This window comes from Salmo salar, chromosome 10, assembly GCF_965601325.2.
Source record: "Salmo salar chromosome 10, fSalSal1, whole genome shotgun sequence".
Lineage (NCBI taxonomy): Eukaryota > Metazoa > Chordata > Actinopteri > Salmoniformes > Salmonidae > Salmo > Salmo salar.
This window is the reverse complement of record NC_138300.1, coordinates 99,089,714-99,233,892: the sequence shown is the minus strand read 5'-3', so window position 1 is coordinate 99,233,892 and position 144,179 is coordinate 99,089,714. Positions and strand designations below refer to the sequence as shown.

The window sequence follows — 144,179 nt, the reverse complement described above, 5'->3', positions numbered from 1 at the left end:
TAGCAGTTCGGATGGAGTAGATTTACCCTGTAAACTGAGAATGTCACGGACAAAGGCACAGGAGAGCACAGCATTGGGAAAAAGAGGGTAAGGGAGGGAGGGAGGGAGGGAGGGAGGGTAAATGGTTGTGGGGAGGTAGGACAGGGAGAGATTAAAATAGTTTGAATTGAGTCCACGCTCGCCCTATTCATTTGGTATTCTGCTTAAATCAGGGCTTTTGTTCGGCCTGGCAAAAAGTGGTGTCAATCATCTCGATCCGGTTTTGTAGGATGAGGGAATTTATTATGAATTTTCTCCTACAAATAATGAGGACCATCACCCCCCTTTCTCCCTCTCTCTCCCTCCCAACTCCAAACCCCCATCCCTCCTCACCCCCACCCCTGTATCAATGCTGGAGAATAGTCAATAGAGAGTGAAGTTAGCAATCTTTGGGCCACTCGCACTCTGGACCCACATCAAAGTGACAGAGACGTCCAATCAGATTTGTCTTACAGGCATTACATGATGAATATGGTGCGGCTGCGGCACAAAAGCGCCTTTGTGACGGCCGGGAGTAGAGACCATTCACAGCCCGCCACAGCCATCCAGAGTGGAAGTAAATGGCCAAAAGGGCCCTCGCTGAAAAAAAGCACCCAAACTCGGGCAGCACAATGGATCATGCAAATGACTGCCCCCCCCCCCCCCCCCCCCCCCCTGACTGCCCCCCACCTCCAACATCCCCCCACCAGCACCCCCCTCCACCCCCTCAGGGTGCCTCCTCCTCTGGGTCGTCTGAAGTTTAGGTCCTATTCAGCCACACACTGAAGTGTCAGTTAGGAGTGTTGGTCTGCAAGCATTCAAACTTGTTTTTTCTATTTCCTTTTCTTTCCCCCTTCTTATTCGAAAAGAGAAAGATTTCTTTTTTATGAAAAGATAGAAGAAAAACATGAGTCCAATGACTGACTTTTTTGTCAGAGAGTGAGACAACTAGGCGAGGTGGTGCAAGGGAAGGAGCCTATTGAAGACTATTTCTGCGGGCGGAACGAGGGTTTCTAACACAACGGAGAGGCCTTCTGACATGAACTTGCGTGAGGGACAAAAGAGAAAATGAAATCTGATTGGCTCCATTTGGCATGGAGAAAGACATTGTGTGTATTTTGTGTAGAAGAGCCAGGTAGCCATCCCAAAGAAACACAGGAACAATCTGTCTCAGTGCATGAGTGGACCACTGAATCCAATGGACCATCATGACACTGTGGCCATAATCGGTCCAATTCCAAGCTAGCAGGGTAGGAAGTGCCAAAATGTTCCTTAAGTTTGACCTTTAAATTAACAATTTATTAACAGACCAACCAATGATTTATTAATTGTCCATCCATTAATCTTTTACTGCAGTGGGCTAACTCAGGGTCACAGAGTGTTTCTTGGTAGTCTTAAACAAATTTACTTTGAAACAAAAGTGTTCACCTCACACACATGATTATGGGTTTAAAACAAGAAGACATCTCTACCATGTCAGATAGAGTTGAAATGTATTAAATTTTGAGTTTGCATCCTAATATTACACTTTATATACATCACAGAAGACTGAAATATAACAAATCCGTTTGACGTAGAAACACTGGATTTTCAGCTTTTTTTTCATGTGTATTAATTATGAAAAATATGAATAACATTCCACCCACGAGGCCACTAGTCATTTGACTGCAGGAAAGGGCTACAGCTGAGAATCGCATAAGGTGAAACAGCGCCACTGGTCGCCCCTGACACTTGTTATTGTTTTTGCTATGTTTATGAAACGGAGGAGAGGAGAATCCAGCATCGTGGTAAAAAAATCGTAGTATATACTCTGCTTTTGTATGCAATGATGTGCAATGATTTCTGAGGAGAAAATACAGTGTTTGTTGTTTGAAGTAATGTCTTTGTTATTGTAATTTTGCAGATGTGGTTTCACCGCTACGGATTCCAGCTTTAATTCTTCATTTATTTTGGCCGCATTCCACTTTTTAGGCAATTTGTATACAATTAATTAATTTCAATTCAGTTCCATATTGATTTAATTGAAAACTGATTTGATTACAACCCAGAATGAAATATGACTAGTGCCCAGTTTGTCCTAGTCAGGTCATCAAGTTTGTCGCAGTCAAGTGAAGAAAATCTCCTGGTCCTAAAAACTTTATGGTTTTGACCTTCACAACAGCCTCCCTACACTCATTACTCTTCCATTGGCCCCCGCACACTTGCCCAGCCATGTCCCTCTCTCTCTGCCTTCTCTTCCAGCCGTGTTTGTACAGAGCAGGCTAGACACGGAGTATGTGTTGTAATGCCATCCACACGTTACAAATGACCCGGCTGCAAATGAATCCTACGCTTGTTTTCCTTTTATGTGGTGTATGTCTGTATCCCTGCTTAAAAATTAACAGCTCTGTAGGCACTGCCCAAGGTTGTGCACCATCTTTCCACCTATCTCCCACTCTGTCTCTTTATTTAGTTCTGTATGTGTCTCACACTATTTATCTCTATTTCTCTCTTCAAATTCATCTGTAATGAAGAATACTATAATGAACAATGTCTAGGTAGGCCTATTACTACCCACTGGAGCAATGGTTAGCAGGTTTGGTTATACGAGCTGGGAGACCAAGTTGAGGAGAAGTACAGATCAGGGTTGGGTTATAAAATAATATCTGAAACTTTGAAAATCCCACAGAGCACCACTAAATCCATTATTAAAAAATGGAAAGAATATGGCACCACAACAAACCTGCCAAGAGAGGGTCACCCACCAAAACTCACGGACCAGGCAAGGAGGGCATTAATCAGAGAGGCAACAAAGAGAGCAAAGATAACCCTGAAGGAGCTGCAAAGCTCCACAGCGGAGATTGGAGTATCTGTCCATAGGACCACTTTAAGCCGCACACTCCACAGAGCTGGGCTTTATGGAAGAGTGGCCAGAAAAAAACCATTGCTTTAAGAAAAAAATAAGCAAACACGTTTGGTGTTCGCCAAAAGGCATGTGGAAGACTCCCCAAACATATGGAAGAAGGCGTTCTGGTCAGATTAGATTAAAATGGATCTTTTTGGCCATCAAGGAAAATGCTATGTCTGGCACAAACCCAACACCTCTCATCACCCCGAGAACAACATCCCCACAGAAAAGCATGGTGGTGGCAGCATCATGCTGTGGGGATGTTTTTCATCGGCAGGGACTGGGTAACTGGTCAGAATTGAAGGAATGATGGATAGCGCAAAATACAGCGACATTTTTGAGGGAAACCTGTTTCAGTCTTTCAGAGATTTGAGACTGAGACAGAGATTCACCTTCCAGCAGGACAATGACCTTAATTATACTGCTAAAGCAACACTTGAGTGGTTTAAGGGGAAACATTTAAATGTCTTGGAATGGCCTAGACCTCAATCCAATTGAGAATCTGTGGTATAACTTAAAGATTGCTTTACACCAGCGGAACCCATCCAACTTGAAGGAGATGGAGCAATTTTGCCTTGAAGAATGGGCAAAAATCCCAGTGGCTAGATGTGCCAAGCTTATAGAGACATACCCCAGAGATTTGCAGCTGTAATTGCTGCAAAAGGTGGCTCTACAAAGTATTGACTTTGGGGGGGGGGGGTGAAAAGTTATACACACTCAAGTTTTCAGTTTTTTGTGTTATTTCTAGTTCCTCAAAGTGGTAGGCATGTTGTGTGAATTAAATGATACAAACCTCCAAAAAATTAATTTTAATTCCAGGTTGTAAGGCAACAAAATAGAAAAAATGCCAAGGGGGTGAATACTTTCACGAGCCACTGTACTTCCATTGTCACTTGTCTCAGTAGTGTGCATGTTTTAAGCGTATCAGCGGTCAAACATTGCTTAAAAGACCAAACCATACACAGGCAGGTGAATCTGCTGTCTGAGGAAAGGCAATGCGTGCCACAATAAAGTCAAATTCACCATTTTACAAGCACAGTGGCTGACCAAGGGCTTACCTATAGACATAACCACACCTCTCACCTGCACACAGGTGGAAAGCCGGAACGTGATTGAATGGAGGGCCTCGCTCTCTGACACATATCTGATCCCTGCATTGACCTCTTACAGATAGACTTGATGCTATTCAGATACTCACTTCACTTATCATAGGCTACATTCAACAGGTGCCATTTAATTTTTTAAGTGTGCTGGAAGATACCGTTGAAGTCGGATGTTTACATCCACTTAGGTTGGAGTCATTAAAACTCGTTTTTCAACCACTCCACAAATTTCTTGTTAACAAAATATAGTTTTGGCAAGTCAGTTAGGACATCTACCTTTGTGCATGACACAAGTCATTTTTCCAACAATTGTTTACAGACAGATTATTCCACTTAGGAAAATCAAAAGAAATCAGCCAAGACCTCAGAAAAATAATTGTGGACCTCCACAAGTCTGGTTCACCCTTGGGAGCAATTTCCAAACGCCTGAAGGTACCACGTTCATCTGTACAAACAATAGTATGCAAGTATAAACACCATGGGACCACGCAGCCGTCATACCGCTCAGGAAGGAGACGCATTCTGTCTGCTAGAGATGAACGTACTTTGGCGCAAAAAGTGCAAATCAATCCCAGAACAACAGCAAAGGACCTTGTGAAGATGCTGGAGGAAACAGGTACAAAAGTATCTATATCCAGAGTAAAACAAGTTCTATATCGACATAACCTGAAAGGACGCTCAGCAAGGAAGAAGCCAGTGCTCCAAAACCGCTATAAAAAAGCCTGACTACGGTTTGCAACTGCACATGGGGACAAAGATCGTACCTTTTGGAGAAATGTCCTCTGGTCTGATGAAACAAAAATAGAACTGTTTGGCCATAATAACCATCGTTATGTTTGGAGGAAAAAGGGGGAAGCTTGCAAGCCGAAGAACACCATCTTAACCGTGAAGCAGGGGGGTGGCAGCATCATGTTGTGGGAGTGCTTTGCTGCAGGAGGGACTGGTGCACTTCACAAAATAGATGGCATCATGAGGAAAGAAAATTATGTGGCTATATTGAAGCAACATCTCAAGACATCAGTCAGCAAGTTAAAGCTTGGTCGCAAATGGGTCTTCCAAATGGACAATGACCCCAAGCATACTTCCAAAGTTGTGGCAAAATGGCTTAAGTACAACAAAGTCAAGGTGTTGGAGTGGCCATCACAAAGCCCTGACCTCAATCCCATAGAAAATGTGTGGACAGAACTGAAAAAGTGTGTGCGAGCAAGGAAGCCTACAAACCTGACTCAGTTACACCAGCTCTGTCGGGAGGAATGGGCCAAAATTCACCCAACTGATTGTGGGAAGCTTGTGGAAGGCTACCCGAAACGTTTGACCCAAGTTAAACAATTTAAAGGCAATGCTACCAAACATTAATTGAGTGTATGTAAACTTCTGACCCACTGGGAATGTGATGAATGAAATAAAAGCTGAAATAAATCATTTTCTCTGCTATTATTCTGACATTTCACATTCTTAAAATAAAGTGGTGATCCTAACTGACCTAAGACAGGGCATTTTTATTAGGATTAAATGTCAGGAATTGTGAAAAACTGAGTTTAAATGTATTTCGCTAAGGTGTATGTAAACTTCCAACTTCAACTGTAGGTAGGGTTTAGTTTCCAACAACACAGGCTTGTATACACCTTGCTGTTTGCCACTCAGACCTCAGAAACAATGTTGCAAAATATGAATTCGATCTTCCCCTTAATGAAAGCTAACCTGTCTGATGTCAGATAGGCATTTTTCGGACCAGGTGAAATCATACAGCAGCATCATTACCCTAATATGGATGAAGAATATGGGTTGTTAATGAATTCGATGGACCAATAAAAAGGGATAAAAAACGTAGGTGCTGTATTTTAGGCCGGGTAGAACCACCACAGGGTGTCCGTTCAGAACACGGGAAGCAGTAGTTCCAGTTCAAGAGTTTAATGAACATCCACACACACACAACACCACTCTCTCTAATACTAATTGTGGTTCTGTAAAGAAGATGAGAACTTAGGCTATAGCACAGTATGGGAGAAATATGCCTATTTGCATGTCAACCAACTAAACAGGCTATGTGGACCCAAACACATGCTAGATGCAAAAAGAAACAGGTGGGTATAATTTGTGGAATATTCCGACAGGAATCTGTTCCAAAAACATTGTAAATAACAAGGTTGCCAACAAACAACGCATACAAAGTTGTATAGCAGCATAATTAGATACCGTGTAGGGAGTGGGCTATTTCATTACGTTTTTCACCACGTTTATTCTGAAAAATGTCTCTCCTCACTCTGGTAGCCTATGGACAAACATGAAGAATAAGCTACATGGTGAGTTGATGCCTATTCGGCAGCTAGTTTGCTAGGGGAATTGATCGTGCTACTTTGTATGTGTTGCTTGTTTGCAACCTTGTACTTTACAAAGTTTTTGGAACAGATTCCTGTTGGAACGTTCCACAAATGATACCCACCCCAAAGAAACAATAGAACAATGTAGAAATATCTACAGGGCCTCCCGAATGGCGTGGTGGTCTAAGGCACTGTATCGCAGTGCTAGGTGTAACAGTAGAGATCCTGGTTTGAATCCAGACTCTGTTGCAGCTGGCCGAGACCCATGGAGCGGCGCACAATTGGCCCAGCGTCATCCGGGTTAGGGGAGGGTTTGGCTGGCAGGGATGTCCTTGTCCAATTGCGCTCTAGCGACTCCTGTTGCGGGCCGGGCGCATGCACGCTGACACGTCGCCAGATGTACGGTGTTTCCTCCGACACATTGGTGTGGCTGACTTCCGGGTTTAGCGGGCATTGTGTCCAGAAGCAGTGCGGCTTGGTTGGGTTGTCTTTCAGAGGACACATGACTCTTGACCTTTGAGTCCATACGGGAGTTGCAGCGATGAGACAAGACTGTAACTACCAATTGGGGAGAAAAAGGGGTAAAAAAAAAGTTAAATAAAGAAATATCTACACATTATAAACATAATAAGCATGAGCGATCTATAACTGAAAATAGCCTAGCACCACAGACAAATGCTAACAAATGCTAATCGTAAATAAGCATGCTAAATAGTAATGCATTACAGATTACAATGATAATGCTAATGCTAGCGGGAGTACACGAGCTAGCTAGCAGGTTTAATACAAATGGTACATATTTACAACAGACACTATTTTGCGTCAAACAACAAGACATCAGGATTTTGTCACTTACATTTAGCTGCACGCACAATAAAACATCAGAAAGGAAAGCAATTTTTCTGAGAAAGTAGAATAAACAGGAGAGAAAAATCTGGTGGTCATCAGAATGGAAACTACAGACTGCCTGATCGGTATAGACATAAGTCTCAGGGAAAAAGGCTGCTGATTGGCTAATACTATTAGGATAATTGGCGTGACCTTATTTCAATAAGAAAACCAAAAGAATGTTAGGGTCTTGGAAAGGAGATGAGCTGGCCATTTTTACAATGGATATCAATGTCAACAGAAAGCAGCTATAACAAATTAAAAGGGAATGTTAGCTGTCATTTCACAGTTTGATGTGACCGAGTTAGCTTTTGTTAGCTGTTGTCACGGTTGTCGTAAGAACGGGACCAAGGCGCAGCGGATGTTGAGTTCCACATATTTAGAAACATAGAAACATAGAAAATAAAAATAAAACACAACATAGAAATTTAAACTAGAATATCCCCTAGTCACGCCCTGACCTACTACACCATAGAGAAACAAGGGCTCTCTATGGTCAGGGCATGACAGTACCCCCCCCCCCCCCCCCCCCCAAAGGTGCGGACTCCGGCTGCAAAACCTGAAACCAAATGGGGATGGTAGGGGGGATGATTAGTGTCGGTGGCGGCTCCGGTGTAGGTCGTAGCCCCCGCCCAGACCCCGGATCTGGCCATCGCGCCGGGCTGAACGCCATGCCTGGACTGGGCATCGGCACAAAGGAGGGCTCCGGCCATGGAGCTGGGTTGGACATCATGCCTGGACTGAGCACCGGCGCAGAGGAAGGCTCCTGCCCTGGAGCTGGACTGGACGCCGTGCCTGGACTGGGCACCGGCGCAGAAGGCTCCGGCCCTGGAGCTGGACTGGACGCCGTGCCTGGACTCTCCGGACCGTTGACCATCGCCGGAGGCTCCGGACCGTGGACCGTCGCCAGAGGCTCCGGACCGTGGACCGTCGCCTGAAGCTCCGTACCGTGAACCGCCTGCCGGAAGCTCCGGACCGTGAACCGTCGCCGGAAGCTCCGGATCGTGAACCGTCGCCGGAAACTCCGGACCGTGAACCGTCGCCGGAAGCTCCGGACAGTGAACCATCGCCGGAAGCTCCGGACAGTGAACCATCGCCGGAAGCTCTGGACTGTGAATGCGCACTGGAGGCCTACTGTGTGGAGCCGGTACAGGTGGCACCGGACTGGTTACACACGCTTCAGGGCGAGGAGCAGGCACAGGAGGTACCGGACTGGGGAGGCACACTGGAGGCCTGATGCGTGGGGCCGGCACAGGTTGCACCGGACTGGTGACACGCTCTTCAGGGCGAGTGCGAGGAGCAGGCACAGGACGTACCGGACTGGGGACATGCACTTCAGGGCGAGTGCGAGGAGGAGGAACAGGACGTACCGGACTGGGGAGGCGCACTGGAGGCCTGATGTGTGGGGCCGGTACAGGTTGCACCGGACTGGTGACACGCTCTTCAGGGCGAGTGCGGGGAGCAGGCACATGACATACCGGACTGGGGACATGCACTTCAGGGCGAGTGCAAGGAGGAGACACAGGACGTACCGGACTGGGGAGGCGCACTGGAGGCCAGAAGCGTGGAGCCGGCCCAGGTTGCACCAGACTGCTAACCGGATCCTCTGGTCGGATGTTGAGCAGAACACACTTGCACAATATCTCTCTCATCTCTCTCTCTCCCAACTTCCCCATTGCCTCCCTGACGGTCTCTGGCTCTTCAGGGCGAGTGCAGGGAGCAGGCACAGGACGTACCGGGCTGGAGAGGCGCACTGGAGATCTGATGTGTGGAGCCGGCACAGGTTTCACCGGACTGATGACACGCTCCTCCAAACGCCTGCGTTGCCGCATACTCCTAGCTAACTCCATTCTCCGGTAACCTTCCTCACACTGTTCCATCGATTTCCAGGCGGGCTCTGGCACTCTCCTTGGGTTGACCGAGCACTTCTCTATCGCCTCCCTGACAGTCTCTGGCTCGTCCCTCTGCTCAGCCGCCAGCTCCATGTGCCCCCCCCCCCAAAAAAAAATCTTGGGGTTTCTGTGGCCGCGTTCCCTGGCGTCGTCGCTGTCCCCCTATGCTCCTTGGCGACTCCCGCCAAGGAAGGGTCTCATGTCCTCTCATGTCCTCCCAAGTCAAAAACTCCCTTACCTCATTTTCACGCTGCTTGGTCCTTTGTTGGTGGGATATTCTGTCACGGTTGTCGTGAGAACGGAACCAAGGCGCAGCGGATGTTGAGTTCCACATATTTATTACAAAGTGAAACTTTAAGCAAAAACAATAAATCAATAAACGAACAACAAAACGTGACTACGTGGTGCACATGCACAAACACAAAACAATATCCCACAAACACAGGTGGGAAAAATAGCTACTTAAATATGATCCCCAATTAGAGACAACAATTACCAGCTGCCTCTAATTGGGAACGATACAAAACATTGACATAGAAAATAAAACTAGAACACAACATAGAAGTTTAAACTAGAATACCCCCTAGTCACGCCCTGACCTACTACACCATAGAGAAACAAGGGCCCTCTATGGTCAGGGCGTGACAGCTGTTGATTTAAAAAAAATCCCCATTAGGCTACACTCTGGGGTAGCCTAGGGATAGAACCCTCAAGGTTCTTTGGCTTCACTGGGTAGGCTATATAGCTTAATGTATATATAACTTTTTTTAGTAAAGGGTTCTTTAATCTCGTCCAAAGAACCAAAAGGTTCTATATAGTGCCCCAAAGAACCATTTTTTCTAAGAGTGTAAGGATAATGAGGCGCAAATGTAACCGATGTGAAATGGCTAGTTAGTTAGCGGTGGTGCGCGCTAATAGCGTTTCAATCGGTGACGTCACTCGCTCTGAGACTTGAAGTAGGGTTTCCCCTTGCGTTGCAAGGGCCGCGGCTTTTGTGGCGCGATGGGTAACGATGCTTTGTGGGGTGTCAGTTGTTGATGTGTGCAAGGGTCCCTGGTTCGAGCCCAGGTTCGGGCGTAGAGAGGGACGGAACCTACACTGTTACACAAAGGCGCACTCAATGGTGCGCACAATGGGGTGTTGTGCTCCCCATTTCTCGGGAGATTTTAGTTTTGATTGGGTTCTATGTGCCCTGAAAAACACAGACAAATATACAGGTAGTCTACAACCCCAGTTTTTTTTTAGATTGATCTCAATCGACCAATAAGAATGTTTGACCCGCTGCATTGTCTTCCTGACTTTCCCTGAGCCATATTTCAAAGTGATCCCTTTGAGGAAAGTGAATCGTAGGCTATATACCTCCCCCCCCCTCTCTCTCTCTCTCACCCGATCTGCTCCAGGCCCTCTGGGTTGGGCAAAGAGAGAGAGCATGAAAAAGAAACAATGCAGTGCATGAAATGTAATATTAATCTCCCTGTTCTCTATGCAGACAAAGCGCAAGGTATATATGCACGTCTTTAAATGGTTATTGAGCACTCACACAGCTGCGCAGTTTTCCCTTGTGTGCCGAAACAACTCGGTAAAAGGTCAGACTAGGCCTTTGAATAGAACCACAGAAGAAGTGTCTGTTTGCTCAGTGCAAAATCTCAGATATATTTGTATTTGATATATTTGAGTCTATTATATATACTAGTCAATTTACCCCTACCTATATGTACATAGCTACCTCAATTACCTTGTGCCACACTCCTTGCACATCGACTTGGTACTGGTACTCCCTGTAAATAGGCCTAGCCATGCTGTGTTTTACTCATTATTCTTATTCCTTATTCACTGTGTATTTATTCCTCATGTCACTTTCTATTTTCATTTTAATATTTTTTTATCTTTAACTTTAACTCTGCATTGTTGGAAAATGGCCCGTAAGTAAGAATTTCACTGTTAGTCTACACCTGTTGTTTACGAAGCATGTGACAAATACAATTTGATTTGAAATCGCCTATGTGTCAGGTGTGTCTACATAATTATCAAATCAGGTAGCCTATTATTTGTGAGCATGCCTGTCAGGCCTAAGCTACCTACTATTTGAGAAAGCTGATTAAAAATAACTATGTGTCCACACAATAATGCAACAACACCACACCATTTTATATAAATATAGTTATCTTTATTCATAAAAAAATGTTTACACAAAATATATCTGTTAAAATCGGAGTCATATGAGTCTACGAAAAACGGAGAGCAAGTGCATACATTGATCAACGTCTCCATCCCACGTAAAACCCTTCAATCTTTCACGGGAAGCTGTAGAGGTCTATTGCTGACCAATCGCTTGACACAGACATACTTGCCAATTTAACTGTCCAGTGGTCCAGTCATGGCTATCTCATGCGCACTCACGGTCAGCAAAGTGGCAGTGTTCATTATTGCAGAACTTTGTTTTGTTTATCTCAATTAACAAAAATAAGTATTTATAGGCTATTGAACAAATAAGAATTTCAATTTCAGACAATGGGCACCAAAGTACATCTTCGATACAATCTTCCCAGCAGATGCAGGCAGTTAAAATAGGCCGTCTTGCTCTCATGTGAAACTGCTAGTCCTTGGGAGCCACAACCATGCACTTCCGCTGAAATACTGTGCAGTCTCACAGCTGCTGTTTCATTCCTAATTGCTCGTATTCAAAGTCATCGATAAAGACGTAATTCCACGCGTCACCGAAGTGCAGTCTTTCGTCCTTCGACGCGTGCGCGAACAGTCTCTCTACCCTGTTATTCCGAAGGGAACCCAAGCGCCGTTCGACTCTCTTGTAGCATAGCAACGGTAACTGAGTTACTTTCCCCTCTCATTGCCTTGTACCTGCAAACGCTGCCTGGCGATGGGAGAGAGAGAGAGAAAGTCGGTGCCAAGAGTGTGTTCACGGGTGTCTCGCCTGCAGAGTGAATCAAATAACTTGTCATTCTTTTCAACTTTGAGTCCCTTTTGATCGAATAAGCCCCTGTTTATACATGGGTGCTGTTGGATGGTAACGACAATTAGGTGACCTGCGTGTGTCTCAATATCTGTCGAACCAGGTGGTAAAGTCCAGCAGTTCCTGCTCCTCGGAGCTCAGGGGCTCATAGCTCCCCTCATCGGAGGAACAGGTGGAGTGGGGTGACTCCGGCTCGGCGGAGTAGCTGTTGGAGATGGTAGGGGAAGGCACCCCGCACTGGAAGGCGGCAGACACTGCATCATGCTCGTCTAGTAGCTGCTGCAGGGCTCGAATATATTCCACGGCGGACCGCAGCGTCTCCACTTTGCTCATCTTCTTGTTGGCTGCCCCGTTGGGCACGTGCTGACGCAGCGTCTGGAAGCCCATGTTGACTTGTTTGACCCGGTTCCTCTCGCGCTCGTTCCGCCGGGCCACGGCTACGGGCAGCTGCTGGGGGATGGAGTAGCCGAGTCCGTTAAAGCTGAGACGCCGCTTGCAGCGCAGGAGCTCCGGGGAGCTGGAGCGCTGTCTTTTCAGCACCGTGGTCTTGCTTTGGTACCCGGCTGCAGTGGTGTCGTTAGGGAGAGCGCAATCCTGGGCTGGGGCGTGCAAGGTAATGGTGGTGCGCCTCTCCATCAGTCCAAATGTGTATGCGTTCTGCGCCATTTGGGTGGTGGTGATGGTGGTAGTCTCCATGTTGGTTGATGGTGAGACAGGGCTACTGACAGATGTGGGTTGCAACAGCGCAGGCTAACAGAAAGACACTCCGTGGAAGAAGAGATAAAAAAATAGACCGAGGTTGGCAGTGCACTGCTCTCGTGTCTTTCGCGTGGGAGCCGTGTGGCTATAGCTGGAGCGCGCTGTGGATATTTGGTGTCCAAGTCTTTCTTGACTACGCTTGCTTACTTCAAGAGCCGATCTGACCCAAACTTTGGCAGCACTCCTCTTTTTCAACACGCGCCCCACACACCCCACCCGTTGGAGACGCACGCTTCTCCGCGAGGCCCCGCCCGCTACTGTGTGATTCATCTGCTAGCCGACTCCGCGAGCCAGGCGCGTGGCTCCGGGAGCTCAGTAAACAATCCAGAGCTTTCACTGCGCCAGGAGCACGCGCTGGGCTCATTTACATTCCAATGTCTCCAACTTGAAAGCCCATTGGTGGATTCAAACGGTCTGCAACCCGGAGAAAATAAAGAAATAGAGAGAAATAATTTGAAAAAAAGGAGAGAATGAAGAAAGGGGAATGGTTTGGTTCTTTGAAATGCCTTTTGAATTTGACAATATACCCCTGGCAAGTCTTCAAATTATCAGTCTTCCCCCACTCCACCCTTCTCCTCTCACTCTTTAAAATCCAAAATACCAAGGACGCTCTCTCCGGTATCCAGGCTACAGCCTTAGAGAGGAAAATAAATGGCAAGCGTGTCTCTGTATAGAATAATTGGCCATTATAGAACTAGCATAGAAGCACGATTAATTTAAGGTAAACATAATGTTTATGACGTGTGGGTATGTCTGCAAATGCCATATCGCTGCCGTGCGTAATGACCCCCCAAAACGAGTGCTCTACAGGTGCACATTGTCTGCATAGAGATCCAAGCATCTACTGCCTGGCTATATTGGCAGCTGATGTTCTGTTGGATTCTGTGCCATTCCAACACTTAAATGCAAGCCCCAAATGTCATGCGTAAAAAGTGTATTCGCAAAATGGATTTGGGTGTTTAGGATAATATGTTATAGCCTAACTAAGCGTATTTAATTATTCAGTTATTACGCACAGTGAAAGTATTAATAAATATACAACTTCAGGTACCACACTGAACTTTGTGTTTTCGTTTTAGGCGAGTTTCAACGTGGTTGATGGATTGTCTTTTTCAGAACCACATTCGACTGGACAGCACGTTCCAGTAACAGTCCTTCTGTTATTTATGGTCAAACGGCTGCACAACACTAATCCTCCATAGAATGTTTAAATAGGACAATATGCAGAATTATTTCTCATTCTTTCATATGTTCAACATTTTGTACTTTAGCGCTCGGATAACTCGCAACATTTCCCGCTCTTACAAAACAAGTTTATTCACTGAGCTTTTTTCAACAAATAGACTAAAATTTAAATCTATAGTCCTCTCCGTCTCTCTGTGTCATGTGCTGTAAACTCAAAGTACTTTCAACGAGACATCTCGTCGAATATCTCGTCAAGTTGCTTTCGGGAATGAATAAAAGTGAACACGTAGTGACCTCTGGCGGTGAAAATAAATAATCATGCCGTACAATCCTACTTTCTTTCCCAAGACTCTCGGCCAGTAGAGAGCAGCAGCAGATAACGTTGAAGATTGGGGCTATAGTTTCTCAAAAAAACGTATTTGTATAGGCCACTTGTCTGTTACGCTTTTGATTATTATATTGTCTCTGAGTTAAAATAATGCACCCACAAGAACACAATAGGCTTGTATGGGATCGATGTATTAAGTGATGATAGGGAATAGGGATGGGGTGTTTACATCAGCTGTGCTTCATATTTGTTTCCCAATGTGCAGTAGGCCTATATCAAAACAATATCAGAAACTATAACCTACAGTTAGTTGTGTTGGTCTATTATGATTGGCAGGTCAGAACTGGTCAAACTTGGACCTGGTGGTGAAACTAGTTTCAACTAGTGATGCAAAACCCACCTCCAAACAGATAAGACAATAAGCACCCAGAGGAAGTCCAATACCCTTACAGCAGTATCATGCCAATACAAGGTCTCGGGGATATGTGTGGGTCTGTACAGTACATCTGTTTATGATCCTCATGATCCTCAGTGCTCATAGTAATGAAAACAGCCTATACGTATATAGTATCAGAGGTCTTTACTCAGACTATACGCTGGGGTACTTTACAGAGTTACAGTAGATACTGATTCTTACCAGTCGATTTAGATAGTGTTGATAATGGAACACAATTCAGAGAACAGGGAGAGTGAGAGGGACAGAGAATCAGAGACACAGATAGACTGATATAAACAGAGAGAAAGGTATACAGATATATAGAATGGCAGAAGGGTAAAGAGGGAGACAGAGAGAGAAAAATAGAGAGAGGTGGTTGTTTCTGAAGTTCTCAGTCTCCCAGGAGATGCAGTGTGGATTTCCCCCACAAAGCTCCCTAAAATGCAGGAGCCTTGGGGGTACAGAACTTTCTCTCTTAATTGTCTGCTCAACAATACTCCTCTCAGTGCTGCAAAATGCTGAATAATTTAGATATACTGGAACTGGTAAACTGAAAGAGTGGCCCCAATCCAGTGCCCAAACTGTCTTACTGGTATTCATGCATTTTTCATACATTTCTTTGTGGCAATAGACTGACTTCCTGGTATGACAAATGCTAATCACAAGCTAAAGCAAGAAGACAATTTCAACTAAGAGATTGTCCTAAACATTTCTGAAATAATCCTTTAACCCTAACACACACTTGAGTAAATCTCTATCCACACTAGTCCATTCTCCACCAAAGGCCTGTGCATCACAGAAACAGGTCCCCTTCATTATAGCCCCTTGACATCCGTGTGTGTGTGGGTTTGTGCGTGTGTGTGTGTGTGCGTGCATGCATGTGGGTGCGTGTGAGCGTGCGTGTGTGTGTGTGAATAGGGATGTGAAAACTGCACTATACAGTCAGGATGAGTGAGCTATATCCTTCCCCTGTGTCAATCCAGGGGCCTTCACACGACCACAGAGCCACAGGGGCCTGCTCCTATAAAGAGACACATCATGGACCAGGGCAAAACAGCATTTCCAACGAGCAGGAAGAGGGAAGTGTTCAGCTAGAGTGAGTATTGCTTCCCCATTCCTGAGACTGGCATGGTGGAGCATACTGTACACAGTTGAAGTCAGACGTTTACATACACCTTAGCCAAATACATTTAAACTCAGTTTTTCACAATTCCTGACATTTAATCCTAGTAAAAATGCCCTGTCTTAGGATCACCACTTTATTTTAAGAATGTGAAATGTCAGAATAATAGTAGAGAGAATGATTTATTTCAGCTTTTATTTCTTTCATCACATTCCCAGTGGGTCAGAAGTTTACATAAAGGATATATATTAGTACTTGGTAGCATTGCCTTTAAATTGTTTAACTTGGGTCAAACATTTCGGGTAGCCTTCCACAAGCTTCCCACCATAAGTTGGGTGAATTCTTGCCCATTCCTCCTGACAGAGCTGGTGTAACCGAGTCAGGTTTGTAGGCCTCCTTGCTCACACATGCTTTTTCAGTTCTACCCACAAATGTTCTATAGGATTAAAGTCAGGGCTTTGTGATGGCCACTCCAATACCTTGACTTTGTTGTCCTTAAGCCATTTTGCCACAACTTTGGAAGTATGCTTGGGGTCATTGTCCATTTGGAAGACCCATTTGCGACCAAGCTTTAACTTCCTGACTGATGTCTTGAGATGTTGCTTCAATACATCCACATAATTTTCTATCCTCATGATGCCATCTATTTTGTGAAGTGCACCAGTACCTCCTGCAGCAAAACACCCCCACAACATGATGCTGCCACCCTCCTGCTTCACGGTTAGGATGGTGTTCTTCGGCTTGCAAGCCGCCCCCTTTTTCCTCCAAACATAACGATGGTCATTGTTTCTTCAGACCAGAGGACATTCTCCAAAAAGTACAATCTTTGTCCCATTTGCAGTTGCAAACCGTAGTCTGGCTTTTTCATAGGGGTTTTGGACCAGTGCCATCTTCCTTGCTGAGCGGCCTTTCAGGTTATGTCGATATAGGACTTGTTTACTGTGGATATAGATACTTTTGTACCTGTTTCCTCCAGCATCTTCACAAGGTCCTTTGCTGTTGTTCTGGGATTGATTTGCTCTTTTCGCACCAAAGTACGTTCATCTCTAGCAGACAGAACACATCTCCTTCCTGAGCGGTATGACGGCTGTGTGGTCCCATGGTGTTTATACTTGCATACTATTGTTTGTACAGATGAACGTGGTACCATCAGGCGTTTGGAAATTGCTCCCAAGGATGAACCAGACTTGTGGAGGTCTATAATTATTTTTCTGAGGTCTTGGCTGATTTCTTCTGATTTTCCCATGATTTCAAGCAAAGAGGCACTGAGTTTGAAGGTAGGCCTTGAAATACATCCACAGGTACACCTCCAATTGACTCAAATGATGTCAATTAGCCTATCAGAAGCTTCTAAAGCCATGACATCCTTTTCTGGAATTTTCCAAGCTGTTTAAAGGCACTGTCAATTTAGTGTATGTAAACTTCTGACCCACTGGAATTGTGATACAGTGAATTATAAGTGAAATAATCTGTCTGTAAACAATTGTTGGAAAAATTACTTGTGTCATGCACAAAGTAGATGTCCTAACCGACTTGCCAAAACTATAGTTTGTTAACAAGAAATTTGTGGAGTGGTTGAAAAAGAAAAACGAGTTTTAATGACTCCAACCTAAGTGTATGTAAATTTCCGACAATAATGTAGGTTTAGGACTGAATTTAGTTATAAAAAAAACACAGGTAAACCAGAGTGTGATGACTTGGTTAGGCTCACCGAGGCAGTGAAAATAGCTTTAAGGTGATGGTGGAATTAGAATAGGTCAGACTATGCAAAACAGAGGCTCCCTTGTGATGAGAGAGTACTAGACTGCCGCAGTGCTTGTATTGATAGAGACTAAAATAGTAATAGACAGTGATAGGACTTTCGGTTTTTCACCCTGATTCTACATTTTGGTACGTTACAGCCTTATTCTAAAACTGATTAACTAAAAAAAATTCCATATCAAGCTACACACAATACCCCACAATGATGAAGCAAAAACAGGTTTTTGAATGTTTAGCTAATTTATTACAAATTAAAACAAAAATACCTTATTTACATAAGTATTCAGACCCTTTGCTATGAGACTCAAAGTTGAGCTCAGGTGTATCCTGTTTCAATCCTTGAGATGTTTCAAATATTTGATTGGAGTCCACCTGTTGTAAATTCAATTGATTGGACATGATTTGGAAAGGCACACACCTGTCCATATAAGGTCCCACAGTTGGCAGTGCATGTCAGAGCAAAAACCAAGCCATGAAGTCGAAGGAATTGTCCGTAGAGCTCCGAGACAGGATTGTGTTGAGGCACAGATCTGGGGAAGGGTACCAAAAAATGTCTGCAGCATTGAAGGTCTCCAAGAACACAGTGGCCTCCATCATTCTTAAATGGAAGAAGTTTGAAATCACCAAGACTCTTCCTAGAGCTGGCCGCCCAGCCAAACTGAGCAATCGGGGGAGAAGGGCCTTGGTCAGGGAGGTGACCAAGAACCCAATGGTCACTCTGACAGAGCTCTAGAGTTCCTCTGTGGAGATGGGAGAACCTTCCAGAAGGACAACCATTTCTGTAGCACTCCACCAATCAGGCCTTTATGGTAGAGTGGCCAGATGGAAGCCATTCCTCAGTAAAAGGCACATGACTGTCTGCTTGGAGTTTGCCAAAAGGCACCTAAAGGACTCAGACCATGAAAAACAAGATTCTCTGGTCTGATGAAACCAAAATTGAACTCTTTGGCCTGAATGCCAAGCGTCACGTCTGAAGGAAACCTGGAACCATCCCTATGGTGAATTGTGGTCATGGCAGCATCATGCTGTGGGGATGTTTTTCAGCGGCAGGGACTATGAGACTGGTCAGGATCGAGGGAAAGATGAACGGAGCAAAGTACAGAGAGATCCTTGATGAAAACCTGCTCCAGAGCGCTCAGGACCTCAGACTGGGGCAAAGGTTCACCTTCCAACAGGACAACAATCTTAAGCACACAGCCAAGACAACGCAGGTGTGGCTTCGGGACAAGTCTCTGAATGTCCTTGAGTGGCCCAGCCAGAGCCTGGACTTGAACCCAATCGAACATCTGGAGAGACCTGAAAATCGCTGTGCAGCAACGGTCCCCATCCAGCTTGACAGAGCTGAGAGGATCCGCAGAGAAGAATGGGAGAAACTCCCCAAATACAGGTGTGCCAAGCTTGTAGCGTCATACCCAGGAGGAATCTAGGCTGTAATCACTGCCAAAGGATCTTCAACAAAGTACTGTGTAAAGGGTCTGAATACTTATGTAAATGTGATAATATTATTTTTTATATACACATTTTCGAAAATTCCTAAAAACCTGTTTTTGCTTTGTCATTAAGGGGTATTATGTGTAGATTGAGGAAAAAAACGATATAATACATTTTATAATACAGTAACAAAATGTGAAGTAAAGTAACAAAATGTGGAAAAAGTCAAGTGGTCTGAATACTTTCCGAATGCAGTGTATATCCTGGTGTTTCCCCCTGTTGCATGTCAGTGTGGTTGTATTGAAAGAGGAGGGCTGGAAAGAGGAAGTGTTATTCTAGGCCCAGCTGAGAGACAACATTAAAGGTTCTCTCATCAAGAAGAGGGCATCCCCACTCCCTCTCACTCTCCTCGCTGTCTGACTTATTTTTACCATGTCTCACCATAAGCACATTATATAACAACACACCTGCAGATTTTTCACTTTGAAACTCTCAGTCCTATTTCTTATACCTCACGTCAGGACAGTGATGTTCAGCTTGACCTGCACCTATTACAATGTACAGGAAATGCACCGGAAAATAACTGTTGTCTATAGCTTATTTTCAAACCAAGGTGAACAGTGGAGCAAACTAAAGGTGAAAACATTCAGCAACTCTTGGATAGATTAATGACCATCAAAAATACAGAGTATTATGTCTGTCTGACTGGCTGCATGGTAACTTGAATCAAAGGCACTGTTTAGTTACAGCATTGGACACATGCAACAGGAGATCTGCAGATGCCTGGTGAGAATGTATGAATGGGCATATATAGAGATGTGTTGTTATTTCAGTAGGAACAAAACCTAATCTTGTATTTACAGTGAAGTTTCATAAGTGACTATCTGTGGTGAGCCACCCTGGATTCTCTCAACCAATAACACGTCACTCTCAGCAGCTGTTATGGGCGGCAGGTAGCCTAGTGGCTAGAGCGTTGGACTAGTAACCGAAATGTTGCAAGATCGAATCCCTGAGCTGACAAGGTAAAAATATGTTGGTTTGCCCCTGAACAAGGCAGTTAACCCACTGTTCCTAGGCTGTCACTGTAAATAAGAATTGTTCTTAACTGACTTGCCTAGTTAAGTAAAGGTTCAATTTAAATTTAAAAATAGTTAGCAAACAAACCCTGAATGGAGACTTGCTCTCAGACTGAAACCCAATCCATGACTACTATCCAGTCAAGTGGCCACATTCCTGTAGCAGGAGGGTGGCTTGTAAAAGGAATTAATATATTAGACAATGCTTGAAATAAACTCAAAGGGCTGCAGTGGAATTTACGGTTCTTTTCGTGCACATACTACTTATAACCAAATATAACTGCATTGTATCACCTTTGATATATAAAAAAAATGATATGATATAAAGTCATACAACATAGAGTGCATTCGGAAAGTATTCAGACCCCTTGACTTTTCCACGTTGTTATGTTACAGTCTTATTCTAAAATTGATTCAATTGTATTTTGTCGCCACTAGAGATTCTGGGTTCGAGTCCAGGATCTGTCGCAGCAGGCCGTGACCGGGAGATCCATGGGGCGCCGCACAATTGGCCCAGCGTTGTCCGGGTTAGGGGAGGGTTTGGCCGGCAGGGATGTCCTTGTCCCATCGCGCACTAGCGACTCCTGTGGCAGGCTGGGCGCATTGCACGCTGACATGGTCGCCAGGTGCACAGTGTTTCCTCTGACACATTGGTACGGCTGGCTTTCGGGTTAAGTGGGTATTGTGTCAAGAAGCATTGTGGCTTGGTTGGGTCGTGTTTCGGAGGACACACGGATCTCGACCTTCGCCTCTCCTGAGTCTGTATGGGAGTTGCAGCGATGAGACAAGACTGTAACTACCAATTGGATACCACAAAATTGGGGGGTAAAAGTAAAAAAAAATATATAGATATATATTATATATATATATCTATGTATATAAAAATATTTTTTCCCCTTCATCAATCTACACACAAATGTATGACAAATAAAAAACGGAAATATCACCTTAACGTACAGTTGAAGTTGGAAGTTTACATAGACATTAGCCAAATACATTTAAACTACATTTTTCACAATTCCTGACATTTAATCCTAGTAAAAATTCCCTGTTTTAGGTAATTTAGGATAACCACTTTATTTTAAGAATGTGAAATGTCAGAATAATAGTAGAGAGAATGATTTATTTCAGCTTTTATTTCATTCATCACATTCCCAGTGGGTCAGAATACACAGACATACACTCAATTAGTACTTGGTAGCATTGCCTTTAAAGTGTTTAACTTGAGTCAACCGTTTCGAGTAGCCTTCCACAAGCTTCCAAAATCAGTTGGGTGAATTTTGGCCCATTCCTCCTGACAGAGCTGGTGTAACTGAGTCAGGTTTGTAGGCCTACTTGCTCGCACACGCTTTTTCAGTTCTGCCCACAAATTGTCTATGGGATTAAGGTCAGGGCTTTGTGATGGCCACTCTAATACCTTGACTTTGTTGTCTTAAGCCATTTTGCTACAACTTTGGAAGTATGCTTGGGGTCATTGTCCATTTGGAAGACACATTTACAACCAAGCTTTAACTTCCTGACTGATGTCTTGAGATGTTGCTTCAATATATCCACATAATTTTCTTTCCTCATGATGCCATCTATTTTGTGAAGTGCACCAGTCCCTCCTGCAGCAAAGCACCCCCAGAACATGATGCTGCCACCCCCCTGCTTCACAGTTGGGATGGTGTTCTTCGGCTTGCAAGCCCCCCCCTTTTTCCTTCAAACATAACGATGGTCATTAAGGCCAAACAGTTCTATTTTTGTTTCATCAGACCAGAGGACATTTCTCCAAAAAGTACGATCTTTGTCCCCATGTGCAGTTGCAAACCATAGTCTGGCTTTTTCATGGGGGTTTTGGAGCAGTGGCTTCTTCCTTGCTGAGCGGCTTTTCAGGGTATGTCGATATAGGACTCGTTGTACTGTGGATATAGATACTTTTGTACCTGTTTCCTCCATCATCTTCACAAGGTCCTTTGCTGTTGTTCTGGGATTGATTTGCACTTTTCGCACCAAAGTACGTTCATCTCTAGGAGACAGAACGCGCCTTCTTCCTGAGCGGTATGACGGCTGCATAGTCCCATTGTCATGACTTCTGCCAAAGTCGATGCCCCTCCTTGCTCGGGTGGTGCTCGGCGGTCGACGTCACCGGTCTTCTAGCCATCATTGATCAGTTTTTCATTTTCCATTGGTTTTGTCTTGTCTTCCTACACACCTGTTTCCAATCCAATTAATCATGTTGTGTATTTAACCCTCTGTTTCCCCTCATGTCCTTGTCGGTGATTGTTTGTGATGTTATGTTACGTGTATCAGTGTGCGGCGGGTATACCATTTATTTTGTACTTTGGTTTTGGAGTTAGTTGTTTTATTAAATACTCCATATTAACCAACTTGGTTTCTCCTGCGCCTGACTTCCCTGCCACCTACATACACGAATATGACACCCATGGTGATTATACTTGCCTACTTTTGTTTGTACAGATGAACATGGTACCTTCAGGCATTTGGAAATTGCTCAATGATGAACCAGACTTGTGGAGGTCTACAATTTTTTTCTGAGGTCTTGGCTGATTTCTTTTGATTTTCCCATGATGTCAAACAAAGAGGCACTGAGTTTGAAGGTAGGCCTTGAAATACATGAACAGGTACACCTCCAATTGACTCAAATTATGTCAATTAGCCTATCAGAAGCTTCTAAAGCCATGACATCATTTTCTGGAATTTTCCAAGCTGTTTAAAGGCACAGTCAACTTAGTGTATGTAAACTTCTGACCCTCTGGAATTGTGATACAGTGAATTATAAGTGAAATAATCTGTCTGTAAACAATTGTTGGAAAAATTACTTGTGTCATGCACAAAGTAGATGTCCTCACCGACTTGCCAAAACTATAGTTTGTTTCCAAATGATGTTAAACCAATTGAATTTACCACAAGTGGACTCCAATCAAGTTGTAGAAACATCTCAAGGATGATCAATGGAAACAGGATGCACCTGAGCTCAATTTCGAGTCTCATGGCAAAGGGTCTGAATACTTATGTAAATCATGTATTTGTTTTTTATTTTTAATACATTTGCAAAAATGTTGTTTTTTTTTAAAGTTTTTGCTTTGTTGTTATGGGGTATTGTGTGTAGAGTTATGAGGGAAAAAAGTTATTTAATCAATTTTAGAATAAGGCTGTAATGTAACAAAATGTGGACAAAGCGAAGGGGTCTTAATATTTAAATGCACTGTAGATCACTGATACATACAGTTGCATTTTAAAGGGCATTTGTCTTGTAGGCCATGCCTGTAATCCCCTGAAGTTCCCTGGTTTATGGATGTATTGTGCAATATCAATGCAATGAAAGGACCAACAGAATAGTGACTACAGTTGACACTGGTTACAATGCTAACAAAGCAACAAAGTAGTCTGGCTAGTTTTCCATAGAGGAATTTCCACTCATGGATATTCATTTACATAAGACACACATCTGAATGAAATTCTAAAGAAACCAGCTAAATGGAATGTTACAGGTGTATTGACGTGAGTAAATGATGGGTCATTCATTCCCCCGCAATGTAATCTTACTGGTGATTTTGATACATTATAATTAGCCGACATGCTTTCCCAAACCCAGTCCCAAATCAATTCATATCTAGGTATAAATATCCAAAACAAAACTCCAGAACAAGGTGGATGGCATTTCAACTTCAGTGAGGCGTTCTATCTACACGCCTGTTGTCAAAATAGAAATCGATGCTGATCTCTCTGTATAAGAGTCAGATTGATTTAATACATGTTTGTCATACATCCTATTATGTCTTGACCCTGACACAGTTTGATTGCTAACTTCAGTGTGAGAGCGAAATTGCCTGCTTTGTTTGTTTCATCATCAGTTGGTGACAAGATTGTTTCGCAGACTAACTTTCACTTTCAGACTGGCGTTTGTCATCGCGTAACACCCATTATTATACCAAACCAATGAGTTGGATACACATACATGCATTTTAATATTAAAGTACCGTCGGAAATACCATGTTAAATTAATCTCCTCCTCCTCTCTGTCCAGGGAAACTCCCTCTATCTGACATCATGACGCCTATAAAAATTCTTGTGCCCAGCAATGTACCTGGAAACAATTACAAAAACACTTAGTAGTACACTTCCATTGTATGACAGAAGTACGTGGCTCAGCATTAACGATGCAAAGGTAATATTTTTCATATTTGCACGTGAGGTAAACAGATATGTTCTCGCAATATGCAGACTAGAAGGCTAGTTATAGTTACTGATAACAGTTACCGTAAAATAGAGTTAGGAATGGATATTCCAATGAGCTCGGCTATGCTTACTAGTGATTGTAGTGTGCTTCTACTGTAAAAACCATGGTACCCTACCGATTGAATTGATTGTTGAATGTATAGTGCAATGATACAGTCTCTCTCCCTCTCTCCTTTCACTCTCTCTGTAAAATTAACAAGTGCTCTTCCATTGACAATTCGCTCACCAATGTTTCAGCCACTGTCTCTTTTCTGAAGTATGTATCTGCTTCCTCTCTGTACGTTCCAGCCGCAACCCCAAACCTCAGTTTGCGGACTGGCTGATAGAACAGGTGTGGACCGGGCAATACGCCGGGTTGTATTTTGTGGGCAACAACAAGTTCAGAGTCCCGTGGAAACACATCTCTAGGAAGGACTGCTGCGAGGACGACAGTAAAATATTCAGGGTAAGGCTTACATTGTGGAAGGTAGTGCTTTGAAGAGTTTCAAGGAAATAGAGGCTGTGGTTTGATTGCAAACTGCAGGTCTTGAGTCAAGGTATTGTAATGTTATACAAATATATTATTAACTTGTTATGACACTTCAATTCGCCTTTCATCATTGTTATATTGACAGGTTTGGTCAGTTGGCATTATTTTGCCTCCTAGCTACAGGATATTTCAGAAATTAAACTTCCAAATTCTTTGGTGGTTACAGGCATGGGCAGTGGTCAGTGGTAAAATCAACACGCATCCCAATGACAAGGCAAAGTGGAAGACTAACTTCCGCTGTGTACTGAACAACCTGACCAAGCGTTTCATGATGGTGGAAGACCACTCCAAGGACTCAGACGACCCCCATAAAGTCTACCTGATTATCAACAATGAGTGTATGATCGATACGGCTTTTGTAATGTATCTAAAGTGTCACAAGACTGTGTTAGCCCACTGTGCTAAAGCCTAAGCCAAGCTCAGTTAGCCAACGCAAGTCTCCTCTTGCCCCAACTTTAATTTGATTATGTCTTCTTGTTACAGCTAACTATGGGAGCCCACACATAGAGGAAATTGCTGTGGAGGACTATGACATTGACATCCACAGCTCTCTCACCTCTACAGGCTACACCCCCCCAGGCATGGAGGTACAGCAATATTACATCTATATTGAACTAGGAGCTGGTTGTCCAATTCTGCCCTCCTAGAAAGCACTATTCTATTTATTCTGTTCTATTCTCACTTGTTTAGTATTTTTTGAGGACAAATTCATTATCAAACCATTTCAAATCTGTGAATGTATTTTTTTCTCCAAACAGCATGATAATCTACTCAAGCTTGTGAACACCTTAGACCTGAACCAACATACTGGTACAGCACACCTCCCACCTGTAGAAAGTCAACCCCTTACAATGGGTTGTTTATTACTCACACACAAAAAGTATATTTTTTTCTTGAGAAAGCTTTCTTATGAGATAAGAGACCAGTTTTCTCAAATCTCCCTTTTTTTCTTCTCCACAGAGGAGTGGGCAGAGAACTATATACACACACACCACCCAGTGGTACCAGAAGACTGCTACCCCTTCCAGCCTCTAACAGAGCCCCAGCCAGTCTCCCAGAACCACTCACCACCACCAGTCCCAGTACCAATACAGCAGCCATACGACCACGGTATGCAAGGTCCATACATCCACAAGTCAATAAAAAAGGAAAAATACATACGTAGAAGTTGTTGTTGTTATTGTGTAAATACCGTTTTACCATGTAGTTCTAGTCATTTCTGTAGCGTAAAATAAAGTGAATTTCAGTCATGTAGTAAAATGTGACCTATTTGATGAACTCTCCCATCTCCCTACAGTTAACCAGGATGCCCTGCTCAACCTGCCTGCTGCCCAGCCGTCTCTCTGTGACCTGGAGATCACCATCTCCTACAGGAGGAGAGAGATGCTGAAGACCCAGGTGTCAGGCCCCCTGGTTCAGCTCCACTACCAGTGTGATATCCCTGAGCCCAACGCCCAGACCCTCTGCTTCCCTAGCACTGACGGCCTGCTAGACCACAAACAGGTAGGGGTGCTGCTACTATTCACCTGCACTACTATCTGGCGTTCTGTGTACATACCTGTGGTATTCCAATGTGTGTCTTTGTTGTATACAAGTGAAACTGACTGGTCATTCACTAGCAATGCACATAGCATTAAGAAACACTAACAACAAGTCTTAGCAACATGACAAGCAAAAACTATTTTTTAAATCCCAGACTAACTTCTCTGTACCTCTTTCTTCCTCTGCCTTCATTTCCACCAGATTGAATACACCAACCGCATCCTAGGGAGCGTCCAAAGGGGTCTTCTCCTGGAGGTACGAAACACGGGTATCTATGGTTACCGGCAGGACAAATGCCATGTGTTCTCCAGTACTAGTGACCCCAGAGAGGCACACCCTGAACCCAGGAAGATGCCCCAAAATGAAATGGTACAACTGTTGAGCTTCGACAAGTACATGACTGGTAAGTTTGGCTCACCGGATTACACAAAGACAATGAAGACCGCTATGAAGAATCAGCTCACACACACACACACACACACACACACACACACACACATATCTCTCAGAGACAGACACAAATCAGTATAATGCTATCCTCTGTCCATTTGTCTAATGTCAGTGTTTTGACATCTATGAACCCATTTAGATCTGATAGCATTTAAGGAGAACAGAGGAGGCTCTCCTGACTATACCATCCACATGTGCTTTGGAGAGAAGTTCCCAGACGGAAAACCCCTGGAGAAGAAACTCATCATTGTCAAGGTAAAAATCTCTCTCTCTTGAGCTTTAACCATCAAGGCAACAGCCAGCTTAGAGTAACATAGAACAAATTGGTTATGAACTAATATTTATTGTGTGTAATCTAATGCAATTACTGCATATGTCTTTTTTTTTATAAATCTCTTCTCTCTAAATATTTTCCTCTCCCTACCCCTCCACTCTCCTCTACTTTCCTCTCGTCCCACCTTCTCTCCGTTTCCCCTTCGCTTCCCAGGTGGTTCCCTTGATCTGTCGTCACTTCCACGAGGTGGCCCAGGGGGAGGGGGCGTCTTCCCTCCAGAACGACAACATCAGCCTGCAGATCTCCCACCACAACAGCCTGATGGAGCTTATCAGTGCCACCTGGCCCGACGGCCCAGAGCACACCATGGGGCAATACTTCTAGACCACCAATCGTACCACATCTCCACCCACCAACCCACCCAGCCTATCTAGGACTAGTACTAAATAGACCTCTGGGTCTGTCCCAATCACGCACTTTGGGCCTATCCCAAATTGGTCCTATGGTTGTGTCCCTAACCCTGGTTGTGTTACTTTACTCTACTTCTAGACCAAGACTGGTATCTAATAGACCTCAGCTAGGTCTTGTTTATTTAACTGGTCCATTACTCTACTGATTAGCTATATCACTAATTTAATATTCCCTCAGGAAAAACATTTTTACAAAAAGTATATATGACGCAATTATTTGTAAATTATCTGATCTGTAATTATATGTACAATTCAAATGTGTAGATATTTGAAAGTGTTGGTCAATTTCTTCAACAAATGATCAGGTCTATATAATTATCAAACATACATTAGTAATGGAACGGAAACAGACTCTTTGTTTAAGTATTAAAAAAATACTCCTTTAGTAATACAATTTGTAGGCAGAAGTTGGTACAGAGTACAGTATAACAGTATATGATAGTTTCTCCCCAAGTTCTGCAAAATGTCTAAGACATGCTGTAACTCATATAGCCTCCCCAATCCCCCTTACGTAACTTTCCCTAGCAACAACATTTTAATAAATCTAACCTCCCCCTGACAGCAGGAACCATCTTATCAGCAAGTAAAAACTCAGAAGTGGATTTGACCGAAACTTGACCTTTCATCACAAGTATAGGGTCATGACAAGGTGAACGAGTAAGCATCTTCTGACAGGTGGCTGGTTTCATCAGGTCTGTGGCAGCTTTGTGTTTTCAGAAAACCAGATAACCACGGTGGGATCCAGACAGGAGGAGTCTGAATGTAGATGCCTTCTGATAATGTCTGAAGGTCACAACACTCAAAACAGGTTTTAACACACACACAGAGGTCTCCTGAAGAGGAGACCTTACAGTTTATCATAACATAATTTATTAACCCTTTAAAAGGTATAAGGCCTTGGCTTAACCCTCTTTAAAAGTCAGACAAATGTTGATAGTGTTACATTATTCTGATGATGAATCTATGTATCATATTGCTATCAGTGTGTAATGCACTAGGCGAGGCCATTCTTCTCTTGTTAGGTTAACAGAGAATATGACATTGTTTTACAACTGTTTGTGGGATAGGTATTTAATAAGTGAACATCAAATCAGCCTGTCAGTATTGAGTGTCTCATTTAGTGGTCTGTTCTCTTCTACTGAAGAATTCCCAGCTTCTGTCCCTGTGGGCCACACTTTAAACCTGTCTTGGTCGCTCAATCCTTCAGTCTGTTTTCTCTTATTATTTTTTCTTGAAAAATGTATTTTATTGTATTGAAACTCAGCAAACAACTATTTTATTGTCATTGAACAGCACATTGTATAGTATGCAAAATAGGACCAATAAACTCTTTATTAGGTAAACCTGGTTCATCCCTTGTTTCATTTTACCTTTATTTAACTCGGCAAGTCAGTTAAGAACAAATTCTTATTTACAATGATGGCCTACCCCTGCCAAACCCTAACCCGGACGGCGCTGGGTCAATTGTAGGCCACCCTATGCTTCCAAATCATGGCCGGTTGTGATACAGCATGGAATCAAACCAGGATCTGTAGTAATGCCTCTAGCACTGAGATAAAGTGCCTTAAACCGCTGCGCCACTCGGGAACCCCAACGTTGTTTTACATGACATGACAAATGCTTCTGTCTCAATGCAATCTCTACAACAGTTATTTATGGGATGTTTACTGTTTATTGCTTACTTTAGTACTGTACGTCATCATGCCCCCTAACTAGTGTTTAGGTACATACAGATAAGGAACTGCCAGATGTGTCATAATAGCCGGAAGTAAAGCCGCACTAGGAGCTACATTTGAAATTGAATATATTGAATACATGAAGTGTGGAAGAGTGGAAAGAATCGCATTAAAACATGATTTAAATGTATTTTCGAAAGGGCTGTGGTCACCATTCATGTAATACATTAAGGCAAAAAATAAAGTAGGGTGACTGGTTGTGGTGGATTAACCTTAACCCTAACCCCTAACCCTAATCTCTAGCCTAGCTAACGTTAGCTAGCTGGCTAACGTTAGACACCAAGCTAGAATCCGTAACTTATCATACGTTTTTCAAATTCGTAACATTGTACGTTTTGAAAATTCGTAACATATTGTACCTTTTGCTAATTCGTAACATATAATATGAATTGTAATTCGTAACATGTCATACGAAATGGGTGATGGACATCCACAAATGAATACATACCCTACGAAACGTAACATATCATACTAAATGGAGCATCTCGGATTTACATACAGAATAATACGAAATGCTCTGAGACCAAGCTGCTTCATAATAGATTCAATGACATCTCAGATTGATTTATTTGCAAAAAGCGACAGTTTTGTTACAAACAAGACACACTGGTTTGGCATTGGAGAAATCTGGTAAGATGAATCTATTTTAATAGAGTAGGTAGGCCTATTAATACAGACATTGGTGATTTTACCACTGTAATTAGATCAACATTATTATGTTATTGTCAATGAATTGATTAGCCCACTAACCGCATGTGTTAAATGTGTAGTGTAGGGCTATGAATTGGGCAGCTAGTAGGCTACTTGCTAATAGGCTAATTATGTTCTGGCTCGCCAACTAGCTACAAGCTCAGAAACAAATTGGCTGGAGGCCAAACCTAGTTGCCAACCCCCATTGTATATTATACACTGAACAAAAATATGAATGTATAGTGTTGGTCCCATGTTTCATGAGCTGAAATAAAAAAATCGCAGAAATGTTCCATACGCACCAAAAATGTATTTCTCTTAACTTTTGTGCACAAATTTCGTTACATCCCTGTTAGTGAGCATTTCTCCTTTGCCAATATAATCGATCCACCTGACAGGTGTGGCATATCAAGAATCTGATTAAACAGTATGATCATTACACAGGTGAACCTTGTGATGGGGACAATAAAAGGCCACTTTAAAATGTGCAGTTTTGTCACACAACACAAAGCCACAGATGTCTCAGGTTTTGAGGGAGCGTGCAATTGGCATGCTGACTGCAGGAATGTCCACCAGAGCTGTTGCCAGAGAATGTAATGTTAATTTCTATACCATAAGCTGCCTCCAATGTTGTTTAAGACAATTTGGCAGTGCGTCCAACCTGCCTCACAACCGCAGACCATGTGTAACCACACCAGCCCAGGACCTCCACATCTGGCTTCTTCACCTGCGGGATCGTCTGAAGGGAGAGGCGGGGTGCTGAGGAGTATTTCTGTCTGTAATAAAGTGCTTTTGTGGGGAAAAACTCATTCTGATTGGCTGGGCCTTGCTCCCCAGTAGCTACACCCCTGCCCAGTCATGTGAAATCCATACAGGGCCTAATGAATTTATTTCAATTGACTGATTTCCTTAGCTAGAGAATATACTGAAAATGGACCAACTGTATTGAACACTGGTTTCATCTAGGAATGCCATCACTTTGCAGGCAGAGATTTCCACTGCTAGTACTAGTCACTAGTCAGTCACTGGCCTGTTTTAGTCTACTGCACTTTTTTTAAAGTAATGCTGTCTTGTCATAGCACCGCAGCTAGGTAAAAGTGATAATGTTTAACATAGATAACACATTCTAGGGTAAGTGAAGGCTGTTTGGACAAAGATGCTTGATTGGTAGGGTTGAGTTTGATGTAACACTGTGAAGCGAGCATTTAAAGATATTCTGTAATTACTTTAGATAAAAACTTTGAGGCACCAAAATAATACCCGGGAAATTATAATAAAGTATATGCCATTTAGCAGACACTTTAACCTAATCAACTTAGTCATGCGTGTATACAGTCGTGGCCAAAAGTTTTGAGAATGACACAAATATGAATTTCCACAAAGTTTGCTGCTTCAGTGTCTTTAGATATTTTTGTCAGATGTTACTATGAAATACTGAAGTATAATTACAAGCATTTCATAAGTGTCAAAGGCTTCTATTGACAATTACATGAAGTTGATGCAAAGAATCAATATTTGCAATATTTGACCCTTCTTTTTGAAGACCTCTGCAATCCGCCCTGGCATGCTGTCAGTTAACTTCTGGGCCACATCCTGACTGATGGCAGCCCATTCTTGCATAATCAATGCTTGGAGTTTGTCAGAATTTGTGGGTTTGTGTTTGTCCACCCGCCCCTTGAGGATTGACCACAAGTTCTCAATGGGATTAAGGTCTGGGGAGTTTCCTGGCCATGGACCCAAAATATCAATGTTTTGTTCCCCGAGCCACTTAGTTATCACTTTTGCCTTATGGCAAGGTGCTCCATCATGCTGGAAAAGGCATTGTTCATCACCAAACTGTTCCTGGATGGTTGGGAGAAGTTGCTCTCAGAGGATGTGTTGGTACCATTCTTTATTCATGGCTGTGTTCTTAGGCAAAATTGTGAGTGAGCCCACTCCCTTGGCTGAGAAGCAACCCCACACATGAATGGTCTCAGGATGCTTTACTGTTGGCATGACACAGGACTGATGGTAGCACTCACCTTGTCTTCTCTGGACAAGCTTTTTTCCAGATGCCCCAAACAATCGGAAAGGGGATTCATCAGAGAGAATGACTTTACCACAGTCCTCAGTAGTCCAATCCCTGTACCTTTTGCAGAATATTAGTCTGTCCCTGATGTTTTTCCTGGAGAGAAGTGGCTTCTTTGCTTCCCTTCTTGACACCAGGCCATCCTCCAAAAGTCTTCGCCTCACTGTGCGTGCAGATGTGAACCTGCCTGCTGCCGTTCCTGAGCAAGCTCTACTGGTGGTGCCCCGATCTTGCAGCTCAATCAACTTTAGGAGACGGTCCTGGCACTTGCTGGACTTTCTTGGGCGCCCTGAAGCCTTCTTCACAACAATTGAACTGCTGTCTTTGAAGTTCTTGATGATCAGATAAATGGTTTATTTAGGTGCAATCTTACTGGCAGCAATATCCTTGCCTGTGAAGCCCTTTTTGTGCAAAGCAATGATGACGGCACATTTCCTTGTAGGTAACCATGTTTGACAGAGGAAGAACAATGATTCCAAGCACCACCCTCCTTTTGAAGCTTCCAGTCTGTTATTAAAACTCAGTCAGCATGACAGAGTGATCTCCAGCCTTGTCCTCGTCAACAATCACACCTGTGTTAACGAGAGAATCACTGACATGTCAGCTGGTCCTTTTGTGGCAGGGCTGAAATGCAGTGGAAATGTTTTTTGGGGATTCAGTTAATTTGCATGGCAAAGAGGGTCTTTGCAATTAATTGCAATTCATCTGATCACTCTTCATAACATTCTGGAGTATATGCAAATTGTAATCATACAAGCTGAGGCAGCAGACTTTGTGCAAATTCATATTTGTGTCATTCTCAAAACTTTTGGCCACGACTGTACATGTTTTTACGTTTGGGGGGGTCCTGGGAATCTAACTCACTATCCTGGCATTGCAAGCACCATGTTTTACCAATTGAGCTACAGAGGGCCACTTATCTTAAAATATATATATATTTTATAATAGGACTTCTTTTGAGAAATAAAATAAGAAATAACTTTAGAGATAATTGTATTTTTTATTATTAATTACATTGTCCCAGAACAATATGTACAAACATTTGAGTGGGACCTCCAGTAGTCTGGCCCAGGCCCAGTGGGACGTCCAGTAGTCTGCCCCAGGCCCAGTGAGACGTCCAGTAGTCTGGCCCAGGCCCAGTGAGACGTCCAGTAGTCTGGCCCAGGCCCAGTGACACATCCAATAGTCTGGCCCAGGCCCAGTGGGACCTCCAGTAGTCTGGCCCAGGCCCAGTGTGACCTCCAGTAGTCTGGCCCAGGCCCAGTGACCCGTCCAGTAGTCTGGCCCAGTGAGGCCTCGAGTAGCCTGGCCCAGGCACAGTGGGACCTCCAGTAGTCTGGCCCAAGCCCAGTGAAACCTCCAGTAGTCTGTCCCAGGCCCAGTGAGCTATAGTCAAGGCAGCAGTAAGGATAATACAGACCTGCCAGGGACGGAAAGAAAACCCTCTCCACTGGCTCAGTTAGTTTAGAGCAACAAACCATTGCTCAGACAAACCTACAGCAGAATAGTGGAAATCAGGCAGGGTTGGGGTTTCCACCTTCATTCCAGCCAATTCAGGCATTGAAATGCATACCTATGGAGAAATGTCATGGCTGCTTTAAAAGTTGACAGGAATTGAACTGGAATGACTATAACCCCAATCCTGGTAAAATACCCTTATCTCATCACAGTTTGAGAGGAAATTGTAAAAATGTGTAATATCCTCATGTAAAATATTATGGTATTTTGATTGTGGGTTCCTTTCCAAAATGTTGCCCATACGGTCACAAAAGTTAGCCCTTAAATTTAGCATGTTAGTAAAACATGAAAATCAGAGCAAAATGTAAATTGGGACAAATCTTACTTTTATTTCACTTAGTTATAATTTTCTGTTCCCTTTTTGAAGCACTTGTCCTAAGTGTCAAGTAAATGAGGGAAGAAAAAAGGTACAGTACATGCTCAAATCCAATCAACCCCTGGACACTTCAAGTACATCTGAAAGGATCAGATAGGTACAGTATACACAATTCGGTAATAGCTCCATCTTGCCCTCTGATATACCTATCCAATCCTTTCAGGTTTACATAAGTGCCAAGAGGATAATATTCAGGGATTGATTTGAATTTTTTATCGTAAAGTACCAAGGTGCAGGACAAGACAAGCTTAGCCAAAGGCAGGTCCACACACACCCGTTCTACTGAACACACACAGTATGGACACGTCAATTACAAAAAAAGGCAAAGATAGGGTGACCGTGTCAAGCACTTTTCTACATAGAACATTTTAGAAGAGATTAAGAGGAATCTGAAAATAAATTGAGAAGGCCAACTGTTCAGGCACAGTGGACAGCAGTATTCATTAGCAGGAAGGAAGCCAACCACCTCCTCCAATGAGAAACAGTGTTAAGGATGACATGAATTGCATACAGTATGACTAAGGCCAGTTTCTCCCACCCACGCCACCTGACTAAGAAAAACTTTGGGCCTTTGTTCATTTTTTTATAGTCAGATCATGTAGTCATCAAAAACATCCTGGCCCTGACTACGGACTGTTAGCTATTTAACCATGCACACACTCCCCACGACAAGAATAGTGATATTTGTAAGTAACGAAACAAAATCAGTTTGTTTTTGCAAATGTTATTCAAATTGGAACATTTTCTTTTTGAATCAGACAATCTTTCAAAGGAAATGTGAACAACTAGTTGAGTTCATAATGAAGTGTGAATAACTACAAACAACATTAAGCTGCAAGACAGGCATTGTCTGCTTTGTCTTATGATATAGCTTATGATACCAATATACACCAGGACTAGCCAATTGACTCAGAAATAACTGTAAAATAACAGAAAAGAATGGTGAAGGCGCAGAATTCACTCAGCTTCAAAACTTATTCAACTCCTGTCCCCCAGGGCTGCAGGTTTTCATTCCTCCTTGGCAAATTACTTTTCAATTGATTAATTAAAGTCTCACCTAGTTTCCTATGTCTTAGTCAATAGCTGAAGTAAAAGTAGAATTAAAACCAGTAGACACTTTGGGCCTAGTCTGAACTTGAGAAAATGCACACATAACAGAAACTTTATCAACAACCATGTTTTTTGGGAAGTCTGAGTTGTGTGCCCTTATCTCGAATATTCTGCCAAGAGACACCAGAGGAGCGTTGACTCAATCTGAAAACACCACTCAGGAGGACAGCCACTATGTGTAGCCACATACAGATGTAGGATCTTAACTTGATCACCCTGTTGTTGCAGGACATTTCAAGGCACAGCAGGAAATGCAAACATGCAGAGTATTCGTGGTTTAAAAAGGCTTCTAAAGTTTGATATTTCCACTTTAAAATTTCAGGCTTGATTTGCCCCAACTAAAAATGTATCAACCCCTATAAAAATGGTATTTAGTTATAATCCACACAATAATTCAAATTTCCTGTTGCTACAAGTCTATTTTCCTGCTGTGAGAAACTGGTCAACTTAAGAGCCTAACTGTACCGTTTGGCCAACCAGCACTCCATCGGACCCACATCCCATAGCACAGAGACATTCACAAAAACAACAAACTTCCTCCAGAAGCATTCACAGTATACATTTGTGAATACCCAGTAGGCAGCTAATTGAACTGGAAGGGCGTACATAGCGAATCCAAAATCTATATTTACACCAAATCTAAAATCAGAAATAACTTTCCTACTCTACAAAATTGCATACATGTATTTTTCTGCGCTGGGGCATTATTTTCTTCTTCTAATATTTCAATGACAGCATTAGACTTTGACACCACAAAATTAGGACTCATGCCACAGATAAACACCCCTCTCCCATACAAAAGACACCATTTAAAAAAAAAAGTCAGCACTGCTTCTTCTCAGACATTTTGCCTGTAGAAATAGCTCATTCACATTATTCCTCAACCTCTCTTGATGGAAAAGCTATCTGACAGAGCTGTCTGTTTAAGACAGAATCTCTGTGGTAACCTCTCCAAGAGTAGGACCATGCTAGACCATGAAAACAAAGTGTATGGACATGGTCTGGCCTTGTGTGAAGCGTGAAACAAATCCAATTCAAAAACAGATGCTTGTCAGTCGGTGGTAATCGAAGTGCAAGATCACATTGGGTCCACTAAGTTATTTCCACATCTTTCAACGAAAAGGCTCTTCCATTATTTTGTGAGATGGTGAATTACTATGAACAGAACGTAACAACTTTATAATCCCCAAAAACAATGAAGAAAATAGCCAATCTGGAGGCAGTATTTCTCAAAGTCCTTGAGTCCTCTAACAACCTGTGACAATTTGATAACAGAAATGATCAAATTAGTGTGAAAATGGCTGAGTCTCCAGGGCGTGTGGATGAATGCGGGGTCCTCATGGAGTCTCTGGGTCATTTGTTCTATCTGTTTCTGCCTCCTGTGTCTTCCCTCCATCCTCTACTTTCCTATGTTTCCTGGCATGTTTGTATTTGTCCACGTAGGCTTTGACCAGGTTGGCCACTTTTACTGGGTTGATCGCCCCGCTCTTACTATGGCAGACCTGGAAATGCAATGGAAAACAAAATCACATGCATGTTAGTGAAGCAATGTACAAGCACAGTCAAATTACTTTATTTAAATCCACAATGAAACACAATGGCTGTCATTCTGCAAGAATTAGTGCAAGACTCAGTCGACTCTTGCAAATCTAAACTCTCATATTGCACATGTTAGGGCAAGCCCTTATATCAGGGATGGGCAACGTTTATGGGGTTGGGGGCCACAATCTGAACTCATGAAGGGCTGCAGTTGCTCGCGTGTCTGCTTACCCACATCAGTACCCACATCCATAGCCCCCCCCCCCCCCCCATTGTGAGCAAAATATTTGACATTTTATTGGCCCCCATCTTAACAGCAGAGAAACATTTGATACGTTTTAGAGTTAATTTCCTGCAATTCAACACATTTTGCCACAGGGTGGAGAGAAATGTTTGCAGTTTTGAATATGATAACTATGTGAGACTGACTAACAAAATCACAAGGCTGGAGGCCCCTCGGCTGGTAATTTGATCATGATAACAAGTTTAGATAGCTGGCCACTAAACTAACTTTGTAATCTAAAAAATGTTAGCTAACATGAGCTAATTGACTAACCATCAGTGACTGACATAAGAGAAAAACTGCTGATGCACAACCAATTGGTCCGAGAGGCCTTCAAAAAGGGGGCTGCATGGCCGCCAGTTGCCCACCCCTGCCTCACATCAACCAATGAAAGACACTTGATCCAAAGATTCTCTCCCATGATTAACATCTTTGGTTACATTATTATGTGCATGTTCTCCAATTTCCATAAAAACAAATTTAAATGTATCATTGCAAACCACATGACTTATTTTTAGCCAATGATCAGGTGTACCTTCTGGACAGCCTTGCGTACGATATCCTTGTATTCATCCTTAGTGATGTCTCTCTTCTGGTAGAACGGCTTGATAGCCAGCTTCACCTCCTCTATGGCTCTCTCCTGCATGTGGAGCTTCTTTATGTACTGTGGACAGAAACCAGGGATTGGTCAACACACACACACACAACTATACAAGGGGCCCAGAGCCATGTATTTACAAATTTGGCTCTGAAGGGGACTGGTAATTCACTTGCAACAAGTATTTGTATTTATTATGGATCCTCATTAGCTGTTGCCAATGCAGCAGCTACTCTTCCTGGGGTCCAGCAAAATTAAGGCATTTATATTCTTACAATACATTCTCACAACACATCAAATGTGTTCCCTCAGGCCCCTATTCTACTACCACATAACTACAAAATCCATGTGAACGTGTGTGTGTATTTTGCGTATGTTATTGTGTGTTTGCATGCATGTGTCTGTGCCTATGTTTGTGTTGATTCACAGCCCCATAGTGTATTTTTATCTGTTTTTTAAATAAAATTGTACTGCTTGCATGAGTTACTTGATGTGGAATAGAGTTTAGTCATGGCTCTACAGTGCCTTGCAAAAGTATTAACCCCCCTTGGAGTTTTTCCTATTTTGTTGCATTACAGCCTGTAATTTAAATAGATTTTTATTTGGATTTCATGTAATGGATATGCACAAAATAGTCCAAATTACAAAAAAAAGTAAAAGTGGTTTGTGCATACAGTATGTATTCACCCCCTTTGCTATGAAGCCCCTAAATAAGATCTGGTGCAACCAATTACCTTCAGAAGTCACATAATTAGTTAAATAAATTAGTTGAAGTCCACCTGTGTGCAATCTAAGTGTCACATGATCTCAGTATATATACGCCTGTTCTGAAAGGCCCCAGAGTCTGCAACACCACAAAGCAAGGGGCACCACCAAGCAATGAAGACCAAGGAGATCTCCAAACAGGTCAGGGACAAAGTTGTGGAGAAGTACAGATCAAGGTTGGGTTATAAAAAAAATATCTGAAACTTTGAACATCCCATAGAGCACCATTAAATCCATGATTAAAACATGGAAAGACTATGGCACCACAACAAACCTGCCAAGAGAGGGCAGCCCACCAAAACTCATGGACAAGGCAAGGAGGGCATTAATCAGAGAGGCAACAAAGAGACCAAAGATAACCCTGAAGGAGCTGCAAAACTCCAATCTCCGCTGTGGAGCATCTGTCCATAGGACCACTTAAGCCGTACACTCCACAGAGCTGGGCTTTACGGAAGAGTGGCCAGAAAAAAAAGCCATTGCTTAAAGAAAGAAATAAGCAAACACGCTGGATGTTTGCCAAAAGGCATGTGGGAGACACCCCAAACATATGGAAGAAGGTATTCTGATCAAATTAGACTAAAACTTAGCTTATTGGCCATCAAGGAAAACTATATGTCTAGCGCAAACCCAACACCTCTCATCACCCAGAGAACACAATCCCCACAGTGAAGCATGGTGGTGGCAGCATCATGCTGTGGGGATGTTTTTCATCGGCAGGGACTGAGAAACTGGTCAGAATTGAAGGAATGATGGATGGCGCTAAATACAGGGTAATTCTTGAGAGAAACCTTTTTCACGGAGGTTGTGGTGGCTAATTTCTGCATTACCAAATGAAGAGAGTTAAACTTCACACACCAGTCAGAGTTATACTTAAAACTACATCTTTAATAATTAAGATGCTTTTGCAAAAGCACTTGACTTTCAATGATGCTCTATCTCTAATGAACCATTGAAAAGTGACAACACAAAAGTACAAAGATCTTTTATAGCCAAGATACACCCCTCTCAACGTACATGACGAACCACAGATGCATAGAATGGGTCACAAGGTTAAGTTTTGTATGAAAGATAACTATAGAACATAGCAGACTGCAACTGCTGTATCAACAGTGTTCATTGTATAGACCAGTGTCTGGTCCTCCTACTCCAAACTGGAACCGTCTCTCCCTGGTACGGTATAGAACAGAAATATTAACTCATGTTCTCTGGAATGCTCTTTAGGCGTTATTATCAAAAGACATCGTAAATCTCCTCTGTCAGTGCTATGTCATAGAGGCCCATCCTCAGTAAAACACACACACATATGTAGACAATGTTCCATTCTGTCCTCTTCCCTTTCTAATATTCTGCATAGCACCAAAGTCCAAAGGGATACATTCTAATGACAAGTATCTCACATAAGCATACTATACAAATAAAACATCTTAATTATCTATGTTACCCAACTAATTCTGATTCATCCACCACAAGGTTCACCTTCCAGCAGGACAATGACCCTAAGCATACTGCTAAAGCAACACTCGAGTGGTTTAAGGGGAAACATATTGGAATGGCTTAGTCAAAGCCCAGACTTCAATCCAATTGAGAATCTGTGGTATGACTTAAAGATTGCTGTACACCAGCGGAACCCACCCAAAAAGTGGCTCTACAAAGTATTGACTTTGGGGGGGTGAATAGTTATGCACGCTCAAGTTTAGTTTTTTTGTCTTATTTCTTGTTTGTTTCAAAGTAAAACATATTTTGCATCTTCAAAGTGGTAGGCATGTTGTGTAAATCAAACGATACAAACCCCCCAAAAATCAATTTTAATTTCAGGTTGTAAATACTTTCACAAGACACTGTATGTAGTAATGTGAGATTGCCATAATCTGTTGTGGACTATGATGAGACCTCTGGTGGCATATGTCTTGTGGGGTATGCATGGGTGTCTGAACTGTGTGCCAGTAGTTCAAAACAGACAGCTCGGTGCATTCAACATGTCAATACCTCTCACAAATACAAGTAGTGATGAAGTTAATCTCTCCTACACTTTGAGCCAGGAGAGATTGACATGCATATTATTAATGTTAGCTCTCTGTGTACATCTAAGGCCAGCCATGCTGCCCAGTTGTGATCCAATTGCAAGTCCCTCTTTGTGGCACTTGACCACACAACTGCACAGTAGTCTAGGTGCTACAAAACTAGGGTCTGTAGTAGAGGTCGACCGATTATGATTTTTCAACACCGATAGCGATTATTGGAGGACCAAAAAAAACGATACCAATTAATCGGACGATTTTTATATATTTGTAATAATGACAATTACAACAATACTGAATGAACAATGAACACTTATTTTAACTTAATAATACATCAATAAAATCAATTTAGTCTCAAATAAATAATGAAACATGTTCAATTTGTTTTAAATAATGCAAAAACAAAGTGTTGGAGAAGAAAGTAAAAGTGCAATATGTGCCATGTAAAAAAGCTAATGTTTAAGTTCCTTGCTCAGAACATGAGACCATATGAAAGCTGGTGGTTCCTTTTAACATGAGTCTTCAATATTCCCAGGTAAGAAGTTTTAGGTTGTAGTTATTATGGGACTATTTCTCTCTATACCTTTGACTATTGGATGTTCTAATAGGTACTTTTGTATTGCCAGCCTAATCTCGGGAGTTGATAGGCTTGAAGTCATAAACAGCGCAATGCTCGAAGCATTGCGAAGAGCTGCTGGCAAACGCAGTAAAGTGCTGTTTGAATGAATGCTTACGAGCCTGCTGCTGCCTACCACCGCTCAGTAAGACTGCTCTATCAAATCATAGACTTAATTATAATAACACACAGAAATACGAGCCTTAGGTCATTAATATGGTCGAATCCTGAAACTATCATTTCGAAAACAAAACGTTTATTCTTTCAGTGAAATACGGAACCGTTCCGTATTTTATGGATGTCACCCGTTAGATAAGTCTAAATATTGCTGTTACATTGCAACCTTCAATGTTATGTCATAATTACGTCAAATTCAGGCAAATTAGTTCGCAACGAGCCAGGCGACCCAAACTGTTGCATATACCCTGACTCTGCGTGCAATGAACGCAAGAGAAGTGACACAATTTCCCTAGTTTAATATTGCCTGCTAACATGAATTTCTTTGAACTAAATATGCAGGTTTAAAAAAAATATACTTCTGTGTATTGATTTTAAGAAAGGCATTGATGTTTATGGTTAGGTACAGTCGTGCAACGATTGTGCTTTTTTCGCAAATGCGCTTTTGTTAAATCATCCCGTTTGGCGAAGTTGGCTGTCTTTGTTAGGGAGAAATGGTCTTCACACAGTTCGCAAAGAGCCAGGCGGCCCAAACTGCTGCATATACCCTGACTCTGCTTGCACAGAACGCAAGAGAAGTGACACAATTTCCCTAGTTAAAAGAAATTCATGTTAGCAGGCAATATTAACTAAATATGCAGGTTTAAAAATATATACTTGTGTATTTATTTTAAGAAAGGTGTTGATGTTTATGGTTAGGTATACATTGGTGCAACGACAGTGCTTTTTTCATGAATGTGCTTGTTAAATCACCCGTTTGGCGAAGTAGGCTGTGATTCAATGATAAATTAACAGGCACCGCATCGATTATATGCAACGCAGGACAAGCTAGATAAACTAGTAATATCAACCATGTGTAGTTAACTAGTGATTATGTTAAGATTGATTGTTTTTTATAAGATACGTTTAATGCTAGCTAGCAACTTACCGTGGCTCCTTGCTGCACTCGCATAACAGGTAGTCAGCCTGCCACGCAGTCTCCTCGTGGAGTGCAATGTAATCGGCTATGATCGGTGTCCAAAAATGCCGATTGTTATGAAAACTAGAAATCGGACGTAATTAATCGGCCATTCCAATTAATCGGTCAACCTCTAGTCTGTGGAACCTGCCTTGTTGATAGTGCTGTTAAGGCAGAACAGCGTTGTCTTATGGACAGACCTCTCCCCATCTTAGCTACTGTTGTATCAATATTTTTTGACCATGACAGTTTACAATAGAGGGTTATTCCAAGCAGTTTAGTCACCTCAACTTGCTCAATTTCCACATTATTCATTACATGATTTAGTTGAGGTTTAGTGAATGATTTGTTCCAAATACAATGCTTTTCGTTTTTGAAATATTTAACTTATTCCTTGCCACCCATTCTGAAATTAACTGCAGCTCAGTGCAGTGTTGCAGTCATTTCAGTCGCTGTAGTAGCTGACGTGTATAGTGTTGAGTCATCCGCATACATAGACACACTGGCTTTACTCAAAGCTAGTGGCATGTTGTTAGTAAAGATTGAAAAAAGTAAGGGACCTAGACAACTACTACTGATATCACCCAAATGTGCATCGATCCATTTGAAGACCATAATTTTCCTTCCTCCTCTCAGACTCACCTTATTGTTCCTAGAAACATCATCCTCTCCCAGGTCTTCGTTGGGTTCCCCCTGCCCAGGTTTAGACAGCGTGGTGGTTAGGCTGCTGGAGGTGGGACTAGGTAGCGTTATGGACACACTGCCCCTCTTGGTGCTCTGGACCTTGGGGTCAGTGAGTGACGTAGCCCCCAAGGGAGCCTCCTATAGGTGGGAAGATTTAGATGAGGCAATCTTCACATGTAAGCCTTTTGATTATTGGACAAATCCCAATTTGAGATGTGTGGGCAAGTTTAACATTAACTTAAACTGTGTATTTATGTTGAGGGAGAATTATAAAAAATAAATTAAGCAACATAAGTTGATGTGTTGCTAAATTACAGCACAATAACATTTTAATTTAAATTTAATGTCATGTTCATATTCACAACAGAAATATGACCTAACCAGAACAATAAACTAGGGCATAAATCTCAAACATCTCTTGCCTCATCATGCCCTAGCAGAAAATATGTTATTGTGTTAAGGTATTATCAGCACATAGCCTTTATGACGTGTAACTTTGCTCCAGTTTTGATTTCCCTTGTAAGGTTTCTACTTTCATTTCACCATAAAACCCTCCTCTATCAGTTCAAGTTTCAGTCACATGATCTCTCTTGGGCCCTATTTGATCTGCACTAGCTTTCCGCTGACACACCACAACTACACTCCGGGTCAAAACGGACAGTGTCACCTTGTGGCCTTTTAGGAGAGGTGCATGTTGATTACAGGAATAGTTTGTACTGAAGGTTTTGGAGCACTAAATCACAGATATCTGTAAAGATCAACAGAACATCTACTTGATATTGACATGACCGGCCGCCAGTATGATGCCGTGATTAGGTGCCATTTCATAGTGAACTGCCAGTTTACTGATTGATCATAACTACACATTAACAGGAAAGAAAGGCAGCATAGAGCGGTAGAGGCCTGAAGCTAAGCACTGACCTCACACCACACAGAACAAATCAGCTATCTCGGTAAGTTGGCAAGGTCAACCTAATGAGCCGTACCTGACTGGATGCCTGGGCGGAAGAGGCAGGTCTGCGAGCTCCCTCCTGTTTCAGCTTCAGTTTGTAGAGGGCCAACTCTGAGACGAAGGAAAAACAACACATCTTAACTAGCTGTTCCTAATTCAAGAGCTATGACCCTCTCTGTGTTAAGTGAATTAGAGGTTGTTTCTGAACCAGAGTCAAAGAGTCGACTACAAATTGTTGATTGATGTAATTCAACACGTAAGGGCTCTAATTGTGCCAATCTAGGTTATGGTATGCTTCAATTTTTTAAAAGGGTACAATAATACTCACTAGTGCCAGTCTTCTCTGGCTGTGGCCCCTCTGGCTCCTGCAGGTTCCAGGTGACCCTCTTCACCGAGGGTTTGGCCTTGGCACCTGCCATGACTGGCACCGGTTCTCCCTCAGTCTTCCCCTCCTCCCCCTCTCCTTCCTTCTCCTGTTTGACCCCAGCCTCCCCACTCTCTCCTCCTGGCTCAGTCTTCACATAGTCCAGGCTGTCCAGCATCATGTCCACATCCATGTCATCATCTGAAGGCTCCTCTACCTCGTGCTTCTCTGGGTTCACTGAGATGGGTTGGACTAGTGGAGGAGTCTCTGTGAGGGCCTCTGGTACTGGAGGAATCAGGGATGGGGTCCCCTGCTGGCTGGCTATACTCTCAGCAGCCTGAGGAGGAGCAGGGACAAGGTGTGTGCTGAGTGTTGAGAAGCTTGGGCTAGATTGGCCAGTTTGGATGTTGGAGGTTAGATGTTGAGGCGGCTCAGGCCAGATGGGCTCAGTCTTGACGGTTTCCTGTAACGCCTGATCTTTCTGATCTGCTATGTCTGATGTGGAGACGGTGCACGCCTCCTTTATGAGGGCGGAAGAGTGTTCTTTTTCGATCTCCTTGTGCTGTTGTAAGTCCTTGACTGTGCTGAACATTGACAGAGGTTTTTCTTTTTTGATTGGTTTACTATCCAGTGATTCTTCCAACATATCAAAGGCAGGTTTCTCTTTTTTTATCTCTTTGAGCAGCTTAGACTCCTTGAGTAGTTTTGTTGAGAGAGAGGCGAGTCTCTCTGTTTTAATGTCATTGCTGTCACTCTCCTTTTTCACCTCTGAGACAGAGAGGACAGAGAGAGATTTGAGTCCTGAGGAAAGCATCTGCTGTTTGATCTCTCGCTCTTTTCTCTCACTCTCCTCTTTCAGAGGGACACGGGGGAGAACTTTTACCTTTTTCTTCTCTTTCTGTTCTTCTAGCTTACTGAAGGTGGTGGTTGAGGAAGACCTTGGTGGTCTCTGTGACCCCTCTTCTTTCCTCCTTTCTCTGGACCGCGACCTGGACTTCGGCCTCTTCCTATCTTTCGACCGCACCTCAACCCTGTCCTTTGATTTGGAGGATGATGGTTGTGATCGTAAGTGGTCTTTCCTCCTCTCCCTGGACCTGGAACGCGAGCGAGAATGCGAGCAATCACGCTTCTTGTCCTTTGACGGGCGACCCTTCTCTCCTTCACTCCCTCTGCCCTCGTTTCTCTCCCTGCTCCCTCTCTTCTGCTTTTTCCTCTTGGACCGCTCTCTGCTGCTGGAGCCTGACCATGACCTTAATCAAAATGTTAGAAATAGTTATAATTGGAAATATACGAGAATACATATATTATTAAAACACCACCAAATCACTGCATACAGAATTTACATTATCAAACAATGACATTAGTACCTGGAGCGCCTCCTGTCTTTGGAGGGAGAACGTGGCCGTCTCTTCTTCCTGCGAGACCTCTCAGAGATATCAGAGGTAGAGCTGTCTGACGGGGAACGAGTCCTTCTCCTCTCCCTCGATCCCGAACGCCTAGAACTCCTCTCTCCCCCCTTGTCTCCTCTCCTACCCCCCTCATAACGTCTCTTCCTCCCTGCCTGGTCCGGGGCCTTGTCTCTCCTCCTCCTGCCTGCCTCCGGGCTGTTTGAGGCAGACCGCCGCTCCGTGGAAGACCCCCTGCCTTTGGATGTTTTGCTCCCCTGGCCTGAGGGCCTGGAGTGTGATTTAGACCTGGATGGGGACCTGGGGGGGCAGTCCTGGGGCTCTGACTTTATCTCAGTCTTCACCATCCTGTTTCTGTGGTGGCTGGAGGCTAAGCTGGATGAGGAAGGAGTAGTCTGCTGGTTCTGGGGCTCTCTACTGTTGCCAGTCTGGCTGTGCTGCCCTTTCTCACCCCCTGGCTCGTTCCTCTCCCTCTTCAGATGGACCTGGCTCTGGGACAGAGGTGTGCTGATGCCAGTCATCACAGACCTGGGTGTGTTGTGAGGGCTGTGACCAGGCTTTGCAGTGTCAGAGTTCTCTGGCTCCCTCTTCACCTCCAGACCTTCTCCTGAGCCCTCATCCCTCTCCAGTGACACGGCTTTCACCTGCTGGCTGGCACCTTCCTTCACCTGCTGGCTGGCACCTTCCTTCACCTGCTGGCTGGCACCTTCCTTCACCTGCTGGCTGGCACCTTCCTTCACCTGCTGGCTGGCACCTTCCTTCACCTGCTGGCTGGCACCTTCCTTCACCTGCTGGCTGGCACCTTCCTTCACCTGCTGGCTGGCACCTTCCTTCACCTGCTGGCTGGCACCTTCCTTCACCTGCTGGCTGGCACCTTCCTTCACCTGCTGGCTGGCACTTTCCTTGTGCACCATGGTTGGTTTCCCCCCAGCATGGCTCTCTGCTTCGCTGTCTGAGCCAGTTGGGTGGAAGGGGTCGTATATATCCCCCTCTTCCTTCTCCTCTTTGACCGGTGTGTGTGAGGACGTCAGGGGATTCTGTTTGTTCCTGCGCTCCTCTCTTTTCCTCTTTGCCTCCTCTTCCTCCGCAGACGCTGGTTCTAGACAGTTGCCAGCGGCAACAATTGCAGAAGCATTGCTAAGCTTTCGGGCGTGCCAGACAGAGCTGGGGTTGATCCGGAAGCACACTGTGGATGATGCTGATGAAGAGGGGCGAGCAGGGTTAGATGGAGAATCAGAAGAGGAGAACGAAGAGGAGAAGGAGCTGGAGAAGGCTGAGGAAGGGCCTGCTCTGTCCGGTCTCTGTCCCTCTGTCCTGCCCTGCTGCTGGTCCACACTTTGCTGCCTGCCCCTGTTCCCACCCAGGCTGTTCACACAGGCATCAGGGAAGCTATTACTACCACTACCATTAGCACTGCTACTACTACTACTACTACCACTACTACCCCCTCTGCTGGCGTTGCCATTCGTCAGGCCACCGCTCTCCCGTTTTATCCTTGGTATCCTGGGAAGCACCGATACTGGTGCTTCCCATACTGGTTTAGCAGCGGCCTTCTTAGCCTGGGGCTGTGGTGGCACCGTCTCCCTACCTCTGGAGTGAGAGTCTGGGGTAGGAGTGGAGGTGGCAGCCCTCTGGGTCCCATGGGGGGGTAGTACACCGGTGTCCTCCCAGAGGCTGTGTCCAGGACTAGGGCTGGGTCTACAGGGGGCAGGGACGTGGGGGTGTGGGTGACTCAGGATCGGAGGTGGATAAGTGGCCGGGCAGGGGGATGAAGGGGTGAGAGGGGACAGGCAGGGTCCTGCTACCAGGTCTCCGTTAATGGGGAGACAAAGGGAGCTGGCTGCTGTGGTAGGGGACATCCCTGAGTGGAGCTGGGCTACTGATTCACCAGAGCTGCTGCTCCTACTGCTGCCGGGCATGGATGACGACAAACCCACTACAACACAAACACAACACAATAACTGACTGACTCAACATGATGTTGCTGTGTAACACACAGAATCCAACAGACTTCAAAATCAATGGTTAACAAGCAATAAAACGTTCACTAGTTCTTAAATAGTCAGGTAATAGATACGGTACCAGCAAAATACTAAGAAAGAAAAAAAAAAGGACAAGAGATTGAACTAAAGAAAGTAAGAAACCCTAGCAGCCTGCTCACCTGGTTTGTTAGCCTTGAGGGATCCATCTCTGTTAATAACTACGTCTGAGCTGTCCATCAGAAGCATGCTCTGTCGTGATAGGATGCTGCCCAGCAGGTCAGGCACTGGGGCCACCTCTGCCACCTCCTCCAACTGGGGAAGGCTCGGACCCCAGCTACAACCCCATGGCAACCACAGGTCAGACATGTACCATATTGAAGGATGTGAGCTACATAACAAAATAACATTTTGGAGGAGATGAGAAGGGGTACCTAGAGAGGCCAGCAGTGATTGGTCGAGCCACAGGCTGGTGCGAGAGGAGTGCGGAGCGAGATAAGCCACGCCTCTTGGCCTCCAGCAGTGATGACGTGGCCGAGGCTTGCACCTCCTCACCATCATCATCCCTGGGGTGGGATCAACAGCCAATCAACATTCAGAACCATGTTGAGGTCCATTCCACAATTGTCTGTTATTTTCTATGAGTTCTTTTTTTTTTCACTTCATGGTTTTGTTTGAAATTATTGTTGTCAGCATTAGATGGAGATCCCTATTCTCTAGATGAATAAAGTACTATGATATCTTATACTTGTGAGTTGTGCCTGAGACAGACCTGCTAGTGAAGGGGTCCAGATCGTAGGGGACTCCATAGACAGAGAGCGAAGCAGCTCCTATGTCAGCCCTCATACTGCCCAGAGTGGTTTCTGAAGGCCGGTACACAGAGGGAAGGGACGAGCCCCGTTTGGGCTTCCCTATTCCTAGGCTACGGGCTATACGACCACGTGACGTAGCTTCCTTTTTCACCACCTAGGAACACACAGTCAGATTAAACATAAGCACTGATTCTGTCATTTAGTTATAGTTACTATATTTGTCATGTTATAATTGTTTAATTTTAAGTCTCACCAGTTTCCTTCTGGACTTGGTCCTCCTCACTCGCCGTTTCCTCCTCTTCACCCCGGTGCCTGCAGCTTTGCCCTTACCACCCGTGGCAGACGATGACCTCTTACTCTGGCCTTTCCTGCGCTTTACTGTGGGCAAAGGCATCTCTTTTAAAAACCCAGGTAGGGTTTGCGTAAGTGTGTGTGTGTGTGTGTGTGTTTTTTTTTCACCTGTCCTGCGTCGTCGACTGGATGGAACGCGGGGTGTGAGGTTCCGTATGTACACAGCTGTGTTGAGTCCAGCCACCACTGCGTTGATAGTCTCATCCAGCCAGGTGGTCTGTGGCATCAGAAAGCTGGGGGAGATCTGAGACCAGAGGTACACTGCATCACTCTACTACTCTCTACTGTCTATTTGGACATGCTTTACTTGACATGACCTTCACAGCCATCTAATGAGGCAGGCTGCAGCATCACTCAGCCTGCAGCATCACCACCTCTCTCTGGCTCTCTATTCTAGACCCGCAGGTCAAATGTTACTTGGTGCAAGTAGCGCATTCAAACAAGACAAAATAACATTTGATTAATGATGACACTGTTATGTAATACCATTCTACACAGAAATACCCATCATACATGTTTCAACCCAGGAGAGAAAACATGGGTAACATCATTTTTCATAAGTACATTATCATGCTGCTCACTAAATAATCTTTGATTACAGAATTCATATCAATACTACTCAGTCAATGCTACAGGGTAAGGGCTGTTGACGCTAGTGGCGAGGAGCGGAGTGTAGTGAGGCAGAACAGAGAAGCCAGTAGGAAGCAACACGCCTCATGCCAAACCTGTGCAATGCGTGCCTGGGTGATGCGGTGGTGGTTGACACTGGCGCGGACCCTCTCACTCTGCTGGGTGCGGGCAATGGCCCGGGTGGGGCCTGCCGCAGGGAGGTGGGAGTGGCTGGTTGTGGGACGGGCGCTGCTCAGACTCTCCGTGTTGCTCTGCTCTTCCACTGAACCCCCTGAGGAGCAATAACATTGATGAACTCTGGGATCTTGGTAAAAGGACTTTTTTTATATTGCTTTATACAAAGAGTATTGTCAACGTATTCCTCAGACGAAGATGTAATGAGTCAGTACTGAGTATGATTACTTGAACGGCGGTTGTTGGCTTGACACTCTGGGCAGAACCATTCCTCCACAGGGACAGCATCCAGCGGGGGGGTCAGGCACTCCATGTGGTACCTTCCATGGAGCACAGACATGGAGTGGTAGGAATTAAGTATTAACATGGATATGATCAAGTCCCGTATTCATAAAGTGTTTCAAAGTACCTACCAGGTTAAGAATGAGATAACATGGATATGATCAGAAAATAAAAACCAGGGAAAATTCAAAGGGTTAATTGGAATGATCAGATAAAGATACATTTATTCCCGATTGCATGATTAATCAGGAACAATCCCAGAACGCTAGGTGGCGTGTGTTACTTGTCTCACCCAGCATCACAGCCGTCACAGAGCAGCAGGCGGTCTTCACGGTCACTCCCTCCACACACCTCGCAGCTGGTCTGTTCCAGCTCCAGGTCTATCACCTCCTCCTGGCCGTCCTTCACTGGTTTCTGCACTGTGATCTGCACTCAACCATCATGCACATAGAGCAATGAGAAGAAAGTGACTGTCTGCAGCTCCCATGCATGACCCATATTTGTATATACAATGTTTCAACCATAATGGTCTTTCAACCATAAATAAATCAAACACCCTTCATGAGGAATACACATGCCATATGTAGTAGCTACTTCTCTACGTCTCAGAACACCCCCCCCCCCCCCCCCCAACAATACATTCAGAAACACCATGCACAACATTAAATCAAGACCAAATAAGGAAAATAAAATATATTCACCAAGAGAAAGTCCGATTTTTTAACTCACCATTTTCTGCACTTTCCCACCATAACATTTTCTCAGGTAGATGTTATTGAAGACTATTCTGTCCACAGGACAGGAGTTTGCATTCTGAGGGAAGAAAAAACCACAAATGGAGGCACAACATTTGGACACACTAACATATAATTACTGTCCGTCTTAACAAAACCTCTGTTTATAGGACTGAAAGTGAAAGCTGAGGTGTGGCGCCTTTGGACAAAGGTTCCAGTGACGCTCATGAATCTGACGGGTGAGTGTCTTCTAGTTCTTCCGACAATATTATAATTTTGTGTCTGTACTAACACTTAAGTGAATAAAAAGCTTGAACTCCTTGACCTCTCATTTTGCACCCTCTAATGTCACCCACCCACCTTGGACCACTCAAGGATGCAGTCGAGGCAGAAGTAGTGTTCGCAGCTCTCTGGCGTGGCCACGGGCTGGCTGTGGAAGGAGTTTAGGCAGATGGGGCATTTCTCAATGTCCTCGTCTGAGCTCAGACCTGCCAAGTCAGCAGACGCTCCCCCCACCGCACCCTCCACCACATCGTCCTCTTCTCCATCTGAGGAACAAGTATGTCATATGATCAGAAGATATGAAACTCAAGTGGTAGATCTATACCTTGGATACTAAAAGCGTACCATGGACCATTACTGATTATTTTCCATGAGTACAGAATCCTACATTTCCATAGTCTCTCACCATCACTGTCATCCTCCTCTTCTTCCTCCTCCTCCTCGTCATCGTCTTCCTCTCCATCGAGGTGGTCTTCCTCCTCCTCACCACTGTCAGAAGGTCCCTCAGATTCCTCCCCACCTTCATCGCTGTCTTCATCTGTAAGTTGACAAATAAAAGTAGATGAGTAAGTATTTCCAATACCAGTAGTGATGAGGGCCAATCACTAAGGGCGTTTTCAAACATAGTTTTGAGCTGTAGTTCGAATCTGAATTTGATTATTTGTTACATAGTTTTTTGTTGGTCCCACATTGTCAAATGTCAAACAAACAAAACCACGTGTCCACGCAAGTAATTTGTTTATTGGACAAAAATGCTCACGTTAAATCCATCTACGATTATCATGAAGCGTCACTGTGTCCAAATCTTCATATGACTTTTACTTTGGTCTTCCAACAACATGCGGGAGGAAACAGCGCAATAGCCGCTCTAACTGTGACGTGAAAGGGCTATACAGTAGCCTGTATCCCCGGTACAGCCCCCGTCTCCCCTAATCTGTATCCGATGCGCTCATAAATGTGCTGCTATACTCAGAATGTTTAAAAGATATTAAGTTATGATGCAGCATGCATGTCATCAAATGCTCGCAGTCAAAAAAACAATAATAGTGCACAACTCTGGTTATTTTCCTGTGTTTGGTCCAGACTGGGTTCTCACCTGCAGCAAACCTCACCACAGTACGAATTGAATCGGACCCTTTTTGAGCAAACCACTGTTTGTGGTTTACTGCGCTCCCGAGTGCAGATAGTGTTCACACCAGTCCAAACAAACCGAACTAAGGGGGTAAATGCACAAGAGTTTGAAGAAAAAAAAACAGATTCACTCCTTAGGGTATTCATAAATTGTAGAAATATGATTCCATACCTGAGATTGCCCATACTGCAGGCCTTTTTTCTTTTCTGTGGGAGGCATTCCGGTTGATCAGCTCATCCTGGTTGTCTTCTTCATCCATGGCTGAACATCAGAGCTTCCTGCACCAATATCTAGCTAAATATCAAAGGCTATGCTTCAAATGAGACATATGAATTTTCAGTAGCTGGAAAACACATGAAATTAAAATGAGTGCCACAACTATTCACCTGGTCCATGCACAAACAACGATTTCCTGTGTAGTCAGTATTGACACATGCAACAAGAACGCATTTTCACACTGTTAATACGGATTTAGCTACAGCATGAGATAGCGGTATGTGAGGGAACTTTGTAAGTGAAATATAGCATGTCACAAGTGGAGAGCTAGTTAGCCATTGTGAGACGTGACTTAGCTACGTTAACTAGTTAACGTTTGCAGACTTGAACATTTGCTTTAACGTTAGCTAACGTTACCTACTGTAGATAACTAAGACTACATAGTTTTCCAGGCATAAATTACAAGCACAATCCAAACGGACAAATGAAATACATTTATATCAAGTTATCTTCTTCGTAGACGTGTTAGCTACCTAGCTAGTAGTAGCTGTTAAGCTTAACTAGTAATTAAGTAGCTAGGTAGCTAACAACTGCTGTTGCTTCACTGCCTTCTGTTTCTTCAACAAAAACATTGAGCGACTTTGGTGTTACACTGTGAATGTATGCTCGCTAAAAGAGCTAGCTAAATAAACCGTTGTAAATAAGCTTTCGTTACCTACCTTATTGCAAAGAAAATGTGCAAGTTATGGAATATTCTTAGCTAGCTACCAGTACCTGCATTGTTATGGATAATAGTCTGCTAGATGCTAGCCTGCTACTGCTAGCATTAGCTTGAGTCTAAATATAACTTCACTTGCACGCTCGTTATGTTCGGTGCATGTGACATTCATATGTTGTCAGTTTAAAAGTTATCATTATCCAGGCGTACGTTAATGTATACTTCGAACGTGCAAAGCAAGGGTGTTTACACCTACCCTACGCGGTTGTGAATGACATGTTTGGAGTAACTGCTTAGTACACAATTTTTGTTGAGTGACACCGCAGGCTGGAATGACGGAAATGGCCAAACGTACGCTTCTCTTCTTCTTCTTCTCTGTGACTTTTATGACGTACCACAACTACTTTTGTATTGTCGCCACCAAATGGACGGGGGTGGGGAAAAAATGCAAAAAATGTAATTTCAATTACACAGAAGGGGAAAAAATATGAATCCACAGGTATTACACAAAAAAAAGTAATAAAAAAATCCCTCTCCTTCAGTCATTCAAAAACTCCATAACTCCCTACACAGGCTCTAGGGCCTGCCATGAGACAGAACTCCAAGAACTCATGACTCCAAGATGGCGTAGCAGTGCAGACGTATTTTGTTCGTCCTCTCGTGTACTTTTGTATTTTTCGTCCTTTTTGTATATATTTCGATTTTTATTTTCAATCTCTTTTCCATTTTAACTCAATTATACCTTCCAGTAACCTGCCACACCCAATGTGACACAGAACCGCTATTATTTTTTATTTTTAGACCTTATAGCAAGAGCCACCTAGCCATCAGAAGCTAACTAGCTAATTTAGCTACAAGCTATTTAGTCATTGTTAGCCACTGCTAGCGGCCTTTACCTTCTGCACAGATACCAGCCCTTTTTTAGCTTGGATAATACTCGCCAGCCTACCAGTATCGGACTGTCTCTCCACTACAACGCCGGATTCCTGCCGTAATCCCTGGACCATTACTCCTGATCTTCACAGCCAGCTAGCACCCACCGAGTTACCCAGTACCGAAGCTATCCCTGAGGCCCACCTCCCGGCCTACTCAGTTGTTCAGCCCAACTCCACCCAAACACGGCTAGAACCCACTACTCCACCGGATCCTTGCCGTAAGCTCTGGACCTTGGCACCGGATCACCGCTGCTACCGAGTGGCTATAGTGGCTAACGCCCCATGCCCTGAAGCTAGCACCAGTTAGTCGTGAGCCAGGCGCATCCCCGGCTAGCAAACAAAATTACTACATCTACAATACATCTTTCGCCATCTGGCTTGGATCCTTTGTCGACACGGTGCCCCACCGCACCACCACGACTGGTCAGCCGACAAATACTCCATCCGCTGTGCCTCCAACTGGCCTTCGTCGGACGTCGGAGCAGACGCTTCTACTAGCCCCGGGCTACTAACTTTAAGCGCCGTGTCGCCCGCACACCCGCGTTGTAGCGACTACTCCGCGGCCTTCCTGTTCCATCTACCGCTGCCCCCTGGACCCTATGATCACTTGGCTACATAGCTGATGCCTGCTGAACTGGCCATTTATCACGGTACTCCATTCTGTTTATTATTTGTTTATCTGTCGGCCCCAACCGCGAACTCAGGCTGTGTGTGTAGTCAACCGACCCTCTCTGCCCAGTCATCGCCATTTTACCTGTTCTTGTTGTTTTAGCTGATTAGCTGTTGTCTCACCCGTTGTTGTCTAGCTAGCTCTCCCAATCAACACCTGTGATTACTTTATGCCTCGCTGTATGTCTCTCTCAAATGTCAATATGCCTTGTATACTGTTGCTTAGGTTAGTTATCATTGTTTTAGTTTACAATGGAGCCCCGAGTTCCACTCATCATACCTCTGTTACCTCCTTTGTCCCACCTCCCACATATGCGATGACCTCACCCATTATAACCAGCATGTCCAGAGATGCAACCTCTCTTATCATCACTCAGTGCCTGGGCTTACCTCCGCTGTACCTGCACCCCACCATACCCCTGTCTGCACATTATGCCCTGAATCTTTTCTACCACGCCCAGAAATCTGCTCCTTTTATTCTTTGTCCCCAACGCTTTAGGCGACCAGTTTTGATAGCCTTTAGCCGTACCCTCATCCTACTCCTCCTCTGTTCCTCTGGTGATGTGGAGTTAAACCCAGGCCCTGCATGTCCCCAGGCACCCTCATTTGTTGACTTCTGTGATCGAAAAAGCCTTGGTTTCATGCATGTCAACATCAGAAGCCTCCTCCCTAAGTTTGTTTTACTCACTGCTTTAGCACACTCCACCAACGCTGATGTCCTTGCCGTGTCTGAATCCTGCCTTAGGAAGGCCACCAAAAATTTGGAGTTTTCCATACCCAACTACAACCTTTTTCGTCAAGATAGAACTGCCAAAGGGGGAGGAGTTGCAATCTACTGCAGAGATAGCCTGCAAAGTTCTGTCATACTTTCCAGGTCTATACCCAAACAGTTCGAACTTCTAATTCTAAAAATTAATCTCTCCAGAAATAAGTCTCTCACTGTTGCCGCCATCTATCGACCCCCCTCAGCTCCCAGCTGTGCCCTGGACACCATTTGTGAATTGATCGCCCCCCATCTAGCCTCAGAGTTCGTTCAGTTAGGTGACCTAAACTGGGATATGCTTAACACCCCGGCAGTCCTACAATTTAAGCTAGATGCCCTCAATCTCACATAAATCATCAAGAAACCCACCAGGTACAACCCCAAATCCGTAAACATGGGCACCCTCATACAAGTTATCCTGACCAACTTGCCCTCCAAATACACCTCTGCTGTTTTCAATCAGGATCTCAGCGATCACTGCCTCATTGCCTGCATCCGCTATGGGTCCGCGGTCAAACGACCACCCCTCATCACTGTCAAACACTCCCTAAAACACTTCTGTGAGCAGGCCTTTCTAATCGACCTGGCCCGGGTATCCTGGAAGGATATTGACCTCATCCCGTCAGTCGAGGATGCCTGGTCATTCTTTAAAAGTAATTTCCTCACCATCTTAGATAAGCATGCCCCGTTCAAAAATGCAGAACTAAGAACAGATATAGCCCTTGGTTCACTCCAGACCTGACTGCCCTTGACCAGCACAAAAACATCCTGTGGCGGACTGCAATAGCATCGAATAGTCCCCGTGATATGCAACTGTTCAGGGAAGTCAGGAACCAATACACGCAGTCAGTCAGGAAAGCAAAGGCAAGCTTTTTCAAGCAGAAATTTGCATCCTGTAGCTCTAACTCCAAAAAGTTTTGGGACACTGTAAAGTCCATGGAGAACAAGAGAACCTCCTCCCAGCTGCCCACTGCACTGAGGCTAGGTAACAGTCACCACCGATAAATCCATGATAATCGAAAATTTCAATAGGCATTTCTCAACGGCTGGCCATGCCTTCCTCCTGGCTACTCCAACCCCGGTCAACAGCTCCGCCCCTCCCCCCGCAGCTACTCGCCCAAGCCTCCCCAGTTTCTCCTTCACCCAAATCCAGATAGCAGATGTTCTGAAAGAGCTGCAAAACCTGGACCCGTACAAATCAGCTGGGTTAGACAATCTGGACCCTCTCTTTCTAAAACTCTCCGCTGCCATTGTTGCAACCCCTATTACCAGTCTGTTCAACCTCTCTTTCGTATTGTCCGAGATCCCTAAAGATTGGAAAGCTGCCGCGGTCATCCCCCTCTTCAAAGGGGGTGACACCCTAGACCCAAACTGTTACAGACCTATTTCCAACCTGCCCTGCCTATCCAAAGTCTTCGAAAGCCAAGTTAATAAACAGATCACTGACCATTTCGAATCCCACCGTACCTTCTCCACTGTGCAATCCGGTTTCCGAGCCGGTCATGGGTGCACCTCAGCCACGCTAAAGGTACTAAATGATATCATAACCGCCATCGATAAAAGACAGTACTGTGCAGCCGTCTTCATCGACCTGGCCAAGGCTTCCGACTCTGTCAATCACCGTATTCTTATCGGCAGACTCAACAGCCTTGGTTTTTCTAACGACTGCCTCACCTGGTTCACCAACTACTTTGCAGACAGAGTTCAGTGTGTCAAATCGGAGGGCATGTTGTCCGGACCTCTGGCAGTCTCTATGGGGGTACCATAGGGTTCAATTCTCGGGCCGACTCTTTTCTCTGTATATATCAATGATGTCGCTCTTGCTGCGGGTTATTCCCTGATCCACCTCTACGTAGACGACACCATTCTGTATACTTCTGGCCCTTCCTTGGACACTGTGCTAACTAACCTCCAAACGAGCTTTAATGCCATACAACACTCCTTCCGAGGCCTCCCAACTGCTTTTAAATGCTAGTAAAACCAAATGCATGCTTTTCAACCGTTCGCTGCCCGCACCCGCCCGCCCGACTAGCATCACCACCCTGGACGGTTCCGACCTAGAATATGTGGACCACTACAAATACCTAGGTGTCTGGTTAGACTGTAAACTCTCCTTCCAGACTCATATTAAACATCTCCAATCCAAAATCAAATCTAGAATCGGCTTTCTATTTCGCAACAAAGCCTCCTTCACTCACGCCACCAAACTTATGCTAGTAAAACTGACTATCCTACCAATCCTCGACTTCGGCGATGTCATCTACAAAATAGCTTCCAATACTCTACTCAGCAAACTGGATGCAGTCTATCACAGTGCCATCCGTTTTGTTACCAAATCACCTTATACCACCCACCACTGCGACCTGTATGCTCTAGTCGGCTGGCCCTCGCTACATATTCGTCGCCAGACCCACTGGCTCCAGGTCATCTATAAGTCTATGCTAGGTAAAGCTCCACCTTAACTCAGTTCACTGGTCACGATAACAACACTCACCCGTAGCACACGTTCCAGCAGGTATATCTCACTGATCATCCCCAAAGCCAACACCTCATTTGGCCGCCTTTCATTCCAGTTCTCTGCTGCCAGTGACTGGAACGAATTGCAAAAATCGCTGAAGTTGGAGACTTTTATTTCCCTCACCAACTTTAAACATCAGCTATCTGAGCAGCTAACCGATCTCTGCAGCTGCACATAGTCCATCTGTACATTGCCCACCCTATCTACCTACCTCATCCCCTTACTGTTTTTATTTTATTTACTTTTCTGCTCTTTTGCACACCTGTATCTCTACATGCATACCATCATATGCTCATTTATCACTCCAGTGTTAATCTGCTAAATTGTAATTATTTGCTCCTCTGGCCTATTTATTGCCTACCTCCTCATGCCTTTTGCACACACTGTATATAGACTTTCTTTTTTCTACTGTATCATTGACTTGTTTATTGTGTTATTGGCTTGTTTATTGTTTACTCCATGTGTAACTCTGTGTTGTTGTCTGTGTCACACTGCTTTGCTTTATCTTGGCCAGGTCGCAGGTGTAAATGAGAACTTGTTCTCAACTTGCCTACCTGGTTAAATAAAGGTGAAATAAAAAACAAACAAAAAAACTGCTGGTGATGGGAACCACAGGAGGCTGCTGAGTGAACGGCTCATAATAATGGCCGGAACGGAGCAAATGGAATGGCATCAAATACATGGAAATTACGTAAAGGGAGTGTGGAAGAGGTGAAAAAAGAATTGTTGTCTATCAACAATGACAAGCCACCGGGGTCTGACAACCTGGATGGAAAAATACTGATGTTAATAGCGGAAGCTATTGCCACTCCTATTTGCCATATCTTCAATTTAAGCCTACTAGAAAGTGTGTGCCCTCAGGCCTGTAGGGAAGCGAAAGTTATTCTGCTTCCCAAGAATAGTAAAGCCCCCTTTACTGGATACTCACTGAGCTAAAGGGTAGAGCTGCCGCTTTCAAGGAGTGGGACTCTAAACTGGACGCTTATAAGAAATCCCGCTATGCCCTCAGACAAACCATCAAACAGGAAAAGCGTCAATACAGGGGTAAGATTGAATTGTACTGCTCTGACGCTTGTTGTATGTGGCAGGGCTTGTAAACTATTACAAACTACAAATCATTCACTGAACCCTAAACCTCAACTAAATCGTGTAATGAATAATGTGGAAATTGAGCAAGTTGAAGTGACTAAACTGCTTGGAGTAACCCTGGATTGTAATGGGGAGAAGGGGAGAAGTCTGTCCATAATAAAGCGGTGCTCTGCCTTCTTAACAACAATATCATCAAGGCAGGTTCTACAGACCCTAGTTTTGTCACACTGGGACTACTGTTCAGTAATGTGATCAGGTGCCACAAAGAAGGACAATTGCAATTGGCTCAGAACAGGGCAGAACAGCTGGCCCCTAAAAGTACACAGGGAGCTAACATTAATGACATGCATGTCAATCTCTCATGGCTCAAAGTGGAAGAGAGATTGATTTCATCACTACTTGTTTTTGTAAGAAGTGTTGACAAGCTGAATGTACCGAGCTATCTGTTTAAACCTCAAGCACAGAGCTCTGACACCCATGCAGAGGTCTCTTCACAATCCCCAAGTCCAGAACAGACTATGTGAGGTGCACAGTACAACATAGAGCCATGACTACATGGAACTCTGTTCCACATCAGGTAACTGATGCAAGTAGTAAAATTAGATGTAAAAAAACAGGTAAAAATACACCTTATGGAACAGAGGGGACACTGAAGAGACACACACAAAGGTACAGACACACGCATATGCACAAAAGCGTTAGCTCACACACTCTACACACACATACATACATTGTAATATTGTTGTATGGTGGTGTTATACAGTTTGTATTGTAGATATGTAGTGGTGTAATAATGTTATATGATGTACTGTTTTATATTTTGTTTTATATGTAATATAAGTGCCTTAATGTGTTTGGACCTCGGGAAGAGTAGCTGCCGCCTTGGCAGCAGCTAATGGGGATCCCTAATAAATACAAATGTGTTTGATGTATTTGACACCATTCCGTTCCAGCCATTACCACGAGTCCGTTCTCCCCAATCACCGTCCTGGGGCATTCAACGGATTTCGCTTCATGATCTACACGACAGCTAGACACACAACATTTTGCTCTTTGTCCATTCTCTTTTGCAAACAATCTCTTTCATAATGATCTTTCCCAAATATCCCACATCTCGGCTTCTCCTGTCTGCATACAATTGGTACATGTCCAAACATTTTATAGTGGGTACATTGCAATGGTCTGGGAATAAACGCTCTGACAGAGTAGTTCACATCTCCCAGCTGCACTCGGAAAGGGAGAAGCTCATCAAAAAACACAAGAACAGACAAACTTCTCCTTCCTGCCATTTACCATTGGACGTGCTACCTTGTCCCGGACCTGCTGTTTTCGACTCTCTTTCTCTACCGTACCTGCTGTCTCCAGCTCTGAATGATCGGCTATGAAAAGTCAACTGACATTTACTCCTGACGTGCTGACCTATTCCACTCTCTACAACCACTGTGATTATTATTATTATTTGACCCTGCTGGTCATCTATGAACATTTCAACATCTTGGCCATGTACTGTTATAATCTCAACCCGGCACAGCCAGAAGATGACTGGCCACCCCTCAGAGCCTGGTTCCTCTCTAGGTCTCTTCCTGGGTTCCTGCCTTTCTAGGGTGTTTTTCCTTACATCAGCTGATGTAAAAAGGGCTTGATAAATACATTTGAATGATTGATTAATTGACCATGGGATTCATTCTACGTGCATCGACCACTCCATGAATCTTCTTCAGTAGAGCATTGTTGAATTCTTACGCTACTCCAGAAATGACTCCCATCCACCCCGACCAACCATCCTCCTTTTGTTTACATTTACTATGTTACAGCTAGTCTATGAGACCAGGCTGGTTGCTTTAACAGGTGCCCTGCTTCATACAGTAGATCAAAGCATGACACATCATATCCATCAGGTGACTTGAGATCCAACACACGTTTCTTCTGATCAACAGAAGTCCACTTCTCTTGATTTTCATAGATTTAACTTATCCCATTGCTTTCTCCACCAGTTTTGATATTTCAAACAGATCCTTAAATAGGCATAGGGTGTATTCAGAAAGAGTAGGAAGTCATAAACTGGGACAACTTAATCCTGACACGTCTATTTCTTGGTCTGACAAGAGAAAATCTAAAATATTGTTACTAAGCACTTGCAGAGAAACCACATGATGTGTTTTCACTTCATTTGTGTGACATTATAGAGCAGGGTTCACCAACTGGCGGGCCATGGGCCGAATTTGGCCCCTCAAGTTTTCTGAGCAAAAAATAAATATAAATATATATATTTATTTTTTCATTGCTGGACATAATAGACTGTAAAAACACCAGGAAATTAGCTCCAAGTGATTTTAATTTAAGAAATCTGTTCCCAAGTATTCCCATGCATAATAGAGGTCAATTTGCAGTCTCACCTTCCGGCCCCCAGACCATCCACTCAAAGAAAAATCGTCCCGCGGCTGAATCTAGTTAATGATCGGTGTTATAGAGGGTGGCAGAGCAAGCTTCAAACAGGAAGCTGAGAAGCACACGGTATGATCAGTCACATAGCTATTTATTTTATGTTAAGGTTATAAAACTTTCATAATGCATTGTGCCAAATTGTGGTGTAAATGTGCATACTATGTACTGGTGCATCAAAAAAGTTGCCAATATTATGTTTGAATTTTGTAATTTAGTCATTTTTGTTGTTGTCCCACTTTACCAACCCTAGCTAGCTAAAGTAGGACAGCATGTAGAAGCTAAAGTGGGACAGTCTAGGCTTTTCCAATGGAGGAAAGAGATCCAGTTTGCATTAGGGACCCCCTGTACTTAGGTTAGGCAGGGCTCTGGTTCTTGTAGTACTATATCGTGTACATTTCTTTGTAGTACTGTTATTAGTAGTGATATTTTTGAGAATTCTGAAATTTTGTGAATGGCAGAGCTCCTCTGTTCAGTGTCTGTGTTCTTTTTCCCATCTTAATCTTGTCTTTTTATATCACAGGAGTGATGGCTGCTGATAATAGGCCTCTGTATGCCGATGTAGATATTACATTAAAAAAATCAGCCGTTTTCAGCTACAATAGTCATTTACAACATTAACAATGTTTACACTGTATTTCTGATCAATTTGATGTTATTTTAATGGACAAAAAATGTGCTTTTCTTTAAAAAACAGGGAAATTTCTAAGTGACCCCAAACTTTTGAACGGTACTGTATATAGGCATATATTTTTTTCTATAACACTCATTTATTTATGATATTTACGCCATTTGAAGTTGCATTTAACTAAAAAAGAATTGTATTGTTAATTAAATGATATACAGTGCATTCAGAAAGTATTCAGACCCCTTGGCCTTTTCCACATTTTGATACGTTACAGCCTTATTCTAAAATGGATTTAAGAAAACATTTTCCTCATCAATCTACACACAATAACCCATAATGACAAAGCAAAAACTGTTTTTTATTATTAAAAAAACAGAAATACCTTATTTACATAAGTATTCAGACCCTTTGCTATGAGTCTTGAAATTGAGCTCAGGTGCATCCTGTTTCCATTGATCATCCTTGAGATATTCCTACAACTTGGAGTCCACCTGTGGTAAATGTAATTGATTTGACATGATTTGGAAAGGCACACACCTGTCTATCTAAGGTCCCACAGTTGACAGTGCATGTCAGAGCAAAAACCAAGCCATGAGGTCGATGGAATTGTCCGTAGAGCTCCGAGACAGTATTGTGTAAAGGCACAGATCTGGGGAAGGGCACCAAAACATTTCTGCAGCATTGAAGGTCCCCAAGAACACAGTGGCCTCCATCATTCTTAAATGGAAGAAGTTTGGAACCATCAAGACTCTTCCTAGAGCTGGCCGCCCGGCCAAACTGAGCAATTGAGGGAAAAGGGCCTTGGTCAGTGAGGTGACCAAGAACCCAATGGTCACTCTAGCAAAACTAGTTCTAGAACTAGAGTTTCTCTAGGAGATGGGAGAACCTTCCAGAAAGACAAACATCTCAGCAGCACTCCACCAATCATGGCTTTTTGGTAGAGTGACCAGACGGAAGCCACTCCTCAGTAAAAGGCACATTACAACCCTTTGTAGTTTGTCACCTAAAGGACTCTCAGACCATGAGAAACAAGATTCTCTGGTCTTATGAAACCAATATTGAACTCTTTGGCCTGAATGCCAAGCGTCACGTATGGAGGAAACATGGCACCATCCCTATGGTGAAGCATGGTGGTGGAAGCATCATTCTGTGGGGAGGTTTTTTAGCGGCAGGACTGGGAGACTAGTCAGGATCGAGGGAAAGATGAATGGAGCAAAGTACAGAGAGATGAAAACCTGCTCCAGAGTGCTCAGGACCTCAGACTGGTGCGAAGGTTCACCTTCCAACAGGATAATGACCCTAAGCACACAGCCAAGACAATGCAGGAGTGGCTTTGGGACAAGTCTCTGAATGTCCTTGAGGGGCCCTGCCAGAGCCCGAATAAGGCTGTTATGTCACAACATTTGGAAAAAGTCAAGGGGTCTGAATACTTTCCGAATGCACTGTACAAACAAGAAAATGCTCAACCTCCAGATGAGTATGAGGGGGGAGTTGAAGTACAAATTTTCAAGCTTGTTTGACTGGTCTGTAGCTTTTTCTTTAGATGTTTGGGGCTGTTGGTGAACCATGATGTGCAGGCATAATCAACGTGACACTAGAGTAGCACACTTGCCAGAGTCTTTAGCTCGGTTTTCATCCAATTGGTGACTGATTTTCATGTGAATATGATCAAATCTATATAAAAACAATATGCACATTTCAGAGTTTCCTTTAGGAACATTTGGTGCCAGACAACATGACCATGAAGATTTTAATTTACCAGACATTTGAGAAATGTAGGCCTTTAAGATCCGATCAATAAAGGAAGGATATTGGCCAAATGAGCCATATTTACTTGTCCTTAAAGACTGCCTATAACATATTACAAAAACATTATTCCTTGGGTTTAAATGTGTAGCATATGCAAAACTTTATAGCCATTTTTGTATATAGTTTTTTAGACTACTTTCCTTAAACAATAATTGTCCACCTCAAGATCTGAGCACTAAATGCATCAGGGCATTGCATGCATAGGCCTATAGGCTTAGGTGTCCACTGTATGATATTAACATTTTTAAAATGGATATAGCCTATATAAACAAAGACAAGCTTAGGCCTAGCCCCAGAGAGATAGACACTTTTGAATGAAACATTCAAATCACAGGGCTTTTGCACCATTATTCAAATGACATGTTCACTGCAGCACTCACTTGAAAACAATGATAAATGATTCATTGCATTGTGGTGTTGTAGGCTAGTCTAGGTAGGATAATGTTATTGTTCCTAAACTAGATCAATAGGGGAGCTTTTTGAGCTGTGTGTCATGTCTTCACTGTTCTTTCATGCCCAATGATGAACGTGGCATCTCCACTGCCTATCAGCTATTCCTATTTGTTCTTGTCGATTCATACTGAAAATTGATGCAGCTTTGAATGCTTTTATGTGTGGTTTGATTGCTAGTTAGCCTATTGCAAATATGGACAAAAGATCCACCTAGCACTATTGTCAATATGAATGCTGGATAAAAGGCAGGATGGACCACTGGACTGGTAGATTATACTGACCTGTGGTATAGTAAAGCAATAAGGCTCGAGGGGCTGTGCTACAGTATATGGCCAATATACCACGGCTAAGGTCTGTTCTTAGGCACGACACAACACTGATTGCCTGGATACAGCCCTTAGCCGTGGTATATTTGCAATATACCACACACCCCAGAGGTGCCTTATTGCTATTATAAACTGGTTACCAACATAATTAGAGCAGAAAAAAAAAATGTTTTTTCATACCCGTGGTATACGGTCTCATATACCACACCTTTCAGCCATTCAGCATTCAGGGATCGAACCACCCAGTTTATAATACAAGTTAGCACATGGAGAAGCATAGTGCATAAGAGAAGTACCAAAACACCTTGATATAGGGGAGGCGCATGTGAGCAAATGAGGAAATTTGGATAGGATGGAAGAAATTACATAGTAAAACATGCAACTAGCAAATGTAAACCAGGGGGAAAAATGCACTGCCCTCCCCTGTGCCCAACAAAAAAACACACAACCCTCCCCTATATCGGACCACCCCCCCATACATTGCAATCTGTCCCTAACTTCCTGCATTTCAAAACATTTTGCCATGGGGCAGAGAGAATAATTTGCAGTTTTATAATGCTATTCTACACATTTTGTCATGAGGCTGTGAGCTAATTTTGCAGTTTAAAAGTTAATTTCCTGCAATTCTACACATTTTGCCATGGGACAGAGAGAACATTTTTTATTTACGCTTTTTTGGGGGGGACAGATTGTTTTGGGAAAACCGCTAACTTCCTGCATTTCAACACATGTTGACATGGGGCAGAGAGAAAAATGTGCAGTCTTATAATATTCTACACATTTTGTCATGAGGCTGTGAGTTAATTTCCTGCAATTCTACACATTTGGCCATGGGACAGAGAGACAAATGTGCAGTTTTATAGCACATTTTCTGCTATTCTACACATTTTGCCATGAGGCTGAGCGAATATTGTGCATACTATGGGAGCCTAGGGCATTTGCCCTGCCCATTTGTAATCCTGCCCTGATCATTCCACTGATAATAGGCATTGGCCTACATACGATGTGGCTTCTTGCTCTCTGCTGGTTGATATTGAAATGACATACAGTACCTGGGTGGACCTGTTACATAATATAATGTAAGAAATGTATGCTTTATTGTTGTTTTGTATCGTGGTAGAATTTGTCCCCACTCTATCCGATTGTATCCAATCAAATAAATGGTATGGTCTGGCATTTTCTGACCAGACACGATTCTATTGCTTTGCTAAACTGTTGATCGACCCGTTCCGGTTCAAAAATGTTACTTGGTGATGTTGTTGAACCTGAACATACCACCTTTCAGTAGTTAGAGGAAACGTGGGAATATGCAATCTAAAATTGGGGGGGAAATGGTTATGAAGAATTGTCAACAGGAATAGGACGACGTTCGCACTCGAAGGCAGTTTAATTATAGATTATTTATCAGCAAAATGGTTTTGTATTTGTTTAACATGTGTTAAAGGTGTATAAAATAAGGATCTTGAGTGTTAGGCAATTGTATCCAACATTGCAGTTTGCATCTTGCAGGACATCTAAATAATTAAAGATGATCGGTAATGCGCCTTGAATACTGTATGATTGCACTACCCCATTAGTCCAGATCATACAGTCTGTGCCATTCGCGCTCTCTCGCTCTAATTTCCACTACTGTAATGAAGCAGCATTCTTGGTACGTGCACAACCACACTCGCCTCATGGCAACACTGTACACAAGCGAGCAGAGTTCAACCACTTTCAGTAGTACGGGTAGAGCGCTTTTTCTCAAAACGGGTTAAATGCACGCCCCTTGACTCCAATGACCAATGTTGCATTACAGTTTGCCCGATTTAGACGGGGGGAATCTTGTCGTAACCGCCTTTCTGATTAATATTGCCGATGGCAGGAAATTGATGAAGCGAAAATGGTTTATTCCTAATATAGCCTGAGACGTGCAGAAATGAACGCGCCGCACCCCAACTATAACTCAAGGAAATCCACTAAACCCATTGGTGGTGTTAAGTACACCAATTGGACGTTGTAATTCGATGGTTGTCTTTATTGGGCGGGCTGTACAGTAGGAATAGTGTCCACAGGCTTTACAAGACGCTAATATCTGTATGCTTTGCATATACAGGTCAGGTTGCAGAGATGCAGGGGAATGGGTAGTTTTGGGGTAGAGCAAGTGAACTGAACTTCTGGGTTAGTGTGGCCTAAATTGCTATTCTTTAAATGCACCTAACTTTAATGAAATATTTGACATATTTTTGAGAAAACAGTTACAGTGTTTGAATGTATGAACGTGTGGCACTCGTCAGAGCTATTGGAGTTATTTTCTCGTATTCATTATCTATTCAAAAGGAAATGTGGGAGACTGGTGAGTAGACTTCTGTATCTTTATCTGGTGAAATGTAATAATTTCCTGAGTATATTTTCCAAATGTTTTTGAAATAGCTCGATGCAACGTTGAATTTGATGATGTGTTAGGCCTATGTTGTAAAATTACTTCCCTTGTGTTGATCATATTGTAATTTGACTGATAGGATTAAATGAGAACCATGCTAAATATTTTACAACCGAAATGTATCGAAAATGTAGATGAATATGTCAAGGAGGAGCCTGCCAAGCCAACTGAGATTGCACATAGTTTCGAATCTCAAAGTTATTTTCAGTATTTGGATGCACACTATTTAGGCAACTTGCGCTGTAAAACAATTCCTATAGCCACAATGAAGTTTAGCCTATATTTGCATGCCATGTTGATATCAAATAGGATGATGATGATGATGATTATTATTATTGTTGTTATGATATTATTGTGTTGTTACTGAATAATACATACCATATTTGTTTCCCCCTCAGTTATCATTTGGTAGGATTTATTTTATGAATCTGAAATCAGGTTAGCCACTGACTAACGTACATTGCGCCTATCCCAATTCCACTGTGCGTGTGACAGCGGCTAACCTGGTTTTGGGGAGACTTCTCTACTGCCGCCGCGGGAAAGGCCTTGCCCAGACACACTTTACAAAATGCAACATCTCGTGCTATCTGACACCTGTTATGTGGGAATAATTATTTGCTTCGGCATTACTGCCCTCCCTGTGGCCTTTCTGAGTACTACTGTATGTAGTACACTATCTCCAGGCTATACAGTCAGAGGCCTTTACATTAGACCTACTATGGAGTTGCCGTCCTATAGGCCTGGCATGCCATCTACTGGGACTCTAGGCTGCTGGTGGTGAGTGTTTCTCTGGCATTGCCTTGCTTTACTTTTGTGTGTATTTCATTAATTAGCACAAATATGGTCCATAACTTGTATCAATGTATATATACTCTGTTCCAAACCAATGACAGGGTAACATTGTCAAGTCACACTAAGAAAAAAAAGTTAACTTTCTATTGAAATCATGTGGCATCAAGTATATTTATTTCCATTGTGTGGTTTCAGTGTTTAGTTTATTGCCTCATGGATTACTCAGAGTGACACCCAGTAGATAGATAAGTAAGTGGTGTATGTCAGACTGTGAACGTGCAGATACTCACGGCACCATCCTATCAACAGGCAGGCAGCAGGGCTATATCCATAGCATTCAGGCTCCGGCCATAAACAGCCTCTGGCCCCCCTCCTCTTAGACCCAGGCACATGTGTACTGTACATCTGAAATTATTGGGTAGGTGTAAGCACATGGCAAAAGTGGAGCTACCAGCATATTGCTTATACCTATCCAATCTTTTCTGACCTACACAAATGGTTAGGGGCTAGGGTTGTTTTTGGACAGGGGTTCCTCACTTTCTAGTGATAAGAACAGGGTGCTATTCAATGCCATGACTTCCAACCCATGTCCTGCCTAGATACATATGATATACATATTGTTCTGTCTGGATAAGGTCAGTTTCCATATCCAAAAGGCAAAAGTTTGCCTTACCTCTTGCTGAACCAGTCTAAACAGATTCAGTGAGAGAAGACCCATGTTGAGTGGTATGGTATCTGTGAGCAAATATAATGCCCTCATCGGGTAGACACCCTGCAAACCCATCAAAATCTGTTAATGTTCTACTGTTTGTGAGATTGCTGTCCTTAAGGTTAGCTTTTGGTGGTGAGATTGTGCGTGAAAGAGAGGTAGTGCCTGTGTGACTGTTCTGTATGTGAGTGGCTACAGGCCACAAATGGGACATTTCAAAAGATTAGTGACTAACTGGATGTGATTGAACTGCTCCTGAACTAGAAGGCCTTCCAGTGTGATAATCCATGATAGGAAATGGAAGTTTCCATGAGACTGATGACACGACATCAGCATTTAGTATTCCACTTCTGCTGTATGCTCATATCAGTGTGACCCTGCAACAGTTCAGTGTGTGTGAGAGAGAGCTTCCCATGTCATACCAGGTCAGAGAACTGTCCCCCTCTCTCTCTGCTTTCTTTCCCTCACTTCTCTCCCCCCTCCCTCTCTCTGTCTCCCTGTCTCTCTCCAGACTATGGGAACTGCAGGGATTCCGGGGCTTATCTATCTCCAGCCAAGCCAGACGTGCCCTGATCTTGTCACCATAATCCAATTCCACATAATTCATCTTAATATCAGAACTGTCTAGTCCTTTCAAGTAGCTCTGACAAACATATGTACCTCAGCTACTCCCTCAACCCATAGAGGTGAGAGTTAAAACAGGAATGTAGAGAAATGCCGATTTAGGCAAAGTCATTAGACAACTATTGAAGGGTGGAAAAAGTAGATAAATATAGAGGTGCAGATACAGTATGTAAAGGGAAGAGGAATCTCTTTATGTGGCAGCAAGGACAAATATTTACAGAGCTGTGGAGCAGCTAAGCAGAGTTTGTTTCAGCATTGTGGCGGTTCATGGGACTCCGTCAGACAGCCATCATGTTTATTCTCACAGATATACACAGAGAGAGGGAGAAGGGTGGGACTGGGTCATCTGACGTGGGTTCAGAGAGGAGGACTGTGTAACATGAATAGAGTCCAGAGTCGGGGTCAGCGCACTGTTTATGATATCACTTACTGTAGTAGTGATATCACTAACAAGCTTCATTACAGAAAGGCAAACTGAATAGACATTTGACTTTTCATCACTATCTACTCTGCTAAATATACTATCAGGGCGGTCGGTAGCCTAACGGTTAAGTGTGTTGGGCCAGTACCCGAAAGGTCGCAGGTTCGAATCTCCGAGCCAACTAGGTGAAGAATCTGTTGATGTGTCCTTGAGCAAAGCACTTAACCCTAATTGCTCTGGATAAGAGTGTCTGCTAATTGAATAAAAAACACGATTGTACGGTCCTAGTTCTGCACTCTGTCATGTTTGCATTTTATTTTCCATGTTCAAATACCATGGCAAGTCACTGTGGCTAGAGGTACGAGCAGGGGCCTGGACTAGAGCATGGGAAGTGGTGAGTATATGGCATGAAGAAGCACTTGAGTAGAGCATTAAATGTGCATGTTCAGCTATCGTGTGAGTGGACACATCAGCATAGCATAGACTTCATAGCAGCTGGTGGTAGGTCACATGTACTGTATGTGTACTGTATAATATCACCCTCTATGTGTTCTCTACTTCTCTCCCGCACCAAGGGAGACATTTTGGTAACAGATTGTATGAGCCACATTATGTGTATAATGTATTTAATGTGCTTTCTGTCACTCAGTGTATTGGAAGTGTTGCCGTAACCATTAAAAACAGCCCGATAAAGCAGCCTTTATAAAATGTATGAATATCATAAATGTAAAATTCATTAAACTAGCAATGGTCATCCAAATTGTTAAAAGTTATTAAAAACAATTCTAATAAATGCAAGTTGGACAATGGATGAAGATACTCCAACCTTTTATAACTTTTATAATTTATCAGATATTGAGTGATTTATAGCACATAAAACATTTTCCTACTGTATTATTGATTGTATGTTTGTTTATTCCATGTGCAACTCTGTGTTGTTGTATGTGTCCAACTGCTTTGATTTATCTTGGCCAGGTCGCAATTGCAAATGAGAACTTGTTCTCAACTAGCCTACCTGGATAAATAAAGGTGAAATAAAAAAATAAAAAACTGGCATGGAGTTCAATGAATGGAGTTCATGGATTTTGGTGGGAATACAGGTATTCAATTCGATGCCATGTATCACTTTTTTATGTTTATTAGGTACACCCATCTATACTGAACAAAAATATAAATGCAACAATTTCAAATATTTTACTGAGTTACAGTTCATGAGGAAATCAGTCAATTGAAATAAATAAATTAGGCGCTAATCTATGGATTTCACATGATTGGGAAAACAGATACAGTGGGGGGGAAAGTATTTGATCCCCTGCTGATTTTGTACGTTTGCCCACTGATAAAGAAAGGATCCGTCTATAACTTTAATGATTGGTTTATTTGAACAGTGAGAGACAGAATAACAAAAATATCCAGAAAAACGCATGTCAAAAATGTTATAAATTGATTTGCATTTTAATGAGGGAAATAAGTATTTGACCCCCTCTCAATCGGAAAGATTTCTGGCTCCCAGGTGTCTTTTATACAGGTAACGAGCTGAGATTAGGAGCACACTCTTAAAGGGAGTGATCCTAACCGCAGCTTGTTACCTGTAAAAAAGACACCTGTCCACAGAAGCAATCAATCAGATTCCAAACTCTCCACCATGGCCAAGACCAAAGAGCTCTCCAAGGATGTCAGGGACTAGATTGTAGACCTACACAAGGCTGGACTGGGCTACAAGACCATCGCCAAGCAGCTTGGTGAGAAGGTGACAACATTTGGTGCGATTATTCGCAAATGGAAAACACACAAAAGAACTGTCAATATCCCTCAGCCTGGGGCTCCATGCAAGATCTCACCACGTGGAGTTGCAATGATCATGAGAACGGTGAGGAATCAGCCCAGAACTACACGGGAGGATCTTGTCAATGATCTCAAGGCAGCTGGGACCATAGTCACCAAGAAAACCATTGGTAACCCACTACGCCGTGAAGGACTGAAATCCTGCAGCGCCCGCAAGGTCCCCCTGCTCAAGAATACATATACATGCCGGTCTGAAGTTTGCCAATGAACATCTGAATGATTCAGAGGACAACTGGTGAAAGTGTTGTGGTCAGATGAGACCAAATTGGAGCTCTTTGGCATCAACTCAACTCGCCGTGTTTGGAGGAGGAGGAATGCTGCCTATGACCCCAACAACACCATCTCCACCGTCAAACACGGAGGTGGAAACATTATGCTTTGGGGGTGTTTTTCTGCTAAGGGGACAGGACAACTTCACCGCATCATTTGACAGGGCCATGTACTGTCAAATCTTGGGTGAGAACCTCCTTCCCTCAGCCAGGGCATTGAAAATGGGTCGTGGATGGGTATTCCAGCATGACAATGACCCAAAACACACGGCCAAGGCCACAAAGGAGTGGCTCAAGATGAAGCACATTAAGGTCCTGTAGTGGCCTAGCCAGTCTCCAGACCTTAATCCCATAGAAAATCTGTGGAGGTAGCTGAAGGTTCGAGTTGCCAAACGTCAGCCTCAAAACCTTAATGACTTGGAGAATATCTGCAAAAGGAGTGGGACAAAATCCCTCCTGAGATGTGTGCAAACCTGGTGGCCAACTACAAAAAACGTCTGACCTCTGTGATTGCCAACAAGGGTTTTGCCACCAAGTACTAAGTCATGTTTTGCAGAGGGGTCAAATACTTATTTCCCTCATTAAAATGCAAATCCTTTTAGAACATTTTTGACATGCGTTTTTCTGGATTTTTTGTTGTTGTTATTCTGTCTCTCACTGTTCAAATAAACCTACCATTAAAATTATAGACTGATCATTTCTTTGTTAGTGGGCAAACGTACAAAATCAGCAGGGGATCAAATACTTTTCCCCCCCACTGTATGCATCTGCTAGTAACCGACACCTTAAAAAAAAATTGGGCTCACAATGGGTCTCAGGATCTCGTCACGGTATTTCTGTCCATTCAAATTGCCATCGATAAAATACAATTGTGTTTTTTGTGACCCACCTGTTAGCTTGCACGATTCTTGCCATTCTCCTTCGACCTCTCATCAGCAAGCTGTTTTTGTTGTCCACAGGGCTGCTGCAGACTAGATGTTTTTTTGTTTGTCGCACCATTCTCTGTAAACCCTAGACACTGGGGTGTGAAATGCCCAGTAGGCCGGCCGTTTCTGAGATACTGGACCCGCCTGGCACCGACTATCATTCCAAGCTCAAAGTCGCTAAGGTAACTCATTTTGCCCATTCTAACGTTCAATCGAACAGTAACAGAATGCCTCGATGCCTGTCTGCCTGCCACGTGACTTACTGTCTGTAGGAGCGATCCATTTTCGGGAACAGGGTGGTGTACATAATAAACTGGCTGGTGAGTTTATACATTTTCATATTGCATCAGCTATTTTTATTTATTTTGTGTGTTAAAATAATGTGCCTAATTTGCATAAATACAACATGTGTATTTGCATATATGAATATTAACATAGAGTGGAACAGGGCTGCAACCACCAAACACCTTCTCCGTCTAACCTGCCAGCACTCACCTGCTCCGTCTAACCTGCCAGCACTCACCTGCTCCGTCTAACCTGCCAGCACTCACCTGCTCCGTCTAACCTGCCAGCACTCACCTGCTCCGTCTAACCTGCCAGCACTCACCTGCTCCGTCTAACCTGCCAGCACTCACCTGCTCCGTCTAACCTGCCAGCACTCACCTGCGCTGTCTAACCTACCAGCACTCACCTGCGCTGTCTAACCTACCAGCACTCACCTGCGCTGTCTAACCTACCAGCACTCACCTGCGCTGTCTAACCTACCAGCACTCACCTGCGCTGTCTAACCTACCAGCACTCACCTGCGCTGTCTAACCTACCAGCACTCACCTGCGCTGTCTAACCTACCAGCACTCACCTGCGCTGTCTAACCTACCAGCACTCACCTGCGCTGTCTAACCTACCAGCACTCACCTGCGCTGTCTAACCTACCAGCACTCACCTGCGCTGTCTAACCTACCAGCACTCACCTGCGCTGTCTAAACTGCCTCATTAATTACTGTTGTTGCCATGTTCTCTCATAATTCAACAAGTGTATCTGTTAGAGACAATTTCGACATATTTGTATACAGAACATACAGAGCTCCATGTACGTGTGTAAATATATTAAATATGAATGTATATGATGAAATATTAGTTACGTACCTTTATGATTTATATTTACCTGATTGAGATATATTCCTTTGTTATTAGCATGCATACAAACAGGCCATATTATGTATTTTTCATGTCAAGTAATCTAGGCTTTAAATTGATTGGAGAATAATTTTTTGATGTTAGATTTAAGAAGAATAAACCTTTTTGTTGCACCATATCCCTGGATCTCATTGAATGTTTTTGCTGTTTGGGAACTTCGAATGTGGACTGACTGTCAGCTTCCGAAACAACCCCGCTTCAGGCTAGGGCAGTGGCTATGGTCAATTGGTAAGGAAGCCACTAGTGTTAATAGCAGGATACCCTCAGATTAAAAATCAACATGCTTGGTTCTAGGTTACATCTATCTAAACATGCAGTACTTTACATTGTTTGCGAGATCAAACATAATATCACTATAATCCGAGTATTCATTTTCGGAAGTTGCTTTCATTTTAGCGCATCTAATTTGTAAAAATGTCAACTGTTTTAAATTATTACTTTTTTAAATTCCACAAAAAGTAAACACCCATCAAAATACATTTCCCTTTCTTCTCTTTCTTGTGATGTAAGTGTTGAGAGGGTTCATTAAATCCCCAACGAAGCTTTAGAGTTCTTATAGATTCAACGGAAATACAATATATTCCATTGAGTCCATTTCAGCCATTAGTGTGTTTGACAGGTCATTACAAGCATTTCCGGGAAAATGAGAGGCACAAGCAAGAATATGAAAGAGCCGCAGGAGTCAAACGAAAGTAATCAATCAAGCGAGATTTAAGTGACAAGTAGATTTTGCACCCCTCAAACACAGGATGGCTGAAAGAGATCCTCAAGTGGGCGGGGCATGCGCGTTCTACATCATTAAACAGTGCCTCATAGAAAGGGTGACTGGAGTTTTGAGTGAGCATTATGCACTAGCATGTGAAATATTCAGAGTTTGACATCCCAACAGTGGCCCATCTTTGCCATATCTTATTGCATCACTTAACCAGGCCTGTAGATGCAAGTATATATTATGCAACTATGATGTGGTCTTGGGGAGGATTTAACGGTTTCATTCAATCAAAACACAACAGGAAGTTTATCTAACATACAGTGCACAATCTTTTATTATATTTAAATACACAAATAAAGTAATAATTCTCTAGCTAAAGGTTTTCCTAAATAATTTTACATTTCATACATAGGTACTTTGCAGTGTACAGTAGCAAAATGCTATAAATATATTTATGTGCTAGTATATACAGTATGTATATAGTATATGTGGTAATCTGGAGGATAATAATAATAACAGACTGTAGGTATAAAGACAGACAGGGATTAAATAGAATATGTGTTGGTGACATTAAGTAAACAGTGAACAACTCCTTGGCCCTGCCGTTCCTTGTTTTATCTCCATGATGACTCTCTGGATGTCACGGCTGCAAGACACACAAAAATAAATTGGGATGATGTCTCCCTTCATTTGGTTTCGAAAACACTTTTCTTGAAAACAATTTTCTTGTTAAGGTGGAAGGAGAGCTTGGTAGATAGAGATTGTAAATCATGCCCTGGGAGTGGGCAGAAGTTGGCCCTAACCACTGATTCAGGGTCAGTTCTTATTTAACCACCTAATGGATTGGGTTAGGGACATCTGATCAAGGATCTGTGGTGAGGCAACTTCTACCTCAAGCATGCTATCTCTATTACCCCACTAAAGCCAGAGAAACCGCCGAAATACCCCAGCAACCAGGAGAGAGCACACACACGAATAAACCCAACATCACACATACTAGGCCATGGCCATGTTTCAATACTTCTGAAATGCATTGTTCCATTCTCTGTCCTTAGAAGTAATGACTATTCTGAAATATCAGAACTAATGTGAAGGATGCATGTTTTAAGTATTCAGACAGGGCCCATGACCTCACACAGAGGAGAGAAGGGACTGTGCAATACATCTTACAGCATTCTAAGGTCAGGTTCTCTCTTTCTCTATGGAAGTCAAAGGTCACCAACATACAAGGCAATACGGAAGTAATCCCCCAAACAGAGACAGAAAAAGGCTCTCTGACACAACCAAACACAATTGTATTTTACACTACAGTCAGAATGGTCAGTCATTGAGCCACATTTATCAATTGTAAGCAGCACAAATTTGTATTTTTTTCCCAAAAAATGTCTGCATTTAAATGAGGCCCACTCTTATATACAGAAATAGAGTGGTGACAGTGTAACAGTGTGTTTCTGTTGTGTGTGGAGAACAGGCCTATTGTTCTGCGGGTGGACAGACACCCTGCGTCACTGGACTGACCGGGGGGAGAGAGGGGAGGGGGGGAAATCAGGAATAACTCACAGCTGCACCACCCGCCTGGGTGTTACAGTCCAGCTGGAGTAGAGGGAGCAGGAGGCAGAGCTACTGTTAGTCCACAACACAGAGAGAGAGACTGACAGAAACAGAGAGAGAGAGAGAGACTGACAGAAAGAGAGAGAGAGAGACTGACAGAAAGAGAGAGAGAGAGAGAGAGAGAGAGAGAGAGAGAGAGAGAGAGAGAGAGAGAGAGAGAGAGAGAGAGAGAGAGAGAGAGAGAGAGAGAGAGAGAGAGAGAGAGACACTGACAGAGAGAGAGAGAGAGACACTGACAGAGAGAGAGAGAGAGACACTGACAGAGAGAGACACTGACAGAGAGAGAGACTGACAGAGAGAGAGGACGGGTAGCCTATCCTCTGATGAGGATAGGCTACCCATCCTGTTGGGGGAGGACGCAGAGAGCTGTGTGTTGGCAGCGCACTACATTGCTGCATGCCATAAGTTGAGGGACAGTGTCTGACAGACCAATAAACCTGCACATGTCCTCTACTGTATGCTTATTGTTAAATGTATGGTTATTTTGACCCTTGGTTATTGTTGTTACTGTTGTCCCGTTGACAACTTTGATTCTCATTTGTATTTATTTTTATATTGTAAATATCCAAAATAAGCTTTGGCAATATGTATATTGTTACGTCATGCCAATAAAGCGAATTTAATTGAATTGAGAGAGAGAGACTGACAGAGAGAGAGACTGACAGAAACAGAGAGAGAGAGAGAGAGAGAGAGAGAGAGAGAGAGAGACTGACAGAACAGAGTGAGAGAGAGAGAGAGAGAGACTGACAGAGAGAGAGAGAGAGACTGACAGAGAGAGAGAGAGAGAGAGAGAGAGAGAGACTGACAGAAACAGAGAAAGAGACCAGAACAGATGGGTGTGGTCGCCAGGCATGGCCCAAAAAGTCAAGCTGAGGCATGGGAAGGCCGGAGTGGGACAGGGCGGGGTAGCGGCAGGTAGTGTCACACATACACACCCTCTGGGTTGAGGCTGGACACCAGCGGGTTCTGCAGGTTGCGGGGGTGTCCCAGGAACTGCTTGGCTGTGGGCCGGGGTGGCGACTCTGAGGGGAGCAGGCCCAGGCCTGGTGGAGAGAGACGGAGGTTAAGGAGGAAAAATCTTCTGAGAGAGAGTGTGTGTGTGTGCGTGTGTATCTGTACCTCCGTTCCTGTATCTTTCCTGTAGCAGATTAGCCAGTTCTAGCTGGTCCAGCTGGTCGCTGAGGTCTGTGCGTGAATGTGTGTGTGTCGGCAGGACTCCCGCCTGCTGGATGAACTGCTGCAGGTTACACTGCCTCAACTCCTTGTTCAGCTCCTCCAACTCCTCCTGCTTCTCCTGGGGAGGGACACAGAGAGGGGGGGGGAGGACAGTCACACCCAATCCCAGATAGACTCCTAGCCCCTACACCCTACACCGACGCACTTGATGATTCTATAGGCATAGGTGTTGGATAGGTCTAAAGTTAGGTTTGGGCTTCAATTAAGTGATCTCTTCTCATTCTCTTTGTTTATCTCATTCTATTAATATTATACACCATTAGAAATGTGTTTGACACTGAAATGTACATCGGACAGGTTCAATAATATTTGGATTTAGATACATATAATTAAAGAAATGGTGAGATGTTTCTATTGCATGCATCAACTCCTTTGTTTTCTAGGACTACCTCCCAAATATGCAAGCTGGAATATAAATCAACCACAGATACACAGCCAACTGGAAGACATGAAATGTAATTTGCAAGGTTACTTAGGTTACATAATCATTAGAACAAATACAGACTGGGTGATGTTGAGCTTTTAAAGGCTGTAATTCATATTCCCGCCACAAGAGTACAGCAACATCCACAGCATGCATCTCAGAGGTCAGAAGCTCATCATCATTAATGAACAGCCAGCCAGACACCTGCTGTATACATCTAGAAAGCCACTGCTAGCTGCAAATGTGTAACATTCCTGACCATACAGTTCATAAGCTTGTAACGATCAGTAAAGTATGTTTTGACTGTATAGACACCCATCAGTTAGAATTTCTGACTTAGAATATGTGGACAACTACAAATACCTAGGTTAGACTGTAAACTCTCCTTCCAGACTCACATTGAACATTTCCAATCCGAAATTACATCTAGAATTGGCTTCCTATTTCGCAACAAAGCATCCTTCACTCATGCTGCCAAACATACCCTCGTAAAACTGACTATCCTACCGATTCTTGACTTCGGCGATGTCATTTACAAAAAAGCCTACTCACACTCTACTCAGCAAATTGGATGCAGTCCATCACAGTGCCATCCGTTTTGTCACCAAAGCCCCATATACTACCCACCACTGCGACCTGTATGCTCTCGTTGGCTGGCCCTCGCTTCATATTCGTTGCCAAACCCACTAACTCCAGGTCATCTATAAGTCTTTGCTAGGTAAAGCCCCGCCTTATCTCAGCTCACTGGTCACCATAGCAGCACCCACCCGTAGCACGCGCTCCAGCAGGTATATTTCACTGGTCACCCCCAAAGCCAATTCCTCCTTTGGCCGCCTTTCCTTCCAGTTCTCTGCTGGCAATGACTGAAACGAACTGCAAAAATCACTGAAGCTGGAAACTCATATCTCCCTCACTAACTTCAAGCACCAGCTGTCAGAGCAGCTCACAGATCACTGCACCTGTACATAGCCCATCTGTAAATATCCCATCCAACTACCTCATCCCCATACTGTTATTTATTTTGCTTCTTTGCACCCCAGTATCTCTACTTGCACACTCATCTTCTGCACATCCATCACTCCAGTGTTTACCGTAATTTCCGGACTATTAAGCGCACCTGAATATAAGCCGCACCCACTGAATAATTATTATTTTTATTTTTTTGAACATAAATAAGCCGCACGTCTATAAGCCGCAGGTGCCTACCGGTACATGAAACAAATGAACTTTACACAGGCTTTAACGAAACACGGCTTGTAACAAAAATAAATAGGCTTTAACGAAACACGGCTTGTAACAAAAAATAAAAAATTAGCAGTAAGCTTTAGTTGTCTTTTTGCACTGAGTCAATTCCTCACGCTGCTGTTTCCAACGTCTTATCATCGACTCATTAAGACCAAGCTCCCATGCAGCAGCTCGATTTCCTTTTCCAACAGCCAGATCAATTGCCTTCAACTTGAAAGCTGCATCATATGCATTTCTCCGTGTCTTTGCCATGAGGGTGACAAAATGACTACCGTAATCAGAATGATGGGAAGTTTGCGAGCGCTCGATTGAATCTAAACAGTAAACAAAAAAGTTGTTTGACCTTAACCCGTTCGGCAATTTCATTGGTCTAATGAAAGCTTCATGCCGCCAAAAAACTGAGCACGTCACAGAATGTGTTTTTTTTTTTTTTTTTAAAAGTGTGAAGGCGGGAAAAATCCATATATTAGCCGCGTCATTGTTTAAGCCGCGAGGTTCAAAGCCTGGGAAAAAAGTTGCGGCTTATAGTCCGGAATTTACGGTAATTGCTATATTGTAATTATTTTGCCACTATGGCCTATTTATTGCCTTACCTCCCTTATCCTACCTCATTTGCACACACTGTATATAGACCTTTTCTATTGTATTATTGACTGTATGTTTGTTTATTACATGTGTAACTCTGTGTTGTTGTTTGTGTTGCACTGCTTTGCTTTATCTTAGCCAGGTCGCAGTTGTAAATGAGAACTTGTTCTCAACTAGCCTACCTGGTTAAATGAGGGTGAAATAAAATTGAACTAGGTGGAAGAGAAGACGACACTGGTCTTTCCAACGTCAACATTTCCTCCATCAATTAAACATTGACGCACACAAGTAAACTAATCAATTAACCCAATCGACTTTCCACTTGTGCATAGTGAATATAATGTCAGAACAGTTGGGAGAGAGACAGAGGGGGGGGTCCTCTGGAAGCAACGTCAGCACAAGAACTGTTTGTCAGAAGCTTCATGAAATGGGTTTCCATGGCCGAGCAGGTGGACCAGCAAGAAATGCTGAGAGATTAGTGCTTTTTGAGGTCGGTTTGGTTTCTGTTGGATAATCTTTTTAGACATTAAATGCACTATGTGGGTTGAATGCTGCTACACAGAACAAAACAAGTCCCATGACGGTAGTGACTGCCCATTACTTCTTGTCACTTATCAACCATCATTTGTTCACATTATTTAAATAAAATATTTCAGTTGTTGTGTATACTACATTTGCTTTAGGCCTATTTCACAGTTTATTACCACAATTTCTGCACTAAACTATGTAGAATATTGGCCTGTTGGAAATTATAACTCCCTACTACATCGCACAGTTCAGGCTGATATGATTTATCTCTAGAGAAATTGTTCATTGCCTCACAGAAAAAACAAAAACAAAATGGAATTCAAATAAAATGAACAAAGGTCAATCAATTAGTAAAAACAAATAATAACTGAAATGTTGGTTTATCGCTCAGCAGTGCCAGCAAGCTATAGTCCTGTACCATATTTTCTTCGTCAGTGGGCAAACGTACAAAATCAGCAGGGAATCAAATACTTTTTTCCCTCACTGTATGGTCCTGTACCATAGCACAACCAGCAAGCAATGGTCCTGCATCAGTGGAGGACTAGCAAGCTATGGTCCTGTACCAGAGGAGGACTAGCAAGCTATGGTCCTGCACCAGAGGAGGACTAGCAAGCTATGGTCCTGCACCAGAGGAAGACTAGCAAGCTATGGTCCTGCACCAGAGGAAGACTAGCAAGCTATGGTCCTGCACCAGAGGAAGACTAGCAAGCTATGGTCATGTACCAGAGGAGGAATAGCAGGCTATGGTCCTGTACCAGAGGAGGACTAGCAGGCTATGGTCCTGTACCAGAGGAGGACTAGCAGGCTATGGTCCTGTACCAGAGGAGGACTAGCAAGCTATGGTCCTGTACCAGAGGAGGACTAGCAAGCTATGGTCCTGTACCAGAGGAGGACTAGCAAGCTATGGTCCTGTACCAGAGGAGGACCAGCAAGCTATGGTCCTGTGCCATAGGACAACCAGCAAACTATGGTCCTGTACCAGAGGACAACCAGCAAGCTATGGTCCTGTACCAGAGGACCAGCAAGCTAGGGTCCTGAACCAGATGTGGACCAGCAAGCTATGGTCCTGCACCAGAGGAGGACCAGCAAGCTATGGTCCTGCACCAGAGGAGGACTAGCAAGCTATGGTCCTGTACCAGAGGAGGACCAGCAAGCTATGGTCCTGTGCCATAGGACAACCAGCAAACTATGGTCCTGTACCAGAGGACAACCAGCAAGCTATGGTCCTGTACCAGAGGACCAGCAAGCTAGGGTCCTGAACCAGATGTGGACCAGCAAGCTATGGTCCTGCACCAGAGGAGGACCAGCAAGCTATGGTCCTTTACCAGAGGAGAACCAGCAAGCTATGGTCCTTTACCAGAGGAGGACTAGCAAGCTATGGCCCTGAACCAGAGGAGGACTAGCAAGCTATGGCCCTGAACCAGAGGAGGAACAGCAAGCTATGGTCCTGTACCAGAGAAGGACTAGCAAGCTATGGTCCTGTGTACCAGAGAAGGACTAGCAAGCTATGGCCCTGAACCAGAGGAGGACTAGCAAGCTATGGTCCTGTACCAGAGAAGGACTAGCAAGCTATGGTCCTGTACCAGAGGAGGACTATCAAGCTATGGTCCTGTACCAGAGAAGGACTAGCAAGCTATGGTCCTGTGTACCAGAGAAGGACTAGCAAGCTATGGTCCTGTACAAGAGGAGAAACAGCAAGCTATGGTCCTGTACCAGAGGAGGACTAGCAAGCTATGGTCCTGTACCAGAGGAGGACTAGCAAGCTATGGTCCTGTACCAGAGGAGGACTAGCAAGCTATGGTCCTGTACCAGAGGAGGACTAGCAAGCTATGGTCCTGTACCAGAGGAGGACTAGCAAGCTATGGTCCTGTACCAGAGGAGGACTAGCAAGCTATAGTCCTGTACCAGGCAGCAAGCTATAGTCCTTCCTCCTTGGAGGACCATTTATATATTCATTACATTTTTATTTAACCTTTATTTAACTAGGCTAGTCAGTTAAGAACAAATTATTTTTTACAATGATGGCCTACGAAAAGGCAAAAGGCCTCCTGCGGGGACGGGGCTGGGATTAAAAAATTAAAAATAAAAAAAAATATAGGACAAAACACACATCACGACAAGAGAGACACCACAACACTTCATAAAGAAAGACAATAAGATAGCATGGCAGCAACATGTGACAACAAAGCATGGTAGCAACATAACATGGCAGAAACCCTACATGGTAGCAGCACAAAACATGGTACAAACATTATTGGGCACAGACAACAGCACAAAGTGCAAGGTAGAGACAACAATACATCCCGCGAAGCAGCCACAACTGTCAGTAAGGGTGTCCATGAGTGAGTCTTTGAATGGAGATGGAGATAAAACTGTCCAGTTTGAGTGTTTGCAGCTAGCTCGTTCCAGTCGCTAGCTGCAGTGAACTGAAAAGAGGAGCGACTCAGGGATGTGTGTGCTTTGGGGACCTTTAACATTCTCCGTGTCGGAGAATGGCGCGGATGGATAGGGTACAGGACCATGCTTCAAGCTCTTAGAAAACATTGCAGTATTTTGTTTTTTTAATGTGTTATTTCTTACATAATTAGCCCAGGAATGTTTTGGTGTTATTACATACAGCCGGGAATAAACTTTTGGATATGAGAGTGGGGGTAACTCACCAGCATTACGACCAGGAATACGACTTTCCCGAAACGGATCGTTTATTCGTACCCTCCAGGGCAATTGAACTGATCCCAGAGGTACTCAGAGCGGACTTTTAGTCCAACTCAGGAGGCGCGCACACCACCCACCGCTACCGAATATATTACTTGCTAATGTTCAGTCTCTGGATAATAAAGTTGACGAACTCAGGGCAAGGACTTCCTTCCAGAGAGACATCAGGGATTCTAACATTCTGTTTCACGGAAACATGGCTCTCTCACGTTATACTGTCTGAGTCCGCTCAGCCAGTCGGGTTCTCAGTTCATCACGCAGACAGGAATAAATATCTTTCCGGGAAGAAGAAGAGTGGGGGTGTATGTTTCATGGTTAACTACTCATGGTATGATTGTGATAACATACAGGAACTCAAGTCCTTTTGTTCACCTGACCTAGAATACCTCACAATCAAATGCAGACCGTATTACCTCCCAAGAGAATTCTCTTCGGTTATAGTCACAGACGTGTATATTCCCCCTCAAACCGATACCGCGACGGCCCTCAAAGAACTTCACTGGACTTTATGCAAACTGGAAACCACATAACCTGAGGCCGCATTTATTGTAGCTAGGATTTTAACAAAGCAAATTTGAGGAAAACGTTACCGAAGTTCTATCAACACATTGCCTGTAGTACTCGAGCTGCTAAAACACTCGATCACTGCTACTCCAACTTCCAAGATGCCCTCCCCCGCCCTCCCTTCGGCAAATCTGATCACCACTCCATTTTGCTCCTCCCTTCCTATAGGCAGAAACTTAAACAGGAAGTACCCGTGCTAAGGACTATTCAACACTGGTCTGACCAATCGGAATCCACGCTTCAAGAATGTTTTGATCAGGCGGACTGGGATACGGTGACTGAGTTTATCAGGAAGTGTATAGGAGATGTTGTACCCATTGTGACTATTAACGTCTTGCTTCCGGACAAGCTAAACACCTTCTTCGCCCGCTTTGAGCATAACACAGTGCCACCGACTCGGTCCGCTACCAAGGACTGTGCGTTCTCCTTCTCCGTGGCCAACGTGAGTAAGACATTTAAGCATGTTAACCCTCGCAAGGCTGCCGGTCCAGACGGCAGCCTCAGAGAATGCGCAGACCAGCTGGCTGGAGTGTTTACGGACATATTCAAATCTCTCCTTATCCCAGTCTGTTGTCCCCACATGCTTCAAGATGTCCACCATTGTTCCTGTACCCAAGAAAGCAAAGGTAACTGAACTAAATGACTATCACCCAGCAGCACTCACTTCTGTCATCATGAAGTGCTTTGAGAGACTAGTCAAGGATCATATCACCTCGACCTTACCTGACACCCTACACCCGCCCCAATAGATCCACAGACGATGCAATAGCACACTGCTTTATCCCATCTGGACAAGAGGAAAACCTATGTAAGAATGCTGTTCATTGACTATAGCTCAGCATTCAACACCATAGTACCCTCCAAGCTTATCATTAAGCTCGAGGCCCTGGGTCTGAACTAGAGGTCGACCGATTAATCGGAATGGCCGATTAATTAGGGCCGATTTCAAGTTTTCATAACAAAATCGGTATTTGCCGATTTTCTTTTTACAATTATTTAAAATGTTTTAATTTTTACACCTTTATTTAACTAGGCAAGTCAGATTAAGAACCCATTCTTATTTTCAATGACGGCCTAGGAACGGGGGTTAACCTATTTAGGATAGGGGGCAGTATTTTCACAGCCGGATAAAAAACGTACCCGATTTAATCTGTTTATTACTCCTGCCCAGAAACTAGAATATGCATATAATTGTTTGATTTGGATAGAAAACACCCTAAAGTTTCTAAAACTGTTTGAATGGTGTCTGAGTATAACAGAACTCATATGGCAGGCCAAAACCTGAGAAGATTCTATACAGGAAGTGCCCTCTCTGACCATTTCTTGGCCTTCTATAGCCTCTTTATCGAAAACAGAGGATCTCTGCTGTAACGTGACATTTTCAACTCAACCCTGGATGAGAGAGGTAAACGCATCACCAAACCCACCTATCTGGAGAGGCCCATCCATAAGACAGTCACCCTCCTGGAAGCCGATCAAAAAACCTGCAGACCCCTTTCACAGAAATCACAGGTGATTGGTGGGAGTGTAACTGACAATTAATCTGTAAGTCTATGTCGTTGTTTTTGTGTTCGCTGTGCGGGGGAAATGATAAGACAAGTGGAACTACGTGGCTAATAACTGTTGTAACGGGGATCATTATCGTAGCAACACATCTTTGGGGGTGAAGGCATTCCCGCGCGGTGTTAGCTAAGTTTTCATGTTATCGGGTGTAGTTCGTAAAGGTTGATATGTGTATGTTAGGATAAAGCGTGAATTCATGCCAGGAATAATAAGTGTGAAGTTTGATTTCCTCCCTTCTGTAATAAGCAGCCAATGAGGTATTTTTTCCTTTATTTGTGTGTTCAATCTGATACTGTTATAGCTCCGGCTAAACTGTTTATGTATGTAAGCACTTCAGAGTTATACCAAGCTAATAAGTCACTCATAAGACAAGAAGGTGTAAGATTGTGCTTAAACTGTATTTTCATTTACTTTATAGTTCTCACGGAAGGTGATAATTCTGACTAAACTACAGAATAAAGCCGCCAGTCAAAATCAAGGAACGGTTGTGCTCGTGGTTACTGGAGAGAGCTACAACGAATGCCTCCAACTCAATCATCAAGTTTGCAGACGACACAACAGTAGTAGGCCTGATTAACAAGAATGACGAGACAGCCTACAAGGAGGAGGTGAGGGCCCTGGGGGTGTGGTGCCAGGAAAGTAACCTGTCACCCAACATCAACAAAACAAAGGAGGTGATCGTGGACTTCCGGAAACAGCAGAGGGAGCACCCCCCCTATCCACATCGACGGAAAAGCAGTGGAGAAGGTGGAAAGCTTCAAGTTCCTCTGCATACACATCACTGACAACCTGAAATGGTCCAACCTAGGAGGCTGAAAAAAAATGTGGCTTGGCACCTAAAACCCACAAACTTTTATAGATGCACAATCGAGAGCATCCTGTCGGGCTGCATCACCGCGTGGTACAACAACTGCACCGCCCACAACCACAGGGCTCTCCAGAGGGTGGTGCGGTCTGCCCAACGCATCACCTGGGGAAAACTACCTGCCCTCCAGGACACCTACAGCACCCGATGTCACAGGAAGGCCAAAAATATCACCAACGACAACAACCACCCAAGCCACTGCCTGTTCACCCCGCTATCATCCAGAAGGCGAGGCCAGTACAGGTGCATCAAAGCTGGGACCGAGAGACTGAAAAACAGCGTCTATCTCAAGGCCATCAGACTGTTAAATAGCCATCACTAGCACATTAGAGGCTACTGCCCTATATACATAGACTTGAAGTCACTGGCCACTTGAAATAATGGAACACATATTTTGCATTACTCATCTCATATTTATATACTGTATTCTATCCTATTCTACTGTATTCTATCCTATTCTACTGTATCTTAGTCTATGCCGCTCTGACATTGCTCATCCAAATATTTATATAGTCTTACTTCCATTCCTCTACTTTAGATTGTGTGTATTGTTAGATATTACTTGTTAGATATTACTGCACTGTTGGAGATAGAAACACTAGCATTGTGCTAAACCTGGAATAACATCAGCTAAACACGTACGTGACAAATACAATTAGCTTTTGACAGAATGTGACTGGCAGAACGGGTGTTGTATGTGGAGGATGAGGGCTGCAGTAGGTATCTCAGATAGGGGGGACTGGGGCCTAAGAGGGTTTTATAAATGAGGCCAACTTGTGACTGACTAAATAAAAGGGTCAGTCATGACTATATAGACCAGACTTAATCACAAAGTCACACTCCTACTCAGCTGACAAACTGATACCAAATTAGATTTTCATGGTCTTATAATCCATTTTCATAGAATGCCTATAGCACAGTCATTACTTATGGATCACAATGAGATGGGTTGCAATGGTCTAAGAGCGCCAATGGCCCCGTCTTAATGTGGGATGTAGCAAATGCACTCAACCCATATGAAATACATTAGAATATCATTAGCTACATACAACAGCATCACTGTCTCCAACTAGCAGCAAACACTGACAGACCTGCTTGTGGCAAAGTCAAGCCAAGAAAATGCACTTGTGCAATGGATTAATGACCTTTATTCAGTTTTTTAAAATGTTTCTCCATTTCAGATACAAGAATATAAGGAAGTACAGGTACTGTCAATGTGATACAAATGAGAGTACAGATATGGGGGAGTGTATCTAATCAGTCCAGATGAGAACTAAGCTGTCACAGCCAATCATACCAGTCAACCCAGTTCAGCCAGACACCCAAAAGGGGTCCCATTACAATTCATAGCAAACATTCATACATTTAGGTCCACGTGTGATTTAAGTACAAAACATTGTGTAAATGGTAAGCATTTTTCTCTCCAATATAGGTTTTCCCCATCACCATTGGAGACAGAGACCATATTTATTTGTTTGTTGAGTGTCCTTGCACTGATGAATGTATGTGTGTTTGCTGCAGTGTGCTGGCAAGAGGGGGTGAGAGATAGTAGCTACACCAGTGGTTCGCAAAATGTTTTGATAAAGTGTTCAAATGTTCTTATGATAACACGATTTGCCTTGATCAAGGATCATTAAGTTGCAGAACACCATTAATTGATTGATTAATGTCATTGATCGGCTCACTTGTTTTCCCAGGTCTCAATCAGTTTGTCCCACAGCACTGACCAACCATTTGGGAACCACTGAACTACAACCTTCTCATGGATACTGGATAGGAGTGTGGGTGAAGGAGACTGCAAGCTAAACCCCTCTCTCCAGGGCCCTGCCCTCTCTCCTTACCTGCAGCAATGACTCAGCCTTCCCCAGAGCCCTGTCCGTCTCCGATAACTCCCCCTCCAGCTCCTCGCTGTGCCTCCCCTGGCTCTGTAGCTCCGCCCTCATCACGCCTAGCGACTCCTCACCCCCCGCCTGATTGGCCCTCCCAGCATGGGCACCAACCCCAAGGTTCTCCCGTTTGATCGCCTGCTCCAGCTGGGTGGAGCGAGACGAGAAGTCGTGGAGTCGCCGGCCGCAGTCGTCCATCTTGGCATGGAGCTCCCCCAGCCTCCTCCTCATCCCCCTCTCCCTCTCCACCTCTGCCTTCAGCTCTTCCTCCCAGAATGTCTCGTGGGCCAGCTCGGCCTGGTTCCTCCTGGCTGCCTGCTCCAGAGCCTCCATCTCCTCCTGGAGGCGAGCCTCTGGGACAGGGGAAGGAGAGGAGGCCGGGGAGGCCCTGTTCCTGGACCGAGAGTCTCTCTCCATGGCCTCCAGCTGGGCCTCAAAGGCCCTCAGCCTCTCCTGCTGCTGAAGAATCTGCCGGAAGACCTCCTCTTTGGACGGGCCCACGAGAGGGGAGGGAGAGTGGGGGGAGGGAGAGGGGGAGTGGGAGTGGGGGGAGGGGGAGGTAGCATGGTGAGGAGGAATGGGGCTGGGTGAGGACCTCTCTTTGGGGGAGTCGCAGGGAGACTTCCTAATGAGCTGCTTGGCTTTGGGGGAGGTGGAGGGCCCCAGGTTAAAGGTGAGGGACTTCTTGGGCTGGGTGCGTTTGAGGGGCTCTGGTTCAGGGTGTTTGGGCAGGGAAAGAGGGGCGACCCGGTCCTGGGTGGAGCCAGAGCCAGACCCTGGTCCATCGCTGCTGCTGGGGCCGGTGCGGCGCAGGAAGAACTGGACGTCGTTGCCGTGCTGGCCCAACTTGGCCAGGGACTCCAGGGGCCTTTCGTTGGCTAACAGCTGCCTCTCTGAATCTCTCAGTCTCTGGATCAGCACGTAGCGACCCGTCTGACCTGTGGCAGGAAGAGAGAGTCAGAAAACTGAAACAACATAAAATTAGCACAAATCATTAACAGCTCGTTGCACTCTCTCTGGCTATGGGCATATGGCTAATGTCTATACAAGACTCTAAACTCTAGTTCTTCAGTCCTTAACTAAACTCTCTCTTCTCTCAGCAATGACAAATATATGTCTTATACAACGTATAAACATGTTCAAACAAACTGAAATGAGGACAAGCTCTCCCTAATGACCTGGCAGTGGGGTTTAGGTTTTGGCACTGCAGAATGTGGCTTCAATACAGCCTGAGGGTGTGGTGACAGAAGCTTGCTCCATACCAAGTCGACCCCTAGCACCATTCCCCCTTAGCACTTCATTGAGGTCAGAAAGGAAGGATAGGTGGAAGAAATAAATAACACAGTGGTCCCATCTTACCCTATCAGTGGGATTTTCACCATATTGCTTATGCCCATCCTATTCTTTTAAATCTAAAGTGCCTATGGTGTAGTAGGGTCTAGTCAGGGTTGGTTTAGAAAGAACCGTGGGGTTTAGAGGGAAAGAACTCGCTCCCCAGAGAGGAAAAGGGACTGAGATACTGACCAATGGCCTGAGCCAGTGCGATGACCACATCCTGGCAGGAAGTCTCCTCTGATAGGCCACAGACCACGCGCACCACTCCGTCCACCCACACCTTCAGTTCCATCTGAGACGCGATGCTACGAAATGCAATGAGGACTTCACTTCAGATCCGCTCGGTTCGGCTCAGTTCAGCACTGCAGGGTACTACTGACTCCTCTCTGCAGGGAAGAGAAACATGGATAAGGAGGGTTTAAACATTTTTTTTTTTAATCACAACCAACCAATTAGTTACAATACAGAAATTCATGTTACACAGAACTTGTCAAACTTCCACAATGTTATCTAGCCAAAGGGGGTGAAAAAAGTAATCCCTCGAAACTAGCAGAATAATATTGTTGCTCAGTTTAACACACCCGACACGCAGCTGTGTCACACACAAATGGCCCCTTTCTCGCTCTATCCTCTGTTGAGTATTGAAGCTATGGGTTTATACATCTCTCCTACAGGCTCTATACAGAACAGAGCCTTATTGACGTCAGGCCCTGCGTATGTGTGACTGAGGTTTAGATTTTCATTACGCTGCCCCCGGGGAGCTGAGCGGAGCATTGCATTCCTGAAGTTTCCTGTTGGTTAGTTGGAGCTCGGGTGGTACCTCACGGATCGGAGAGCATCAACTCAGATCTGTAACCCAATTAAATGCTCTGCTGCCCTCCTTCAAAGACATTATGACAGCTTAGTGCCGAGAAGAGTGGACAGGCAGAATGCACCATAGCCACTCGGTGTGTAGGTGAGAGAGAGTGTGTGTGTGATCTACTTAGATGCTTCCCACCAGTAGCTGACCTGGCAGACCTGTAACTTCAGAGACTGTCACTGGGAAGAGGAGCAGGCATCCTAACACAGGAGGAGATTTAGGCCTAAGTGGATTTCACAATGAGGAACAGGAACAGCACTAACCACTCCCCTGCTGTGTGCCATTTTATGATTTTACTTCATCTGTATTCCACTAATAATAAGGCAATAACACACATTGCCTGACTCAAAGTCAATAGCCTTGGGTGTTAAAGCACACACACAGACCTACAACTTTTATTAACGATAGTAGTAGTAGTAGTAGTAGTAGTAGTAGTAGTAGTAGTAATAGTAGGCTATACAGTTTCTCATTTGGCATATGTAAGGCCATATACACTGATCTGGCAGTGTGACTCTTACATAAGTTATGTCAACATGAGTAATAGTTCAAATGACCCACTTGTTCTGTAACTGGCACACAGCACAGCTAGTGTTTGAGCTCAAACCCCTAGCCTAGCTCCTCCTCTCTCTGAGGTGTTTTTTACTAAAATCCTCCATTATCTCCTCCTCAATGACTGTTGGCTGGGGTCCAGTGGTCGTCTTTAGGGGAGCTGCCCAGCACGAATGCAGGACTTATCTGATGAGCACAAGAATTCCATATTTCTTAACAAACCGTCATTATAACGGTTTATATACCGTCGCTAGCTCCGCTACCTGCGACCCAGCTACCCCCAACATTACTCATGTGGTATAAACAGGCCAAACACTGGGCGAGCTGGGAAGCAACAGAGCTTATCACAACACCACCACCACATACAGAGAAGGAGTCACAGCTAGGGCTGTTACGGTGAGTGTATTACCGCCACACCGGCAGTCATGAAGGCAGTCAAATACCAAGTAACCGTTTAGTCACGGTAATTAGGCTTCTCCAAACTCTGATGCTGCTGATAGTCATTAGTAGCCTACCAAACTTGCTAACTGCCTGGTACTCAACATGAGCACAACATTTCTATAGGATATGCAAATGCATGAGAAAACAGAGTGATGGCCTCTTAAAAAGAGGAGGTTCCCATCAGCTTTCTATAGGCTAGGCCTATTATATTCATTTCTCAACTTTTCTAATATTAAGCACATGGCTTCTCTTTACAACAGGAGTAGTCTACCTGGCTGGCATGAAAATGAACCATGGGAAAAGCGTCCTCCATTCGCTATGCTGAGATTACATGTATTACATGCAGAGATTACATGTATTTTTCCCCTGGCCCTGTTTCGAGACACGTTCATGATAATGGTCCATTCTAAATCTAAACAAATTTCACACATATATTATTTAGTAAATGTAAAAGACAAGATTTAAATCAGGAATAGTCTGATGGGTGACAATATTAGCCTATCACTTGTGAATGATATATAATTTTTCACCATAAAAATGCTCTTTTATAATAAAAGTATTAATAAATCGCATTTGCGGTCACTTTTGATAATGGTGTTTTCCCGCTAATGGAACATTCCTGCATATAGCCTACTGCCGTGTGCGCATGTGTAACCGATGTGAAATGGCTAGTTAGTTAGCGGTGGTGCGCGCTAATAGCGTTTCAATCGGTGACGTCACCCGCTCTGAGACTTGAAGTAGGGTTGCCCCTTGCGTTGCAAGGGCCGCGGCTTTTGTGGCGCGATGGGTAACGATGCTTCGTGGGGTGTCAGTTGTTGATGTGTGCAAGGGTCCCTGGTTCGAGCCCAGGTTGGGGCGAGGAGAGGGACGGAACCTACACTGTTACACATTGCTGCGCTTATAATGTGAATAAATAGCCTAATAGTTTATCAACATTTTAAGCTAAACATTCTGATCTGTTGCATCCCACAACATGTTTAGAATATTTATTTCTCACACAGAATAGGTCAACTTTTGTACTATGGGGGATAGTTGATTGGGTGGACAACGGTGGGTGGACCGGCCGCCATCTTTGTGGTAGTAATTAGAAGCTAACATTTTAATTTAAATGTCAGTGGTGTACCAGCTAAATTGCAGTGGTCTGAAGGGATAGGTCCATTCTATGAATTCTATTTATGATTGAAATGACACCCACCCTGTATTCAAGAGCATGTTGTGTCTCAACCAATGGCGAGCACAACACAAAAACCTCAGATGATGTAAGGTAAGCTACAACATATGTGAATATAAAAACAATTCAAAAACCATACATTTATATAATTGACAAAAAGCTTTTAAAAAGTCATAGTTTTTATAAAAAGTTTTTTTTAAAGAAATTATTTAAATAATTTGACAAACCTATTTGTACGCTTTATAATGATATCAAACTCAACCATTTATATTTTCCAGTGACGAAGACATGGGTGTCTCATGGTATGGTGAGGTATATAAAATGGGTAAACTTTGAACACCTTTATCTCCTGAATGGTTTGGCATTCAGGTAACAAAAAGTCACTATCTGACCACCTCTTCCATGGTCAAACGTGTATGGAAAGTTTTGTTGAAATTAAAAGTGAAGCTGTCAAAAAGTGATTGAATTCAAATGGCTTTACCCAATTATGACTCAAAATAATGACTCGCATACATCTCACAACGGCTGAAGATATAACATGTTTCCAAAACACCACGTGGAGAGAGCGGTCGCTAAGTGCATTGTTGGAGCGTGTGTCAATACTGATATTATCAACATAAAGGGAGCGCCTGCTCTTGGATCAGCATTTAAATCTTTACTTAACATTATTTCACAATACTGATGACGGAGAAGCTCCTAGAGAGATATTACCACCTACGGCTGCAAATATTGAGGCAGCTTATTCTAATGCGTACCCAATAAAAATGCACTAAATCACCAATTTGGCACATCATTGGGCACATGTTAGGTTACACATCATGAAATATATTGAGACAAATGATAGTACATGTAGCAAAATAGAACTCAATTGATTGAACATGAAATGTATTTCACTATGACTGAAATAGGCCTATAGCCTACTATTTATAATTAATGCAGTCATCTCGGTTTTCATTTGAACCATCTTTTTATACGTCGATTGTTTATAACAACTACAAAGACATGGGCAACTTTGTATTTGTACTCAACTTTGTTCTGAAGTTATCGGTGGTCACAGAGAGACGGATAAACCATGTGATTCTATGCTTAGCAGAGATCTTCTGTGTATAAAGTAATGCGGGAAAGCAAAAAAGCATCCAACTATGCACTTAGCTGCTCTACAAGTGGTCTGAGGCAGACGTTAGATTACGAGCGTTTTCAAGTGCAATGTTAATAATGATGATTTTGGGAAACAGCTCAGAGATTTCACTACGCTCCTACGAACATTCTAACGATGAACTTAGCCTTAAGATGCTTTTGGGAAACTGGACCCAGGCCAAGAGCAGTGGAATGCCACCTTGTGTGTGTGTGTGTGTGTGTGTGTGTGTAAGACACTGGAACAAACTCTCCTTTGTCTGTGAGAGGACTAGGACACATATACAGTAACCCAGTAAATGTAACATGGTATCCAACACCATCCCATCTCCCCCTGTCAGAGCCAGGCTGGCAGTGACCTTTGAGACACACCGCTCATCACACTCAGGTAGGAAACCGTAACAAATACAGCATCTGAATTCTCCAAAATGGCTTCATTTCCGCATCACTGGCAATGATCCTGCAGAACTGGACGATAGATGAAAGCAAGTGTAAAAGTATATAAAGGTCTCCAAAGATAAAATTGACTTGATCGTGTTTTCAGATGGTTGTAAAATAAGGTGAGGAGATGAGGTAAGGACAGAGGTATCTGTGCCCTGACCCCTATCCATCATCTCCATCTTATCTAGCATGACAAGCTCTCCTACAGCACCTCACCTGGCCAGGTCTTATTGGCCAAACGAGCCCTGGTGTGTTGGGGGGTTGTGTGTGACAGGTTCTCACACTACCTATGACGCCATGTGACAGCTTAGTGACAGTGTTCCATGAAGATATGTAATTTTCCCACAAAAACATACCTTTTAGTCAGTGAAATGTGATCAACCACACAAACAGGAAACAAACCAGCCACACAGTCTCATGTTACTTACTGCCTGGCCATTGTCACTGTCAGTCTGTCTCAGGAACAACAGTGGCAGATATCCAGTGGTGTAAAGTACTTACATACACACACATAATTTAAAGTACTACTTCAGTCGTTTTTGGGGGGCATCTGTACTTTACTATTTATATTTGACTTCACTACATTCCTAAAGAAAATAATGTGCTTTTTACTCCATACCTTTTCCCTGACAACAAAAGTACAAACAAAAGTACCTCCGATCTGGCAGACTCACTAAACACAAATTCTTAATTTGTAAATTTTACTGAGTGTTAGTGTGGCCCTGGCTTTCTGTAAATTATTAATTTGGTTCTTAATACAAGGAATTTAAAATGATTTGTACTATTCCTTTTTTGATACTTAAGTATATTTTAGCAATTACATTTACTTTTGATACTTAAGTATATTTAAAACCAAATACTTTTACTCAAGTAGTATTTTACTGGGTGACTCACTTTTACTTGAGTCATTTTCTATTAAAGGAATCTTTACTTTTACTCAAGTATGACGTTTGGGTACTTTTTACACCACTGCAGATATCTATGGTATCTTCTAGAATCTAGTGAAAACCATGGCAACTACACCTAGGCCCTACATATATTTTAAGTCCCCAACAACAGCATGAAATAGCATACATATTTAATGGTGCACCTCTATTCTGGGATATGTCCAATGAGAATCCAGCTGACAGCTTCTCCAACCCCAACAGTCTTCAGGTCAACTTCACCACATCCTTACAGTGGCGTCTCCAGGCCTAACTGACACGCATCTCTGTGGTTGTGTGCAGGGTGTTTGAGTGTGTGGAGGATCCACACAGACCGCTCACATGCGTTCAGAAACACACCCACCCACCACTACCCGGGCAACCAGAAGTTTTCAAAAACACAAATATCCACCCAGGCCCGCCACACCCAAAAGTCTCAGAGTAGAGACAAAAAGCATCCGCCCCAACCCCATCCCCTCACCCGCTGCTCTGCTCATTATCTTCCAGTTCAGCCCAGATCCACCCAGAGAGACAGAACAGTGAACAGACATGTGCCCTTCCATTCTCTTCTCATCATCACCCACCCAGCCACTCAGCCAGCCTCTGATCAATGAGAGGCCAAGAGAACCCTCCAGCATGGCTGCCTGCTGCACACACTCATCATTATACCAATGAAAGAGAAGCACACTGACAGACAGCATTTGGGTCTAGTCTGGTGTTCTGAAGCCTAAGACTGACTAGTCACAGCTAGTCCTTAAGAGTGAATAGGGTGAATAAGAAGAGTTCCCGCCCTGATAACCTCTTATCATGATAACCATCAGCACACATTCCTGTGGCTTCACGCACACTCAACTCAGAAGACCACCCTAAACACACCAGTCACTCACACACACAGATTGACACAAGCACGCAAACACTGGTCCATGCTAAACAATTCCAAGTTTCACCTTACAGTAGAGGTGATGGTCATTCATTGGTGGGCTGTGTCTAGTTGAATCTCAGCTGAGCTACTAGGGTCAGCTCTCAAGGGGACAGGAACACATCTCTACAGAGCAGAACATGTTCAACTAGACTCAGTACAGGTTTTTCTCAAGTGATCAGCATCAAAGCCCACGCAGACACAGTGGGTAGCATCTCTCTCTCTGTGTGTGTGTGTGTGTGTGTGTGTGTGTGTGTGTGTGTGTGTGTGTGTGTGTGTGTTGTATGAGCTACAGTGTCAGCCTGTGTATAGCACAGGGCTAAAACAAGCAGAGCATGACGAGGTCTCCATATGTACTCCACAGCTGTTCATAGAGGAGAACACACACACACACACACCTTCCCATCCAAACCCACACAAAGGAGGAATTGATTGATTACTGTTAGTCACCTGGAGTAACGCTACTGGGAAATGGATCAGAGAATAAAGGTGAGGAGTAAACATTCCACAAGTGCTTAAGTTATGAGTCCGCTTCAACACCTTCCCCTTAAACATAGAAGAACAAGGAGCGGGACAGATGTGTGTGTGTGTGTCTCTACACTTTGACTGCACTGCAGGCTAATTCAAATCTATACCTGCCCACAACTATTACTGTACAATCCGAGTGAGAGAGAGAACCCCTTGTCACTGAGCTTCATTGTACTCACATGGACAAGAGGAGAACAATGAGAAGAACAAAGGAGAGCATGTAGTACACACACACACACACACACACACACACACAACCCCTCAGAAAATGACACTGTAATGCACATTTTAATGTTTGTGCTTTTCTTTTAACTAATTTCTGTCTTCTACTCATGTGCGGTTCTAATAACCAATTTCTGTGTTAATGCAAGTGGCTTACTACAAATCCTCACTTATCAGAAGCTGCAATTTGGCAGTACGCCCAGACCTTGTTTTGAGAACGAACAAAAGATCTCAGTTTCAAGGTCTCAGCTTAGAGAGAAGAAGCCTCGTGAGGTATTGGTCTGTCACATGTTATGAACCAGATCTGTCACATGACTTAAACAAAACGGTAATGATTAATTAATTATGCTAAATCATGCAAATATAACATGTCTGTATATAGCCGTATATAAGACAACTGCTGGATCTGCCCAGGCAGAGTTTCTGATTGACATGTGTACTATGGTGCATTGAGTTGGTTGGAACCTCTCCTGCACGCTGACAATAAACAATGATTCATTTAAGATTGACTTTGAGTGTCTCTGTGTAAGAATTTCCAAGACAACACACAGTTTTCAACACACTCATTCTTTATACACACACAAACTCTCTCCCTCTACTGTTCGCTCTCTCTCTCTCTCTCTTATCGTCATTCAAAGGAAAACACACTGTCCTTGATAACACAAAAGTAAACAGCTCCCTGAAGTAAACAGTGTGATAATGAGTTTCTTTGTGGCTGTTTGGGTAGTGGGCAATGCCCTAGTGATGTGCACGACTCTGCCTGCTGTGTCACTCTACCCCTGGGCAGAGACAGAGACTGTAACAGGCTGGCACCAACCATCCTGGTCCCAGCTGCACAGTGGAGGTGCTCCCACTAGTAATGTAGAGCACTGTCTGTCACAGCGGGCGCCCAAATATTTATGTTGTCCTCTCGCTTGCTTTGTTTGTTAGGCTTGACACTCATTACTGGCTTTGTTGGTTCTGTCTTGTGTGGCTGTCTGTTTTATGACCATTCTGCTCCGCCTGGGACAGCAATAACACTAATAAAACTGTTGATTAAACTTTATTTTGTCCTCTTTTTACATCCCTCATTCCCTCCATTCTTCCTCTGTCCCTCACAGCTCCAAGTGAGGCCGATAAGAGCTCTGGCACAGATATAAGCTGAGAGCAGCCAGTTAGGTCACATCATCATCATCCAGCAGGGTTCTGACAATCCAACTGCCCCACCTGAATTCTCCACTACAGAACATGTACAAAAGAAAAGATGACACACACACATCCAGGTGCTGCAGGTCAAAGAATAGCCTCCGTCTGTACAAGAGTCAGGAAACATGAAGACATGTTTTAATAAACCACATGGGAGCATACTGTAGATGTCAGTGTGCAGTCTTCTTGTACTAGATGTCAGTGTGCAGTCTTCTTGTACTAGATGTCAGTGTGCAGTCTTCTTGTACTAGATGTCAGTGTGCAGTCTTCTTGTACAACTTTACAGAGCAAGCAGCCTAGGGGTTTCTAACATGCTTGATGTCTGAGGATGAGAAAGACAAGATCCTGTGGCATACTGACACTCTGAACACAGACACAAAATAGCATTAAGCTATATCTAATCACAAGTGTTCACATGCAGAAATTATTAGCTGTAGTTTTGTCCACCAACAGAGCTGCAGTTACTGACTGGCTGCAGTAGAGAACAGGGAGTGGTCACAGGCCCTGGAAGAAATAAGATCTCTGATCTTCTGAAGCCTCCACATGCAGCCCTATAAAAGACTGATTCCTGGAGAACTTTTCCAACAGAACCACACCTAAGACTGGAGCAGATTACTCTAGCCTTTACAGTCTGTGACAAGGAAGTAAAGAGGTTTGAACAACAAAACCTCAACGGAAGGTTTTGTTTAGTTGACATTCTTAGCAAAACATCAGAAAGCAGAGCGTTCTCTGTGTGTGGCGGTAGAGGCAGGTTTGTTTTCTCCTGTTTCAGAGTCCATATGGCTGTGTGTGTGTGTGTGTGTGTGTGTGTGTGTGTGTGTGTGTGTGTGTGTGTGTGTGTGTGTGTGTGTTCTCTCACACAGAGGAGGGGGCCAGGCTGCTGCGGCCTCTCTAGACACACAGCTTGCTAATTAGACTGAGCGGTTGCCTGTTCTCCCAGCGAATGAAGCGCAGAAACAAATCATGAATAATGCATTTCACAGCACATTCAATTTGGCAAATATTTTTCTGAACAAATCCCAAACACATGTGACCGGCCGGCAGCGCCTCTCTGAAAACATCCCCTCTGTCTGTCAGTGGTAGCTCTATTCAGATGCTAATGACAGCAGGAGGCATCAGGCACTACCATAGAACGACATCACTGCTCCAGTCATCAGCATCAACCCATTATACTGATTGGATTACTGGTTTGTGGGTTAATTTGCCGCAAGAATTACAACATATTTTATATTGTCCTCAAAGCACCTCAGTGTTTTGGTTGTCCGTTAATAGTGCAGTCACAGCTGAGCAACATCTCACTCAGTTTAAAAGATGCAGAGTCACCACCCAGTTGGATTACATATAAACCTGCTGTAGCAACAACAACATAGGTTTTACAAAGTCATTGATTATTAACCAGGTAAAAAAATATGACAAGGCTCACGGACCAGCAGACAGACACAGACAGACAGCTTCATTCACCTAACAGCACCTCACTGCAGAGTGTCAGTCCTGTAGCCAAGCAGCACCGTGTTAAAAACAGTCTGGGTGAAAACTCAACAGTCATTAACTAGCTACTCTTCTCCACCCACGTGTAACGCCAAGCATGGCAATACTGACCAAGGAGTTGACTTCTCAGCAGCAGAGTCAGTCCGTGGGACGGTGACTTGATGACAGGGTCGTACTCTAAACCATAGCAGAGAAAACACACATCTGGACAAAACAGTTGATATAGTCAGGTCCAATCAGTGGTTAAATCCTGCTAAGAGAAGAATATAAGGTTTACTCACACTAATGACCCCTACCTCATCAACTCCCTGGCATGACTAGATTCACTGCCTTGGCTGCTTTAACTAGCCTAGTGCAACAGTTTACCCATCTACAGTACCAGTCAAACATTTGGACACCTACTCATTCAAGGGTTTTTCTTTATTTTACTATTTTCTACATTGCATAATAATAGTGAAGACGTCAAAACTCTGAAATAACACATATGGAATCATGTAGTAACCCAAAAAGTGTTAGACAAAATCAAAATATAATTTATTTTTTAAAGATTCTTCAAAGTAGCCACCCTTTCCCTTGATGACAGCTTTGCACACTCTTGGCATTCTCTCAACCAGGTTCATGAGGTAGTCACCTGGAATGCATTTCAATTAACAGGTGTGTGTTGTTAAAAGTGAATTTGTGGAACTTCTTTCCTTCGAGCCAATCACAAGGTAGGGGTGGTATACAGAAAATAGCCCTATTTGGTAAAAGACCAAGTCCGTATTATGGCAAGAACAGCTCCATAATGTGTTATTTTATAGTTTGAATGTCTTCACTAGTAAAAAATAACTGACTATACTCTGTTCACTAGATTAGTGTTCCCAGTGCTGGGTCACAGGCTCTGATTCATTTTGCTTCTGTTTACTTGGTAGGGTGGTAAAAAAACTATATTTTAGGTGGGTGTTTGACACGAGTCAACAAAAATTCAAGTTTGGGGAGTGCTGAACGATGTAGCAGGCACAGCTTTAGGACTAATAAAGACAACAATAAAGGCTTACTCATTGGTCTAGTTCCTAAGCCATACCTCAGATACTACCACAACTGCTCCAACTTGATAAACACTTTATTTATTCATGTAAACTATACTCCTGCCAGTTTTTGGGGACAATAGAAGGTTACACATTGTGGCTCAGCCCTATACAGACGTTTTACTGAGAGAAATACATGACTGGCCTGGCTGCCTGAAGGTGGTGAGGTTTTAGAACAGAGAAGAGGACTAAGCCTTGTCATCATTACTCAGCACCTTGAGAGATGGAGAGGAGCGACTACTGAGCTCTACAGAGAACAGGAGGCTGTATTGTTAAATCGGTTAAGAGTGTTGGGCCAGTAACCGAAACGTCACTGGTTCAAATCCTAGAGTTGTCAAATTGGAAAATATCTGCCATTCTGCCCTTATGGCAGTTAACCCCGAACAACAACTGCTCTCTGGCGCCGATGATGTGGACTTCAATCCACGCAGCACTTCTCTGATTCAGAGGGGTTGTGTTAAATGCCTAAGACACTTTTCGGTTCAATGCATTCAGTTATGCAACTGACTAGATATCCCTTTTCCCTAGGCTACAGACACAGACTGCTGATGGGCACCTCTATGTGTAATTATACACTCTCTACCTGACTCAGCACTACAGCAGGCCTGGCAGAGTCGAGATCACGCACACACAAATGCAGAACGCACACACAATTAGGGGTGTACCGAATAAACATAAACACACTAGGCCTATAGGTTATGCCTACGCTGCGTTGTATGCCTTTTGAGTGAATTGGAGCAGAAAAATGACATTTCAGGCTATTCCGTTAAAACAACTAGAGCCTATGCGCACGTTGTAATTAAAATTCGAATCTTAATTGGCGCATTTCAAACTGTCCTTTTGCGAGGCGCAGCTGGGCACTAGTTCTGTACAATGGCAACTGATGGAGTCAATAAAACAGGACGATTCTCCATCGTCGTTTAATTCTCCAGTTGGGGAAAATGTTGGCTTCCCAGTAGATTACAACGGCGATAGGAAACATATTTAACAGTACTATGTAGCCACTGCTAAACGAGAATAGTCTATGCAGCTGCCAACACACCCCAGTATTCCTACCACTGGATAAAAACAATACAAACTTGGTCTCCCCTCTACATCCAAGCAGCCTTTCGCTGCCGAATCTGACCGGGCCCAAAAAATTACAAGAGCGATAGGTATGTTTATAGCCGCGGATATGCACCGATTCTTGGTGGTTGAGAATAGGGGGTGTCAGACTCAGCACCTCATGAAAGTGCTCGCGCCACGTTACGAACTTTGCACTCTTCGCCCATTTCAGCAAACAGGTAGTACCCACTCTTTACTAGCAAGCTAAATCTGAAGTAGTCAACGAATTGGCCAATGCACCATGTGTTGCGTTTACTACAGATGGATGGACCTCCAGGGCTACAGACAGCTAAGTAGTGACAGCCCGTCACATTACCCCACAGTGAGAGGCGAGAAGTACCGTGCTACAGACACGCCCCCTTTGAGTAGTCACACAAGTGCGCATATTTTTCTCTTTGTAAGAAAACATTACAGCATAGGCCTATACAATGTCTGAGCCATGTTTACATATTGATTTCACTGTCACACACACACATACATACATACATACACTCACACTCACACTCACACACACACACAGCTCAAAAAAATAAAGGGAACACTTAAACAACACATCCTAGATCTGAATGAAAGAAATCATCTAATCAAATACTTTTTTCTTTACATAGTTGAATGTGCTGACAACAAAATCACACAAAAATAATCAATGGAAATCCAATTTATCAACCCATGGAGGTCTGTATTTGGAGTCACACTCAAAATTAAAGTGGAAAACCACACTACAGGCTGATCCAACTTTGATGTAATGTCCTTAAAACAAGTCAAAATGAGGCTCAGTAGTGTGTGTGGCCTCCACGTGCCTGTATGACCTCCCTACAATGCCTGGGCAGCTCCTGATGAGGTGGCGGATGGTCTCCTGAGGGATCTCCTCCCAGACCTGGACTACAGCATCCACCAACTCCTGGACAGTCTGTGGTGCAACATGGCGTTGGTGGATGGAGTGAGACATGATGTCCCAGATGTGCTCAATTGGATTCAGGTCTGGGGAACGGGCGGGCCAGTCCATAGCATCAATGCCTTCCTCTTGCAGGAACTGCTGACACACTCCAGCCACATGAGGTCTAGCGTTGTCTTGCATTAGGAGGAACCCAGGGCCAACCGCACCAGCATATGGTCTCACAAGGGGTCTGAGGATCTCATCTCGGTACCTAATGGCAGTCAGGCTACCTCTGGCGAGCACATGGAGGGCTGTGCGGCCCCCCAAAGAAATGCCACCCCACACCATGACTGACCCACCGCCAAACCGGTCATGCTGGAGGATGTTGCAGGCAGCAGAACGTTCTCCACGGTGTCTCCAGACTCTGTCACGTCTGTCACGTGCTCAGTGTGAACCTGCTTTCATCTGTGAAGAGCACAGGGCGCCAGTGGCGAATTTGCCAATCTTGGTGTTCTCTGGCAAATGCCACACGTCCTGCACGGTGATGGGCTGTAAGCACAACCCCCACCTGTGGACGTCGGGCCCTCATACCACCCTCATGGAGTCTGTTTCTGACCGTTTGAGCAGACACATGCACATTTGTGGCCTGCTGGAGGTAATTTTGCAGGGCTCTGGCAGTGCTCCTCCTTGCACAAAGGCGGAGGTAGCGGTCCTGCTGCTGGGTTGTTGCCCTCCTACGGCCTCCTCCACGTCTCCTGATGTACTGGCCTGTCTCCTGGTAGCGCCTCCATGCTCTGGACACTACGCTGACAGACACAGCAAACCTTCTTGCAACAGCTTGCATTGATGTGCCATCCTGGATGAGCTGCACTACCTGAGCCACTTGTGTGGGCTGTAGACTCCGTCTCATGCTACCACTAGAGTGAAAGCACCGGCAGCATTCAAAAGTGACCAAAACATCAGCCAGGAAGCATAGGAACTGAGAAGTGGTCTGTGGTCCCCACCTGCAGAACCACTCCTTTATTGGGGGTGTCTTGCTAATTGCCTATAATTTCCACCTGCATGTGAAATGTATTGTCAATCAGTGTTGCTTCCTAAGTGGACAGTTTGATTTCACAGAAGTGTGATTGACTTAGAGTTACATTGTGTTGTTTAAGTGTTCCCTTTATTTTTTTGAGCAGTGTATATTGCACTTTATTTTTGTGTTGTTGTTGATGAGTAATCATGTGTTTTCATTTGAGAAAATACAAAGTGATAGTATTCCTGATTGGGCTCTCCTCAGGCATTATGACTCATGATCATATATGGAATCAGGAATACCAACACTTTGTATTTTCTTAAATAAAATACAGTAACTGTTTCCCGCTGTCCCGAAACCGAACCGTGACCACACGGAGCCGTGGGTTTGACGTTTGGGTCATTGAGTAGGTTTACATGCACAGTAATAATTCGATGTTAAACTGATTATGGCAGTAGGCAGATTATGCAATAATCATGTAAACACCCAACTCTGCTAATCTTAACTCAGCAAAAGGTAAACATCGAAGTAAACCTACGCTGATTAGAAAACCTGGTTCTGGACAATTTTTTGAAATATTAGGACCAGTTTAATATAATATAATTAATACATACATACATACATACATACATACATACATACATACATACATACATACATACATACATACACCTTAAATCGGCTTTCTAGCCGAGCAAGCTTCCTTTAGCGCAAGTAAAGTGAGTTTGAAACAACTGAATGTATGCGTTTTAGTAGTTTACACATACCAACTTTATAAACTCAGAAAAAAAATAAACGTCTTCTCACTGTCAACTGCGTTTATTTTCAGTAAACTTAACATGTGTAAATATTTGCATGAACATAAGATTCAACAACTGAGACAAACTGAAACTGAACAAGTTCCACAGACATGTGACTAACAGAAATGGAATAATGTGTCCCTGAACAAAGGGGGGGGGGGTCAAAATCAAAAGTAACAGTCAGTATCTGGTGTGGCCACCTGCTGCATTAAGTACTGCAGTGCATCTCCTCCTCATGGACTGCACCAGATTTGCCAGTTCTTGCTGTGAGATGTTACCCCACTCTTCCACCAAGGCACCTGCAAGTTCTCTGACATTTCTGGGGGGCAATGGCCCTCACCCTCCGATCCAACAGGTCCCAGACGTGCTCAATGGGATTGAGATCCGGGCTCGTCGCTGGCCATGGCAGAACACTGACATTCATGTCTTGCAGGAAATAACGCACAGAATGAGCAGTATGGCTGGTGGCATTGTCATGCTGGAGGGTCATGTCAGGATGAGCCTGCAGGAAGGATACCACATGAGGGAGGAGGATGTCTTCCCTGTAACGCACAGCGTTGAGATTGCCTGTAATGACAACAAGCTCAGTCCGATGATGCTGTGACACACCACCCCAGACCATGACGGACCCTCCACCTCCAAATCGATCCCGCTCCAGAGTACAGGCCTCGGTGTAAACGCGAATCCGACCATCACCCCTGGTGAGACAAAACCACGACTCGTCAGTGAAGAGCAATTTTTGCCAGTCCTGTCTGGTCCAGCGATGGTGGGTTTGTGCCCGTAGGCGACGTTGTTGCGGGTGATGTCTGGTGAGGACCTGCCTTACAACAGGCCTACAAGCCCTCAGTCCAGCCTCTCTCAGCCTATTGCGGACAGTCTGAGCACTGATGGAGGAATTGTGCGTTCCTGGTGTAACTCAGGCAGTTGTTGTTGCCATGCTGTACCTGTCCCGCAGGTGTGATGTTCGGATGTACCGATCCTGTGCAGGTGTTGTTACACATGGTCTGCCACGGCGAGGACGATCAGCTGTCCGTCCTGTCTCCCTGTAGCGCCGTATTAGGCGTCCCACAGTACGGACATTGCAATTTATTGCCCTGGCCACATCTGCAGTCCTCATACCTCCTTGCAGCATGCCTAAGGCACGTTCACGCAGATGAGCAGGGACCCAGGGCATCTTTATTTTGGTGTTTTCAAAGTCAGTAGAAAGGCCTCTTTAGTGTCCTAAGTTTTAATAACTGTGACCTTAATTGCCTACCGTCTGTAAGCTGTTAGTGTCTTAATGACCGTTCCACAGGTGCATGTACATTCATTGTTTATGGTTCATTGAACAAGCATGGGAAACATTGTTTAAACACTTTACAATAAAGATCTGTGAAGTTATTTGAATTTTTTACGAATTATCTTTGAACGACGGGGTCCTGAAAAAGGGACGTTTCTTTTTTTGTGGAGTTTATGTCCTAACTCAGAAACAAATATGCTTCCAAATAATATGTTTGCTGTGGTAGAACGTTTAATTAAACAGTATTATTAGGGAAATCTTTCTTCTATCCAAGCTTGTACTTAAAAAATAAAGAAATAAAAAATACGAACTATTATATTAGTCTGACTATAATCGCATTATTGTGTGCATGTAAGCGTACTCATTGACTTAATTAAAGAACGGAGAGTGCAATTACAAGACTAAGTTGGTACCCTTAAATTGCACTGAGGACAGTTTATATTCGTAGGCCCTGTTCTAGTCTCATCTGTGTGTGCGCACGTCAGCCTCCAGTAGCACTGGGCTGGTCTCAATAGTCATTTAAGGCTCTTTCCATGTCTGCTAATGTAAAGGACGTCCCGCTGCTTGCTTAGGGAGTACCGCTTCCTCCTGACTCGGCTCACACCGAGGCTCGAACCCAAGACCTCTGCCTCACAAACACACTTGACCACCCTCCTGAAGCTTCTTACCAGTCAAAAAGCTACAGTAGGGCCACTTCAGGCTGCTTTTTTGTTTTCCTTTTTGGGATTTAATGTTCCAGCAGTTTACTCCAAAATGTTCCAAATGAGACCCATTCCAAGCGTTATATGTTAAACCCCAAATACTACATTGAGAGTTGTCTATAGCCAATGTTGTGGTAAACAAATAGCTGGGTAAACTGATCACCTGTCACGGTGAATAAAGTAACGCTCGCTGTCGTGCAAAAACAAATGGTGGTTAAACTGCATTTAGTTGCATTTACCCTCCACTACACCACTGTCTATAGCCTAAAACCAAACGACAGTTGGAGAGTCTTTAGGATCCAGTCCAGACTAGTGTAGGTGTGCATACTTTAACAAGGCTGGGACAGACAGTCAAAATATATGACTCCAAATGCAAAACAAGGACTTGAGGGCTGGATGAATGTTTTAACAGATGAGATCTGTGCTGCATTCCACCCAGTTAGGCTACCTCCCAAGTCTCTCAACTTAGCTGGGGCCATGCAATGGATAGTTAACAATAACAAACTCAGTCCCTTCAACACTGGTTTCAATTAAACTGAACTCATCTAGTTCCATTCCTTCACCCTAACACTAGGGAAATATGTGTTCTAACTTGGGGCCATGCATGGGATACTGTGTCAACCAACAGCCAATGCTATCCCATTACACTATAACGTCTTAGTTTCCTACAGCTCCATTTCTTCTCCTGAACACTATATTTCTTCTCCTGAACACTAGTGAAACATTTGTCAATCTAATACACAGCTTAGGTAATAAACAGGTGTTGTAGATTAACATGAGGATCCATGGTAAAGGTCAGAGGTATGCTAACCTCCTATCACACACCTAATATTGACCTAGGGAGAGAGTGACTATCCCTGGGAGAGTGGGATAAGGGCAAACGTGTGAGTGTGTGTGTTCATGTGAGATCTGTACTTTAAACAGGACAGTGGGGATTCATACACCCTGAGGAATGTTTGTTGTGAAAGGACAGAGGTAAGGTTGAGGGGGGAGTAAGGTGTGGGGTTAGGTGCAGAAGGTGTATGGTGTGAGGGAAGCAGAGTATGTGGATGTTTATGGAAGCTATGAGGGTAGTATTGACTTGAGTGTGGTTGGTGTGGGTCATGCAGTGGGGATCTATAGGGCTAAGGCCACTCATGGGGAGGTGCCAGCCACACCTCTGTCTCTCATTAAACTGGGGGATGAGTAACGATTTTTGCTCTAAGTCCAGGGGTGAAATTATGGCGGGATAGAGTGGAGGATGAGTGGAAGGGTAAAGGGGATGATGTAGATTTACGGTGGGATTCCTCATATCCCAGCAGGGTTATATATATCTGTCTCGCTCTGTCCAGCCCTAGAAACCTCCCTTTCACCCCCTTACCATAAACACACACACAGTCAGGGGTCCATAGTTGACACTAGCCAGTCTGTTGAGATGGATTTCTCCTAGAGAAGATCTCAGTCCCCCGGAACCACAGATGAGGGAGGTGTGGGGGAAGGGAGGGGTTTAGCTCTGCTATGTGTGTGCCTGGTAGAGGTCTTCAAAAAATTGACCCGTTCCGAAATGGACATGGGGTTCCCACCCGGACCTGATATGCATAAATAAAAAACATTTCCGAGCGGAACCGAGCCAACTAGACCCGTTCCGTATAAACCTGGTCGGATCCAGACCCTGTCCGATCAGAGTGACGAAAGCAGCAGAATTTTTTTTTAAAGCTACTTTATTAACCGGAGCTGATAATGCACGAGAGGAGGGAGAGAGGTGCCACTTTAGCAGGCGGGGGATGGGCAGTGCTGTGAGCAAGTGACATGGGGAGCAGGGAGGGGGAGAAAAAAGTGCCCAAAGTAAACTGCCTGTTACTCAGGCCCTGAAGCCAGGATATGCATATAATTGGTACCATTGGAAAGAAAACCCTTTGAAGTTTGTAGAAATGTTAAAATAATGATGTAGGAGAGTATAACACAATAGATATGGTAGGAGAAAATCCCCCCCCAAAACACAATTTTATTTTTTGAGAGACCATGCTCTTCCAATGACAAGTATAAGGGCATACTCAATTCTAGCTCCCAGGATGCAATTCCTATGGCTTCCACTGGGTGTCATCAGTATGTTCAAACTTTCAGGCTTGTAACTTCCAAAACGAATAAGAAATAACAGTTTTAGTACAGGGACACAGTCTTGGAAATTCATGTTTTCCTGTGCCATGAAGACATGCTAAAATCGATTTCCTATTGAACATACTTCTTTCTGTAAGAAATATTATAGTTTGATTACATTTTAGGGTATCTGAGGAATAAATAGAAATGTATTTTGACTTGTTGAAACAAAGTTTAGGAGTAGATTTTCGGATTCCTTTCTCTGCGTGTTGAACGAGTGGATTACTCAAATCGGTGGCGCCAACTAAACAGACCTTTTGGGATATAAAGAAGGATTTTATCTAACAAAACGACAGTACATATTATAGCTGGGACCTTTTGGATAAATCAGAGGAAGATTTTCAAAAAGTAAGTGAATATTTAATCACCATTTGTGAATTTATGAAATCTGTGCCGGTGGAAAAATATTTTGATGTGGGGCGCCGTCCTCAAACAATCGCATGGCATGCTTTCACTGTAATAGCTACTGTAAATTGGACAGTGCAGTTAGATTAACAAGACTAAGCTTTCAACCAATATAAGACACTTGTATGTACCAAAATGTTTAATATCCATAATTGTTATGATTATTTATTTGAATTGCGCGCCCTCCAGTTTCATCAGAAGTTGTCCCGCTAGTGGGACGCCGATCCCTGAGAGGATTATTAAACTAACTAGGCTGACTAACTGAGGCTTCAGTGCATGCGCCTTCTCATCCTACAGTTACAAATAACAACAACTCCATTCAGAATATTAAGAAGCAGATTGCCCACCTGTTGGCTCTTGGTCGTTGTAGCCGATCCTTCTCCTTTAACTTTTAATTCCATCATTTTAATTCCATTAGAAATCTCCTAACTTTTGCCACACATGGAGCGAGGCTCTATGACTGTACCATACTGCCGCTTTGATGATTTAGGATTGGCCAACATCAACGCTCCACTCTCGTGAAAAGCAAGAGCAGCAGCATAAATTATACAATTTCTCTCTCGCGCTCTACTGCAGCAGTCTCATTCGGAAATGTAAGGGCCCTTCCGGACAAGTCAGTTAAAATTACACATACCCGAGACCTGTGACAATCATATCAGATCTAACCCACATCCTTGACATCATTTTGAATTCTGGGTCCCAGATCGGGTATTCGGGTACAGGTGGATCCGTGAAAACCTCTAGTGGCTGGTATCCATTCAGGATGTTCTTTACCACACACACAGCTCAGACACATTTCAATATTTCAAAGAGAAACTCTCCAAACAGTGTGTTTATGGTGGTACAACAGTCAACAGTCCACAGAGCAGCATGGAGAGTCTACTGAGCAAGTCAAGAGAACATACGTCAGTGGGAAAAGGCCAATGTAAAACAAGCGCCCTAACTAAACAAAGGGATGAGTCAAGACACTGAGAACAGGGCCTTATCCATTCATCTCCATGACAGGGAGATCTTTGTCATCCCATTGTGGTGAGCATAGGGGTTTACATACAGCTCTAAGAACCAAATATAACACTGTTCAAAGTGACAACAAGTCTTCTTCACCCATGAAAGATCCTGAGCTGTGAAAGTGAAGCACCAGAGTGTGCTGAGACTGTGTTGAAGTACACAGCCCCTAACCTGAGGAATACCAACCAGTCTGACTGTCTGTGTGTATCAGTGGACAGAGACTGCCCTGGAGGTTACCATGTACTACTATAGGATGAGAAAATGTCCCTAGGTGCTGATTTTTCAGTCCATTTTGACCTAGTATCCGTCCTAATGGTACATCCTGAGAGGGCTGAAGAATTTAGATTTGAGCTTTTAGCTTCTATTACCTACTCTTGGAGGCAACTTTGACGTACTTTATGATGTTCACAGATAATAGATCTCAGTTTAAGGCAACGTCTTCCAACTCTGATTGGAGGCAAGTCACTGTCAAGAACACCTGCCTCTACTCCCTTTGTCATAGATTTAGAAAACATCACAGCTTGCCTTCTGCTTGGTGCCAAAAGCCCCTCTCTCAGGCCCCTGTGTGTGTACGTACGTACGTACGTACGTACGTACGTGTGTGTGTATTCAGGCCCTCCCCTGGCAGAGAGACCGGCCTTATTTACGGTTTTGTAAGATGCTGTGAGTCAACATGGCTCCTCAAACACAACACCCCATTGCCATGTCTACGTATGGCATCACATGACTCTCCCAGGGGATTGTGGGATATTTGCATTGCCACGGTCACAAGACAGGCTGCGTCAAGATAAATCTCATTACACGCACCACACACACATAGCCCCTCGTCTCCACGTCCACAGGTATCCGGAGGCTTGGCAACACTGTCAACTCTAACAGGTCAGGATCATATAGATCAACCTAGAAGTCTGAGGCCAAGCAGGTTTGACAGAACACACACACACACACACACACACACACACACACACACACACACACACACACAGGATGAAAGAGGTGGAGCAGTAAGAAACAGACAGAGCCAGGAGTGAAGCTGACAGTGCAGTGGAAAGCACAAATCACCGTCACCCAGGTAGACTTTGTTGTCAGTAGCAACAAATTCTGAGGTGTGTGGGTTATCAGGATGCAGTCTGACAGTGAGGGAGTTTGGTCTGACCGCTGATCTAGAGGTTTTCAGAGGGCCCAGAAGGTTATCTTTCACTGCCGGACTAAATGACCACAGCCAAACTGCCAGGGACTTTCCATTAGAACTTCTCTCTAACTGGGTGACTGAAGGGAAACATGCAGCAATTGGTATCAAACATTTTCCTCCAGAAACAAACAGACCGGAAGCTATTGGTTCCTGCCACCCAGTTAGGGCCTGGGTGAACATATGTGAGAGAGAGGGTGAGTGAGACAGAGAGAGAGAGAGAGATTGGAATAAGGAAATATACAGGTGCCTGTGTGTGTGATGTCTGTGAGAGAGGCAGAAGAGTGCAAGTGAGGAGAGCAGCACTGGATCAATCTTTAAATCATGCAGTGCACTCTCCTTCCTGATAGATCACACACTGTTTGTCTGTCCATCACATTACACACACATTCACTCTCTCAAACACACCTACACAAGAAACAAGTAATACTTTCCCTCGTGAAAACATTCACATACTGTTGCTTTGAGACCACCTGCAGTAGGTAACCAATGACAGGCAGAGCCACTTCACAGCATGAGGACAGGCACTTTATACACCCACATCATCAGTTAGAATGAACTAACTGCGCTCAGAAAGACTACATTACATGAATTTACAGCTAGACACACACACGCACTTCATAACAGAGGAGGAGAAAAGTGGCTGTGCTTTTCCAGGTGTAGTGAAGCAGTAAAAAGGCCATTAAATATAACATCGCAGTGAACACAGCCATCCCTCAGAGTACGCTCCACCCAGCCCAATGTAATGGGAAATGAACCATACTGTAAGTTTAATCCACTGTGTGTGTGTGCGTACACACACACAAATATTAGTCAATTCTTGCATTCTATCCATGCTGGTTTTGGCAGGCTACCTGAGACATGAAACCGATAGGAGGGAGGGCATACTGGCTGTCGCCAATTTATTAATACACAGTTTGTCTAAATGGTTAATGGAAACACTTCTACCACTTCATTTTCATTTAGACACTGTGGTTTCTTTTTGGGGGTCTGACATCATTACATCCAGCTGGAAATGCACTGCAGTAGTCTATTTTAAATTGTCACAAACGTTCTCTAAATGTCAACAACAACAAAAATCTACTGACTGAGGAGACAGTTGGTTGAAAATGTGCTCGAGTTTAAATACATTTACTTCCCTCCCTCCGCAACCATCTCACACACTAACATGTACACACAACACATGAAGTATAACTATTTACTCTCAGAGTAAGCCAGACAATAAAATCTCTGGCGCCCTAATCAATCCACATGGTTGGACAACAACTACAGACTCTAAACACACACACACACACACACACACACACACACACACACACACACACACACACACACACACACACGTTAGGATAATAAGTTAATATTTTAGAATGTGTAGCACACTAACAGTAAAGCTTTGTATAGGCAGTGAGTGAACTCTGCCCGTGCCCTCCATAAATGAATCTTTAATCTGCGAAAGTAAAAAGAGCTGGGTGACGTGCAGGCTGTGGAAGAGATACGCATGGCCTTATCATGCCTTGTCACACACACATTCATGCAGAAACACACACACACAGGTCAGGCAGACAGTTTCCTCCTAACAGGTTTGAGTTGTGTCACAGAGTCACACAGTCTAGCAACAACAGATACAGTTAAAGATACAGTAGCCTGGTCAGGGACATTGAACACAAACACAAACACACACTCACACACTCATATAAAGTCCCTCACACAAACTCACACACTTTTTCCCAGAACAACATATGCCACACTCACCAGGTGTGGAAATGTCTTCCTTAACAGCTCTCTCTCTCTCCTTCTCTCGGGTAGATTCCACTCGCTCCTCCGGGCTCTGGAGAGAGGGATCAGGAAGTGTAGTCCCAGCGCAAGAGGGAGTGAGTGAGTGAGTGTGTAAAGTCCAGCGGGGGTCCGAGTCAGACAAGGTGGCTGGGGATTAAACAGATTGGTCTGTTGCTACTCATCTGTTTCTCTCATTCTTCCTTTCTCTCCTTTTTCTCCCCCTCTGTTTCTCTCTTTCTCTCCGTCACTCGTTCAATGGCTGCTTCAGGAAGATCTGAGTGACTGCTGAACTCTCCCTCGCTCTACCCCTCCCTCTCCACCCTTCCCTTTCTGACATACAGAAACACACCCTCCCAGTCGCTCTCCTTTCACCCCGCCCTGACACACACTGCTGACAGGGCATCCCCCTCTCCAGGTACTGAGTAGAAGAGTATTCTCTCCACCTACCTCGTTCATTCTCAGTAACACACTCAGTGTCATTTGCTGGAATCAACAGTCTCAATATCCACACCAGGTACAGAGGCACACCAGAGGCTGGTGGGAGGAGCTATAGGAGGACAGGCTCATTGTAATGCCTGGAATTAATGGAAAGAAGTCAAACACGTTGTTTCCATATGTTTGGTACCGTTCCATTAATACCATTACAATGAGCCCTTCCTCCCACCAGCCTCCTCTGACACACTTCTTGTCACAGCAGGGAAATATGACAAACACAGAACACACACTGATCACATTCGTGCACATTGACTAACGCACACTCAGCCCCAAATTCAAACTTTGCCGTTTCTGTTCCTGGAATAAGCGCAGAATATCTCGCTCTCTTACACACACACACACACACACACACACACACACACACACACACACACACACACACACCAGAGAGCCTAGCATTACCAATGGTTGTGTGTGGGAGCCCCACAGCAGGAGCTGAGGCCTGTTTTCCATTAACACCTCTCTCTCTTCATCCCTTTCTCACTCTCTCTCTCCTTCCATCTCTTTTGCACTCCCATACTACATGATTCCCTCTGCCTCTCCCCAACCCAAAACCCCAGGGCTGGTCACTGATACACAGGAGGATCCCAGTAGCGCAGGCCCTTCAAATAGACAGCAGGCCCTTCAAATAGACAGCAGGCCCTTCAAATAGACAGCAGGCCCTTCAAATAGACAGCAGGCCCTTCAAATAGACAGCAGGCCCTTCAAATAGACAGCAGGCCCTCTCTTGGATATAGCCTAGTCTGTTTCACAAAGAAACAGGGAAACCCCTCAAAACAATCAGATGTGTGTGTGTGTGTGTGTGTGTGTGTGTGTGTGTGTGTGGTGGTGTGGGGGGCCTGCTAAGCCACTAAGGCTGGATTTGGAGCTGTGCCAGGCCAAATAGATGTTGTGTTGGTATTGTCACGGCAGGACATCCTATGGCCTTTAGGGTAAACACACTAAAAAGCAACACACAACCTGAGCATTAGTCTAATTTACCAAGACTGAACTGACATGATTCATAACAGTCTTTAACTAAACACATTCACAAACACAGACTCATTGAGACTAAAATGTTAAATAATGGGGCTATTTTGTCTTGCAATAACCCATACATGTCCCCCAAACTTAATGAAACCATATAAACCAGGCTAGGCTTATCTTTTTACTTCAGCCTGAACTATGGAACACCTCAGAGAGCTCTGACACTTCTGTCCACTGACAAGCTTTTGACACATTTAAGAGGTCAGATCCACAACAGATCCAGTAACACACACACACACACACACACACACCCACACACACCTCCACTTCTGACTGGAACTACAGTGAAGGGAGAGAACCCTGGAGGTTCAGTTGCTAGTGGCCTGGGTGAGAAAAGCAGAAGGTGCCAGAGGGAAGTAAAGTTTTAAAAGGGCAATATCGAGAAGTCAGTCTTTTTCCCTACAATTAGGAACTACTTAGCTGGTAAATCCCAAGTCAAACAGAGCCAATGAGAGCTGAGGGCAGGTGAGTTAGATGTGATGTAAGGATTCATCTGAAGGCTTTGAGATTTCACCGTCCCCTTCCAGGCATTCCTGAGGGTGCCTCCCTCCTGAACCAGAATATGGGTTTACAGGAGACGTATGGCAATTCTCCTTCAAGCCCAGAAAGCAGCCATTAAACTTGCCTTTCACCAGCTTAATGTCAAAATACGTTCTGTACTTCTGTACTAAAAAACAAAATGGATTTTCACTGAGCAACTATCATTACTGTCAAAAAAATGTAAATAAAAAAATTAAAAAATATCGAAATAAAGTTATATGCAACCAAAAACATTTCTCATCTGGAAAGAATCTGTATGTTTTTTTATACCAAGTGCGCATGCACCAAATCCACCTCTTCTGCACCTCCAATGAAATTGGAATTACTGCCAAGCACATGTTGGCTGGAAAGGTCATTGATTTTACCACCTACAGTAGTGTACGTACGTCATATCAATCTGTTGTTTCACAAACGCTACACGGAATGCAATAATATTTCATGTAAGATGACAATATAGGGTACAATTTTACAGTGATTGTATATTTCTAGATAGGCTTTATTTGTGTGCATTTCAAATCCATTACTAATATTGCAGGAGCAAAAGAGGTGGATTTGGCACACTTGGTCAAAAACAATACTTAGATTCTTTCCAGACAAGGATTTTTTTCAGTTGCATGTAACTTTTTATTTTGACCTTTTTTGGAAGTACTTATCCGCCATGATGGCAGTAATAACAATAGTTGCTCAACAAAAACATTATTTGATAAGTATGAAATGTATTAAGCTTGAAAAGCTGCTGAATGGCAAGTTGAATGGCTGCTTTCAGGGATTAAAGGAGAATCGCCATATTCACTGTCTCCTGTAAACCCTGATTCTGGTTCACCTCCCTCCCTCCATCACCCCCCCAAACCTTACTTTTCTATAACACATTCAACACCCCCCCCAGTTTGCATGGAGCAAAAAGAAAGAAAGTCAGATGAGGTCTAAAAAGCTTCATCATCTTTGCAGTCAAACCCAATACAGCCCCGTTTCCTCCCGCTCAATGTTCAGTCCCAGGACACTAAAGACTGAGAGCATTCCCAAACCCACAACCCGGCTCACCCTTTCACTGGCCTCAATCAGAGCCCATAACTTAATACCTTTACTAAGGACACATACATCTGTCCAGAGAGCAATAAGCCAACAGTAGATCAGAGCAGAAAAGGCAAGAAGATGTCAGTATCTGAGGAAGATAAATAGGCCGCTCTTTCCTGACACTTCTTCAATGGGACGGACGGACAGACAGACAGACAGACAGACAGACAGACAGACAGACAGACAGACAGACAGACAGACAGACAGACAGACAGACAGACAGACAGACAGACAGACAGACAGACGGACGGAAAAATACAGCGTTGTGTTCAACAGGATCCAATAGGAGAAAACACTTTGAAACGAAGAAGGGACTACAGTCCAATAAGTTTCTAAACATTTTGCTTCATTGCTTGTCCAATTGAATATGTCCCAGCCTGCACTGCTCTCATGTTTGCAACAACACACTGAGTTCTGAACTTTTGTTGGCATAGGCTGTGGTCAGGGTAAGCCAGACCAAGGCAGTAGTAATACTTTGTTTGTTCCTAGCAGAGTTAAGTATAACATAGCCATGTCATTATGGTCAGCGTTGAACTATTGCTCCTGCATTGTAGCTCTGCTCTGTGTATCATGAAGATAGAGAAAGGCTGGATGGCTTAGATCATTGTATGGTTTACTCTTAAATATAGCACACCCCGCAGAAGTTAGAAACAAAGCCTTTGTTTTCTGCCATAATACTTGTCACAGACAAGGAATAATATAGGTCTATCTTTATGATCTCATTTGGAAATCATAATCTCACCTCATTTCATCTGTACTACTACAACAGGCCATTGTCTTGTCTGTGCATGAAAACAGTTCATACCAGTTCAACAATACGAAAGAGAGAAGCAAATGTGATAGCCTATATCTCTTCCTCTGCTGTCATCCAGTCTAGACCAGTGTCAACCCACAGCCAGGGAAGGGCTCTCTCTCCCTCAGTCATGCATGGAACCCCTCAGTGTGGAACACAAAAGCCAGTCAGGGTTTAAGTCAACAGTATGCTCACATCACACACTGACCCCAAGCCCCAACCCTCAGATCCTCTCCATTCTGGGAGTTCTGGTGGTGGGAGTGTGTGGGATACCGCCTCGCCACACACTGGTCTCACACTTGTGAACAAACACAGCGCCAGGCCAGACTAGAGAGACAAACAGACAGAGAGAGAGACAGAGACAAGCAATAATGGAGAGATAAATTCACAGATATAAACAGAGAGATGATCAAATAAACAGAGAGAGAGAGGAGCTAGAGAGAGAGAGAGAGAGAGAAGCTAGAGAGAGAGAGAGAAGCTAGAGAGAGAGAGAGAGCTAGAGAGAGAGAGGAGCTAGAGAGAGAGGAGCTAGAGAGAGAGAGAGAGAGAGAGAGGAGCTAGAGAGAGAGAGGAGCTAGAGAGAGAGAGAGGAGCTAGAGAGAGAGAGAGAAGCTAGAGAGAGAGAGAAGCTAGAGAGAGAGAGAAGCTAGAGAGAGAGAGAAGCTAGAGAGAGAGAGAAGCTAGAGAGAGAGAGAAGCTAGAGAGAGAAGAGAAGCTAGAGAGAGAAGAGCTAGAGAGAGAGAGAGAGAGAAGCTAGAGAGAGAGAGAAGCTAGAGAGAGAAGAGAGAGAGAGGAGCTAGAGAGAGGAGCTAGAGAGAGAGAGAGAGAGAAGCTAGAGAGAAGCTAGAGAGGAGCTAGAGAGAGAGAGAGGAGCTAGAGAGAGAGAGAGGAGCTAGAGAGAGAGAGAGAGAGCTAGAGAGAGAGAGAGAGAGGAGAGAGAGAGAGAGAGAGCTAGAGAGAGAGAGAGAGAGAGAAGCTAGAGAGAGAGAGAGAGAGAGAAGCTAGAGAGAGAGAGAGAGAGAGAAGCTAGAGAGAGAGAGAGAGAGAGAAGCTAGAGAGAGAAGCTAGAGAGAGAGAGAGAAGCTAGAGAGAGAGAGAAGCTAGAGAGAGAGAGAAGCTAGAGAGAGAAGAGAGAGAGAGGAGCTAGAGAGAGAGAGGAGCTAGAGAGAGGACCTAGAGAGAGAGAGAGAGAGAGAAGCTAGAGAGAGAGAGAAGCTAGAGAGAGAGAGAAGCTAGAGAGAGAGAGAGAGAGGAAGCTAGAGAGAAGCTAGAGAGAGAGAGGAGCTAGAGAGAGAGAGAGGAGCTAGAGAGAGAGAGAGGAGCTAGAGAGAGAGGAGAGAGAGGAGCTAGAGAGAGAGAGAGAGAAGCTAGAGAGAGAGAGAGAGAGAAGCTAGAGAGAGAGAGAGAGAGAGAAGCTAGAGAGAGAGAGAGAGAGAGAAGCTAGAGAGAGAGAGAGAGAGAGAAGCTAGAGAGAGAGAGAGAGAGAAGCTAGAGAGAGAGAGAGAGAGAGAAGCTAGAGAGAGAGAGAGAGAGAGAAGCTAGAGAGAGAGAGAGAGAGAGAAGCTAGAGAGAGAGCGAGAGAGGAAGCTAGAGAGAGAGAGAGAGAGAGCTAGCGAGAGAGAGAGAGAAGCTAGAGAGAGAGAGAAGCTAGAGAGCTAGAGAGAGAGAGAGAGAGCTAGAGAGAGAGAGAGAGAAGCTAGAGAGAGAGAGAGAGAGAGAGAAGCTAGAGAGAAGCTAGAGAGAGAGAGAGAGAGAGAGAAGCTAGAGAGGAGAGAGAGAGAGAGAGAGAGAGAAGCTAGAGAGGAGCTAGAGAGAGAGAGAGAGAAGCTAGAGAGGAGAGAGAGAGCGAGAGAGAAGCTAGAGAGAAGCTAGAGAGAGAGAGAGAAGCTAGAGAGAGAGAGAGAAGCTAGAGAGAGAGAGGAGCTAGAGAGAGAGAGGAGCTAGAGAGAGAGAGAGAAGCTAGAGAGAGAGAGAGAAGCTAGAGAGAGAGAGGAGCTAGAGCGAGAGAGAGAGAGAGGAGCTAGAGAGAGAGAGAGGAGCTAGAGAGAGAGAGAGAGCTAGAGAGAGAGAAGCTAGAGAGAGAGAGCTAGAGAGCTAGAGAGAGAGAGAGAGAAGCTAGAGAGAGAGAGAGAGAGAAGCTAGAGAGAGAGAGAGCTAGAGAGAGAGAGAGAGCAGAGAGAGAGAGAGAGGAGCTAGAGAGAGAGAGGAGCTAGAGAGAGAGAGAGCTAGAGAGAGAGAGAGAGCTAGAGAGAGAGAGAGAGAGCTAGAGAGAGAGAGAGAGAGCTAGAGAGAGAGAGAGAGGAGCTAGAGAGAGAGAGAGAGAGAGGAGCTAGAGAGAGAGAGAGAGAGAGCTAGAGAGAGAGAGAGAGAGAGCTAGAGAGAGAGAGAGAGGAGCTAGAGAGAGAGAGAGAGAGAGCTAGAGAGAGAGAGAGAGAGAGAGCTAGAGAGAGAGAGAGAGAGAGAGAGAGAGAGAGAGAGAGAGAGAGAGAGAGAGAGAGAGAAGCTAGAGAGAGAGAGAGAGAGAGAGAGAGAGAGAGAGAGAGCTAGAGAGAGAGAGAGAGAGAAGCTAGAGAGAGAGAGAGAGAGAGAAGCTAGAGAGAGAGAGAGAGAGAGCTAGAGAGAGAGAGAGAGAGAGAAGCTAGAGAGAGAGAGAGAGAGAGAGAAGCTAGAGAGAGAGAGAGAGAGAGAGCTAGAGAGAGAGAGAGAGAGAGAGAGAGAGAGAGAGAGAGAGAGAGAAGCTAGAGAGAGAGAGAGAGAGAGAGAGAGAGAAGCTAGAGAGAGAGAGAGAGAGAGAGAGAGAGAGAGCTAGAGAGAGAGAGAGAAGCTAGAGAGAGAGAGAGAGAGAAGCTAGAGAGAGAGAGAGAGAGAGAAGCTAGAGAGAGAGAGAGAGAGAGAAGCTAGAGAGAGAGAGAGAGAGAGAGAGAGAAGCTAGAGAGAGAGAGAGAGAGAGAGCTAGAGAGAGAGAGAGAAGCTAGAGAGAGAGAGAGAGAAGCTAGAGAGAGAGAGAGAGAAGCTAGAGAGAGAGAGAGAGAAGCTAGAGAGAGAGAGAGAGAAGCTAGAGAGAGAGAGAGAGAGAGAGAGAGAGAAGCTAGAGAGAGAGAGAGAGAGAGAGAGAGAGGAGCTAGAGAGAAGCTAGAGAGAGAGAGAGAAGCTAGAGAGAGAGAGAGAGAGAGCTAGAGAGAGAGAGAGAGAGAGAGAGAGAGAGAGAGAGCTAGAGAGAGAGAGAGAGAGAGCTAGAGAGAGAGAGAGAGAGCAGAGAGAGAGAGAGGAGCTAGAGAGAGAGAGAAGCTAGAGAGAGAGAGAAGCTAGAGAGAGAGAGGAGCTAGAGAGAGAGAGGAGCTAGAGAGAGAGAGAGGAGCTAGAGAGAGAGAGGAGCTAGAGAGAGAGAGAGAAGCTAGAGAGAGAGAGAAGCTAGAGAGAGAGAAGCTAGAGAGAGAAGCTAGAGAGAGAAGAGAGAGAGAGAAGCTAGAGAGAGAGAGAGAGAGAGCTAGAGAGAGAGAGAGAGAGAGAGCTAGAGAGAGAGAGAGCTAGAGAGAGAGAGAGAGAGAGAGAGAGAGAGAGAGAGAGAGAGAGAGAGAGAGAGAGAGAGAAGCTAGAGAGAGAGAGAGAGAGCTAGAGAGAGAGAGAGAGAGAGAGAGAGAGAGAGAGAGAGAGAGAGAGAAGCTAGAGAGAGAGAGAGAGAGAGAGAGAGAAGCTAGAGAGAGAGAGAGAGAGAGAGAAGCTAGAGAGGAGAGAGAGAGAGAGAGAGAAGCTAGAGAGGAGAGAGAGAGAGAGAGAGAGAAGCTAGAGAGAGAGAGAGAGCTAGAGAGAGAGAGAGAGAGAGAGAGAGAGAGAGCTAGAGAGAGAGAGAGAGCTAGAGAGAGAGAGAGAGAGAGAGAGAGAGAAGCTAGAGAGAGAGAGAGAGAGAGAGAGAGAGAAGCTAGAGAGAGAGAGGAGCTAGAGAGAGAGAGGAGCTAGAGAGAGGAGCTAGAGAGAGAGAGCTAGAGAGAGCTAGAGAGAGAGCTAGAGAGAGAGAGAGAAGCTAGAGAGAGAGAGGAGCGAGAGAGAGAGAGAGAGAGAGAGAGAGAAGCTGAGAGAGAGAGAGAGAGAGAGAAGCTAGAGAGAGAGAGGAGCTAGAGAGAGAGAGAAGCTAGAGAGAGAGAGAAGCTAGAGAGAGAGAGGAGCTAGAGAGAGAGAGGAGCTAGAGAGAGAGAGAGGAGCTAGAGAGAGAGAGGAGCTAGAGAGAGAGAGGAGCTAGAGAGAGAGAGAGAAGCTAGAGAGAGAGAGAGAGAGAGAGAGAGAGGAGCTAGAGAGAGAGAGAGAGAGCTAGAGAGAGAGAGAGAGAGAGAGAGAGAGAGAGAGAGAGAGAGAGAGAGAGAAGCTAGAGAGAAGCTAGAGAGAGAGAGAGAGAGAAGCTAGAGAGAGAGAGAGAGAGAGAGAGAGAGAGAGAGAGAGAGAGAAGCTAGAGAGAGAGAGAGAGCTAGAGAGAGAGAGAGAGAGAGCTAGAGAGAGAGAGAGAGCTAGAGAGAGAGAGAGCAGAGAGAGAGAGAGAGAGAGAGAAGCTAGAGAGAGAGAGAGAGAGAGAGAGAGAAGAGAGAGAGAGAGCTAGAGAGAGAGAGAGAGAGAGAGAGAGAGAGAGAGAGAGAGAGAGAGAGAGAGAGAGAGAGAAGCTAGAGAGAGAGAGAGAGAGAGAGAAGCTAGAGAGAGAGAGAGAGAGAGAGAGCAGAGAGAGAGAGAGAGAGAGAGAGAGAGAGGAGCTAGAGAGAGAGAGAGAGAGAGAGAGAGAGAGAGAGAGAGAGAGAGAGAGAGAGAGAGAGAGAGAGCTAGAGAGAGAGAGAGAGAGAGAGAGAGAGAGAGAGAGAGAGAGAGAGAGAGAGAAGCTAGAGAGAGAAGCTAGAGAGAGAAGAGAGAGAGAGAAGCTAGAGAGAGAGAGAGAGAGGAGCTAGAGAGAGAGAGAGAGAGAGAGAGAGAGAGAGAGAGAGAGAGAGAGAGAGAGAGAGAGAGAGAGCTAGAGAGAGAGAGAGAGAGAGAGCTAGAGAGAGAGAGAGAGAGAGAGAGAGAGAGAGAGAGAGAGAGAGAAGCTAGAGAGAGAGAGAGAGAGGAGCTAGAGAGAGAGAGAGAGAGAGAGCTAGAGAGAGAGAGAGAGAGAGAGAGAGAGAGAGAAGCTAGAGAGAGAGAGAGAGAGAGAGAGAGAGAGAGAGAGAGAGAGAGAGAGAGAGAGAGAGAGAGAGAGAGAGAGAGAGAGAGAGAGAGAGAGAGAGAGAGAGAAGCTAGAGAGAGAGAGAGAGAGAGAGTAGAGAGAGAGAGAGAGAGAGAGAGAGAGAGAGAGAGTAGAGAGAGAGAGAGAGAGAGAGAGAGAGAGAGAGAGAGAGAGAGAGAGAGGAGCTAGAGAGAGAGAGAAGGAGCGAGAGAGCGAGAGAGAGAGAGAGAGAGAGAGGAGTAGAGAGAGAGAGGAGCTAGAGAGAGAGAGAGAGAGCAGTAGAGAGAGAGAGAGGAGCTAGAGAGAGAGAGAGAGAGGAGCTAGAGAGAGAGAGAGAGAGCTAGAGAGAGAGAGAGAGAGAGAGAGAGAGGAGCTAGAGAGAGAGAGAGAAGCTAGAGAGAGAGAGAAGCTAGAGAGAGAGAAGCTAGAGAGAGAAGCTAGAGAGAGAAGCTAGAGAGAGAAGAGAGAGAGAGAAGCTAGAGAGAGAGAGAGAGAGAAGCTAGAGAGAGAGAGAGAGAGAGAGCTAGAGAGAGAGAGAGGAGCTAGAGAGAGAGAGAGAGAGCTAGAGAGAGAGAGAGAGAGAGAGAGAGAGAGAGAGAGAGAGAGAAGCTAGAGAGAGAGAGAGAGCAGAGAGAGAGAGCTAGAGAGAGAGAGAGAGAGAGAGAGAGAGAGAGAGAGAGAAGAGAGAGAGCAGAGAGAGAGAGAGAGAGAGAGAGAGCTAGAGAGAGAGAGAGAGGAGCTAGAGAGAGGAGCTAGAGAGAGAGAGAGAGAGAGAGAGAGAGAGAGAGAGAGAGAGAGAGAGAGAGAGAGAGCTAGAGAGAGAGAGAGAAGCTAGAGAGAGAGAGAGAGAGAGAGAGAGAGAGAGAGTAGAGAGAGAGAGAGGAGCTAGAGAGAGAGAGAGAGAGCTAGAGAGAGAGAGAGAAGAGCTAGAGAGCGAGAGAGAGAGCTAGAGAGAGAGAGAGAGAGAGAGAGAGAGAGAGAGCTAGAGAGAGAGAGAGAGAGAGAGAGAGAGAGAGAGAGAGAGAGCTAGAGAGAGAGAGAGAGAGAGAGAGAGAGCTAGAGAGAGAGAGAGAGCTAGAGAGAGAGAGAGAGAGAGCTAGAGAGAGCTAGAGAGAGAGGAGCTAGAGAGAGAGAGAAGCTAGAGAGAGAGAGAAGCTAGAGAGAGAGAGGAGCTAGAGAGAGAGAGGAGCTAGAGAGAGAGAGAGGAGCTAGAGAGAGAGAGAGAGCTAGAGAGAGAGAGGAGCTAGAGAGAGAGAGAGAGAGAGAGAGAGAGAGAGAGAGAGAGAGAGAGAGAGAGAGAGAAGCTAGAGAGAGAGAGAGAGAGAGAGAGAGAGAGAGAGAGAGAGAGAGAGAGAGAGAGAGAGGAGCTAGAGAGAGAGAGAGAGAGAGAGAGAGAGAGAGAGAGAGAGAGAGAGAGAGAGAGAGAGAGAGGAGCTAGAGAGAGAGAAGCTAGAGAGAGAGCTAGAGAGAGAGAGAGCTAGAGAGAGAGAGAGAGAGAGAGAGAGAGAGAGAGAGAGAGAGCTAGAGAGAGAGAGAGAGAGAGAGCTAGAGAGAGAGAGAGGAGCTAGAGAGAGAGAGGAGCTAGAGAGAGAGAGAGAGAGAGAGAAGCTAGAGAGAGAGAGAGAGAGAGAGAGAGAGAAGCTAGAGAGAGAGAGAAGCTAGAGAGAGAGAGAGAGAGAGAGAGAGAGAGAGCTAGAGAGAGAGAGAGGAGCTAGAGAGAGAGGAGCTAGAGAGAGAGAGGAGCTAGAGAGAGAGAGGAGCTAGAGAGAGAGAGGAGCTAGAGAGAGAGAGAGAGAGAGAGAGAGAGAGAGAGAGGAGCTAGAGAGAGAGAGAGAGAGAGAGCTAGAGAGAGAGAGAGAGGAGCTAGAGAGAGAGAGAGGAGCTAGAGAGAGAGAGAGAAGCTAGAGAGAGAGAGAAGCTAGAGAGAGAGAAGCTAGAGAGAGAGAGAGCTAGAGAGAGAGAGAGAGAGAGAGAGAGAGAAGCTAGAGAGAGAGAGAGAGAGGAGCTAGAGAGAGGAGCTAGAGAGAGGAGCTAGAGAGAGAGAGAGAGAGAAGCTAGAGAGAGAGAGAGAGAGAGAGAAGCTAGAGAGAGAGAGAGAGAGAGAGAGAGAGAGAGAGAGAGAGGAGCTAGAGAGAGAGAGAGAGAGAGAGAGAGAGAGAGAGAGAGGAGCTAGAGAGAGAGAGGAGCTAGAGAGAGAGAGGAGCTAGAGAGAGAGAGAGAGAGAGAGAGAGAGGAGAGGAGCTAGAGAGAGAGAGGAGCTAGAGAGAGAGAGAAGCTAGAGAGAGAGAAGCTAGAGAGAGAGAGAAGCTAGAGAGAGAGAGAAGCTAGAGAGAGAGAGAGAGAGAGAGAGAGAGGAGCTAGAGAGGAGCTAGAGCTAGAGAGAGGAGCTAGAGAGAGAGAGAGGAGCTAGAGAGAGAGAGAGAGAGAGAGAGAGAGGAGCTAGAGAGAGAGAGAGAGAGAGAAGCTAGAGAGAGAGAGAGAGAGAAGCTAGAGAGAGAGAGAGAGAGAGAAGCTAGAGAGAGAGAGAGAGAGAGAGAAGCTAGAGAGCGAGAGAGAGAGAGAAGCTAGAGAGAGAGAGAGAGAGAGAGAGAAGCTAGAGAAGCTAGAGAGAGAGAGAGAGAGAGAGAGGAGCTAGAGAAGCTAGAGAGAGAGAGAGAGAGAGAGGAGCTAGAGAAGCTAGAGAGAGAGAGAGAGAGGAGCTAGAGAGAGAGAGAGAGAGAGGAGCTAGAGAGAGAGAGAGAGAGAGGAGCTAGAGAGAGAGAGAGAGAGAGGAGCTAGAGAGAGAGAGAGAGAGAGAGAGAGAGAGAGGAGCTAGAGAGAGAGAAAGGAGCTAGAGAGAGAGCGAAAGGAGCGAGAGAGAGAGCGAAAGGAGCGAGAGAGAGAGGAGCTAGAGAGAGAGGAGCTAGAGAGCGAGAGAGGAGCTAGAGAGCGAGAGAGGAGCTAGAGAGCGAGAGAGAGAGGAGCTAGAGAGCGAGAGAGAGAGGAGCTAGAGAGCGAGAGAGAGAGGAGCTAGAGAGAGCGAGAGAGAGCGAGAGAGAGCGAGAGAGAGCGAGAGAGAGCGAGAGAGAGCGAGAGAGGAGCTAGAGAGGAGCTAGAGAGCGAGAGAGAGAGAGAGAGAGGAGCTAGAGGAGCTAGAGAGAGCGAGAGGAGCTAGAGAGAGCTAGAGAGAGCGAGAGGAGCTAGAGAGAGCTAGAGAGCGAGAGAGAGAGAGAGAGAGAGAGAGAGAGAGGAGCTAGAGGAGCTAGAGAGAGCGAGAGGAGCTAGAGAGAGCGAGAGGAGCTAGAGAGAGCTAGAGAGCGAGAGAGAGAGAGAGGAGCTAGAGAGCGAGAGAGAGAGAGAGAGAGGAGCTAGAGAGAGAGAAAGGAGCTAGAGAGAGCTAGAGAGAGCGAGAGGAGCTAGAGAGAGCTAGAGAGAGGAGCTAGAGAGCGAGAGAGAGAGGAGCTAGAGAGAGAGAAAGGAGCTAGAGAGAGAGAGAGCGAAAGGAGCGAGAGAGAGAGAGAGCGAAAGGAGCGAGAGAGAGAGGAGCGAAAGGAGCGAGAGAGAGAGGAGCGAAAGGAGCGAGAGAGAGAGGAGCGAGAGAGAGAGGAGCTAGAGAGAGAGCGAGAGAGCGAGAGAGAGCGCGGAGCTAGAGAGCGAGAGAGGAGCTAGAGAGCGAGAGAGAGAGAGAGAGAGCGAGAGGAGCGAGAGGAGCTAGAGAGAGAGAGAGGAGCTAGAGAGAGAGAGAGAGAGAGAGAGAGAGAAGCTAGAGAGAGAGAGAGAGAGGAGCTAGAGAGAGGAGCTAGAGAGAGAGAGAGAAGCTAGAGAGAGAGAGAGAGAGAGAGAGAGAGGAGCTAGAGAGAGAGCGAAAGGAGCGAGAGAGAGAGCGAAAGGAGCGAGAGAGAGAGGAGCTAGAGAGAGAGGAGCTAGAGAGCGAGGAGCTAGAGAGCGAGAGAGGAGCTAGAGAGCGAGAGAGGAGCTAGAGAGCGAGAGAGAGAGGAGCTAGAGAGCGAGAGAGAGAGGAGCTAGAGAGCGAGAGAGAGAGGAGCTAGAGAGAGCGAGAGAGAGCGAGAGAGAGCGAGAGAGAGCGAGAGAGAGCGAGAGAGAGCGAGAGAGAGCGAGAGAGAGCGAGAGAGGAGCTAGAGAGGAGCTAGAGAGCGAGAGAGAGAGAGAGAGAGAGGAGCTAGAGGAGCTAGAGAGAGCGAGAGGAGCTAGAGAGAGCTAGAGAGAGCGAGAGGAGCTAGAGAGAGCTAGAGAGCGAGAGAGAGAGAGAGGAGCTAGAGAGCGAGAGAGAGAGAGAGAGAGGAGCTAGAGAGAGAGAAAGGAGCTAGAGAGAGCTAGAGAGAGCGAGAGGAGCTAGAGAGAGCTAGAGAGAGGAGCTAGAGAGCGAGAGAGAGAGGAGCTAGAGAGAGAGAAAGGAGCTAGAGAGAGAGAGAGAGCGAAAGGAGCGAGAGAGAGAGAGAGCGAAAGGAGCGAGAGAGAGAGGAGCGAAAGGAGCGAGAGAGAGAGGAGCGAGAGAGAGAGGAGCTAGAGAGAGAGCGAGAGAGAGCGAGAGAGAGCGCGGAGCTAGAGAGCGAGAGAGGAGCTAGAGAGCGAGAGAGAGAGAGAGAGAGCGAGAGGAGCGAGAGGAGCTAGAGAGAGAGAGAGGAGCTAGAGAGAGAGAGAGAGAGAGGAGCTAGAGAGAGAGAGAGAGAGAGAGAGAGGAGCTAGAGAGCGAGAGAGAGAGAGGAGCTAGAGAGCGAGAGAGAGAGAGAGAGGAGCTAGAGAGCGAGAGAGCGAGAGGAGCTAGAGAGCGAGAGAGAGAGAGAGCGAGAGGAGCTAGAAGAGCTAGAGGAGCTAGAGAGAGCGAGAGGAGCTAGAAGAGCTAGAGGAGCTAGAGAGAGCGAGAGGAGCTAGAGAGAGCGAGAGGAGCTAGAGAGAGAGAAGCTAGAGAGAGAGAAGCTAGAGAGAGAGAAGCGAGAGAGAGCGAGCGAAAGGAGCTAGAGAGAGCGAGCGGAGCTAGAGAGAGCGAAAGGAGCTAGAGAGAGCGAAAGGAGCTAGAGAGAGCGAAAGGAGCTAGAGAGAGCGAAAGGAGCTAGAGAGAGCGAAAGGAGCTAGAGAGAGCTAGAGAGCGAGAGAGAGAGAGAGGAGCTAGAGAGCGAGAGAGAGAGAGAGAGAGGAGCTAGAGAGAGAGAAAGGAGCTAGAGAGAGCTAGAGAGAGCGAGAGGAGCTAGAGAGAGCTAGAGAGAGCGAGAGGAGCTAGAGAGAGCTAGAGAGCGAGAGAGAGGAGCTAGAGAGCGAGAGCGAGAGAGGAGCTAGAGAGAGAGAAAGGAGCTAGAGAGAGAGAGAGAGCGAAAGGAGCGAGAGAGAGAGGAGCTAGAGAGAGAGAGAGCGAGAGAGAGCGAGAGAGAGCGAGAGAGAGCGAGAGAGAGCGAGAGAGAGCGCGAGAGAGCGAGAGAGAGCGCGAGAGAGAGAGAGGAGCTAGAGAGCGAGAGAGGAGCTAGAGAGCGAGAGAGGAGCTAGAGAGCGAGAGAGGAGCTAGAGAGCGAGAGAGAGAGAGAGAGAGAGCGAGAGAGAGAGAGAGAGCGAGAGGAGCGAGAGGAGCTAGAGAGCGAGAGAGAGAGAGGAGCTAGAGAGCGAGAGAGAGAGAGAGAGGAGCTAGAGAGCGAGAGAGAGAGAGCGAGAGGAGCTAGAAGAGCTAGAGGAGCTAGAGAGAGCGAGAGAAGCTAGAGAGAGAGAAGCTAGAGAGAGAAGCTAGAGAGAGAAGCTAGAGAGAGAGAAGCGAGAGAGAGCGAGAGAAGCTAGAGAGAGAGAAGCTAGAGAGAGAAGCTAGAGAGAGAGAAGCGAGAGAGAGCGAGCGAAAGGAGCTAGAGAGAGCGAGCGGAGCTAGAGAGAGCGAAAGGAGCTAGAGAGAGCGAAAGGAGCTAGAGAGAGCGAGAGAGAGGAGCTAGAGAGAGCGAGAGCGAATTAGAGGAGCTAGAGAGTGACAAACAGACTAGGCAGAAACAGATTGTTACTTTGATTGTTTCGTACTATCAAAGTAACAAAGAGAAGAAGAGAGAGACAGAAAGGTAAAGAGAGACTGTAGGAGGGAGAGAGGGTCTGGAGGGTGGGGTTGTTGATGATGATAAAGGGCAGGAAGTGCCAGTTAGGGAGAATGGACCAGTCAGGTGATTAGATTAGAGGTCAGAGGTCAGGGGTAAAGAAGGGACAGAGTGTGAGGTGCCCTAATGTAGGCACTGACGCCCTGTCTCTGTCTGGTTCTCCCTTTACCGGTCTCTCTCTCTCTCTCTCTGTGTCAATCTCTCTTTATTTTCTTCTCTGTCTGATGTCTGGGGAAAGAAAGGGCTATAAAAACACCTGTTAGAACAATAAGTCCCAATGGCTTTCACTCCACTTCTCTTTCCCTTCCGTGGATCAAAGGATTCATCTCGCTGTGTGTGCAGTGGGGTGGCTGGGTGAGTCAGTGTACCTTCCCCTTTCCCTCCACTGCACACATCCGCCTGCCTGGGGAACATGACAATACTCCTCTCACATAGTGGACTTGCATTGTTCTAGTACACATCTCTTTTACAGATATCATCCTCACAATACAGGTCTCATAATCTAGAGTGCTAGTGTAAAAGGGTTCATCAAAACCTGGCATAAAGAGTATCTAGTAGCCTGGTTGAATATAACCTAGGACAAGACATCTGAAAGTATAATCACTGTCTAGTGGTAGTTGGAGCTTGAGTGTGTTCTAGTGGACGTGTGTGTGTGTGTGTGTGTGTGTGTGTGTGTGTGTGTGTGTGTGTGTGTGTGTGTGTGTGTGTGTGTGTGTGTCTGATTACTAATGAATAGAAGGGTCATGGGGTCCTCTGTCTCTCCCCCACAGCAGCCCACACATGCCCAGCCTGCTTTGCATAACACCACCAGTAGGAATGTGAGGATTGTTGGGTCAGCAAGCGGTGACATCATACATAGCAGCATGCAGCAACAACGCAGCCCCAGTCCCCGTTTCCTCTTGATTACATCAGCCAAGTATTAATGTCTACAGATAAAGCCATGACACACACACACTTACTTTTTGGGAGATTCATGCAAACACACTTGAAACCCTGAGCAGACATAAAATGACTCACTGAGTCCAGCCAGTCTGCCTCACGTACATTAGCCTTCCCATACATCGTTTTCTCATACGACAGGCAAGTAATACAAGTTCTCTTCTCAGCAACCCAGCTCTGAGTATGAGAGAGAACCTCTCACACACACGACAGGTGTCTCCTGACTGTGTGTGTGTGTGTGTGTAACAGGAGATCCTCCGGCCATCAGACAAGACAAGAGTGCACCTGTGGGAGTGGCCGAGAGCTCCGTTTCTGGTGTTGCCACGGTTACCAAACACAGGGCAAGCCACGTGGTTGGTGGAACCGGAGCAGGGCAGTCGAAAGAGGACAACACTTGAAGATGGATGCCATGCCAGAATGTGACAAAGTGGCCTAATTCATAGACACAGCCCAAAGAGTGCGTCAGTGTTGGGACAAAGCCAGAAAAACAGAGCTTACAGCTGTGGAGTCTCAAGATATTATGGTCCTTTTCTACTACACGACCTAATGGTGTTTAACTAAGGACACAGATCTTGAGACCAGACAACTGTCATGCCAACAGTTTCAATACAAATTCTTTCCATACTTTTACTGAAATGAAGACTACTGTAAGTTCCATGCTTAAGGCTAATGCGGCTTTACACTAAAATGACTGTTCATTTCATTTCCCATGGAAGGCTCTCCACCACCAATCTAGACAGAAAAGCAATCCTACTCTCATCTTAATTCATCGTCAGCAGCGTACAACAATATCAACAAAAGATCTCTGACTCATAAAATATGTTCTGACAGGAGCTTTGAAAAATTTACCCTCAGCTGACATGAAGACAAGTGTGTGCCAGTTCAGTGTTAGACCTGCATTCACCTTTAGACATATACTGATTGCTCTGCTCTTGTCATTACCATAGTAACGTCTTTAATAGATACCGATAAGATTATTTTCCATCAGTCAGTTGCCGTAAAACTGACAATGTGAATGACACAGAAGTGAACAGAAAGAACGTTAAAATTGTCAAATGAATCCGGATTTCATCATTCGTTTTTTTGTTAGAATATGCCTTAGAAATTAGAACGACATAAATGACTATTACTATTTACTACAATTCAAACCCTCTGAAAACAACAGTTTGACAAGGACAGCCAACAGAAAAAGACAAAGCAAACTTCCAAAACAGGGAACAAAAACCCCAAAACTACTCGCCTTCTTCAGTAGAATCCAACCGTCTGTCTGGGTCTCTGTGGTGCTGTGAAAGAAGAGCAAGATGAAGAGAGAAACAGCCCAGTCACTGTGAAAGAAGAGCAAGATGAAGAGAGAAACAGCCCAGTCACTGTGAAAGAAGAGCAAGATGAAGAGAGAAACAGCCCAGTCACTGTGAAAGAAGAGCAAGATGAAGAGAGAAACAGCCCAGTCACTGTGAAAGAAGAGCAAGATGAAGAGAGAAACAGCCCAGTCACTGTGAAAGAAGAGCAAGATGAAGAGAGAAACAGCCCAGTCACTGTGAAAGAAGAGCAAGATGAAGAGAGAAACAGCCCAGTCACTGTGAAAGAAGAGCAAGATGAAGAGAGAAACAGCCCAGTCACTGTGAAAGAAGAGCAAGATGAAGAGAGAAACAGCCCAGTCACTGTGAAAGAAGAGCAAGATGAAGAGAGAAACAGCCCAGTCACTGTGAAAGAAGAGCAAGATGAAGAGAGAAACAGCCCAGTCACTGTGAAAGAAGAGCAAGATGAAGAGAGACAGCCCAGTCACTGTGAAAGCGTACGTGTGTTACACTGCTACCTGATCCAATAGAGTGAATGACAGCCCCACACACTCAACGCGATGGAGGGGAGGAGTGGGGAAGGAGAGAAAAGTGAAATGGTGCCGCCATTCTCTGTCGCCCTGGAGACCAATGCTCTTTCAAAGAAATCGACCAATGACAAACACCGGCGATTGTGTTGAGACAAAAAAGTCACGACTGCAGGACTGCCATTCCCTCAGCAGAAAAAACAGAGCGAGAGAGGGAGGGAGAAACAAAGAGAAAATAAGGAGGGAAGAATTAAAAGGGAAAGACAGAAGAGAGACAGAATGACCAACAACAACAAAAAACTGAAAGAGTGAAACAGAGAGAAAGAAGAAGGGGGGATGAAATGGAAGCCAGTGAGTGACAAAAGGGGCCAGGCAGTGAAGAGGCCACCAGTCCAGAGCCTGTCCTTTCTCCATTGTCCTCCTCATCTCTGCTCGGGGGAGGGATTCTAGTCCAGCTCAACTTTAACCCCCCGCCTGCCATCGCGCCCTTTGACCTGCCAACAGCCCCACTGTGCTTGAGGTACAAGTTGCCCTTAACCACAGATCTATGGCCATCATACCCTACCCAGGGGATCCTAAACTTAGGCCTAACTATTAGGAGGATGGGAAAATATCTGTCCCTGTATCAGTGGTTAACGATAAGAGTCTCATATCCTCCCTGTATTTCCCACGGCTGAGAGGATCAATGCTCTCTCTACACCACTGTGTGAGCCGGATGACAAGTGCTACAGCTTCAGTTGGTCCCATGTTCTGAAACAGCTGAACTTCACATTATATCCATTGTTGACACGTCACCATTCTGGTGCTGTCGACTGGTCTGCTGATGATAACACTGTCACAGGTGGCTGGTGTACCATGTCATTTGATCAAAACTAGCACTTCAGAAGGCAATGTGACTGATTTCTGAAAAGTGCTGTGCACAGAATGAGATCATCCACACTTTAGAGAGCACTCCGCAAAAAGTTAAACAGAGTAGCCCTGATTTCCAAAAGCTAATGTGCAGGGCCTAGGGAGAGTGAAATAGATGGACTGAACAGAGAAGATTGCTATATATTTGAACTCACACATCCATCACCTTTTCAGCAACACTTGAGCACGATCAGTTTCACAACACAGCCTCAGCCCACTAAATGACCCTCCTTCAGCGGCAAATGCTCTATTTCTCCCGAGCCAAAGCATTTACCATGTGAAAATGGCCCCATTTCCCTGCTGTGACAGTCGCTATGACAGGATTGCTGATTAACCACCAATATAGTGTGTGTGTGTGCACATCAGACAGAACAGAAAGGCTTAAACAGCTAGGTTTGATTTATTTGAAGTGGGTAATGGGGAGTTCTGACAGGAATTAACTGCTCTGTAATAGCCCTGTATTGGCTGCTGCATGAGGGTTTTAGTAATAGCTGTTCCATGGATCTCAATCTAGCATGGATATTTAGGCTACACAGATACAGCAGCAGGCATAGATAATGCACATAGTCCATTTCAAAATTAGATGTATCCCCAAAATGAACCATCAATGAGCTACTGCATTGTAGCCTAATAGCACTGTAATAAAATAAAATGCTATTCGTTACATGCTTTGTAAACAACATGCTAAATGACTAAAATGTAAATGTAGAGGAAGAGAGTGAATTGAGATGCACCCAGTGAGTAGCCTAGTTGTGGAAAAGAGAACAGGAAGTCCTTCTTTGGATATTTCCCCTACTGGGTGACTGGTCAACAATGACATCATGAAGTTGGAGAGTGTACTGATGTGGGAGTACGCAGTGTGGGGTCATGCCCATGAATGGAATGCACTCTGTCTACCCCAGCTAACGTTGTTTAAGGATGAGAGAGTGTGTGTGTGTGTGTGTGTGTGTGTGTGTGTGTGTGTGTGTGTGTGTGTGTGTGTGTGTGTGTGTGTGTGTGTGTGTGTGTGTGTGTGTATAAAGTGCTTTCTCCAGCTGGTACACAATCTTTTTGGTTTTCCCATGGAGAAGCAGCTGTACAGATGATTCAGTATTGGGGGAATTCAGGGTGGGAGAGGGGAGGACAAGGAAGAGGGCAAGGAGGAGGCAGACAATTTTGTTTCACTACTACAATATTACAATAACCAATAGACTCTTAGGGAGGGAATTCATTTATATATCATGGGAAAATACACCATCAACATACCAAATTATGTTTTGGGGTTTAGGCCAAACAGAGTGCAGCTCCCAAAGAAATGGAAGATACAAACGTGGCTCAATTCGCACGGCAACATTCTTGATTACAGAAGTAAACTGTTACCTACACTCCTTATGAGGAGTTGGGGAGGAGCAGAATGGGTGGACTACAGATCACGGAGATGGGATTCTTTCTCCCTCTCCCATTTAATCTGTATATTGCCTATAGCAGCACCTATAGCGGAGAGCACAACAGAGGGGATCCTAATGCCATTAGTGATGCTGGAGGCATGACACTGCACACAAATCAAACAAGCAATGCTGCCAGAGCATTACAGCATAGTACACACTACTGCCTGTCCTCAAAACACTATAAACTGCACGTCTTGAGGGATCACATTTCATGTTACAATAAATGTAGCTTAAGCAAACAACAAATAAAACAGCAGAGTACTACATTTTCTGTTACAACATTGGCTTTTTGCTTGCAAGCCTACGACACAAACAGAGCGCCAACTAAATGAAGCTAATGCTGAAATACTTAAATGGTAGTATTCCACATGGCTTTTATACTGGATGTAACTTGTCCTAGGCTACATTCTTTACTATTAGACACTCAACAATAATGACTGCTGTTTTCACACAGAGGACCAGTACAACAACTGGCACTCTCATCGCTATGGCAAAGTATTTCTTTCATGTGCAAAATCAGAAACACCATGCACTAATAGTTAGTTCTAAGACTAACTTAATCTGTCTTTACCTCTCTGACAAGCACTTAGGCCTAGGCCTAACGGATGTCACACTAAATCATAATTTCTATGTAAAAAAATAAAATACAAATCAAAGGTAACATTCTTTACAGTTTACAGATGGGTTCACAGACTGACATAAATAAATCACCTGAACTTTGAACCTTGTTAGAGCTAATAACTTGGAAATCATAGTGGTGATGGAATGCATCCCATTCAATACACAAATATCAAACTGATTTGTACATACTCATGCAAATATGTTAATGTTGATTAAAATAGCTTGCAAGTGCCTCTTGATTTTCATACATTATGGCTATTCGAGTAGGCTATCACAAACAAACACACACACTGAGGGAGAAATAAGTTGGCTAGCATGGCTAACTTAACATTAGCTGACTAACACGAATGTTTTTGTGAAGGTGTTTTACCAATGTTGTCTCTTACCGGTATATAGCAATTCGGTGTAAAACAAGAGGTCCTCGTCTCTTATTTCAGGTGTATTCTACTCCAGTTGTTTTGCCATAGAGCGCATGGTGCCGTTGAATCTACTCTCCACTGTCCCTGTCAGCTACTCTCTACAAATATTCTGCATATACATCATTCCTGCTCACGCCACTGTAAACAACAGTCTGATTGACATCTTAAAGAGGCAGTATCCAATGATTTGGCGGACATGTAAGAAAAACTTTTTTTTCCTGATTAACGTTTGAGCTATTTATCGTACCTGTCTCATGCCTTTAACATTATCCGAGTCCTATCAACATGTTCAGCCCTTCTCCCGGGTCATGGCTAGAAGGGGTCCAGCTTTTGTCAAATCAACGTCAGATTTGAATTTTCGCAGCAGGTTAGGATAATTAGTTTAAGGTTAGGGAAAAGGTTAGAGTTAGCTTAAATAAAAAAAATGTGACCTTAATTGACGTTAATTTTACAAAAGCTCGATCCCTTCTAGCCATGACCCCTCTACCGCCAGTTAGTGTAGCCGCACACATGTACAGAGGTTGAGCTATTTGGTGACAGCAAGACAGTTCGATGTAGGTTACTTTAAGTTCTTTTACAATGACAAACTGAAAGTTGTACGATGCTTCAGTGAGTTGTCTGTGATATCAAATTGTAGCAAGTTGTAATAAACTTTGTGTAATCCAATGGTATCTGGCATCTATGGCCAAATACATTGCAAAGAGTAAATCCTAGCTAGCATCTCTTAACATCACTACTCTAGCACTAAGCTAAGCTACACGTACATGCATTGACTTGTTGGCTATTTCCATGAACATTATCTTGATCTCAGATGTTTTTAATGCATAGAAAAACATGCACTGAAATTGTTACAGCAAAGATTGGTGCAGCTGCCCACCTGAAATAGACCTGGCTACATGGGGACCAGGGATGGTGCCACAGAGAGAATGAAATTCAAAACACCTTGCTAGCTTGTATGTCAGCCAGCCCTATTTCATACTTTGGCATAGGGGAGATGACTAGGCCTATAATAGATTTACCTATTTTGTAGGCCTACAAAGATTATATCTCAAATCAAATTGTATTTGTCATATGCGGCGAATACAACAGGTGTAGACCTTACCTTGAAATGCTTACTTACAAGCCCTTAACCAACAATGCAGTTTTAAGAAAATATTTACTAAATAAACTGAAGTAAAAAATACATGTTAAAAAAAAGTTACACAATAAAATAACAATAATAGGGGTACCGAGTCAATGTGTGGGGGTAAAGGTTAGTCGAGGTAATTTGTTACATGTAGGTAGGGGTAAAGTGACTGCATCTGACCAAAATGTAATCATTAGTCCAGAGCGCTTTTCCGAATAAATGTCTCTGGGTGAACAGAATCTAGTCCTGAGTTCAATATGTAATGTTGGAGGCCTTATTGTTCACTTTCAAACAGTTTACCTTAACCTGTCTGTGCACCTAAACTGATTGGTACATGTATGATGTACAGTAAAAGATCCCAACAGCTCCTATTAATGTTATATGATTAATGCTTCTCTTGAATGGAATGGAATGTGCCTGTGGGCAGGATTCTGTTCCATACTGTACATGTCTGAACTCATAGGCGTATCCAACACAGGGACCCTGTTGAGCTTTGTTATTTTTCCTAGAATGGAAAACTAACATGCCTCCACCTAAAGTAACAGAACAAAGCAGGCAGCTTCCTCTAATAATTATGTCTTAATTGCACACACTTGGCAAAGGTTCTGGTATGTCAGTGAGTGCGTATCTGCTATACAGTCCTGTGTTGCTCAGTTGGTAGAGCATGGCGCTTGCAATGCTAGGGTTGTGGGTTCAATTCCCATGGGGGACCAGTACAAGGGGAAAAAGTATGAAAATCTATGCACTCTAAGTTGCTCTGGATATAAGTGTCTGCTAAAATGTAAATATAATTAGACTACTCATTTCTTGTTTGGCATCAGGCGCAGGATGCGAGTTTGTGCATGCTGCCTTGTTGGTAACTTAGCCTATGTTGTTACATACACTACTGTTCAAAAGTTTGGGGTCACTTAGAAATGTCCCTGTTTTTGAAAGAAAGGCAAATTTTTTGGTCCATTAAAATAACATCAAATTGATCAGAAATACAGTGTAGACATTGTTAATGTTGTAAATGACTATTGTAGCTGTAAATGGCAGATTTTTTATGGAATACAGTGGGGGGGAAAAGTATTTGATCCCCTGCTTATTTTGTACGTTTGCCCACTTACAAAGAAATGATCAGTCTATAATTTTAATGGTAGGTTCATATGAACAGAATAACAAAAAAAATCCTGAAAAACGCATGTCAAAAATGTTATAAAATGATTTGCATTTTAATGAGGGATATAAATATTTGACCCCTCTGCAAAACATGACTTAGTACTTGGTGGCAAAACCCTTGTTGGCAATCACAGAGGTCAGACGTTTCTTGTAGTTGGCCACCAGCTTTGCACACATCTCAGGAGGTATTTTGTCCCACACCTCTTTGCAAATCTTCTCCAAGTCATTAAGGTTTCGAGGCTGACGTTTGGCAACTCGAACCTTCAGCTCCCTCCACAGATTTTCTATGGGATTAAGGTCTGGAGACTGGCTGGGCCACTCCAGGACCTTAATGTGCTCCTTCTTGAGCCACTCCTTTGTTGCCTTGGCCGTGTGTTTTGGGTCATTGTCATGCTGGAATACCCATCCACGACCCATTTTCAATGCCCTTGCTGAGGGAAGGAGGTTCTCACCCAAGATTTGACAGTACATGGCCCTGTCAAATGATGCGGTGAAATTGTCCTGTCCCCTTAGCAGAAAAACACCCCCAAAGCATAATGTTTCCACCTCCATGTTTGACGGTGGAGATGGTGCTCTTGGGGTCATAGGCAGCATTCCTCCTCCTCCAAACACGGCGAGTTGAGTTGATGCCAAAGAGCTCCAATTTGGTCTCATCTGACCACAACACTTTCACCAGTTGTCCTCTGAATCATTCAGATGTTCATTGGCAAACTTCAGACGGGCATGTATATGTATTCTTGAGCAGGGGGACCTTGCGGGCGCTGCAGGATTTCAGTCCTTCACGGCGTAGTGTGTTACCAATGGTTTTCTTGGTGACTATGGTCCCAGCTGCCTTGAGATCATTGACAAGATCCTCCCCTGTAGTTCTGGGCTGATTCCTCACCGTTCTCATGATCATTGCAACTCCACGAGGTGAGATCTTGCATGGAGCCCCAGGCCGAGGGAGATTGACAGTTATTTTGTGTTTCTTCCATTTGCAAATAATCGCACCAAATGTCACCTTCTCACCAAGCTGCTTGGCGATGGTCTTGTAGCCCAGTCCAGCCTTGTGTAGGTCTACAATGTTGTCCCTGACATCATTGGAGAGCTCTTTGGTCTTGGCCATGGTGGAGAGTTTGGAATCTGATTGATTGATTGCTTCTGTGGACAGGTGTCTTTTATACAGGTATCAAGCTGCTGTTAGGAGTGTGCTCCTAATCTCAGCTCGTTACCTGTATAAAAGACACCTGGGAGCCAGAAATCTTTCTGATTGAGAGGGGGTCAAATACCTATTTCCCTCATTAAAATGCAAATCAATTTATAACATTTGTGACATGCGTTTTTCTCGATATTTTTGTTGTTATTCTGTCTCTCACAGTTCAAATAAACCTAACATTAGAATTATAGACTGATCATTTCTTTGTCAGTGGGCAAACATACAAAATCAGCAGGGGATCAAATACTTTTTCCCCCCACTGTATCTACATAGGCGTACAGAGGCCCATTATCAGCAACCATCACTCCTGTGTTCCAATGGAACGTTGTGTTAGCTTATACAAGTTTATAATTTTATAAGGCTAATTGATCATTAGAAAACCCTTTTACAATTATGTTAGCACAACTGAAAACTATTGCCCTGATAAAATAAGCAATAAAACTAGCCTTCTTTAGACTAGTTTAGTATCTGGAGCATCAGTATTTGTGGGTTCGATTACAGGCTCAAAATGGCCAGAAACAAATAACTTTCTTCTGAAGCTCGTCAGTCTATTCTTGTTCTGAGAAATGAAGGCTATTATATGCAAGAATTTGACAAGAAACTGAAGATCTCGTACTACGCTGTGTAGTACACCCTCCACAGGACAGCGCAAACTGGCTCTAACCAGAATAGAAAGAGGAGTGGGAGGCCCCGGTGCACAACTGAGCAAGAGGACAAGTACATTAGTGTCTAGTTTGAGAAACAGACACCTCACATGTCCTCAACTGGCAGCTTCAATAAACACCTGTCTCAACGTCGACAGTGAAGAGGCGACTCCAGGATGCCTCTGATCTGGCGGACTCAATAAACACAAATGCTTAATTGTAAATTATGTCTGAGTGTTGGAGTGTGCCCCTGGCTATCCGCAAATAAAACAAATTGTGCCGTCTGGTTTGCTTAATATAAGGAATTTGAAATGATTTATACTTTTACATTTGATAGTAAAGTATATTTTAGCAATTACATTTACTTTTGACACATTTCTATGCTTGGGCCGCCGCTATTAGCATGTTATTATCAGAGTAAAAAGGTTCATGTTTGCATGTTATTATCAGAGTAAAAAGGTTCATGTTTGCATGTTACAGGCCCACTGAAGCTAGGAATAGTGTGTCCCCATCTCTGAGATATAAGGTTGTATACTTCTAGGAAATAGTCTGAATATTTGAATGCTGTGATAAACATTCAAACACTTAGACAACTTGTTTGTGCTTCAGATGTCTGATAAATGGAGGACATTATAATTAGTACTGTTTACTTTTTAATTTGACGTGAGCCTAAACACCCTTCCTCCGCCCTCTAAAGAATATCAATGTTCTGTTGAAAGTCATCTCTTGGGAATGAAGATGCAGATTTTGGGAGGAGTGGTGTAATGGTATAATTAGCAATTTAATTTGATATCAGAGTTAAAGCATCCTCCTTCCACCTGCTGTCATACCAACTGTGTCAATCGTCTAGCAACAAGGTTGTAATGGTAGCATTCCATTCACAGTAACCCAGGGGCAGGAGGGTTAAACGAATGTACCCACACCGTGACTTAAAGTCTGTTACCAGGCCCTTTACTACATTCTCTGTCATCTGTATGTAGTGGTCAGCTCATTGCATAGCAGCCTTGTGCAGTGATGCAGGGCTGTTTTATGGTAATGCCAGTTGACGTCAGAGTGCAGTGATGGTGGGAGAATAAAAGGTATAAAACCTGCAGGCCATACATACAGTGCAACTGGTTTCCCTGGTTGGTTTAAGACTAATGACTGGTGAGCAGGGACAAGCTCTCTACAACACAGATTCCAGTCAGTCACCACCAGCTGGAAGTGTTTCTCTCTCCACAGTCAAATTACACATCTGAGGCTACTACCTGGACCCCTGAGCTGCCCGCTCCAGCTGTCTGCAGCATTGATCTCCCTTCCTCTCTCACACACCCTACAAGGCATCCCCTCTCAATCCACTCTCTAATCACTAGCAGGCAGTGTGGATGATTGCCATTTGGCCAAGAGTGTTAACCTCAGAGAATTCAATTATCTGGTTAAATGAGATGAGCAGTAAGTAGGCAGTGAAGTTGATGAGGCTCAACAGGAAGCCAGCTATACAGACAGTGTCAGACACAGCTGGTCAAAGCACAGGTGCATGATGGAAATGGATGCTCAGATAGGTTGGCAGCAAAATGTATCAGATAAATCAGGCAAGTCAAACAAACAGCTTCTTTGTGTTATGTAAGTGTAACAGTTTCGCTTCAGTCCCTCTCCTCGCTCAAACCAGGGACCCTATGCACACATCAACAACAGTCACCCTTGAAGCCTTGTTACCTATCGCTCCACAAAAGACACGGCCCTTGCAGAGCAAGGGAAACAACTACTTCAAGGTATGGCGTAGCATACCGTATATATCTTTTTATATTTTTTTTCTTCGCATATCTTTTTTATATTTTTCAACTTCAAAATACTCTCCTGCAACCTACCTCACCCAATGTGGTATGGATATGCTATTTTCTAAAGGATTTTTCTTTACCTTTGAACCGGAATCCCCTAACAGAAGCTAGCCAGCTAACTAGCTAGAAGTCAGCTAACCACTGCTAGCGGTCATCAGCTAACCTCTAGCTCGGAAATCTCTCGCCAGTTTGCACAAAGCGACTCAAACCAGAGCATCCCGGACTTATTTTCTCTCCATATCCCCGGATTCCTACCGCAAGCTCTGAACCTTTTCACCCGGATCATCGCACCTAGCTAGCTGCAATCCGAGTGGCTACTCCTGGCTAACGTCTTTGTCCCGAAGCAAGCACCAATTAGCCTGGAGCTAGCCTATGCTAGGCCCATCTCCCGGCTAGCTGAAGAGGTCCATCAGCCACTCCTTGGGCTACAATACCTATTTTGCCAATTAGCCTGGACCCCTTTTACTACACAAAGCTCTGCTAATCCATCACGACTGGACTACCGACGTAATCTGCCCGAGGGTTCTTTTTCCAACGGGCCCCTCCGTCGCGACGTCCCCCAGAATGCCCATCTGCTAGCCTGCTAGCCGCGGCCCGCTGACTGTCTAGAGCATATCGGACTGTTAGCTGAATAGGTCCATCAGCCAATTTCTTGGGCCACTATACCTATTTTGCCAATTGGACTGGGCCTCTTTACGACACGGAACCCTACAAATCCAACACGGCTGGTCTGCCAACGGAACAGCACGAGGAGGCTCTGCACGAGGAGGCTACAACAGACTTCTTCCGTCGCGACGTCCCTCTTAAGGCCCTTCTGCTAGCTTGCTAGCCCCGGCCCTCTAGCTGCCTGAATCGCCGTGTCTCCAGCCAGCTTAACTACTCACTGGACCCCTATGAACACTCGGCTACGCATGCCTCTCCCTAATGTCAATATGCCTTGTCCATTGGTAGGTGATTATTGTCTTATTTCACTGTAGAGCCTCTAGCCCTGCTCAATATGCCTTAGCTAACCCTTCAGTTCAACCTCCCACACATGTGGCGACATCACCTGGTTTTAAATAATGTTTCTAGAGACAATCTCTCTCTCATCGTCACTCTATGCCTACGTTTACCTCCACTGTATTCACATCCTACCATACCTTTGTCTGTACATTATGCCATGAATCTATTCTATCGAGCCCAGAAACCTGCTCCTTTTACTCTCTGTTCCGAACGTACTAAACGACCAGTTCTTATAGCCTTTAGCCGTAACCTTATCCTAATCCTGCTCTGTTCCTCTGGTGATGTAGAAGTTAATCCAGACCCTGCAGTGCCTAGCTCCACTCCCATTCCCCACTCTCATTTGTTGACTTCTGTAACCGTAAAAGCCTTGGTTTCATGCATGTCAACATTAGAAGCCTCCTCCCCAAGTTTGTTTTATTCATTGCTTTAGCACACTCTGCCAATCCTGATGTCCTAGCCGTGTCTGAATCCTGGCTTAGGAAGACCACCAAAAACCCTGAAATGTCCATCCCTAACTATAACAATTTCCAACAAGATAGAACTGCTAAAGGGGGGAGAGTGGTAATCTATTGCAGAGATAGCCTGCAGAGTTCTGTCATACTATCCAGGTCTGTGCCCAAACAATTTGATCTTCTACTTTTAAAAATCCACCTCACCGGAAACAAGTCTCTTGCTGTAGCCGCTTGCTATAGACCACCTTCTGCCCCCAGCTGTGCCTTGGACACCATATGCGAATTGATTGCCCCCCATCTATCTTCTGAGCTCGTGCTGTTAGGTGACCTAAACTGGGACATGCTTAACATCCCGGCCATCCTACAATCTAAGCTTGATGCTTTCAATCTCACACAAATTATCACTGAACCCACCAGGTACAACCCCAAATCCGTAAACATGGGCACCCTCATAGATATCATCCTAACCAACTTTCCCTCCAAATACACCTCTGCGGTCTTCAACCAAGATCTCAGCGATCACTGCCTCATTGCCTGCATCCGTAATGGGTCTGCGGTCAAACGACCACCCCTCATCACTGTCAAACGCTCCCTAAAACACTTCAGCGAGCATGCCTTTCTAATCAACCTGGCCTGGGTATCCTGGAAGGATATTGACCTCATCCCGTCAGTAGAGGATGCCTGGTTGTTCTTTAAAAGTGTCTTCCTCACCATCTTAAATAAGCATGCCCCATTCAAAAAATGTTCAACCAGGAACAGATATAGCCCTTGGTTCACTCCAGACCTGACTGCCCTTGACCAGCACAAAAACATCCTGTGGCGTACTGCACTAGCATCAAATAGCCCCCGTGATATGCAACTTTTCAGGGAAGTTAGGAACCAATATACACAGGCAGTTAGGAAAGCTAAGGCTAGCTTTTTCAAACAGAAATTTGCATCCTGTAGCACAAACTCAAAAAAGTTGTGGGACACTGTAAAGACCATGGAGAATAAGAGCACCTCCTCCCAGCTGCCCACTGCACTGAGGCTAGGAAACACTGTCACCACCGATAAATCCACGGTAATTGAGAATTTCAATAAGCATTTTTCTACGGCTGGCCATGCTTTCCACCTGGCTACCCCTACCCCGGTCAACTGCCCTGAACCCTCCACAGCAACTCGCCCAAGCCTCCCCCATTTTTCCTTCACTCAAATCCAGATAGCTGATGTTCTGAAAGAGCGGCAAAATCTGGACCCCTACATATCAGCCGGGTGAGACAATCTGGACCCTCTCTTTCTAAAATGATCTGCCGAAATTGTTGCAACCCCTATTACTAGCCTGTTCAACCTCTCTTTCATATCGTCTGAGATCCCCCAAAGACTGGAAAGCTGCCGTGGTCATCCCCCTCCTCAAAGAGGGAGACACTCTAGACCCAAACTGCTACAGACCTATATCTATCCTACCCTGCCTTTCTAAGGTCTTTGAAAGCCAAGTTAACAAACAGATCACCGACCATTTCCAATCCCACCGTACCTTCTCCGCTATGCAATCTGGTTTCCGAGCTGGTCATGGGTGCACCTCAGCCACGGTCAAGGTCCTAAATAATGATATCATAACTAGAGGTCGAGCGATTATGATTTTTCAATGCCGATACCGATTATTGGAGGACCAAAAAAAGCTGATACAGATTAATCGACTGATTTTTATATATATATTTGTTATAATGACAATTACAACAATACTGAATGATCACTTTATTTTAACTTAATATAATACATCAATAAAATCGATTTCGTCTCAAATAAATAATGAAACATGTTCAATTTGGTTTAAATAATGCAAAAACAAAGTGTTGGAGAAGAAAGTACAAGTGCAATATTTGGCATGTTAAAAAGCTAACGTTTAAGTTCTTTGCTCAGAACATGAGAACATATGAAAGCTGGTGGTTCCTTTAACATGAGTCTTCAATATTCCCAGGTAAGAAGTTTTATGTTGTAGTTATTATAGGAATATTTCTCTCTATACCATTTGTATTTCATATACCTTTGACTATTGGATGTTCTTATAGGCACTATAGTATTGCCCGCCTAATCTCGGGTGTTGATAGGCTTGAAGTCATAAACAGCGCAATGCTTGAAGCATAGCGAAGAGCTGCTGGCAAATGCAGGAAAGTGCTGTTTGAATGAATGCTTACGAGCCTGCTGCTACCTACCACCGCTCAGTCAGACCTCGCTATCAAATATCAAATCATAGACTTAATTATAATATAATAACACACAGAAATACGAGCCTTAGGTCATTAATATGGTCAAATCCGGAAACTAATTTCGAAAACAAAACGTTTATTCTTTCAGTGAAATACGGAACCGTTCCGTATTCCTAAGTCTAAATATGGCTGTTACATTGCACAACCTTAAATGTTACGTCATAATTATGTACAATTCTGGCAAATTAATTACAGTCTTTGTTAGGAAGAAATGGTCTTCACACAGTTCGCAACGAGCCAGGCAGCCCAAACTGCTACATATACCCTGACTCCTCTTGCACAGAACGCAAGAGAAGTGACACAATTTCCCTAGTTAAAAGAAATTCATGTTAGCAGGCAATATTAACAAAATATTTAGGTTTAAAAATATATACTTGTGTATTGATTTTAAGAAAGGCATTGATGTTTATGATTAGGTACACATGGTGCAATGACAGTGCTTTTTTCACGAATGCGCTTGTTAAATCATCACCCGTTTGGCGAAGTAGGCTGTGATTCAATGATAAATTAACAGGCATCACATCGATTATATGCAACGCAGGATAAACTAGATAAACTAGTAATATCATCACCCATGTATAGTTAACTAGTGATTATGTTAAGATTTTTTTATATATATAAGATAATCGGCCATTCCGATTAATCGGCCGATCTCTAATCATAACTGCCATCGATAAGAGACAATACTGTGCAGCTGTATTCATCGACCTGGCCAAGGCTTTCGACTCTGTCAATCACCACATTTTTATCGGCAGACTCAACAGCCTTGGTTTCTCAAATGACTGCCTCGCCTGGTTCACCAACTACTTCTCTGATAGAGTTCAGTGTGTCAAATCGGAGGGCCTGTTGTCTGGACCTCTGGCAGTCTCTATGTGGGTACCACAGGGTTCAATTCTCGGGCAAACTCTTTTCTCTGTATATATCAACGATGTCGCTCTTGCTGCGGGTGATTCCCTGATCCACCTCTATGCAGACGACACCATTCTGTATACTTCTGGCCCTTCTTTGGACACTGTGCTAACTAACCTCCAGACGAGCTTCAATGCCATA

At 44.3% G+C, this 144,179-nt stretch overlaps 4 protein-coding genes and 1 long non-coding RNA gene across 15 annotated transcripts; 2 read left to right on the top strand and 3 right to left on the bottom strand.

Annotated features, from left to right (window-relative positions):
- Positions 1-11,254: 11,254 nt before the first annotated feature.
- LOC106561315 (achaete-scute homolog 1b) lies at positions 11,255-13,158 on the bottom strand. The gene has a single exon (XM_014125134.3). The coding sequence runs from the start codon at positions 12,774-12,776 to the stop codon at positions 12,165-12,167; it is 612 nt and encodes a 203-aa protein (XP_013980609.1). The 5' UTR covers positions 12,777-13,158; the 3' UTR covers positions 11,255-12,164.
- Positions 13,159-24,312: 11,154 nt separating this feature from the next.
- On the top strand, positions 24,313-27,600 carry irf7 (interferon regulatory factor 7). Its single transcript, NM_001171850.1, is given in 10 exon segments — positions 24,313-24,350; positions 24,710-24,866; positions 25,117-25,288; positions 25,434-25,537; positions 25,709-25,760; positions 25,911-26,060; positions 26,248-26,453; positions 26,694-26,895; positions 27,082-27,197; positions 27,430-27,600. Coding segments are annotated over 10 exon segments (1,368 nt in total).
- Positions 27,601-33,160: 5,560 nt separating this feature from the next.
- On the bottom strand, positions 33,161-53,215 carry LOC123723925 (uncharacterized). Of its 9 annotated transcripts, none has more exons than XR_014379104.1 (19): positions 52,092-53,198; positions 51,195-51,326; positions 50,867-51,054; positions 50,502-50,585; positions 50,065-50,198; positions 49,719-49,810; positions 49,412-49,587; positions 48,795-48,930; positions 48,589-48,713; positions 48,296-48,489; positions 47,958-48,089; positions 47,706-47,860; positions 45,506-47,480; positions 44,103-45,388; positions 43,809-43,885; positions 42,781-42,960; positions 37,542-37,670; positions 33,538-36,686; positions 33,161-33,506 (listed from the first exon to the last, which is right to left on the bottom strand). XR_014379104.1 is itself a non-coding variant. In XM_082957284.1 (19 exons), exons 2-19 carry the CDS (start codon positions 52,177-52,179, stop codon positions 36,522-36,524), a joined length of 5,448 nt encoding a protein of 1,815 aa, XP_082813410.1. In that variant the 5' UTR covers positions 52,180-52,263; positions 53,111-53,215; the 3' UTR covers positions 33,161-36,521. The 9 variants fall into 9 exon arrangements, 8 of the variants coding, with proteins under 8 accessions (XP_082813410.1, XP_082813416.1, XP_082813415.1 ...); XM_082957284.1 differs by having other exon boundaries at positions 33,161-36,686; positions 52,092-52,263; positions 53,111-53,215; XM_082957290.1 differs by having other exon boundaries at positions 33,161-36,686; positions 52,092-52,210; positions 53,111-53,201.
- Positions 53,216-66,497: 13,282 nt separating this feature from the next.
- LOC123724494 (uncharacterized) lies at positions 66,498-73,809 on the top strand. The gene is made up of 2 exons (XR_006757047.2): positions 66,498-67,685; positions 68,921-73,809. It is a non-coding gene; the product is annotated as an uncharacterized LOC123724494 (long non-coding RNA).
- A 910-nt stretch (positions 73,810-74,719) lies between these two features.
- LOC106561317 (ras association domain-containing protein 7) lies at positions 74,720-133,839 on the bottom strand. 3 transcript variants are annotated; one of them, XM_014125147.3, is made up of 7 exons: positions 133,457-133,837; positions 112,160-112,330; positions 89,150-89,346; positions 87,581-88,563; positions 77,134-77,308; positions 76,950-77,057; positions 74,720-75,049 (listed from the first exon to the last, which is right to left on the bottom strand). In XM_014125147.3, exons 3-7 carry the CDS (start codon positions 89,250-89,252, stop codon positions 75,018-75,020), a joined length of 1,401 nt encoding a protein of 466 aa, XP_013980622.3. In that variant the 5' UTR covers positions 89,253-89,346; positions 112,160-112,330; positions 133,457-133,837; the 3' UTR covers positions 74,720-75,017. The 3 variants fall into 3 exon arrangements, with proteins under 3 accessions (XP_013980622.3, XP_013980624.3, XP_013980623.3); XM_014125149.3 differs by lacking the exon at positions 112,160-112,330 and having other exon boundaries at positions 133,457-133,839; XM_014125148.3 differs by lacking the exon at positions 133,457-133,837 and having other exon boundaries at positions 112,160-112,569.
- Positions 133,840-144,179: the final 10,340 nt, after the last annotated feature.

Bases quoted from the DNA above. Each gene is read 5' to 3' on its own strand.
- LOC123723925 (XM_082957284.1), bottom strand. From the start codon at position 52,179: ATGGATGAAGAAGACAACCAGGATGAGCTGATCAACCGGAATGCCTCC. The intron at 50,586-50,866 runs GTGGGTGGGTGA...TTCTTCCCTCAG, and splicing joins GCATCCTTGAGTGGTCCAAG to AATGCAAACTCCTGTCCTGT. The intron at 49,811-50,064 runs GTGAGACAAGTA...GCTCCATGGAAG, and splicing joins TGTGACGGCTGTGATGCTGG to GTACCACATGGAGTGCCTGA.
- LOC106561315 (XM_014125134.3), bottom strand. From the start codon at position 12,776: ATGGAGACTACCACCATCACCACCACCCAAATGGCGCAGAACGCATAC.
- LOC106561317 (XM_014125149.3), bottom strand. From the start codon at position 89,252: ATGGAACTGAAGGTGTGGGTGGACGGAGTGGTGCGCGTGGTCTGTGGC. The intron at 77,309-87,580 runs GTAAGGAGAGAG...GTCCCTCCCCAG, and splicing joins AGGCTGAGTCATTGCTGCAG to GAGAAGCAGGAGGAGTTGGA. The intron at 77,058-77,133 runs GTACAGATACAC...TCTCTCCACCAG, and splicing joins GGAAAGATACAGGAACGGAG to GCCTGGGCCTGCTCCCCTCA.